Here is a 137,728-nt window from a genome sequence, read left to right on the forward strand (position 1 = left end):
GGCAGCGTTACCTTTCCTTTATACGTACCCGGCATGGTCATTTCTAAACAGAACACTATCAATTGCCTGCTCGACTTCATCAACATTTCCGTAGTCAAATAAATCATCAATAGTGTTCAAAAGTGGCGCTGTCCTGGTGCTAGACTGTGATACAGGTGCTTCACTCAAGAGTGCTTTGATAACATCTGGTGAGCAGTTCGTACCTCTCAGTAGTTTTTCCAGGTTATAAAACGGCATTAAGTTAACAGTCACCAGAAACTTTGACACGGTAGGGTGGTGGTCACAACCGGATGACTGCCTTATAATGCCGAAAACGTTTTACAGTTTGTCCTGACTCAAACGCGACGTGAAGAAGTGGTTGTATCCTACAGTGGAGCTAAGGTAAGATAGCAAGTCTAAGGTACTTCTTATCGTAACCCTTTGTCCACAAGCCGTGTTTTCAGTAAGAAATCCGCCCCCAGCTGGTTCTTCATGCCGCTGCCATGCGTCTAGGTAATGTAACAAATTTTCTAGGAATTTTTCACCTGCCGTATCGCTTCGCTAGCTGGTTCTGCATGCCGCTGCCATGCGTCTAGGCAATGTAAAACAATTTCTATGAATTTTTCTTCTTTAGTATCGCTTCACTATCGCACACCGGTCCTGTAGCAATGTCTGTCTGCTCGGAATCGGAAGGCTTCTGGAGTTCCTCCGATGCGCCTCCACGAGAGACGCAATGAGAGCCAATTAACCCACGTATCATCGCCGTCGACTGCAGAACACAACTCGGGATCCACCAGCTCGACCTTTCGCTTCCGTTTTTTAGGTGCCGGTCCTTGGTCGCAAATGTTTCGCACCTTTCTTTTCACCGTCTTTTTAGGCACAAGATGAGCTGGGTAATTTTCAAATACTGTAGGGACAGCATCGGGCTTCAGGCGTGGTTTCTCTCGGGCGGGTTCGTTCATGACGCTGCTCACCGTAATCTTAAAAAATCTTTCGATGCATTCGTTCTCAAAATGTTTTTCGCACACGACAGCCTTCGGTGTCAGCCTTCTGTCTGCCCTCTTGATCTTATTTTCCCATTCAGCAAGCCGTGCTGGGTCCGCCGGTGCAGTGAACAGACACCTTTTCTTCGTTAGACCGACAACCGCTTCGACAGAACGGAACAAAACACGTCCTCTCTTTGCATTACCTCTTAGCCTTTAACATCTCAGGACGTTTTTGCTCACGTTTAGCGTCTTTCAGCTTCACAATCTAAGAAATGATGCCTGTCAAACATTGATTTCACACGTCCTAAGCAATCGCGCGAGGCTGCGGCATCGGCGCGACAGCCGACGACAGGCGCACCCACTCGACCGGCAGCGCCCCTTGCGGCCCCTGCGCGCAGTCATCGCGGCAGGGGCCTCGCCCTCCCGTTAGAAACGCGCGCGCTGCGCACACTAGCCAGTATATTTCTAGGCACTATACCGTAACGGTACGGAATACGGCCCCTGGAGCCGCGCGCCGGCACTCCGTCTTCAAGTTCTTCATCTGCTGTTGTAAAGTGACGTCAGCCGCAATCAGACTGCCTTGCAAGCGCTGACGGCACGTGCGTTTATCGTTTGATATCCTTCCCTTGTTCTCCCTTTCCCCCCTCTCTGTTTCGTATATATACGCTCCGAGCCGGAAGCAATAAAGATTCATGTTGCAACCTTCGAACGGCGTACTGTCGTATACAGTAAGACACGCCACGTGTGTCGTAACGATGTAACAGTGGCAACGAGGCCAGAAAGAACCCTTGAGGTGAAAAATGATGTAAGCCAGGCAGTTAAGCAGGAAACAGCGGCCGGGGAAATACCGACCATGGCTCATCATCAACTACCGGAATACGATGACCAGTCCGACAACTGGAAGGCCTACATCACGAAGGTAGAAGCTTATTTTGAGGCAACTGGCGTCAGCGACTCGGGAAAGAAGAGGGCGTTGCTGGTAGCAGCATTGAGTACGCGCACAGTGCAAGTGCTCTCAGGACAGGTTGCACCGAGGAAGCCAAACTCGCTGACGTACGAGGAAGCAGTCAAAGTTTTGGATGCCTACTTCGACCCCAAGCGTCATGAAATAACGGAGAGCTATCGGGTCTTCAATCGCTGCCAGTTGGAAGGTGAGCCCATTCAACAGTTCATCGTTGAAGTTCGCCGGATTGCGGATGGCTGTAATTTCGGTGACATGCTAGACCGGATGCTTCGCGACAGAATCGTCTGTGGCGTGAGGTCAAGCGCTATTCAGAAGCAGCTATTAGCGAAAACAGATTTGACGTTGAAGGAGGCTGAAACAATCGCCATATCAGCAGAAGCAGCGGAGAACGATACAAAGATGTCTTCTGACATTGAACCCGTACTCAAGGTCAATGCACGACAAGCTGATGAACTGGTGTCAGTATGTGGGCGTTGCGGAAGTAAGAAACACAACAGAAACGCCTGCGGCTGGGCGAAAGCGAGGTGTTACCGCTGTGGTGTCTACGGCCATCTGGCGAAGATGTGCCAAAGCGACGTGCGGAAAGGACGCCCAAAGGCACGTTCACAATGCTGGCAAAGAGAAGCGTTTGCAGTAACGGCGGATGTTACGTCAGCCGCAATCAGACTGCCTTGCAAGGCAGTCTGATTGCGGCTGACGTCACTTTACAACATCTGCCATAGGGGCAAAATCAGGCGCGTTCATCATAGTTCACTACAATACGCTTTTTAAAGCGAAAGCTTTACTACGCCAGCCAGCGAGCCATTTCGGCTCGTCGCGCACTTCGCCGTATGCCGTGTGCCGTGGCCGACGAACGACCTTGAGCCGCCGTTGCCTAGCAACGCAGCACCCGCGCCCCAACAGATGGCGCCGCCGTCTACGCCTCTGCCGTTGCCTCTCGCTCCACCAGATGTGCTCCGCCGGAGTAGAGGGATAGGAGGTGTCGCCTCGCGGGAGTATGTATATACGCGCTTCGCCTCAGTGTATTGTAGTCGTTATGGAGAGCGCGAAAGAGACGCAACAACGACAGAACCAAGCGAGTAAGAGACAACGCGCTCAAGAGACGCCAGAAGAACGCGCCGCATGACTCGAGAAGCGTCGATAACGAAGATACGGCTAGAAGTGCCACGAGCCGGAGTTAAGGGCGCGTTCACACTTGTCCAAAAATCCGGCCAGCGAAGCGGATTCGGCCGCTTTTAACGCCGACAAAGACGGAAAGCGACGCGGCGAGGGCGATCGGGCTGGACCCAAATTTTTCGCGTTCGCCGCCGCCGCCGCGACAAACATGGCGGCGCCCCTCGACGCAGGACCCCTCGCCTCGAAATGAACTCGTCGTTGTCGCGGCCTTTTTCAGCGCGTTCATTGGCCATAAATCGAATACCGGTACATCGCTTCGTCTCGCCTCACCTATAAGCAACGTATAAGTGATAAATTTGCTTTATTTGATTCCGGAGCCCTCCACTACGGCACCTCTTTCTTCCTTTCTTCTTTCACTCTCTCCTTTATCCCTTCCCTTACGGCACGGTTCAGGTGTCCAACGATATATGAGACAGATACTGCGCCATTTCCTTTCCCCAAAAACCAATTATTATTATTATTATTATTATTAATATTATTATTATTTATTTTTCATTTAGAGTGACGATTCTCCCGCTACTAGGCTTAAGAATAGCTCCGGTTTTGTTGACAGTACCAGTTCCCGTCCTGGCAAGCAGACGGCGCCACTAGGCTGGGCGTTTCGTTGCGGGTCTGTTAGCATATGCTGAACTAAAAATGGGAATCTGCCTGCGTTTACGTACGTAAGCGTGCATACGGTTATGATACACGGACAGCATCGATTTATGCTCTTTTCTAATCCTATCTGTGTACGCCGCGTGCTGTGACGTGGTTGCCGGGAACTGTGTGGAAAAGCGAGTAACAGCAGCGCCGCGGTGGCTCCGCCTCGCCCGGGCGTCAACAAATGTGAAAAAGTCCCAGTTTTCCCGGCGAGTGAATCCGCTTCGCTCGCTGGGTTTTTGGACAAGTGTGAACGTGCCCTACTCTTCAACTGCGGAAGAGACCGGTTTGAGTTCTCAACAGCGTCGGAATGAGACGCTGCGTAGACGACATGCCGAGGAAACGAAGCTTTCGCAATTCAACTAGGGCTAACCAGAGCTAAACAACAGCTAAATTTTCTGATTGTTGATCTTCTGGATATCTTTTGATTCTTTGGGAACGGCATGAAATTCACAAATGAGGTGTCCGAAGATAATTGACTTAAAAATTTGTAATATAATTTCTAGCGAACTTACACACACACACATATACACACTACACATAATAAACCAGGAGATTCCCTAGACTTCAAATAATGTTTTTTCTTGCACTAACATGATACCCACCTAAGGAACCTCGTCAAGCTACTAGAATAGTAGCTTTTTGTTCCTGTCCCAGTATCTCTTTTCCGGGCTGATTGTGAAAAAAAAATGCTGAAGAAAAGGATTTGGATTTGAATTATCTTTTAGCCCTGTGGCATCGCTAAGATCATACTTAAAAATTCATCTGTTGGTGTTATGGCATCAACGCTAAAATCATTTATGATACCAAATACATTTGCAGTTTCATGGTGTCTCTTATTTTTCAGCAGACGCTTCCTTCGTATTTCTGCCACATGACTGGTGGATTGGGATGGTCATTCCTGGCTTCAAAAAAGGTAACCGGTCTTTACCCCTTCAATACCATCATCATAATCATCCTCCTCAGCCTGACTACGTCCACTGCAGAGCAAAGGCCTCACCTATGCCTCTCAAATTAACCCTGTCCTTTGCCAGCTGCGGCCACCGTATGACCGCGAACTCCTTAATCTCATCCGCATCTCTTGGAATTCACTCCGTGACTCTTAAGGACCAGTGGCTATCTTGCCTTCGCATTACATGCCCTGCCCAAGCCCATTTCTTCCTTTCGATTTCGACTAGGACGTCATTAACTCGCGTTTGTTCCCTCACCCACTCTGCCGTTTCCGGTCTTTCAATGTTATGCCTATCATTTTTTCATAGCTCGCTGCGTATCCTTAATTTAAGCCAAACCCTCTTCGTTAGCCTCCCCATTCCTGCCCCATATGTGAGTACCGGTGATATGCAGCTGTTGCATACTTTTCTATTGAGGGGTATTTGTAAACTATAGGCCAATCTCATTAACCACTGTTTCCTGTAAAATCATAGAACATGCAATACATTTGTATACTGCGCGGTTTCTGTCATCGCATAACATTTTTTCATCCTAACCAGCATGGCTTCCGCAAAGGTCGCTGCTGTGGTACGCAACTTGATCTCTTCCTTCATGATATATAAATGCATACCTCGATCGCAATATTCCTGTCGATGCCATGTTCGTAGATTTTGACAAAGAATTGGATAAAACCCTCAAGAGCGCCTAATCGTTAAACTCTACAGCCTAAATCTGCATCCCTTACTTCTGGACAGAATTCGAGCTTTCTTGGCTGATCGCTGTCAATTCGTTCATGCTCACACTCGTCATCCCTCTCCTGTTTTGTCTGGCGTTCACCTGGGTACCAGCTTAGACACTATTCTACTTTTTATGTGCATAAATGATTTACCCTCTAACATCAGATCTACTGCCAGAGCATTTGCTGATGACTGTGTTATCTACCACCAAATAGGTAATCCATCTGACGTCAACATTCAAAGATCTTGCACATGTCGAAGAGTGGTGTAGCACTTGACTTATATCGCTAAATAGTATTAAAACGTTCGTCCTGTCTTCGCACCGCCGACGCGACGACCAGGAGACAGTACCTATGCAATTACCAATACTGATATTATGTCAGTTGGCTCCTACAAGTGCATTCGGATCACATTCACCACGTCACTATCAGCTAATCAACTTCTCGGGTATTTACGTCGTAACTTTATCCACCCCCCCCCCCCTTATTTCCACGTTTTAATCTGCCCAGAACCGTGGTGCCAGATTTGTTTGCTCCAGCTATTTTATCATTCTAGTATGAGAGCACTAAAATCTCAATTCCGTCTCCCTACACTGGTCTCTCGTCGCAAAATCTCCCGTCTTTCCTTGTGTCGTAAATTTTGCCACACTTTCAACGACGAGGCTCCCCATATCCCAAGCGCTCGTCGCATTTCTCGTAATAGTCGCCCTAATGCCGTATGCCCTAAAAAGCACGCACAGAAACATATACTAAGTAGAGTTCTGGTTTCGACTTGTTGGTCTTGTTGCATGGCTATAGGAGCAGCAGCGCAAAAAGACGAAGACGAGCATAGTGTAACCCAATTTAAATCCCAACTTGAACTTCATACTCTATATCCCGCCGCAAACTAGCTCGCCTTTCTCTTTATCATAAGCTTTTTCACAGCTTGCCACCCGGCAACGCGTTCATCCGTCCAGCCCATCTTTTATCCCGTCATAGCCCTTTCAAAGCCGTCTACCCCCAGCGCACCCATACCACAACATTCCAAAAATCATTTTTCTCCGTACTGCCATAAACTGGAACGACCTGACCGGCGACGTCGCTTCTTTAACAGATCTTCAACAATCCAAGACTGCCATCGAAAACCATTTTTTGTCATAACTGCCGTACTCCCCGCCCACCCCTCAAATAATACCTCTTAAGCGCGGCCTTTGAGGACCTAATAAATAAATAATTTAATTAATTAATTAATAAGAAACCTAACAGGACAGGCACCAAACTACCAACAATTTATTGAGAGCAACGAGCAGCTTTTTATATTCCAGCCAAGACCGACGGGACACCAGAAAATAGTAACAGCATGCGAAGCAGAAATCCTTCATGGCCAAACGCCATCCATCAATAGCCTTATCAAACACTTGGCACCTGTACATCAAGCATTCAACACGAAGAAGGGCCGGTGAGCCGAAATCGGGACCAGTAAAAACTAGAAACATGTGGAAACAGGCAAAATTATTTACACGTGCCAAAAGCTTGATAAGGCTATTGATGGATGCTGTTTTGATATGAAGAATTATTGCTTCGTGTGCTGTTACTGTTTTCTGGTGGCACGTGGGTCCTGGCTAGCATTGAAGAATTTCTCGTTGCTCTCAATAAATTGTTGGTAGTTTGGCGCCCCGTCCTGTCAGCTTCTGTGCTTGTCCTCCTCTTTCGCGCTGCTTCCTCTACCCGTACAGGAATGTTACCGACGTAGCCTTCGACAAAGACGATGACGAAGCATAGTGCTTGTGTGTGGCGGACGAGGAGGACGAAGTCTATTCGGGCGTTGGCCCTTATTCTATGGCTCCTCTGCTCTCTCTATCTGTTTATATTAATCCTCTTCTGTAAGTATATATTTCTACCCGTTACATTATCATGTCTTTTTTTTTCTGTCAGAACAGCCAGTGACTGAAATGGCCTTCCTTCCGAAATGAAGACTATCATCAATCCAGTTCACTTCTATTCTGCCATCGAAGACCATCCCGCATGTAATGTCCCCTGCGGACCTTTGTAAATACATTTCATTCTGCACTCGCAAATGCCTCGTTATTGACCACAGGGACCGTATTTTATAAGCTGCCCATTTGCTGTTGTCCATTTGGCCCTCTGTCAATGGTCACTCAGATATACCTGCGGCTTTCAAGCGCCTGTTACAATTAAGCGACCCTGCCATTGGGTGGTTGGCGACCGGACCTCACATCGTGGCCAATGGCAGCCAGTGGCCAGTTCTGGTCGCCTGCAGCTAAAAGAGAGCGGCGATGCACCTGAGCATAGGCTGCATTTTGCGTCGCATTTCAGCCAATGGCAAGGTCCGGTCACCAACCACCCAATGACCAGGTCGCTTGCCTAAGACGCTTCAAAGCCGCGGGTATATATATCTAAGTGACCGCTGAGAGAGGACCGAATGGACGCGAACTGGACAGCGGAAAATGGACAGCATACGGCTCCAGGTCTCATAACTGCCGCTCCCCTCATGCGTTGCACACGGTTTCGCCGATAATCGGTCTCTTTTATTGCCAACATTATGGTCGGAGTGCTAACACACATGTCACCCGGCTCGTGAATTTCTAGTGCTTCGATAACCTCTCGTTCCTTTTGTTGCCCTCCCGCGTGCACAGACGTCATGTACAGCGAAATAGTATTTGCAGTCCTTGCAATACTTCACCAATAAGCTATTGTCGCCCAGTGATGAAACCACTGTTCGGTGCTCCCTTAGCTTGCCGTTTATGCATCTTCCGGTCTGGCCGATGTATATCTTGCCACGGACAAGTGGAATGGTAATAAGGGAGCACATTACTCATTGGCGTCCACCCAAGCACAGCCATTCGGCTACAAGGAAAGCTATACAGCTTCCACAGAAACTTCGCAGTTAAAGAAAAATTCGTCCTGCATGGTCCGCGGTTCCGAACCGAGACCACGGCTTCACTGGAGTAGTAGTTGTACCAACTGAGCTACCCGGGACGGCTAGCATATGGTAGGGCGAGAGCGAATTGATCGGTATAACTTGTATGCTAGCCGTTCCGGTTAGTTCAGTTCGTAGAACGGCTGCTCCAGGGAAGTGTGGTGCCAGGTTCGAACCCCGGAGCAGGAAACTGCGTGCAGCTTCCCTTTGTAGCCCTATGGCTGCGCTTGGGTGGATGCAAGTGAGTAATTTGCTTCCTTATTATTAATATACCGCATCTTGGCTGATTACCCTGATGTACGCTACGAACTTATCTAGAAGTTTCTTGCTGTTGCGCGTCTTCTTCGCTTGCATGAGCATAACTGAGGTGGAAAGTTGGGCGAGTTGAATCAAAGGAAGGAGTAAAACACGACAAAAACTCTCGTGTCGTGTCTTGCTTCTTCCCTTGGTCCTTGTCCTTTTCGCGCTACCTTTCACCATGAATGCTGAGCATTATAACCGCACCAGCTTGTTCGAAGCTTTGAAGAAGACACCAAGACGACATTTTTGGGCCACATTTTTGCGGCGGTGGATGGACGTACGGGACAACTACGACCTGTCCTTTCTGCTTCCCTTCGTCCCCCTTCACTCTCGCACCACCGATGCCGGCGTTAAGTGCCTCAGCCACCGAAGCCAATTTCCCGAGGGTAGTCAGCCTTGGACAAACCTGCTCAGATAGGCTGGCTTCAACATATGTGGGCAGGACTTTTTCACCGCCGCACGCAGGCTGTTCATCACCATGCTGCGCTTCACTAGCTTCGAATGAGCCGAAGCATAATTCGGAGCCTCTTTTTTAAACCCGGCTTATAGACCCAAGAGTGGAATTAGCCGGGCTATTTGGTTCATGACACATATAAATAACAGCGCTGCAGACAGTACAGTAAGGAAGCGCTCGTGTTTGTGTCCCTTACTGTCCCGTCTATGGCGCTGCTATTTATACGTGTTATGGACCCAACATACGCGCTTGTCCGTGGCGCACATGGACAGATCTAAGAACTAGACCGTACATACAGAACCGTTAGTTCATCAGTAAAACGAAGCCCTTCTGAACACCTATAAAATACCCCTGAGAGTTAATAGATATAGCTATAGTTAACCTCGGCCTGGAATCTGCACTTGAGAAATCGTCTGCACACCAAATGAGCACCGGCTGTGGTTACCAAGTGGCAAGAATTTTTACACCGAGCTGCCCTTTGTATGTCGTGAAATTTTGCAGCGGGAGCTACACTAGGCTACCAGTCGAGCATTTCGCGGTACATGCGAGAGGCAAGTTGTACGCATGCGCCGTTACCATGGGAACCGGAGAGGAGCAGTGATTGCGCCGCGCGCTTCGTCGCCGCCGTCCCAGCGGCCGCGCGCCCCCGCTCCACCATCGAAGATTAATGTGACGTCACGCGTGTGAGCAGTTCTGCGCATGCGCCGATACTATCGTAACCAGAGAGACCCCACAGCTGCGCCGCGTTCGTCACCACCGCCTTGCCGCACGCCGCTCTATCACCCGAACCGCGTGTCGTCGCATGCGCAGCATTGCGTACAAAAGGCGGACATGTAATCGGCGGCTGTATCGCAACGCTTGATATGGATGCACAGAAGGGGAGTCCAGCCGCTGCTAAACAGCGGTATGGACAAGAGAACAATAACTCTTCCGATCCTGAGGTTGTCACCTGGCAGTTGGCTACTCAACAGAGAATGAGCGTCAGAAAGCGAAGAGAGCAGCGGAGGCGCCCGAACAGAGAGAGGAACGCCTTGCCAAACGGTGACGCCAGACTGCCGAGCGTAATAGATGCCGCATAGCCGCCGAGTTGGAGCCTATGGAAGGCGTCAGTCAACGGGAACCAACCGAAGAGGATGTGGAGGCCTGTCGTGTGACTGATCACACCATTCGAGTTTCCGAAAGTGTATTTGCGACCCGGACGTTTGAAGCAGACTTTGTGAACAATCGTTTGGACACATTTCTAATATGTGCGACAGACTGTGGCACCAAAAGGACTTGACACCAGTGAATAGTCCAACGTATGACACTTTGCGTCTGGCCTTACCACAACAACAAGCTCAGCCAGGGAAACGTACCTCCCGCCTGGCATAGCGGACCTAAGCTACTGCCAATTTTTTTAACCGAAACGCTCGTGACAATGTGGAGCTTTGGACTACAAAAGTGAAGACAAGGTAAAATGAAGGCACATTACAGCCGGAAGTTCCCCTGCACATCGCACAACAAAGGAGAGTTTCCAACAGGCATGGGATGCCGCTGGCTCTTTTTTTTTTTTTGCTACGGTAAAGCTTGCCAAAACACTCGTATACCTCTGGCAAGGACCATAGAAGAAATGGATGCGATAAAACCTTGCCAGTTCCTTCTTTAAATGTGAATTGTATGGGACTAAGTCATATCACTGTCGTGCGGCAGAACTTAAGTCGTCCAAATATAGGCCGATTTTTCAACGGCTGATTTGTCAACGAAATTTAAAGAATAACGAAGAAACATGCACTTTTTCGCACATTCCAAGTTTTTCAAGAAGTGCGCGCCACATTTTGACAGTGCGAAAATTCTAAAAAGACAGACGAACCGGCATTTGAGCTACTGGGAGCTTATCACATAAGAAAAAGGGCCACTAACTGTGAAGCAAGGCTTCACTTGCGCTGTGCACATCGGAGTACTACCTTTTCTGCCAGCTACTAGCCGTCGGAGCCAACGTAGTCGGAGCCTAGCCGTCATGCCGATTGGTTGGATTGCCGTTGCCGTAACCCTTTTGCCCCGCCATGAAGACGCACTGCTAAAGGAGTAACATTGCGAGGCAAAGACCTACCCCATATTTTTCCAACTAACCCAGTTCTGTGCCTGCTGAGGCGATCTTATCCCCGCAGACATCTCATCCGTAACTTTCTGCCGCCCTTTGCTACGCTTTCCTTCGCTTCGAATTCAGTCCTTTGTCAATGCGATCAAGGCGGAAATCTGGGCTAGTTGGTGTGTCATCAATAATTAAAGACTAGCGCATGTAACTAGGACATAGGCCTAGAGGAGAACAGGACGAGCGCCAGACGTCAACTGAGGTTTTTACTGCGAGAGCAAGGTACATAAATAAACTTTCGTAGTGCATGCGCACACTGGGTTGTAACAATACATGCACAGACAAATAAAAATGTGACAAACTGTTCCTTAGGTACTTTTTTTTTCTTTTTTGGACAAGGCAAGTGAAGTCGTGCTGGCACAGTTATCAGCTTCCCTGTTAATGTGATAGGCCTCACAAATCTCACGGCCTGACCTTGTGCCTCCCCTACCAAGCACATACGTGGCATACACGGAGATTCATTGGCGGGGGGCGGCCATTTGGCCAAGGATTGTAAGCAGTGCGGGTGCGTGCCGGCGTTTGAGGGGAGGCACACGGTTAGGCCGTGTTTTTTGTTAGGCTTATCACATTAAGAGTGAAGGTGATAACTGTGTCAGTACTTCACTTTCCTTGTCCAAAAAAGAAAAAAATGTACCTAAGGAACAGTTCACAACATTTTGAATGGAATTGTACATATACTGTTACAACCCAGTGTGCGCATGCACCACCAAAGTGTATTTATGTACATTTCTCTCGCAGTAAAAACCTCAGTTGATGTTTGGCGCTCGTCCTGTCTTCTTCTATGTGTCATAGTTATATGCGCTAGTCTTTTAATTAACCAGTCCTTAGTATACGGCAAATTTAAGTCGCGTATGTCTCCTTTTTTGTAGTGATGCGTCAGACATTAATCTGCATGGATCACCACTTGGTATTCACCTACGACAGCTTAATAGCTTATCATTGAATTTTTCCTCACCTGCGTCGTTTTCAACAATCGAGCGATGAATATGACGTCAAAGGTGAGGCATTTCTCTAGTTTCGATTCCGGCTCTTGAAGTAGACAGGCTAGAGCGTTGTAATGAATAAAAAGGGAAAAATACCGATTGCATGGCAGTTTTTTTTTTCATGCCTCAAGTCACCTGTGCATACGTCGACATCATATATCCATCGTTCAGCCTTTGAAACCGAAACAAGCAAGAGCGAAAAATGCCTTTATAGATCCAGCGATAGTAGGCTGATACGATGTAGTGATCCATGGATATTTTAGGATAATTACAAGAAGGTACGCAACCGATATTTGGTGTCTATATTCCTTTGAACGTAGTCTCTAAGCAAGCCGCCCCGCCACTCACTTTCCCACAGTCATCAGCCCAGCCTCTCGCTCACATTTGGCGCAGTCGCTTACATTAGACAACTACGTCCCTGCTAGACATTGGTTCTACTTCACTCCAAGGTTGATTTGCCAGTTAAGTCGTTTTCCAATCTAAGACCAATGGTCGGTCAATCATCGGTAGTGGGCAATTTCGCTTTGGCTATTCGCATTAGCGGTACTCATTTCCTCGATATATTTGTCCTATCCTGGTGTGCAGCGCAGATGACCCGCGACCAGTGGTTCTGGGGAGAGCTATAACGTTACGTCATCGACATATGCCACTTGAAGCGTACCGTAAACGGCGAATTGCCTCAAGCACAGCACAGCCTGAAAACGGTTGATGCCATACAACCGCTGTTCGAGCGAGACCAAGAGCCTCATAAAAAAGTCGTACAGAAAAGTCCAGAAAAAAAAAAGGCACGCTGTCAGTGCGTTGTGATAACACCGCCTCCGATACTTCCCAGAACACACATCATCCACCTAGCGCAGACTGTTAGTACAAATCCGATGCTCTCAGAGCCGCAACCCCAATGCACAAGCATTATCAAGAACGCGTAAATTGTTTGCCTAAGAACGCACGGTTTCGAAAAGAAATGTTGATGTACTCACCCTTTTTCGATTGAGGGCTCTGTTGCATCACAGCGTGCTCAGTGAATGGTTGCCATGGATACATAACATTCATGCAAAACAGACGCCTGGTTTCGCTCCGATAGACCAGTTTCGGTTTCGGACTTCCTTGATTCGATTCCAAGCCAGTAATATCCAGGAGGCTACAAGAGGTATTGTGTACTACATTAAACTGGAGGTTTCTTGGGTATTAGTCAACGTTTGTAGTTAAGGACAGTTGGAAAACTTGCCCGGGGATGCGGCCTTACTTCCTTCGCCGCTTTAATCGCAAAGAGACGCGAGCGCCATCTCTAGGGTTGTGTCAGTCCCACGTTCATTGTACCACGGCCGGTCTCGAGGAGGCGCGCGCGCGCGCGCGCGCTCTCTCCACGAGGCGGTGAAATTAAAAATGCAGTCATGGGCAGAAAGTAATAAAATACTCGGAGAACTTGAGAACGGATTCAGAATAGTAGACTCTTAGATGACAGCCTGCTCGTTTTACCCAGTGCATAGAAATAGCTAAGGCGGAAAACAGGCCTCTGTATTTAGCCTTCCTGGACATAAGCGGTGCGTACGACAACGTGAACAGGCAGCTCCTGTGGAACATATTAAAAGATGAAGCTATCGGTCATGAGGTAATTGATTTTCTACAGGAAATATATCGAGAAAATAAAGTTGAAATAACATGCGAAGGAATTAAGAGTACGACAACTGCCGAGGTACACAAAGGATTAAGGCAAGGTTGTCCTCTGTAACCGCTGCTGTTCATGCTTTATATGATAAGTATGGAAAGAAGGCTACAAGGAAGCAATCTAGGTTATAATCTGTCGTACAGATTAGGCGTAAGGGTTGTTGAGCAACGACAACCGGGTTTAATGTATGCAGACGATATTGTACAGTTAGCAAATAGCCAGGAATAGTTTCAAACTCTGGTTAATTGCTGCGGAGACGAAGGAGACAGTCTAGGTTTCAGTTTTAGCGCAACTAATTCAGGTGTGATGATTTTCAACGATACAGCTGATCAGGAGCTTACAATACAAGACCATGGAATACCCCGAGTGGCCGAATACAAATATCTCGTGGTATGGGTAAACGAAGGGCAAATGTACACGGAAAAGCACGAACAGTCTCTCATAGCAAAAGGGCGAAGAGATGCCGGTATAATGAAACATAGGGAACTGTGGGGGTACAGCAGGTATGAAGTACTGAGAGGTATTTGGAAAGGAATGATGGCGCCCGTGCTTACTTTCGTGCACGCGGTTCTGTGCTTAAGGGCAGAAGTTCAGTCGAGATTAGAAGTAAATCAGAGAGCTGTTCGAATATTAGCACGAGGTACCCACGGGAAAACCACAAACAAGGTAGCACAGAGGGATATGGGCTGGAAATCGTTCGAAGCACGGGAAGCTCAGAGCAAAATACTATACGAAGAACGTCTGAGGAAATTAGACGATAAGCCGCCGCGGTAGCTGAGTGGTTATGGCGCTCGGCTGCTGGCCGGAAAGACGCGGGCTCGATCCCGGCCGCGGCGGTCGAATTTCGATGGAGGCGATATTCTAGAAGCTCGTGTATTGTGCGATGTCAGCGCACGTTAAAGAACCCCAGGTGGTCGAAATTCCCGGAGCCCTTCACTACGGCGTTTCTCATAGCCTCAGTCGCTTTGGGACGTTAAACCCCCATAAACCAAACCAAACCAAACTAGACGATAACAGGCTGGCAGCCAAGTTATTTAAATACCTTTACAGAAAGAAGGTTGACTCACACTGGCGGAAAAGAATTAGGAAGCTATTAAGTATGCCAGACACGAGGACGGAGAAAGAAAGAGCGTTAAACGACAGGCCAAGAACGCGGAAGGTGGAAATTGGATAGATTCAATGGAAAAGAAGCATTGCGTAGAACTATGTCGATACTGGAAAAGGCAGGTCAGGAAGGAAGCGTTTTATGATAACTCAAGAGTCAGTGCCCTACTCTTTGAAGCTAGGTCAGGGTGTCTTAGAACGCGCAGCTACAAAAAGAAATTTAACGAAGAAGAAGACACATGTGCTGCGTGTGCAAAATCTGTAGAAACAATAGAACGCCTCATACTAAAATGTGATGGCATCCATCCCGATGTCGATGCTGGGACAGTCACTCTTCCTGAGGCCCTATGGTTTAGAGATAACAGTAGTAATGTAAAAAAATCTGCGGTGGAAATTTGCAAAAAGCGATTGGAAGATTGGTGGGTCAAAAGCAGAGAGGTGACATAAGGTTAAAAGTGTAGGAAGACGTATTTAAAGAAAATGGCCAATCTTAATAACTTACAACACAGTGTAACAAAAATAAAGGGAAAAAAAGCTGACCATGGTAGCAACTGCCATCGCCTTATTTCAAGGGGGACGCTCCTACCTTTCATCCATTCATCCGAGACCGGCCGTGATTGCACCACGCCCGATGGCTGTGCTTGGTCACGTGGCCAGTTTGCTCCATAACTGCTCTACGGATCGTCTGCGGCGGGTGCGGCTGCTTCCAGCCGCGCATCGCTATTGATGTTCACTGCTTGCATTTCGTCTACGTATTGCAAAGTTCGCGTACGCTCTACACCTGGAGTACGAGAAGGCAGGATGCTCGAGGTTGAGCTTTTGGGTGTAGATCTAAGCCGAAACTGAAAGCCCTCCTTTCCGTGGTTCCACATGGTGGAATCGAGAAAAAAAAAAGCATGACGTGCCGCTTGCCCCCTCGTAGTTTGGCTTGGTCAAATTCTTCACGCGGGTAATATGCGGCTGTGCAAAGTAGTCTGCAGGTCCACTTCGTCGTGGCTGAAGTCGCAGTAACAGCACTAAACCGACTGCAATAGAAAAGCACCTTATTACGAGATATTCCGATGGCTTCTTTCACCAGCTGTGTGATTGACATTCTCAGCTGTAATTTAAACGCCTACTGAATTTCTCAGCGTCGACGTAGGTGCAAACTCCCATTTACTTCGTAAAGCCACCTCGTTAAATACGAACTATACGATCGTCATATATGACGTACAGAAGCCGCCAAAAGCTGCTTTTAAGAGGCTAAACGAAACTAACTTGCCCCGGCATGCGTGGAGATGCAGTTAAAGAAGCCCAAACAACGAGCTTTTAAGCTTAAATGAAGGAACACAGCGTTCCCTCACTGTACTGGCTCCCCGAAAGTTTGCTCAGCTAGGAAGTCACAACGAGACGAGCAGCCGTTTGCCAGCGCGTCTTTACCGTGCCTGGCTAAAGTTGCTGAAAAGGGAACAGCGCAAACACAGGACGAAGAGAGGAACGTACGACACAGGCGCTGACTTACAACTGATATATGTACACACACATATGTAGTCTCGCGGCAAGCTGTCAGCTGAATCAACGTCAGGGGTGGTGTAAAGGGCCGGATAAAAGCGATAAAATCTTAAAGTTCTAAAAGTTTTAACAAGAAACGATGCCTGTAGGAAGGGTGACATGAGAGAAAGCAAACAACAAGATGCAGGTGAAGGATGGATGATGGGCATGCGGTCAGGTAAAAAACGGGAACGTGGCTAACACTTTGTGTAAAATAGTTAAGAATTTAAAAAACGATATAAAATCACTTGTCTAGATCGGCAGTCTCCTTAGACATCAGGTTGATGGATGCACTGCTGACACACGTGTCGCCCCGGTTTTGAATTAGGTAAGCTTCATGTGTCTCCACGTGTGCGCTTTTCGTGATATCTTTTCAAGATCTTTGTCTTGTCCAGGGCTGGCACGCAAGAGCATTTCTTGCAGTGAACGGGCAAGTTGCTGCCTTTGCCGGTCTTGAGTGAAGTCGAAGTGTTCTTGAGTGAAGTGAAGTGAAGTGTTCCATCAGACGCTCATTGATACATCTTCCTGTTTGTCCAATGTAAGACGCACCACACGAAAGCGGTACCTCGTACACAACGGAGGTTACATATGGTTTTAAAAATGGCGTCCTGTGCTTAATCTTGCACGCGCTTTTCGGCAGGTCTTCCTGGTTGACTCGTCTGCATAGACCTCCTAGTTTGTTGGGCGCCGAAAAAGCCGAGCGTATTCCGTGCTTCCCGGCTATTTTCTTGAGTCTGTGGCTTGCTTCGTGTACATAGGGAATTACCGCTGTTCTTGACCGATCCGGGCTGCTGTTGGCGAGATGAGAATGACGAAGCTCTCGAAGTAGTTTTTCTGCCAAGCTAGAAAGGAACGAGAGTGGGAACCCCGCGTCTGCCGACCGTCCGACTTGCGCCTGGAAACTGGTCGGGATGCAGTGAAAGCAAGATCTTTGCAGCGCGTTCCTTAATGTTATACCAACTAGCCCGCAACAACACCCTCGTAAACTTGGCTAAAGTTATAGTTTTATATGCTACAAATTTGTGTTGTTTTAATAATGCAAAAGTGATCAAGCTGGACAGGGCACACGCGGTGGCCCTCAGACAACTGCAGACGCTCACGTACCCCAACTCGGCACAATACCACAGACTCTACCCCGGAACATACCCGACGAATATATGCAAGGTCTGCCACACTGCTATAGCAACTTTACCCCACATGCTCTGGGACTGTAGCAAAAACCCTGACGGTGCTAACTCCAGAACCCTCCCGCCGCGGTGGGCCGCTGCCTTGCGCAGCCCCAGTCTCGGTGACCAACTCTGGGCCGTCCAGCAGGCCCGCGAGGCGACGGCGAGGCAACATCTCGACGTCCCCACTTGGGAGACCTAAGGCCCCGTCGGCGAAAGCTCTGCAGGACTTTTGAATAAAGTTGTTACCAACCAAAATCAAGGCGAAAGATACGTTCGTATTCCTTAAAGGGACTATGCAACGAATAAACAGCCGCTTGTAAATGTTTTCAATGCTTAGAAATGATGCTAAGTAGCATTCACACAAAGTATGAGTCTTCAGAACTGAGCCGGCAATTTATTATGAACTTTTAAAAACCGTGTTTTTTAAAATTCGCGGGCCGATTGGTGTGCTCGTAGTGACCGATTTCGAAACTAAAATCGTGAAAAAATACGTCACTGTACCCATGACGTCAGCAGGACACCACACGCTCTCATTCGATGTAGCCACGGCAGCCACGACGTCACGGGCACACTTCCGGCAGCCGTGAAAATCGTCTGCTCGTGCCGCCGCGCGACCCTCTCGGGCAAGCACGAGCGAGGGCATTGGCTTCGCGCATATGGTTTCAATTTTCCTCTGCCGCCACCTTCTGTCAGGAGTTCCGGAGCCACTCGCACGGCTCTTCGTGCGCACGCATAGGGCTCCCATCGCGGCCGTAAGGGCGAGCAGTCGCACCTTGAAGTCCGGGTTTATTACTGCTAATTACCACAGATTTGGTTTGGTTTTAGAGAGGTTTAACGTCCCAAAGCGACTCAGGTTATGAGGGACTCCGTAGTGAAGGGCTCCGGAAATTTCGACCACCTGGGGTTCTTTAACGTGCGCTGACATCGCACAGTACACGGGCCTCTAGAATTTCGCCTCCATCGAAATTCGACCGCCGTGGCCGGGATCGAACCCGCGTCTTTAATTACCACAGATGACAAGCAAACAAACCCGACGCGCGCCGCAATCCAGGAAGTCGAAGAGACCGGAGAGATGCCGCCACGCCGCCGACGTTGCTGCTTGGGTGCTAGGAGCGACAACCGGAAGTTGCAAAAGGAACGTCATCGGATGCCGTATTCATGGGCGGGGCCCAGTCCCAGAGCTGTTTTCTTTATTTTTTCTGGTGCTGCACGTGCACGAGTTGAGGGGGAGAGGAGGAGCGTAATTTTTAAACGTCATAACTTCGCTGTTATTGATGCTAGTTCAAAAACTCTTCCACTGGGGTGACGAGTGATCGAATGCCTATCTCTCGTCTGCATTACGTAATCTCAATTAATTTATTGCATAGTCCCTTTAAATACGTTTTTGTACGCACGCAAGCCACCTTCCGCTGCGCTTCTCAGAGTAGCAGACGATGGGCCATCCTAAAGTGACCGCAGCGCCACCACCTCTCTGGTGTTCTCTGGTGCATGCTGGCCCTAAAGTCCGTTTATCCCATAGAGTTTCTTACTATTAACTAGAAAAAAAGCTGGCGCCCCGTCTATGAAAGTTTGTACGGAGCTTCCTCTAGACCACCTCAACCACCGCGGGCGCTCTAAGCATCATGGGGCGGAGAGCTATCGACTGCAGAACTACAACTTTTGGCCAAAAAATAACGAAAAAACAAACGTTGTTCGATAATTAAGAATGTCCTACCATTCAATATCCTGTCTATAAATCGTAACAAACGAGCAGAAAAGCATGTAAATGCAAATTTTGCTCAAATTAAGCAGGTTGAGGTTGAGGTTGAGGTGTTGAATGCTACAGGTGGGGTTATCCTTGCTTTGTCTGCCGGCAATTGCTCCACCGCAGCGTCCCTTCGATATTAACAATGCCGCATCTACCCCGCTAAGCGCACAGTCTCTTATAATAGCACAAATTCTATCCCGCAGTCACCATCTATGCACACAATCAATCCACACAGTTCACATCACAGTCCACTCCAGAAGTCACCATCTATGCACATATTCAGTCACAGTAGAACATAGGTCATTGTAGTGCCACACTCCATACACACATTCACTCACAGTATAAAGTAGTCCACTCCGGAAGACACCATCTACGCACACATTCCATCACAGTAGGCCGTAGTCCGTTCCTGCTGTCACCATTTAGAAACAAGATCCGTGTCCCGCAGAAATATGAAAAGAAGGCGCGCAGCCTCCCTTCTGCATGTCCGGTTTCCACTCGGGTAGACAATGTCCTGAACTGTGCTGTGACGGGTTCCTGTCTTCATGAAGGAAGCGAACATCACATGCCTTTCCGCGTTGTACTCTGGGCAGTACATAATATAATGTTCGATATCCCCGCACACACCACATAAAGAGCAGAGCGGAGACGATGCTATGCCGGTCTTATGCATCCATGCAGGAGTGCGAGCAGAGGCCGTGCGAATTCGATGTAGAAGGGTCGCCTGTGATCTTCTCAGTCCCTTGGTCACACATGGCTTGTGGGACGCACTCCACAGGGTACTGAAGTGATCGAGCACTTTTTTACTGCAGAGAATTTTCCCATCTTGGGGTACTTTTTTTGATGGAATCCTTGAGAGAGCTTTATGGGCGAGATTGTCTGCCACCTCATTACCGTTGACTCCTGTGTGAGAGGGCACCCACTGGAAATGTAGAGTAGAGCTTAGAGCTTAGAGACAAGGCGTCAGTAGGGAATCCGCGCTCTAACCTCTGAAGGGCAGATTTTGAATCAGTTAGGATGACAACAGGTTGAGCCGGACAAGACCCTAACTTCCGTAAAGCCGCCTCAATAGCAACACTTTCAGCCGTTGTATAGGATACGGCAGCAGTACAGCGTACGGACCACTTACAGTCCAAAGAAGGAATGTAAAAAGCCGCTGCGCTAGCTTGTTTGACCTTGTTTACAGAACCATCCGTGAAAATTTGAAGATGGCAAGCATACTTTGTTTCCAAGTATTCCAGTACAAGCGAACGCGTTGCTGCCAAAGGAGAGCTGCGCTTTGCGCTCACATGGGGAATTGTGATCTTACAGTCGAGGGTCGGAAAAGACCAGGGGGTTTTCAACCGTTTCCTTTGCCTTCGGACATTAATGCCTAAAGAACTAAGAGTATTGAGTGCTAAGTAAGCCTTCGACTCATATTTCTTGCAGAGCCGCTGAAGAAGGGATCGCCCAGCTACCGTCTCTCCTAAGCGGTCAAGATGCATTAATAGTCTCTGAGAAGCGATAAGGCTAAGAGGTTTCGATAGGGACTCATGAAAAACTGCCTTATTCGCAGCCGCCTGGGGAACTCCAATGGCTCTTCTTAGGCCCTTTCTGTGGACAACTTCGAGACACTCAAGTTGTGATGCCGAGGAGGAAATTAAAGGTAATTGATACATTATCCGGCTGACCACCAGCGCTTCATGAAGTTTGACCATTGAAGAAGGATGGTTTCCCCATTGCTCACGTGCAATTCTACGGATCACATTGAGACGCGAAGAGATGAAACAATCGCGTCTACAGCTTTTCGCCACTGTAGACGGGAGTCAATAATGACGCCCAGGAAACGCGCGTGGTTGAATTGACGGATGCAAGAGTGACCGAGGTCTATCTTCAACCGCGCTTGACGTCTTCCTACACCTGGAAACAGAATAAAGCCGGATTTGTCCACTGACAGACAACCCCACACCTTGAAGGTAAGCTTGTGCCGAAAGCATAGCCTGTCGAGCTATCAGGGCTAATCGCTTGTGTTGGTAGCCAGTAATCCAAATACAGATGTCGTCAGCATAAAGTGACATACGCACTTGCCTGCAACTTTTTTTCAACGAATCGGGTAGGCCAGCCATTACGGCGTTAAAGAGCGTGGGGGAAATAACACTTCCTTGAGGCACACCTCGTGATAGAACCCTTTCGGTGCTTAACGTACTCCCTAACCGTACACGAACCGCGCGATCACATATAAACTTGTAAATGAATCTTAACATATGGCCTTATATGCCCATGCCTAGCAAACTGTTTAGAATTGAGCTCTGAAGCACGCTGTCGTAAGCTTTCGCAACATCAAGAAAAATGGCTAAGGTGGAAAGGCCGAAAGCTCTCTGGTGTTCAATGTGACTGATCAAGTCTAAGACGCTATCTTGGGCACAAAGAGCTCGGCGGAATCCTGTTATACATGATGGCAGTGCCTTGCTGTCCTCGAGCCACCATGATAAGCGTTCATTTACCAGCTTCTCCATCAACTCAGCTACACAGGAGGTCAATGACACTGGGCGATACGAGGCAAGGTCTGTCGTGTCTTTTCCAGGCTTCAGTACCGGAACTACATGTGCCACCTTTCATGACGGAGGAACATCGCCAGTCTCCCAAACTCGATTGATGAAGTTGAGGAGCTCCTTTCTGAGTTGCAAGGGCAGATTATTCAGCATTTGATTGGTGATGCCGTCGGGACCTGGTGAACACCGGCGCCGCCGGCCACTGAGCGCAGTCTGAAGCTCACGAAGCGGAAACGGGACGTCCATGATAGACCTGGAGGAAGCAGGTGGTGAATATATATCTATTCCAGAATCAGCGCGTACGAGTGCGTCTGCAAATTCCTCTGCCAAGCACGCAATAGGTTTTTCCTTGCGTATTGCAAGAGCTTCAAAAGGCTTCGAAGGGCGAGATTCTCCAGCAAGGCTGCCAATAACTCGCCATATTCTCGTTATCGGTGAGAACACAGTCAAACTAGCACAGAATGAGGCCCATTGCGACCTGAACAGCTTGTTCGTGTGCCGTCTAATAGCAGAATTCAGCCTATTGAAGGTCGTCTTCAGTTGCCTGTCGTCCTTCTTCCGCGCGAGTTGGCGCTCCGCCCTTCTTTCGCTGCGAAAAGGTTCCTGAGTTTTAAATCCGGGGCCGGAAAATGATCAGGTAACTTAACCGCCGTAGTTGCTGCTAGCTTACTAGAAATCATTTTGACAACAACATCACCAGAAACACGTTCTAGGTGCTTTCTGTACTTGTCCCATTTGACCACGTTGCTAATTTTAGGACCATGCATACGAAAGTCGGCAGCAAACACAAAAATCGGATAGTGATCACTTCCCATGCGGTCAGGCGCTGTTGAACAACTCACGCGGACGTCAGGTGAATGCAGTGTCAGGTCTATAGCTGTCGCAGAGGCTGGAGGCCGGAAAAAAGTGGGGCTTCCGTCATTGGCAACACACAGGTCCAAACTGTCAATAACCTCTACAAGTTTGCGTCCACGGGAATCCGTGTTCCTGTCACCCCAAACGGCATGATGGGCATTGAAATCACCGCAGATGATTCTAGGTGCTGGGCAGCGGTCGCAGAGCTGCTGTAGAAACAAATCTAATGCTACCTTCTTCCGCGGAGACACGTACACGGATGCAATAGAAAGGGTTCGAGAGCCGAGCTGTATTCTCACAGCCGCTACCTCAATGTCATCCGTGCAAAGATCGGCAACGCTTAGAGAAACATGTGGAATTTCTCTTCTTATGTAAAGCGCAGCACTTCCTGCAGGAAATGACTTTATGCTGCAGTTTTTATGGCCGACATATCCACTCAAACATCTCCCGCTTGGCAGGCCAGCTTCTCACAGGGCCAATACTGGAACACAAGTCTTTTTCAAGAATAGTTTGAGTTCAGCTAACCGACTTAAAATCCCAGCGCAGTTCCATTGCAATATAAACGGCACTTTTCGGTGCATATGAGATCCACGAGGTTTAGCCCCATCCATTTTATTTCGCAAGGAAGTTTGCTGCGAAGGTGGAAATTAGGGACTCAAAAGAAAGCACCAGCTGTAGGAAGTTCTTCAGGTTACCAGGCGCCATCGCTGGAACATGTGAACGCAGGGCCCCAAACAAAACATGAAGAAGGTCAGACATACCTTGATTTTTGAGCTCCTTATTTTGCGCAACGCACTCACTTACAACATCGATAAAAGATGCCGACGGGGACACACTCTTGGCCGCAGTAGCTGGTTTTTTTGTCACTTGTGCATATGAGGGTCCCCTTTGCCATGGAGTCTGGTTGTGATCCGGCCGCTCAGGAACATGGACACTTTTTGCTGGAGGTCGAACAGTCAACTCGCGCGCACTGGGCCTTGGCGTCTTGCTGGACTCAGGTCTCTTAGGGACATTGTTGGGCAACGCAACAATATCAGACTCCAATACTGGGAACTCGTCTAATCCTGGGACAGGCGTCTCAGTCGGTGGGGTTTTTGGACCAGCAATAAAGGATATCCGACGGTGCAGAGCGCTCACACGGAAGGGGCAGCCTCTGAAACTCGCTGGGTGATCGCCACCGCAATTGGCGCAAGCAAAACCTGTTTTAAAGTCGTGGTCGCCTCCGCACCGCTTACAGCGTCGATCCTTTGTGCAAACTTTGGCCACGAGCCCAAACCGTTGGCATCTAAAACACCGTGGAGGAGCTTCAGTGAAATCTGCAACTGCGTGTTTTGTGAATCCCAGATCAATTTTTTCGGGGCGCTCTGAGTTGGGAGCGAATGTCAGCACGATAGAGTTGGTAGGTTTCGCAGCCCATTCTTTTCCTGGAGACTCCACACGACGCACAAGTCGTTTCACGTGCAGTACACCTTGTGGTTTCAGATAATCAAGTAGGTCGCGTTCTGAATACCACTTTGGTACACCCTTAATAACACAGGTGTTCTTCATGTAGGAATGGGGCAACCGCACGTTAACTTTGATGCCAAAAATCTGAGAGCTCTGCAGGAGCTTGTCAACCTGCTCTTCCGTCGAGACATCCAGCTGAAGAGCCCCGTGCATGGTGAACCGACTGCGAATCGGAGCAGATCCCAGCAGTGATTGAATGGCCGCGAAAAGTAAGATGGGATTCTTCTCTCTTAAACCAACCCCCTTTTCTGTGGGCTCAACCACTACCGGGATCCCGACCGTTCGTTGCTTGCGATGACTCACCAACTTGAAGCCCTCGTTGTCCACGTCAGCCATATCGGCCACTGACTCGTCACCGTCCACGATCGTTGACTCAGCCCCACTAAGCGATGAGGTCTCGCTGGACGGGTGGTCGAGTCCATGTTCTGGTCGCTCCACAGCCTGGGAAGCCATGGCCGCCTCTTCCGAGCCAGCCTCCTTTGAGTGGCGTGGTCCCTTTAGGCTTGCCGGCGCCGGAGCAGCTGTACTCTTCCCGTAGGGACAGTACCGCTTTGAAGATGCTGCCGTCCTCGAATATTCAAATAAAACTAGGTAAATTAGGAAAAATTAGCTAAATAAACAGAGCTCAGGTGACAGGCGATCGAACAACGTCTTCGTCTTCTCAAATTAAGCAATGGCTTGCTCTCCTATTGGCAAAGCATTGCAGACCACAAAAGCCAATATTTCTTGCTTAAAAGGCGGACTTTTAAAAAGAAATATGTTTTTGAAAAAAATGTTGTCGCTTCAATATTTTAAAAGGTTTTTCCACAGCATTTCGGAAAACAAGAACCTTTTATTGGCGTCGTGTGCTGTTGCATTTTGGCTACTATGGCTTTTGCACACTACTTTTACGCCGGAGTCGTCTGCGCGCCGAGCGCGCCGTGAATAAGAATGGGACATCTCAGTAACGCCTCTCTGTGTTCCTGAAAAAAACCTACTGTCTCGCACCAAGTAGCTCATCGCCCCATGATGCTTTGCGCGCCCATGGAGGGGCAGGGGCAGCGCCCCCAGCTTTCCCTCTAGTTAATAGTAAGAAACTATGACCTACACGTCCAGCCGGACAGCTGCCATCTTTAAACGCGTTCCATTTCTCACAAAGCAGTCCAAGATGACTGCTTCGCCGAAGTCAGCATCGATGCAGGCTAACTTCCTGTCTAAAGACAGCGGAGCTGACGTACGCGGAGAGATTCGTGCTCTTCGCGGGCATCGGACTGCATCCCGAGTATGGATAGGTACCGTCCTTCAAGTGTGAGTCATTCCTTTAAGTTAATTGGTACGCAAACTAGTGGCTAATTAAGCAGTCTTCGTGAACGTGCGATTCCTGGCAGTGATTCACGCTGGAGAGAATCGTACGGTTGAGAGATTTGCTACAGCAGCGGACGCTGTAGGTCTGTTTACATGGTCTGTTTATAATCGGACGATGCCGGCTCTTAACGTCTTGGTTTTATGAATAAAACTCGTCGCTGTCGTTGGGTTCTTCGCTGGCGTTAAAGGGACTATGCGACGAATAAAAAGTCACTTGTAAATGTTTTCAATGCTTAGAAATGATGCTAAGAAGCATTCACACCAAGTATGGGTCTTCAGAACTGAGCCGGCAATTTCTTATGAATAATAATAATTAACAATAATTAACTTTTAAAAACCGTGTTTTTCAAAATTCGCGGGCCGCTGGGTGTACTCGTAGTGACCGATTTTGGAACTAAAATCGTGGAACAAAGACGTCACTGTACCATGACGTCGCCAGGCCACCACACGCTTTCATTCGCTGGAGCCACGGCAGCCACGACATCACGGGCACACTTCCGGTAACCGTGAAAATCGTCTGCTCGTGCCGCCGCGCGAGCCTCTCGGGCATGCGCGAGCCAGGGCATTGCCTTCGCGCATATGGTTTCAATTTTCCTCTGCCGTCTCCTTCTGTCGGGAGTTCCGGAGCCACTCGCACGGCACTTCGTGCGAACGCATAGGGCTCGATGCCCATCGCGTACGTAAAAGCGAGCAGTCGCACCTCGAAGTCCGGGTTTATTACTGCTAATTACCACAGATGACAAGCAAAGAAACCCGGCGCGCGCCGTAATCCAGGAAGGAGAAGAGGCCGGAGAGATGCCGCCACGCCGGCGACGCTGCTGCTGGGGGGCTAGGAGCGACAACCGAAAGTTGCAAAATAAACGTCAGTGGATGACGTATTCATGGGCGGGGCCCAGTTCTAGAGCTGTTCTCTTTATTTTTTTCTGGTGCTCCTTGTGTACGAGTTAAGGGGGGAGAGGAGGAGCGCAATTTTTAATCGTCTATACCTTCGCTGTTATTGACGCTGGCTCAAAAATTTTTGCACTGGGGTGACGAGTGATGAAATGCCTATCTCTCGTCTGCTTTACGTAATCTCAACTAATTTATTGCATAGTCCCTTTAAGACAGCTGGCGCGAGCCACCATCCGCTGTGCTCCTCAGAGTAGCAGGCGACGCGCCTATTTTAAAGCGACCGCAGTGCCACCGCTTCAGCAGCAATCGTGTGGGTCCGTGCCTATCCCTGGCGCGCCGCGGCTGTTTTCCAACTGACGTTACCTAAAAACGTTGGCCGTAGTTATAGTTAACTACAATTCTAGTTCACTATAGTCTTAGTCTAGCCACTATAGTCCAGTCGCTTGACGACGACGGTGACGCCACTGTTACTCACATAGTTTACCTAGAGGGTAAGCTGGCGCCACCGTCTACGCGACCGTCTGAAGAGCTATGAAAGAACGCTTCATCCACCGTGGGAACAGTATATTCTAGGTATAGAGGAAAAAAAGTTTTTTTTTCCTCCATGATTCTAGGCACTTTAGTGGGATTGTCGGAAAGACAGCAAGGCGCACTTGGCTAGGCCATAAAACATGGCTACGACTAATAATAATTGGTTTTGGGGGGGAAAGGAAATGGCGCAGTATCTGTCTCATATATCGTTGGACACCTGAACCGCGCCGTAAGTGAAGGGTAAAGGAGGGAGTGAAAGAAGAAAGGAAGAGAGAGGTGCCGTAGTGGAGGGCTCCGGAATAATTTCGACCACCTGGGGATCTTTAACGTGCACTGACATCGCACAGCACACGGGCGCCTTAGCGTTTTTCCTCCATAAAAACGCAGCCGCCGCGGTCGGGTTCGAACCCGGGAACTCCGGATCAGTAGTCGAGCGCCCTAACCACTGAGCCACCACGGCGGGGCAATGGCTACGACAGCAAAAATACAAATTTTCGCAAATTATATGTTGCAAGGAAGCCTCGTGTTGCAGTCAGTATGTCCTGTAATGAAATATGGTAACTGTATGCCGCAATAAATGAGCAGAAAAGCAGAGAAGCACCGAATTTGCCCATGGCGAGAGAGGGCTTTCTTTTCAAGCCGCCAAACATAGCTAACAGTGGAAAATAATTTTTGTGTTCACTGACACCGTGTGCTGTGCGATGTCAGTGCACGTTAAAGATCCCCAGGTGGTCGAAATTATTCCGGAGCCCTCCACTACGGCACCTCTTCCTTTCTTCTTTCACTCCCTCCTTTATCCCTTCCCTTACGGCGCGGTTCAGGTGTCCAACGATGTATGAGACAGATACTGCGCCATTTCCTTTCCCCCAAAACCAATTATTATTATTATTATTATTATTATTATTATTATTATTATTATTATTATTATTATTATTATTATTGTTGTTGTTGTTGTTGTTTACCAGGCATGCTATTTAGGAGAAATATTCTTGCAAAAAAATTTTTAATCCTTAAATTACCACACTTTACAAGCTTCTTTTTTTTGCATTGTAAAAACGGAAACGTTTCATTGCTGTATTCTTCTATTGATGGACGCGCCCAATATGCCCGTACATGGGATATGTTCGTGCCGCGAGAAAATTACCCGATCCCCCGCTTTGGTGTGACAAACTATAGTTTGTGCGCACTAAGTTTCGGCTCTTGGCATGTCCTGTCGCTGCGTTTACTAATTTTGCCAAGGAAGACATGAATTAGGAAGCGAAACGTCTCCTATGACAAGTAAGTGACGGCCGTGTTCATGCTGACAAGTGCAACATGCGGGTATTTGCGTGAATTAATTTATGAAGTGGCACCTGCATGCAATGCGTGGCCACCGCCAGTCTTCGAAATGAATCAAACGCAGTCCTCGGCGATCACAATTAACATAAAAGAGCATAAAGTTGGGCAAGTTGGTTCATATTCATGGCGAATCAAGCGCAAACGGAAAACACGGAAAGCACCTGTCCATGTCTTCTTTTTTTTCTGTCCGTGTTTTCCTTTCACCCTTGACCAGCCATGGTTTGCCCGAAATAAGAGATGGCTTGCTCTCCTATTGGTCAAGTATTGCACACCACAAAAACTATATATTTCATGCTTAACAGGCGCACATTTAAAAAGAAATATGTTTTTGAATAAAATGTTGTTACTTACACACTTTAAGAGGTTTTTTTAATGGCATTTTGGAAAACAGAAACCTTTTATTGGCGTCGTGTGCCGTTGCGTGTTTGCTACTATGGCTTTTGCGCACTATACTTTCGCGCCAAATTCGTCTGCGCGCGGGGCGCGCCGTGGACGGAATGGCACCTCTCAGTAACGCCACTCTGTGTCCCCTAAAAAATCCAACTGTCCCGCACCAAGTAGCTCACCAGCCCATGATGCTCACCGGTCCATGGCGGCTGATGTGCAGCACCGTTAGCTTTCCCTCTACTTAATAGTAAGAGGCTCTATAGATATGCCCGGAGCAAGTTTTTCAACTGTCCTTATCTAAAAACTTTGCCAGACACTGTGCTCAGCTCACTTCGAGTCAAGCGCCTTCGGTTGCTTCGAGATCTCAAATGAACTGCGTAGCTGCAGTACACAGTGGTGAAAACGAAACTGAACGGCCGCCGCTATTGCAACCGCGAAATAGCGATAAACAAAAAAAAATCCAATGCGTAACGCAGGCAATAAGCCACTAGATGGATGTCAATCCGGTTTTCTGCCTTCCCAGCATGCCTCGGGAGCCCAGCTGGGTGGATGAAGTGAAAAGCCGCCAGTTCTCCCTCTAAACTGTATAGTATATGAGAAACTCTACGGTTACGCAGGTGCCTCGCCTTTCTCATGAGCTGGTTATGGGCTCCGTACGTGGTTATGACGAAAAGACAGGCTATGTGGACACCTCTCAACTGCGTATCGGGAGGGGAAACGAAAACGAGGGGCGAAAGAAGAGGAAAAGAGGTGCCATATATTATTGCAGAAATCCGTGTTAATTTCGTCCACCTGGGGTTCCAAGGCATCGCACAGCGCAGGCTTGCTGTCGCGTAACCACAGGATTTGCTGTCGCGTAACCACAGAGGCATCACGGTGGAAAGTTTCCTTAATAAAAAGTTGGCATTGGCTAACCCTGGAATTCAGCGAAAAGCAAGGCCGCTTGCTGAGCGTCTGAGGCTCGTCCATGGCAGCTACGCTACACGCTCGCGACATGCCGTTCTAATATACCCACACGACCACGTGGCTATGACGTGGTGTCACATGGTCTTACGACAGCCCCATCGGATGTCATCACGTGGCCTCACATCACCCCATCGGATGAAAAGGTTAAAGGTCAACCCAGAGGTCACCCAATGTCAAAGATAAGAGGTCAACTCAAGGTCAGATGTCAACTGATGGTCATGGGTCAAGGTCAGGGGACAATTGTCAGACACTATAACTGTACTACATATGGTCATGCACGGCTAACGTGGTTGGGCTGACGGTCGTTCAAGGTCATTCTACGGCCTACGCGACGACTGCTTTACCTGGCGTAGTGAAGCTATTCGCTTCAATATAAGGTACGTTATGAGAAGGAATTTAACAAACCATTGGTGTCACATCAGTCGTCCGGAATCACTGCAGAATATTATTCAGTTCACCAATCACAAGAAATGAAATCGGCTGTCTCATCGATATATATATATCGGGATACAGCAAGACAAAGGCATCAGAGTTCTGGGGCCAATTATATTTCGTGTGATGGTTAGCGCGCGGAGACCCTGCGACGTTCGGAGGGTTGGACAAGCGGCGCTGTACACGTACCTTTCGAATTCTTCCTGCATAAAGAATTTTGTTTCCTCAATTCAAAGTAAATTTTTTTTCTTCGTGCTGAAAGTTTAAGATCAAAGGGGGTGTTTGCTGCTACCATTTTTCTGGGGCTCTGAATTTTTGTACATGTGAAGTTTTCATGATAACTGTATCGGCGTCCTAATCTTTCCGTTTGTTGCTGTGTGGCTGAGCATGCGCACTGTTTTCCATTAGTGTGGATTTCAAATAAACCTGCAGTTGTCTCTGCTGTGTCCTGTCTTCATGCGCTGTCTTTTTCAAAAGTGATGCATCAACAAGCCCAAAGTTCTACCTTATTAATGTACCAGACTACGTTTGAAACACCCGGCCTTGTCTGCATTCCCCCCCCCCCCCCCCCCCCCACTTCACCCCACCTCCGATAGAAAGCAGTAGTAGTTTTTGGGCATAAAAGATGCGGAAATGCGTAAAAGAAAAGCGTTAGTGTATGAGGAAGAACCTACACTGACAAAATAAAAAATTGAAAAGCCCTCTCTAAGGAGAAGCCTCTAAGCCTCTACTACCTGTAGCGCCTCTAGTTATTCGTCCATCTGTTCCTGGCGGTGGATGGCGTCCAATGGCGGCGGTCGCGTACGCAACGATGAAACCAATAGAGCAGTGCGGCGTGACAGCATCATGTTGACATTTTGACGCGTCTGCGTTTGGTGGCTTCTGTTTTCATTCAGGTGAGTTTTAGTCTGTTGTTCTCGGTGGTGCTCATGCATGTACCGTGCCAGTCGGCCACTGCACGTGGGACGTCCAGGGCCTGGCCAACCTTTCCGCCGGTGGTGGCGGTGCACTGCGCGTGCTGCTCCCCGCCAGCGCTGCTGTTCTCGTGGGAGGAAGAGATCAGCTTGTGCGGTGCACTGTTCCCTGTGATGACCGTTTTCCCCAAAAATCTGCATGCGATTGGATATTCTAGACGTGTGCACTGACGTGATGTTCGCGCCAGCCGGTCTAAAAACGCGCGGGCAGCGTTGTTAGCATCGGTCGTGTCGGATCACCGCCCGTTGCCACAAGTGGCCAACGGCGACACGGTGCTGTGCCCTAAGCGACCACACAAAGTGGTGTCCACTCAGCGACCCACGCCTCCATCGAAGCCTCCGTGCCGATTCGCTCGGGGGTCGAGCGTGCACAGAGCAGCGCCTTGTTCGCTTTCATCCTCACGATACTCGACTGGACTTGACCTGCAACGGTATTGAATACATCTGGGAGAATGCGTCCATATGCGAGAGACAGCTCGTCTGTGAAGCACAGGAAAAGGAAGAAGAAATTGACGCGAGGCGAGAACAGTCAGCACAAAGCGCTGGTGCACTCATCTTTGAAATCTTTCCTCGCGCGCGTTAGAGAGGTGTATCCGATCGCCAACCGGACCGGCCATCATCATGTGCTGCAACGCTCACGGCAGCCCCTGCCGCGGCCACGCTATCAAAACAGCGTCTATCTTCGCCTCACTTTCTCACGTTTTCGCTAGTTTTCAAGCCACTCTGGTGCCACAAAAGAGGATTGCGCCCATTTTCTCGTCTTGATTTCAGACTGCGAGTTTCTCCCCCGCAGCTGTTCGCTGGCAACATACAACCATTGTGACTCTTCTCTTGAGCAGTGTAACAAACTCTTCATGACCCGAGGGTGCCTGCCAAACACAATCCACTGCTCTTTCAATCACCTGGTAACTTCTTTTCCGTGCTCAGATCTGTTGTGTACGGCATTTCAAGAAGAAACCATCACTGCAGGACAGGGCGGAGAAAAGGAGGAAACTGGAATCATGCAGACTTACTCCTAATTTTCACTGAAAGGAACGTTTCTTCCTTGCCAGCACCAGTAAGCATGTGCGCTTCTTCATGATGACACAGAGCACATATCGATCGCCCAGCTGTTGAAACTAATACATGTCAGAGAAGAAATTTGATTATGAACTATTCAGCAATCATAGGCAAATACATACCACATGGTGATCCATGTACAGTAATGTCCCGGGATCGTTAAAAGAAAGCATGCAACCAAAAAATTAGTGTCTGTACTCCTTTAAACGTCATCCCTCATCAAGCTGCCCCAGCCTCACCGCTCACTTTGCCGCAGTTATCAGCCCATTGCCTCCCTCACATTAAGTATGTGCGCTTTAGTGAACTATGTCCCTGCTAAACATTGGCTCTCTTAATGCTTCACCACCTGGACCATAAACATACTTTGCTGTGTATGGACAGCTTGACCTAGTGGTACGCAGGCGTAAGAAGTTGAGAGTGGTGAGATGGCATCTTTGCTGCCAGTGCAAGTAATTTAGGCTTGCAGTACTTTAATATTGTCTTCATTGCTCAACATAACACAGCCCACAGCCACAACTTGAATGAGATAGATGAACTCCCTTTCCACTTCCAATATGTCACCCCCCCCCCCCCCCCCCCCCCCCCCCCCCCCCGCTGTGGTGGCAAAAACAAAAGTAACATCAGTCAGGGAAAGGAATTCCTATCCCTATCTGAGAAATGTTACTTTTGTTTATTTGAATTCAGCAGTCCAGCCTAGTATTGTACTTTATTAGTTCTGCATTCGTCTGGTGCCTTTCCTTTTTTAACAAGGCTTGTGGTGTTCTGGACCTTACTAGACAAAAGTATTAGCAAGGCAGTTGAACTCTCATAATCAAACAGTTTATACAACAGCGCAAAAAGCTATGGCAAACAGAACGTCAAAGAGTTCTATGGGACCATAAGCCAAATTGGTGCTAATGTGGTAGAAGAATTGAAAGAAATTGTGAAACCTAGTTCTTATGTACTGTTCTTAGTGCGTTGTGTCACATTGTGTTGGACACCTTGTAATGTTGTTGTGGTGGAGTGATGAAGCTGGCAGTTCTGCAGTATGCAAGCTCCATCTTGCTGCCAAAGCTCTGCGCTGGCGGCCTGAAGCCTTTCAGGTACCATGAGATAGACACGTTGTGCGTTGCGTGCGGAGAGGAGGAGGAAACGGCTGAACACTTGATACTTTCCTGTAAGGGGCTTCACCCTGCAGTGGAAAGCAGCGGGGCTGATTTATCCAAGGCATTGGGGCTTAAGGACAGTGAAGCGAAAGTAGATTTCAAGGGGGTAGAAGTAACCAAGCGAAAGTTACCTGATTGGCGGCTAAAATTAATACAAGAGTAAAATTCCATAAGTCATGGCTAGGTGGCTTGAGCCACCGCCTGATTTAAAGGGTGCAGCCTTATCCATCCATCCACCCATCCATGTAGTGATCACCAGGAAACCTGACTACGCCCACTGAAGTATGAAAGCCTCTCGAATCTCTCCAATTAACCCTTTCCTCTGCCAGCTGTGGCCACCATATTGTCACGATAAACAAAGCGATAAAGGGGTGTGGCGGCAGATTTGAAAAAAAACAAACACTGCAAATATTCGCGGCAATATTCTTGCAAACTTCTTAATCTCAAACGCCCACCTAACTTTCTGCCGCCCCCTGCTGCGCTTGCCTTCTCTTGGAATTCACTCCGTTACCCTTAAGGACCAGCGCTTATTTTCCCTTCGCATTAAATGCCCTGCCCAAGCCCATTTCTTCCTCTTGATTTCGACTAGGATGTCATTAAGCCACGTTTGTTCCCTCACCCACTGTGCCCGCTTCCAGTCAAGAGTCAATGTTACACGTATCATTTTTTCATAGCTTACTGGGTTGTCCTTAACTTGAGCTGAACCCTTTTCGTTAGGATCCACTTTTCTGCCCCATAGGTGAGTACTGGTAAGATACAGCTGTTGCATACTTTTTTCTTGAGGGATACTGGTAAACTGCCATATGCGCTCCACCCGATTCCTATTCGTTATTTCCCTCTCATGATCCAGATCAGCGGTCACTACCTGCCCTAAGTAGAGATATTCCTTTACCAGTTGCAGCACTTCACTACCAATTGTGAACTGCTGTTCCCTTGCTAGACTGTTGCTAAACTTGCTAGACATCTATCCTTCAACAGATAGGCACTCATTTGGTGCTCGCCTGCTGTTTGTCCTTTCTGCATTTCTTCTGTTGCTTCCTGTGTAGCTACAACTGGAATTTTCATTTATTTGGCATTTTTATTTGGGTAGTTAGTGCCGCGATTGTCCTAGCCTGTGTAGAAATCTGCGTAGCCATTCTTGGGTGCCCGAACTGTCGTCTGGAGATTGCTTATGACATTGCTTTCTTTGTTTGTTATTATGTACAAATGGAATGACCCTTGCTGTGAGTACGGGGCTGTGTGGCTTGTGTTCCTACTCATACAAATGCCTGATGGCACTGTAGGGAACTTGGATTTATGCACAGTGCATTTCCAATAAGGCTTTACGGCTCCAATAGGGTTTGCTAAGGCTGGCCGTTGTCCTGCAGGGGTGCTTTCTGGATGCACGTGAAGGGGTCTCGTATTGTGTGAGTGCAATGTGGTTGCCATGAGTCCAGGTCACGAGTGCTGCCGCCTAGCGCTGGTCATGTTTCACCAAGCGCAGCTGCTTTTTTTGCCACTTGTTGCTGTCTCCAGCTTCGGTTGAAGTTTTTCTTGAGATGAAGCTATCAAGAATGGATACTAGCACTGCATTGGATGGTCGGATCTATGACATCGTTGAGGTGCGCAGGTGTAGGTCCAGTGCTCAAGGATTGTGCACTGTCGTATTTTGATTCCTAACCCTTTAAGCCTCTATGTATTGTCAGTGACAAAAGTCCCTGGGACGCAAAAGCATCCTAGGCACATAGGCAGCGCATCTGCCAAGAAATATGTAGTTTCGCTGCTCTACATTGGTGTGCATGAGTTAGACTACCACTTCCGCACGTTTCGCTTGCATCAACTGCCTAATAAGGGAGCTCTCGGTTTTGGTTCCTGGTTATTTGTCCTGGAGACTGGTTCCCTGATAGTGCGCAATTCAGCACAAGCCAGACTCTCAGTTTTTTCTGGTCTTATGTTATACCTAGCGGCGAATTCTTCATTTTGTTGAATTTAATACCAGTCATGTCGCAAATGGGGTTGTTTCATACTCTTACATTGTTTGTAGGCAAATGAGCTGGATTATTTTTTTGTCATTTCATTATAAACGAATGGGTGTGTGACTTACCTTTGAGTGGAGGGGAATTTATGACCTTCCAAGGTACGCACACAAGACAGCATTCTTGAAACTGCCAGGAGTGACCAACTGGTGCCCTGGGTTGGACGTCTGAATCCACCGAAGTTTCAACACAAATGCAAGAGACTGCATTTTTTTACGGCCGGGAGGGTGTGAAGGGAAACTGGGAGTTGCAAGCCAGTGTGAGCTTGAGTCTCTGTGTGTGCTCTTTCGTTTCTAAGTGTGAGGGTGGCCTCTTTGTTAAGAATGCAGAAATCTGTTGATGCAGGGCCAACTTGAATTTGTCCTGCCTGTACTATGCTTGAGAGCCATGTTTTGGCAAGTTGCTTGACAACTGTTGGGCAATGCCTGTGCCCAAGCAGGGCAAAGTAAATGGGGTCCCCAGACTGTCTACAGTTGGTGAACGGATGCCTCACGTGGATGTCTTCATGCAGGTGCAGCCATGTCAAACAGCAGTGGCGGCGGTGGCAGCATGGCCGTCAACGTATGCGTCGAGGCCTGCCAGGAGTACCAGGTGCAGGAGATCACCTATGATGGACAGGAGGTCTATGTCCAGTGAGTGCTGCCCCTAAGGGAAATGTCGGCTTGATGCCACAGGTCTAACACTGACACAGTGTGGGTGATATATGTGGTAGCCCTGCAGGGGTGTCCTAGACTGGCACTGATAGTAGTTCTTTGTGTCCACGTGGGGGCTTTCCTCTTTGTGAGAACCATAAGGCCTCCTGAATGGGTCAGAGAGTGGGTGCCTCTGTACCACTCGCTATGGCAGGGGCCCCGTGCGTGCAGCAGCCTGCCCTAGGTTGGCAGCAGAGCTGCCTCTTTTGCCTCGTGGCATTTAATTCATTTCGAGGTACAAATTACATTGGAAACAGGAAAGGCTTACACTAATGCTAAATACATAGTAAACAGCAGTAAAAAAACTCACAAAAGTGAAGCCATATAGTGGTGAGAATTTCGAATCCCAAGTTGAGATCTGTTGACAATGCTAGTGATGAATTGGCTGCTGCAGTGGCTCAGGGGTTATGGTGCTCGGGTGCTGACCCGAAAGACATGGGCTTGATCCTGATCACAGCGGTCGCATTTCGATCGAGGCGAAATGCTAGATGCCCGTGTACTGTGTGATGTCATTGCACGTTAAAGAACCACAGTGGTCAAAATTAATTTGAGCCCTTCACAATGGCATCCCTCATACCCTGAATCGCTTTGGGACGTTAAACCTCATAAACTAAACCAAACCAGCAGAACACAAAATACATAGTTGTTGCCAGGTGGGAGTACACGTGATTCCGTGAGCCGCTAGCATTGAGGAAGAACTTTGCTGCAGTGAAGCAAGCATTGGGAGCTGAGGTGAGTACAAAGCACTTTCAGAGCTGAGGCTGGAAAAATTGCATGGTGCTTTACATCTGTGCTGAGTGTGAAGTGCATATAATAGCAGTGCTTCGCTTATCAGGTGCACAACTTGAGTCATTGCAGGTGAGCAGAGTGGCTGATCAGCCAGTTGGCACTCTGCTCTGCCTCTGAGAACAGGCATAGACAAGAAATACTTTGTTGGGTGCAGTATTGCTTTGCAACTGTCCCCACACTCCCCAAACTTGTGCACCAAAGCTTGTTTCCAGGGCGGCTCACAGCTGAGCCGAAAGCATGGCTGAAGGAGCCCCTTTGTGTGGCGCACTCCCAGAAGCATTGATGCAATAAACACTGAACAGTACCTCATGCCCGGTACAGTTCCCAGTACAGTGCTCGGTACCTCATGAATCTTGGAGGGGGGTGTCAGCACTGATGCTTGGGGTGGTTTGCGTACAGGAATAATCACTGCTTGGTTGGAGCTAATGACTGCGTGGATGATACTACTTGGTTCAGGGGCAGTTCATTGTGAGAATGTGCTGCAGTCTGCCTTGTGCTGTGTGGTTTCCCCTCTCTTCGACATTCCTGGACCTGCGGGTCATGTGGTGCCATCCTGCACAGTGCACATTCTGGTCACATTGCCAAAAGGATGCCTCAGTTTAGTGACAAGCTGGCTACGCTTGAGGTCCCTAGCTTCCCACAATTCTGCAAAAAATCATGGATTTTAAACATTTTTCACAGAATTATGTGTTAGCAACCCTGCACTTCATTTTTTTGATGATGTATTTACAATACAGTACAGACAATGCAATGCAGTTTTGCTCTGCAAGACTTACCGGCATTATTCGAGTCTGCAGAAGCGGGCTCATATAGTACTGGTAAGGGGAAATACGCAGTACAAAACCATAGACATATATGAATGTGCTATAAGCAGAGACAAGAAAACGGAATTTGGAGGCTGTATACAGCACGAGTGGAAGCGTGATAGAACACAGATACGAGAAGCACAGACACAAAAGCAGCTGAAAGTGTAGGAAGTATGGTCGTGCACACATGTCCAGAGCACTCTATTGAAGTACCATGGAGTACACTTGCGTCATTTACGAGTGGCTTAGGGTTCTAAACAAGACGTTACCGTGCACGCAGATTCCCATGGATCGTGTTTACCTCTGTGTATTTAAAAGCTGTACCAGGCCTGTCTTGCAGCGGCAATTGTCATAAATGCACAATAGAACGTGCCGTTCGAGCACTCTAGACAAGTGTGTGGACGGCTGTACAAGGGCAAAGTCCAACACCACAAGTGACAAGTTAACGGTCAGGGGAGTGGCTAACATAATTGCAAGGGTGGATGCAAAAGGTAACGGCCAAGTATGGTGCGAAATTGGGAACACATAAAAGCTGAATCAAGTATGTTACCTTTTTGTTTACTTCAAGAAAGAATTGGGGACACTTCATAAGTGCTAAGTAACGCAAGTATTTTGTCTGTAGGAATGACAGAGTGTGATTCATTGCATTGCCTTATATATCTTGAAACAAAGAATCTGGTAATGAGTGAACTCCTGCTCGTGCACTCCCCCTCTTCTAAAACAAGCTAGCATGTCATACGCTGCAGTTTTGGCAGTAACCTGCTCACACGCTTTAGTGGAATGAGTCATGTTATTGGTGCCTACCAAGAGCACTATTACTGTATTTGCACAAATATAATGAGAGTTTTTATTTCCTTGAATCATTTGCTGCAGAAAACACCATATTTTATACTTGGAACCATGCTACGAATATAGCATGATTGACAGTATAACATGGTAACAGGAGAAGCTTGGGCAGATGGGTGTGGCATTGTCATGCGCAGCGCGAACAGGAATGGGACACAAGAAGAGGCACCCCGACCTCTCGGGCTTGGATTCAGGGGCCGACCTGGACACGTGTCTCGCCAGTCCCACAGGCTCAGGTGGTGAACTGCCTATTCATACATCTACTGAACAACTTGGAAAGAAACAAATAGCAAGACATTTCCTGTGGAACACAGTGGAGAATGCCATCATCCACCCCGTCGGCAGTATTTCACTCCTAGCAAAAGTGGCTGGTGTCCTCTGTCGAGGGCCAAAGTGTACCACATAATCAAACGAGTGGCCAGCTGAACCTGTGGAACGGGCGAGGTGAGTGTCCAGGTCAACACACAAAGTTAGAGAGAGAGAGAGAAAGATGGACTAGAGTAGCTGCCCGTCAGGTGGGCAGTAGAAACAAGCACCCCACTGTGTCACTCAATCTAAACTCCATCTCACAAGTTGTTTGCAGCACCGTGAAAGGTAAAGCTCTCTCATCCATTCACGGCCCAGGAAGGCAGCAGATGTTCCCTCAAATATAAGACTTTTTTTCAAACAATTATTGCAGCTATTAAAAAATGTGAGGTTGTATGATTGTTCTCCCAGCTTAACTACTGCTGACATAGTTCAAAACTGCCGGACCCCACCCCGCCAACAAAATATTGCTACGCTACTAACTACTCTAGTGGCGCCATAGAGCGGCTAAACTGCATTTCCTGGCAGTTGGCAAGCCTTGAGCCATCTCGGGGCTAGACGCTTCGTCTTCTTCATATCTCGTGCTGCCTGCTGCCTTGCGCGTTCCGTCTTGCGCGTCTAATTAAAGCAAGTAAACCAGCCCTGCTTACGTCAACAGTTTCTCAGTGACATATTTGGTGGAGGTACGGGGTAACGGCCCATGTACGCTGACCTCGAGGACACCTTTGACGTCGGCTCTCAACGCGTGGCTACAACACCAGTCCACAAGGCGAGCCGCCGCCTGCGAGGCCTACAACCCGAGTTCGGCCAACTGACAGCGCCGGTAAGAGCCATGACATCCACCGCGGCTAGCCAGACAAGTCAGCACTCCGGGAATGCCCTGCCATTTGTCCTTCACGCACCTCGATCGCCGGCACCGTTCCACGGGGACAGGTTCGAGGACGTCGAAGACTGGTTGGCCAGCTTTGACCGAGTGGCGGGTTTCAATGAGTGGGACGGCGAGCGCAAGCTGCGCAACGTCTACTTTGTGCTGCAGGACTCGGCCAAAACGTGGCTTGAGAACCACGAAGCTTCCTTTACCACCTGGGAGGCTTTTCGTCGAGAGCTGCTAGCGACATTTACCAGCAGCAAAAGAAAAGAGAAAGCTGAAATCACCCTGCGCTCGAGATCACAGCAGCTGAACGAGGGCGTCGCAATATTCATCGAGGACATGACCCGACTGTTCAATCGGGCCGACCCTGCTATGCCCGAAGCCCAGAAGGTACGCCACTTAATGCGTGGCATAAAAGAGCAGCTGTTTGCCGGACTGGTCTGTGACCCGCCACAGACAGTGTCCGACTTCACCAAGTAGGCAATGGGTATCGAGCGCTCTTTACAGGAACGGGGCGCCCACTACGGACGTCAGGCTACTGTAGCAGCCGCTTCCCAGTCCCAGTACACGCCTACGTCGCTGCCCGCCGAGGACCTTCGGGAGCTTGTAAGAAGCCTTGTTTGTGAGGAACTGGCGAAACTTCGCTTTGAAGCTCTACAGGTCAGCGTCGCTGCCGTTATGGACGTGGTCCGCGAAGAAATCCGACGAGTTGTGTAGCCACCCCCAGCTCCACATCCGGCGCCCTCCGTTATGATGTACAGTGAGGCGCTATGAAGTCCCGGGCCAGCGATGCAAGTCTTTTCCCCCATCGCTCCTGTGCAATACCTGCAGGAGCCAATCACAACAGCACCCTCCGTGCCTTAGGAGTTCAGGCCCCCCGTGAGCAAAGCGCACGTTTGGCGTACGCCAAACAATCGGCCGCTCTGTTACCACTGCGGAGAGCCCGGCCACATCCTCCGCCACTGCCCCTACCGCAGGATGGGTTTAAGGGGGTTTTCACCTGACGCACCTCGACCACGCTACGGTGAAAGACCACGGGATATCGAACAGTACTTGGCTGATAACGTGCAATCTTCGACCTCTCAGCGACGCCAGCCCCGATCGCCATCCCCAAGGCGGTTCTCTTCGCCCGGCCGCTCGTCATCCTCTGGCCAGTTCAGAGGTACGTCCCCACGTCGGGAAAACTGAAGACGGCGTCCTCCGGGGGTAGGGCTGCCGCTACTGGACCGAGTCAAGAGCCTCCACCCGACGATTCGCCGCGATGCTCCGACCGACGACGACCTCGACAACGCGCTGCGACCGGCTGGCCTCCGCCGAAATTCCGGTATCCGCCGACAACCACGACGTTACCGCACTCGTGGATACCGGCGCCGATTTTTCGGTAATGAGCAGACGGTTAGCCACGGTCTTGAGGAAGGTTCTGACCCCTTGGTCTGGCCCGCAGATCCGGACAGCTGGTGGCCACGTGGTAACTCCACTCGGTGTCTGCACTTCGCGAATCCAGATCCGCGGTGTTACTTTCCCTGGTTGCTTTGCTGTGTTACCCGAGTGCTCCAAAGGCCTCATACTCGGTTTGGATTTCCTTCAAGAGTACGGTGCCGTTATCAACCTCCAGGAGCTAATCATGTCGTTTTCCACCCAAGGTCCTGTCAACGACGATACCGAGCCACGCAGGGCGAAGTTATGCGTCTGTGACGACCACGTTTTGATCTCATCAAGATCCAGCATGTTTGTTACTGTAGAGTGCGATAACAGCACCAAAATTCGTGGCATCGCTGAAACCAACATGTCGCTGCTCCTTGGTCGGCAAGTCTGTGTTGCTCGAGGAATAGTTGAACTGAACAAGGGCCGAACCGAACTCTTGGTGACCAATTTTGGTTGTGAACCTCAGTGTTTGCCTGGCAGAACAGCTATTGCGTATTTCGAGGAACTCAGCGAATTCGCGGGACAGCACGCTTTGTCCGGAGCCCTGGCATCAGTGGAGGAACCGACCACTCCCATAAACACTGACGTGAACCCAAACCTCACAACTAACCAGAAACGCTGCTTGGAAAGCGTTATCCAGTCTTTCTGCGATTGCTTTGCCTCGACCTCCACGGTTAGGCAGACACCGCTTACAAAGCACCGAATTATAGTTGACGCCAACCAACGGCCGTTATGTCAGCCGCCCTACCGCATCTCTTTGAAGAAGCGCGATGCCATTCGCCGCCAAGTTCAAGAAATGCTCAAGGACGACGTGATACAGCCGTTGATGAGCCCGTGGGCATCGCCTGTTGTTCTAGTGGCAAAGAAAGATGGAACCCTACGGTTCTGCGTTGATTACAGACGTTTAAACAAAGTCACTAAAAAGGATGTGTATCCTCTCCCGCGTATTGATGACTCCCTGGACCGGCTGCGCCACGCCAAGTACTTCTCATCGCTAGATTTACGAAGCGGCTATTGGCAAATCGAGGTGGACGAACGCGACCGGGAAAAGACCTCCTTTATTACACCGGACGGTCTGTATGAATTCCGGGTGCTCCCTTTCGGCCTGTGCTCGGCTCCTGCAACCTTCCAGAGGATGATGGACACCGTTCTTGCCGATCTCAAATGGCAGTCCTGTCTCGTGTACTTGGATGACGTTGTCATCTTTTCTGACACGTTCGAAGAGCACCTGAGACGCCTGCGCGCTGTGTTCGAAGCAATTCGGTTGGCCGGTCTTTCCCTGAAGCCCGAAAAGTGTCATTTCGCTTTCGAAGAGTTGAAGTTTCTGGGCCACATCGTGAGCGCTAAAGGGGTTAGCCCAGACCCCAATAAGACTGCTGCCGTGGCTGCTTTTCCTGTGCCCACCGATAAGCGCAGTGTGCGCCGCTTTCTGGGTCTCTGCGCCTATTATCGGCATTTTGTGCAGAACTTCTCCCAGATCGCTGAGCCCCTCACGCGACTCACGAAAGATTCCGAACCATTCTTCTGAGGCCTGGAGCAACTGCAAGCCTTTGAAGACCTCCGCATTCGTCTCCAAAGTACGCCCATCCTTGGACACTTCGACGAGTCAGCCGACACTGAACTACACACAGACGCCAGCAACATCGGCCTCGGTGCGGTCCTTGTGCAGAGGCAGGATGGTCTCGAACGCATAATCGTATACGCGAGCCGCACCTTGTCACGATCTGAGGCGAACTATTCAACCACCGAGAAAGAATGTCTGGCCATTGTGTGGGCAGTAACAAAATTTCGCCCGTACCTATATGGCCGCCCTTTCAGGGTCGTCAGCGACCACCACTCGCTGTGTTGGCTGGCGAACCACAAAGATCTCTCGACACGGCTTGCACGCTGGAGCCTTCGGCTTCAGGAATTCGATGTCACCATCGTCTATAAGTCTGGTCGAAAGCACAGTGATGCCGACTGTTTGTCTCGTGCTCCTATCAAGGACCCCCGAACCGATCCCGACGACGATTCAGTTTTTCTTGGCGCCATCTCCACGCCCGTTCTGATTCAACACCAAAGAGACGACAGTGAGCTACGACCCGTCATTGAGTATCCGTAAGGAAGCGCTCAGTCTCCCCCACGAATCTTCTCACGCAGACTGTCGTCGTTCTGTTTACGCGACGGCATCCTGTATAAGAAAAATTACAGCCTGACGGAAGCTGTTTATCTGCTCGTCGTGCCTACGGCTCTTCGCGACGAAGTCCTGCAGGCGTGCCATGATGACCCATCTTCTGGTCACCTGGGTTTTCGTCGAACTTTGTCACGAATACGGGAAATGTACTACTGGCCCAGGGTTGCTGCAGTTGTGAAGCATTACGTAAGAACTTGCCGCGAGTACCAGCGTCGCAAGACGCCGTCGACTAAGCCAGCCTGCCTACTGCAGCCTATTGATCCGCCTCAGGTTCCCTTCCACCAAGTTGGCATGGACATACGCGACCCATTTCCGGAGTCCTCTTTGGCTAACCGCTACATTGTGGTCGCCACTGACTACCTCAGCCGATACTGTGAGACTAAAGCTCTTCCCCGTGGTACTGCTGACGAAATTGCGAACTACCGCAGCGGTGGCCAAGTGGTTGAGCATCCGCCTCGCATGCGGGAGGTGCGGGGTTCGATCCCCAGTGCCGCCGGGTACCCACCGGTGATACAATGGGTACAAGCTTTCTTCTGGTCTGGTGCTCGGCTTATTTAGGGTGAAATGCTTGGGAAATGGGTCTTCGACCCCACCTTGAGAATTTGAAAAATACCTTGTGCCATGGCGTTCTTTGGCCATAGATGCCCTTGCGCCATAAAAATCCATCATCCATCCGAAATTGCGAACTTTTTCATTCAAAACATTGTGCTTCGTCACGGTGCACCCACCATTGTTTTAACTGACAGGGGAACAGCGTTCACCTCGGCCGTTACGCAGGAGGTTATGCGCCTAAGCGGCAGCAGTCACTGCAAAACATCCGCTTACCACCCTCAAACGAACGGCCTCACCGAACGGCTCAACAAGACGATCGCCGACATGATTTCTATGTATGTCGATGCGGACCACCGGAACTGGGACGCCATACTCTCTTACGTCACCTTTGCCTATAATACTGCGGTCCAGGAAACGACACGCTTCACTCCATTTCGTTTAGTACATGGTCGCGAAGCCACAACCATGCTGGATGCAGTGCTGCTTCCAGCTAGCGCTACCCCCTCTGTTATGGGTGCTGCCCAATTTGTTCGTTATGCTGAGGCCGCCCGCCAACTCGCTCGACAGCGCATCCGCACCAGCAAGTTCACGACGCTCAGCTATACAACCTCCACCACCGAAATGTGCGTTACCTGCCCGGCGAACAAGTCTGGGTGTAGAGCCCAATCCGCATGAGGGGAGGCTCTGAGAAGCTTCTATGCAGATACTTTGGCCCCTACGAGGTGCTCCGCCAGCTCAGTCAAGTTACCTACGAAGTTCTCCCCCAAGGAACAGTTCGCTCTTCTAGACGGCCAACCTCCGAAGTTGTCCACGTCGCTCGGATGAAGCCGTACCACACCCGCTAGCCCCTCGCGCATGTCTACACCACACGCCAGACACGTGCGACTACCCTTGTGGTCCTGCCTGCAATTGCTACCACACCGAGTCGGTGTCTTCAAGAGAGGGGGAGCAATGCTACGCTACTAACTACTCTAGTGGCGCCATAGAGCGGCTAAACTGCATTTCCTGGCAGTTGGCAAGCCTTGAGCCATCTCGGGGCTAGACGCTTCGTCTTCTTCATCTCTCGTGCTGCCTGCTGCCTTGCGCGTTCCAACGTCTTGCGCGTCTAATCAAAGCAAGTAAACCAGCCCTGCTTACGTCAACCGTTTCTCAGTGACAATATGCTAAGCAATTGAGGTAGTCCGACTCACTAGCGAGGTTACGAGCGAATGTTTGCCCATGCTAGGGCAGGGGAGAAGCAGCTCCGAGGCTGGACAGGATGAGCTCGTGGGAAAATGTTCTCATGAGGCCTCGCCTCACTGGCAGAGAATGAAGCACCACGCCTAAACGTCTACATGTGACGAATTCCCTAGCTGAAGCAACAATGCTGTCTCCCCCAGCACGCCACGCATAGCAATTGCTGTCCATGGCACTCGTGTGACTATGACGCAGGTAACTGGGGAGGACGCATTGCAGGAAAGCAAAGCAAAGAAGGCGGAGCAGGTGAATCCTTACAAAAGGTAGTTCAGGACGGTGTTTGGATAGTGCAGCGAACATTTCATTCGCTGGTGAAATTTGGAAAGTCCGCAGGAACGCTGTTCTACGGTGGCCTGCTCCAAAGTGGTGTGCCATCATTCGTAAACATGGTGTCCACCGAGTCAGCCAAATATCCTGTGCTTAGCAGCTGTACACTGATGCTTGTTCCTTCCCAAACGTAGAGCCACCAGTCATGGGGTAAGGGGCACAGAGTAGCGCATTTTGCTGCAAACGCTGTTCTAATTGGCTCAGATCGCCACAACCTTCACAGTTCTGCAAATAACTTGTGAGATGGAGTATAGTGTTGAAGCATGATGAAAGCACTTCAAGGGCCTGCTGTGTCAACACGATTCTCCTCTGTGGGGGAAAGTGAGCCCAGTGGCTACCCCAAGGGTCACTCTGTGCAAGCCGGCATGGGAGCAGAGAAGGTGTCCATCACCCACTGCGGAATAAACCCTGTGCTGTTTGTGGAGCGGCAAACTGGTGTGCTGAGTAGTGTTGCTGTCATTGCAGGCCATGCTCCATGTCGGAGAACCTGACCAAGCTGGCGCAGAAGATAGACTTTGGCCAGGAGGATGAGCAGCCAAGCACCGCAGAGAAGGCCGCCTTCCAGCCCTCTCTCTGGCCCTGGGACTCGGTGCGCACCAAGCTCAGGTGAGGGGAACAACCTCAACACACCCATAGGAGAACCCCCATTTAGGACAGGCTTAGGTGGCGTGACCACCACAATACATGTGGGGTCACCATGACCCAGACGTGGGACTTGGTTGCTGCATACATGCAGGCTCAACAACCATACACGCGAGTTTGGGCAGGGCTGCAGCCTCAGTTTGATGCGCTTTGAAGGTGATTAGTTTGTACTTGACCTACTGGGGTTAAAGTATGCTCTAACACAGCTTATTTTGCCCGAAGACTGAACTAATTGCCTGAGCTTTCCTATTCTGGACTGTCATTTTTATTCCAGAGCTAGCCGCGCTCTCATCAGCAAAAATTTGTTGGTCCCATTTGGCCGAAATAACTGCAATAACATTCAAATTGCATTTAGGAGTGTTGAAACGTCAAGGGTTTTGACACTTCATGCATTACATATGAAACAATGCTGGAGCTAACTAGCGATTCAGACCAAGGGAGGAGGAAATTTATTCTACCAAAAGGACAGCTCAACCCATGTCTCGTGTGTCGCATGGCTCGTGAGACCTCATCATCTTTCGTGGCCATGGCCATGCCACTAAAGCAACGGTGGTGGGCACAGGCTGCTCCCAGTGAGGAGGAGGCGGAGTGATGGACGAATGTAGTTGCGCATTTCACTCGGCGATCCAGAGCATCACTCTGGACCTGAGAAGAAGCACGAAATCCATAATTGGAACAAAAAGCTCTCCCAGCTGCAATGCAGTAAGGTGGTTGCCCCTTGTGCACAATTTGAGTGCAACGTACGTTTTGGTGTGTAGAGCAGGAAAGAGCGTTCTGAATAACCAGTTCCATGAAGCAGTGGCACTAGTGGATGTGGTGTGTGCTACTTTGGCAAGCGGTGAAGCAAAATGTCATGGTTGAGGAATCGCCCGAGAGCAAGCATTTCCATGAGGGTAGCTGCTGATGTCCAGTCTAGAGGGATGCCGCCCGAGAATGCACAGAATGAACCCAGGCAAGACGGTTAAAGTGGGCTCTGGCATGGCCTATATTGTGCATATTGTATGGTTGACGTTGTGTAGGTCATGCATTGTGTGCTATGTGACATTTACGGGCGACGATGGGTTGGCCTAAGTGCTGCTGAAAGGTGCTGTGCAGTGGCTTTTAGGGATGGAAAGGAAGGAAGAAGCCTTCGGAGATAAGAGCACGAAATTGAGTGCCATAAGTGAGCGCAGCAAATGACCAAGGAGGGCCTCGCTTGAAACGGCAGCGAACACTCATGGGGGTGGGTAGCAGGCTTCCAGTTTGTTCTGGCCGAATTAGGCAAATTTCACACAAAGCAATGCCACCATATGCCTCTCAATGTGTGGAGAAGCCAGTCGATAAGGAGCTGAGAGCAGCATTCACGGGTATCCTCCACACAATGTAACATTTGTTATTTCAGTATTAGTCTTTGCAGGAACAACGACACATTCGAGTTGCCTGTTAATTCTGTCTGCACTGTGCCCTTCTTTTGAAACGCACTGTAATGCTGTGCACGGTACAATAATCCATTGCTTCCTGCTATAGCAGGGCAGCTGGGTTTTTTTTCAAGGAAATCTTTACTATGGTCAGTCATCAAAGCTCATCTCTCTTAGGAATTACGGTGAAAATGTTCTTCCACGGTGGAGCTGCATGTTCAAAGCATGACTGCACAGCTGCCTGGTTGTGAATGCTGCCACCCCGCTGAGCGGTCAGCGGGCACCTAGGATGGAGGAACGCTGTAATGCTTGTGCGACGTTACGCTTACATATATATGGTCCCACCTCCTCGGCAATGTTGATTTTATTGTGGAAAAGTTTGGCGTCTGCAACCAATTTATTACAATGCAGCCTAAAAATGCACCTGATTTCGAAGCTTTCGTTGTCTTATGCGTTATGAGAGAAAGCCTTTGCTTACAGCTGCATTGATGTCAGCATAGCATGCTTCGAAAGCACCGGTTCCCTTGTCTTATAGCAAGTGGTCTGGTTTGCTGGAAGAGAGCTGGCCATTCCTGTGCGTGCACAAGCAGTGCCATCGCCAGACAGAATCGTTTGTTTACCACACTTGTTGTTTTTGTTCAGATTTTGAGGCTGTTTCTGAAGGGTTATTGGCTATATTCTATGAGAGGTAAGGTTCTCATGCTGAGAACAACCTTCGACGGCATCAGAGAGGGAGTGCAGTACAGCTGTTTTTCTCTCTCGACTGGCACTACATGTGCGTGTTTAGCAGTGAAAACTTGGTGTCAGTCGCCACAGCCAGATGTCTTTTGTGGCGCTAGCACTCAGGTCCACATTCATGGAAAAAGCCGTTTGTCCTTCTGGTCCACCAGTGGGCAGGTGGCAATCTGCCCACCATGTTGTGGGCAACCTGCCCAAGGGTTTGTGTGGGGGGGTGGAGGGGGCACGTGTAATTTGCATTCAGTTACACTCGAGTATATGATTACTATGCACTAGAAAAGCTGCGTAGATTTAGTGTTTCAGAGAAAAGCTATGATTAGGTGTGTTCGACTACTTGACTGATCACAAGACAGTATTTGTAACCTTGACTGATATACATGCGTACAACAACTGTAAGAAACGTTGCATCATGTAGCTACTGTGCTTCATCCATGCTATTCAGACACACAGAATATACTTGGTATACCAGCTTAATCGCACAGAAATATTATGAATATTAAAGTCTAACCATGGTAAACAATGCAAAACAATGGCCACATTGTGCAGGCATACCAAATTCGCATTTGACCTAACTGAGCAACTTGACCGTTGTTTTTTTTCATGTCTCCTTCTGCATTACTATTGCTAATATAACTGCAGGGTGTCTACCAACCGGGAAAACAGTGAAAACTGGGAATTCTCAGGGAATTTGGACAATCTGGAAAAACTCAGCGGATTTGTGCTTATATCAGGGAAAATTAGCTGCAGTTCTACATAAAAGGAACAAAAATCGTGATAATGCTGCCTCGTGTAAACAGTGTGGATTGGCGTTGCAGGAATTGCCCAGTGCGGCGTTACGCGTCCTCTCCTCAGCGACCTCTGGCCTCCAACGTTGTGCTGTCAAGTGGAGCATCCAAGCAAGGCGGCAAAAAAGATGTCGCCATCATCTGGAAGACGTTGAAGTAACGATCGTTAGCTGTTTGTTTACTAGAATTGATATGAATGAGATTAAAGTGAGGTAATGCCAATTTGACATCTTGGGTTTATAAGTGACATCACCAATCAATCAAAATTCGATATACTAATGACGTCACCAGTTAATGACTAATTGGGTTGCTATATCGATTTACTTTGGGGGCCACAATCTTGAATTCCTCGGACTTAGAAAATTTCACGCCGAAGGGAGGGTGGTAGCAGACCCAAAGAAATCGAGAAACATGATGAGTAAGAGCTAATGCTCTTACAAGCTTTGCGGCGCCAGCGGCGCTTCCAATTTTGAAGCGTACTACGTCGAAAGCGGACACTTTCCCGCTCTTCCCTGGCGCTGTGGCTGACGGCAGAGCACGCGCCTCTTGCGGTTCGCACGTGCACTGTTCGACGGCCAGCGGCCACCCTTTGTTTTCCTGTGTTTCCAAGTGGACAGCTCCAACAAGGCGGCAGAAAACGTTGCGAGAACCAAGACCTAGTGAGAACTTGCGATGGCCCCAAATGAACTCGTCCTCCCTGCGCACCTCCTTGATGGAAGCGTCCATTTCGTCCATAGTTTCGCGCCTTTTCGTGATCTTACGACACTAGCAAAGCAACGAATTCTGTCCGTACTTAGCTGCGCCGTTTTTAATCGACTTAGTTTTATTGACTGCTGTGGTGCCGCAGGCAAGCTGTGCACGACGTGTCAAGCATGACGGCCTTCAAGTGCACTTTCGTCCAGGACTGGACGAATGCGAAACATTCCGGGTTTGCAGCCTGGATTAGACCCGTCGAGAGGAACCCTGAACGCAGCTTACTGTGCGCTGTGAAGAAAGCAGTTTTCGCTGAGCAGCATGGGAAGAAGAGCGGTGACAAGTCACGCTGAAAGTAAGAAGCACCGACTGGCCATTACCAGAGCTAGGATACCCTCTGTAGCCTCATTTTTAACACCGCTGGCCACTGTTGTGACCAATGCCGGGACACCCTCTGTAGCCTTATTTTTGACACCACATACCATCGTTGTGACCAATGCCAGGCCAGTGCCGTCAGTTTCTGCGCATCCTTCAAGTGCTCCAACTACTGCGACGGACGTCCAACCCCATCTTATAGCAGTGGATATCTTTCAGCGTGACTTAGCGGTCATAAATGCTGGAGTGATGTGGTGCCTCAACGCTGTTATGATGCACACATCACTCCGTGCTGCCGTGGCATCGGCTTCTCTGTTCCCTTTGATGTTCCCATCATCAGCTACAGCCAAGAAAATCCAGCTTGGCAAAGACAAGGTAGGATATACTATTGTCTATGGCCTCGCACCTTTCTTCAAGGAGATCCCTCATGTCAGAAGTAACCCAAGCCTCCCATGAATCGTTTGACGAATCGTTAAACAAAGTTGTACAAAAAGAGCAAATTGACGTGTTGGTTCGCTTTTTGTCGGATGCAGAGCAGAGCATGAAAATGCGCTACTTGACATCATGCTTTCTGGGGCGCACGAGGGCGGAAGAATTGGTGTCCGCTTTTAAAACTTCCACAGATGGACTCCCGTGATCAAAAATTCTTTAGATCTCAGTGGATGGGCCAAATGTAAATATAAAATTTCTCCGTGACATCGAACAAGAACTTTGTGAATCCAGCGGCGGCCATCGTATTCTCAAAGTTGGTAGCTGTGGCCTTCATGTTATGAACGGTGCTTTCAAAACCGGACACGCAGCAACAGTTTGGCAACTCGAGGAATTTCTTCTTTCTTTGTACAAGTTATTCAAATGTGTACCCGCCCGTCGCGCTGAATACGCATGCATAACCGAGAGCAACATTTACCCAGTGAAGTGTCTCACTTCTTAGCTCTTTCACTTCTACAAACTAAGGTTTCTATAATTTGCAGTTCGTCTGAATAGACTTGCTGAGAGAGAATCGCACTTGTGATGCTAAAGTTTAGGTCCCACACTATCGCATTTACTATCAGTAGATAGAAATATCTCACATTTGAAAATATTTGCTTCCGCATACATCTTCCTTTTAGTTCGAATTTGAAAATATGCAATTCGATTCGCAGTTTGTTTTAGCATTCTTTCGAAGATATTTGATTTGTTATGTATTTTTCTAATCTCCCCTTTTTTTAATGAAATAAACATTGCTCCTTACTATTCAAATAGGATTAAATCATTGTTTCTATTTTTCAACATGTGGCTTTGTGTCAGCTTGTTTTTGCATAAAACAAAGTACTGTGTCACTCAGGGAATTTTACAAATGCACTCAGGGAAAACCTGGAAAACTCAGGTAATTTGGAAACGTCAACTTGGTAGGCACCCTGAACTGTGACCTGTTGCTGTCTTGGCTCCCACTGATTTTTGCATTTCAACTAGGGGTGCGCGAATATTGAAATTTTTGAATACAAATATAAAGAAAAAATGGTTTCGAATATCGTATATTAGTTCAGTGCAAAAAAAGTTTCAGAAAATGATAAACAAACAAATGTTGTTGCCCTTATTTTTTTTTTTTTTTCAAAATAGTGTATGCTCTTTGCAACTAAATTAAACAGAACTAGACTGCCTCAATACCGTATAAAAAATTATGATGTGCACAGAAATGTATACTACCTGATTAGACAGCATATCCAACCTGTAATGAGGTCATGCAAAACAATATCCATAACATGACAAGACTGGCAACAAGATGACTAGTAAAACCTCATTCATTCGGAGTTCAAGAGACCAGAAGAAATGCCCGGTTCATCCAAAGGCCTTGATTTATAAAATTCTCCCCCCCCCCCCCGAATAAAAAAACCCTGCTGGAAATGCGAATATGCAGTAATGCCTTATGAGGTGGCTCCATAGCGCTAACACCTGTAAGCCCGTGACGAGCCACCCGTTTTGGAGTGCTGGAAGAACAACACAAATGCAAGCAAGCAGCCGGGGAACACATACTGGCATCGCAACTGGGAGACTGTTCGCGCCAGTCGGCCTCTAAAAGCCGCGCGCAGCTGGGGTTGGACTACCGGCGAATGCGCGGGCCGACAGTTGCAGTTGCCCGTGGCAGCGGCGAAGCTCAGAAACGGGAACTACGCGGCCACGCTTTTTTTTTTTTGACCTAGCGACAAGGGCCTTCCGATCGTTGTCACGGCTGCCGTTACGCCCACTAAAGAGGTGCGCGAGTTACAATGCACCACACAATAGGCGGGATTTTTACAGGATCGCTTGCCCTATTGTGACAACTCAACGCGCCCCTTCAGGAGGCTCCCGCGAAATTCCGCAAGTAGGCTTTCCCGCATAGCGAAGTCTACAAAACGGGATTGCGGAGGTCACGCTCGTAGAGTTATGAAGGCGACAGGCCGCATTCTTTGGATGTGGGCATTAAATATGTAACCTATTACGGAAGGATTAAAAAAGCGCAATTTCGCGTCGCGATTGTCCGAAGCGGGCCGTCGGCCATCTTGTTCGCAGCGCGTGTGATATGTGGAAAACCAACTTGCGGAATTTCGGACGAAGTCAAGCCTAGCGGCGTCGGATTGCGATCGGTCCGCGTGATAAACGACGAAGAAGAAAGGGAATGGGACCTATGTATTGTCTTCCTGGAATTTTTAACTCTATCATCGGCTAATTTGCCCAGGTATTGTGGTCTTACCACGGTCGAATTTATGAAAGTCTGCACAGTATACGGTCGCTAGCGAGTATTCGGGAATTTTCGAATATTCGGAATTCTCGAATATCAATTTCTCGAATAAGAATATGAATCAACTACGAATATGAACCGAATATTAAACATTCGATTCGTATCGAAATTTCGAATATTCGCACACACCCCTAATTTCAACATTTCAGTCATTGTAGTCCATGTATCAATCAGCCGCTTTTTGGGACTCACTGTCTCGGGGAAGTAGGAGGAGCCTTGAAACCAGCTTAGTTTATTGCATGCACCTAACAAGCGCTTTCAGTCTCCAGACATTAGTAAAACCAGTGCACCAGATGAGGCAAGCAGGAAGGAGGCTGACTGTGGTGAAGCAGTTCAGTACTGTTCAATGGTTTGTATTAGCTCTGCAATGTAAACTTCTTGGGTATCCAGATATTTGAATTCTGTACTCGATTATACTCCTTTTCACTTTCTTACCATTTTTTGCAAAAGCTTATTATCTGTTGTGCGGGTTTATGTATTCGCTGAGCCCATTTCTTGTTTGCTAAATAGTGTTATTTCTATGATGTACACCTTATTTATGTGTCTTAAAATTGTGTTCTAATCATTTTAAATCTCCTAATCACTTTTTAACTATGCATGTTCAATTGTTTAATCAGTTGCTTCTGCTTTGTACTTTGTAGTTTGATTTATTTTTTGTCATTTATAGATGGTCCTGTTGCATTCACTGACTCTGTGACCTCCTCCAGTATGTAATCGATGCAACAGCACTATAACATGATGCAATAAATGCGATTTCATTTGATTTGAGTGGGCGTGTTCTTGGGCTGTGTAGGCAGGCCCTGACGGAGGTGAGCGTGCTGTGCGACGTGCTGAGCATAGCGCGGCAGAAGCACTATCTGGTGCTGGACCCAGTTTCCCAGGAGCCCCCTGAGCACAGGCCCATAGCTGTGCTGGTTGCCAAGAAGAAGGTGGGTGATGCAGCTGTCCCGTCCGCAGACTGGAGGGGCGCATACCTTTGTGGTGGTAGCAGTGGCACTGATAGGTGACACGTCCCAGTTCTGCATAAAGCATTTTTGAAGTATTCAAGGCTGCTTTGCATATCCCTCCATAGTGTTCTGTGCAACTAGAACATTGTCTTGCATTGTCTCTTCATGCCATAACCCTCTGACAGACTAATTTATTTTTGGAAATTGTACCAAAAATGGGAATTGTACCAAATTGTACCAGTTTGGTACAATTCCCATTTTGGTATCACTTTCGGTACCAATTTCGCACCACTTGTACCATGGAAAAGAAATTGTTTATGAAATCTCAATTATGCAATCTTCAGGGAACATGTATTGTGTGCTGATTCCGAATATATGTTATTTAATTTCATGTAAAACAAGTCTTTGTGCACTTATGCAATATGTTATGCAAGTCTTTTGGAAAGAGCATTTAAGAAATTTTGCTGCAGAGAACTTGCTGAAATGCATGTCATTGGCTTGTCTTGGCATCAATGAATGCTATAAGGATAAAATCGTCATCCTGCCTGTCATAGAAGTTGAGTTGTGGGGTTATGAACTTGGCACTTTAGAAACGAGAAGAAAAGTTTGTATGGCTGTTTCTGGAGTGGCAACATTAAAGCCCTATAGATCGAATTTTATGATAGGCAGGATGATAGTTTACCCTTGTTGCATTCCTTGATGTCAGGAAAAAAATTAATGTGGATTAAGATCAGCTAATCCAGGATATACAAAGGGAAAGCTGTCAGTGTTCATTGTGTTCATTGGAGTTGGTGTTGACAATGTTCTAGATGAACCCATTTTGAGGGAAGGGAAGGTGCAAAACTGGTTCCCTGGGTCAATGGAGGCCTCAATCACACTATGTGGGGGTGGTGAGAGAGAGATGTGGCCTGCATGCAATTCCGCTCCGCTGGCAATGTTGTTGCAGACAGGAGGCACTACACCATTAACACCAAGGCCACATACATGAAAGGGAGATTGAGGTGTCCATTGACCCACGGATCCAGTTGTGTGCCTTGGAATGGATAAAGGAGGGTTGAGGAAGGAAGTAAGAGGAAACTGAAAATTGGATTTTGAGGAAAGGCATTGTGCAGGGTGGGGGGGGCAGAGTGGCAGAACACCTGTGGCTCCCTGCAACTAGTGGCACATGCACAGTAGTGACTAGGGATGCCTACCTGAAATGCGCTGCTGACTGGCCTAGTGTAGCTTTTGCTACAAGATAATGCTGGGCACTTAAACAAGTTCCCTGCAGCAAAGTTTCTCAAAAGCTTTCTCCAAAAAATTATCGAACATATTGGATAAGTAAGCCGCTACATGCACAGTAGTGACTAGGGATGCCTACTTGAAATGCGCAGCTCACTGGCCTAGTGTAGCTTTTGCTACAAGATAATGCTGGGCACTTAAACAAGTTCCCTGCAGCAAAGTTTCTTTTAAATTTTTAAAGAACAAGGTCCTCCCTAACAAGCACTGACATCACCTAGCGCACAGTTATTTTTGCGTTTTGCCTGCATAAAAATGTAGCTGCCACACCCCAGATTATACCCCGAAACATAGTGATCAGCAGTTGGACTTCTAAGGCGCTGAGCCACTGTGATGGGTAGGTGGTGCACTTAGGAAGAAGTGTGAGCAAACGAGTGGTGGGTGTGCAGGCACTGGCAGCTGCTGCGGGTGTCCTCCTGACGGGGGCCGAGTGCCTGCGGGGGGCAGCTGACCCATGTGGGGCCAGCCCCCGCGGGGCGGGGGGAGGGCTGGCCCCACCACAGCGGCTGTCGCCCGATTTCCACGCCGAGCTGCTGCACATGCGCCAGAACTGGCGCCTGCGCAAGGTGGGCACCACCATCCTCGGGGACCTCTCCTACCGAAGCGGTGAGTGCCGGCCACAGACCTGCTGGTGCCCTGGTGCCGCATTTTAATTATTTATTTATTTATTATTTAATTATTTCAATGCCCTCAGGCCCCAAAGGGTGTTAGAGAGGGGAGTGAGCTCAAAGGAAAAAGAAAAACGTGTACAAAAGTACAAACTGCGTATTTGTTAGCAACTAATACAGCTGCTAATACAAAAGGTGGCCAATGCGAGATTATATGTATGAAGGTCGAAAAGAAGCAGAAAAGAAACAGGGACAGGTGAGAAATTTTCTTACAGAGAGGTAAATCTGGCAGTCTAAGACTTGATTTCATTAACGAGATGCTAGCTGTACGATAATAGTTGGAGGTAATAAAATGAGGGGATCATTTTTGTACAAATTCAATATAGTCAATTAACATATGTTGAGCTGGATTCCATATTGCTGATGCGTATTCCAGTTTGGGACTTACTAGAGTTTGATACAGTATTAATTTGGGATGTAAAGGTACTCAGGTGAAGTTACGACACAATTGACATTGGCAGTATTAAAGTCCATATGCGTGTTCTATGAGAAGTTATTGGTTATATTGTCACGACCTGAGGAGCCGTGCAGGTAGGCGATGGGGAGAACCTAAGATTGAGAGCTTTTAATTAGAGAGCCAGGGTCCAGGTCACAGAGCCAGAGCGCCTCGAGAGCCAACCACCGCTTCGTCGTCGTTTCGACTAAGCGTGGAGGCCACGCGGCGCGTTAGGCATGTGGCATTATTCTCCCCCGCGAAAGCAAACATCGTCTCGATGTGGAATGGGTTATGTACAGAGAGAGAAGAAGGAAAAAAAAAACGAAAAATAGGGGTAAGGTGAACTATACATCTGGCGCTAGTTGAGAGGTGAGGAGAGTCAAGTTCGCACGTGGGGTAAGGAGATAAAGGTACGAAACACGGTGTGCACACAGCGCTCACGCACGCGAAAAGTACGGTTCTAGGCGCACTACATAGACGACTTCTTGCCGTTGATGCTGACGGCCGGCAGCCACAGTTCCATCGGTTACAACTTTGTAGTTTACGCTGTTCAGGCGGCGCGGGACTTTGTATGGGCCAGAATACCTATTGATAAGCTTTTCGCACAGCCCCTTGTGCCGCACAGGTGTCCACACCCATACCTGGTCGCCCGGCTTGTAGTGCACGTCCCTGTGCCGAAGGTCATAATGTCGAGCATCGACGGATTGCTGGTCCTTGATGTTCCAGCGGGCCAGCTGACGGGCTTGCTCTGCTTGTTCCATGAAATGGCCTGCTTCACGGGGTATTTCTGCATCGCCGTACGGAAGCATCGCATCCAACATCATGCGGACCTCCCTGCCATAGACGAGACGGAACGGGGTAAACTGGGTGGTTTCCTGCGTCGCTGTATTATATGCGAAGGTGACGTACTGCAGGATCTCATCCCACATTTCATGTTCAACGTCAACATACATTGAGATCATGTCCGCTAATGTTTTGTTGAGCCGTTCCGTTAGACCATTGGTTTGGGGATGATACGCTGTTGTTGGTCGATGAGCTGTATGGCTAAGCATTAAGACGTCACGTAAGAGCCGGGCTGTAAACGCCTTGCCTCGGTCAGTAATGATGGTCGATGGGGCGCCGTCTCTGTAAGTACGATGTCGTGCATGAAGACGTGGGCAACTTCGGCGGCAGTACCTCGCGCAAGGGTCTTCGTTTCAACGTAACGGGTCAAGTAGTCTGTGGCGACTACAATCCACGTGTGGCCGGTCGACGAGAGAGGGAATGGCCCCAGAAGGTCCATGCCGACTTTGTCGAATGGTATTTGTGGTGGTTCGATGCACTGAAGCAGTCCAGGAGGCTTGAGCGGCAGTTTTTCCCGCCACTGGCATTGCCGGCATGTCCGGACATAATGCTTGACGCTTGTAGTGAGTTGGGGCTAGTAGTAGTTCTGCCGGATTCGAGACAAGGTGGGTGGGACACCAAGGTGGCCAGAAGTCGGTTCATCATGGCAGGCAAGGAGAACTTCATCCCGTAAATCAGATGGTATGACGAGCAGGTAAGTTGTCGGACTGGAAGTAGAGTTCTTTTTATAAAGCACCCCGCTCCGTAGGCAGAACGATGATAACCCACGAGCCAGGTACCGTGGTATCTCAGGGTGCCCACCTTCGAGATGTTCTATGAGCAGACGCAGCTCGGCGTTGGCACGCTGTCTGGAAACGAGCTCAGACGTGCTGACCGCTCCAAGGAAGCTATCGTCGTCACTGGTGTCTTGTGGAGGAGGTTCGACGGAAGCGCGTGACAGGCTATCAGCGTCGGTGTGTTTCCGGCCGGACTTAAAGGTGACGGTGAAATCGAATTCTTGCAGGCGTAATGCCCAACGTGTGAAGCGGCCGCAAGGGTCCTTTAAATTTTTCAGCCAGCGCAGCGAATGGCGGTCGGTGACAACGCAAAACGGTCTGCCATACAGTTATGGGCGGAACATAGCTGCCGCCCAGACTACTGCTAAACATTTTTTTTCGGTGGTAGAGTAGTTCAACTCAGTGCGCGGCTGGCGTAGGCAATTACTTTGTCGACACTATCTTGCTGTTGGACGAGAGCGGCGCCAAGACCGACATTGCTTGCATCCGTATGTGCCTCCGTGTCAGCATCTTCGTCGAAATGTGCTAGGATTGGCAGCGATTGGAGTCGGCATCGTAATTCTTCGAAGGCAGTTTGCTGTTCATTGCCCCAAGAAAATGATGCATCGTCCCGGGTTAGGAGCGTTAGAGGGCTGGCAAGCTGGGCGAAGTTTCTAATGAAGCGACGATTGGCAGCAACGGCAGCAAGCTTCTCTGGGTCAGCTCTGATTCCATCAGCACTAATGACGTGCCCGAGAAACTTCAATTCGGTGAACCCAAAGTGACATTTTTGTGGTTTGAGGGAGACTTTGGCGGAACGAACGGCTTCGAGGACAGTTCTGAGGCGGTGGAGATGTTTCGTGAACGTTGCAGAAAAAATAATGACATCGTCAAGATAAACAAGACGTGTCTGTCACTCAGACCTGTGAGGACGGTGTCTATCATTCTTTGGAAAGTGGCCGGAGCGCAGCAGAGCCCGAATGGGAGGACACAAAATTTGTAGAGCCCGTTCGGTGTGATGAAGGTGGTTTTCTCACGGTCCCTCTCATCGACTTCTATCTGCCAATAACCGTTCCTGAGGTCTACCGAAAAGAAGTACTTGGATTGACGAAGACGGTCGAGGGAGTCATCAATACGCGGCAGCGAATACACGTCTTTCTTTGTCACACTGTTAAGTTTCCTATAGTCGACGCAGAATTGCAGTGTTCCGTCTTACTTCTTCACGAGGACGACAGGAGACGACCACGGGCTGCTGGACGGTTAGATGACGCCGTCCACGAGCATCTCTTTGACCTGTATTTGTATAGCATCTCGCTCCCGAGGGGACACACGATAGGTCTGCTGATTTATGAGTTAAGCTCCTTCATGCGTGATGATGCCGTGTTTAACTATCGACGTTTGTCGCACCTTAGACGACGGCGTAAAACACGCACGAAACTTCAGCAAGAGTTCCTGGAGTTCGCCCTTTTCAGCGGATGAAAGGCCCAAATTTCTGTTGACGTCGTTGAGCGCTTCTGCGTCACCTCCAGGTGTGCCCTCCTCGCAAGCAAAGCATTCGGCCACTTCCTGAACATGGTCGATGTAAGCAATGCCTGTGCCATGGAATAGATGTCGATGCTCATTGCAAAAGTTGGTAATAAGGACCTCTGTCCAACCGTCATGAAGGCAGCCAAGGCCTCGTGCCACCACAGTCCCCTTAGTGAGTACGAGAGAGACATTAGGCTCGACAACCTGGAGTCCCCGATGTGGCTCGTCACTGGTAACAATAGCGAGAACGCTGGCACGTGGGGGCACCGTAACGTTATCGTTGGCGACTCGCAGGGCGGACCGAGAACCCTGGTGCGCCGGCTTTGCTGTGGCCATTTTGGTAGAAAACATCACCAAGCGATTCAGGAGGTCTGTTATAGCACCATGCTCACGAAGAAAGTCGATGCCAAGGATGACATCGCGAGAACATTCGCGCAGAACAAGAAAAGTGGCAACGAAGGTGCAGCCTCAAACCGTAACCCGGGCCGCACATATACCGAGCGGTGCGACAACATGTCTGCCGGCCGTATGTGTATCGGGGCCTTCCCACAGTGTCGTCACTTTTTTCAGGGCAGTCGCAAGCCGTCCGCTAAGGATGGAGTAATCTGCGCCCGTATCGACCAACGCGCCGACCTCCTTAGTGTCGACGAGAACAGGGATGTCCAAGGAGATCCTGCCTTCAGCGCAGCCTGTCGATGGCTGTTGGGAGTGACTCAATCTGTGCGGCGGCGGAAGCTGGTCGGCGACTGGGGTTGTGGCGCCGGGGCGATTCGGGTGACATGTCGGGGAAAACTGTGCGGCGATGCGGCGTTAGACGTCGGGGCGAGTCGGTCGGTGCGGCGGTGGAAGCTTTGCGGCGGATCGGCGTTCGGCGGCCTCGCCTCCAAAGGTCGCTGGAGCTAGTTTTCCCGATCAGTGCTCAAGGAACCACGTTGTGCTGAGGCATAACGGGACTCAGAAGGCGAAAACTGGCGTGGAGAAGGCGAGCGCGACTCGCGGTGGGGAGGAGGCAGGAAATGACGCTGGCAGGAGACATACTCGGCGATGTCCTGAGGGTGCTCTCCAGGTTATGGACGGGAACTGTCCAGAGAAAATCCGTGCAGACCCATATCGTGATATGGGCACCGCCGGTAGCCCATATTGGCCATATCTGTGGTAGGAGAGTCAACCACGAAGCGGTCGTTGGCTCTGTGACCTGGACACTATGAACAATATGAACACCAAGGTATTTGTACAAAAGCACTTGCTCCAGTTTATCATTGTTAATTGTGTAGCTGGAACAATCAGGGGATTAGAATGCCTCGCAATTCTCATGGTCTTACATTTGTTAATATTCAGAAACATTAACCATTTACTGCACCAATTGGAAATGCTGATGAGGTCACATAGAAGTAGACAACAATCGCTTGGGTTTGTTATTTCTCGATGCAGAACACAATCATCAGCAAATAATTTAATAGGGGAGTTAATGCTGCCAGGAAGATCATTTATATAAGTAAAAAACAATAAAGGACCTAAAACAGGACCTTGCGGTACGCCGGTTGCCACAATACTAAGAGGTGAGGTGCAATCGTTAGCTAAGACAAAATGACAGTGGTTAGTTAGGAAGTATTCAGTATAGCTAGAAAATGTTAGGATCTATGTTTAATGTGCTAATTTTAAGGAGCAGCAGTTGATGGGGAACTCTATCGAACTTTAGCAGGCAACCCTGCATACATATCGAGTGAGCAGTGGACAGTTACCTCATTTTCTCGCAAATTTTTGGAGACATTGATGGTGCTGCCTCCAGGTAGGGATGACACCTTAAAATTCTGGTGACACATTATCTTCCCTGTCCTTGAACACGGGTGCCTTTCCTGCTGCTTTTTTGCTCATCATCGTCTGTGAGGCTTTCATTGCTTCTGCTTCACTTGGTAGACTGTGTTGTGAGTGGCAACTTTAGGCTGGTCACTTTTATGTCAAAGGAGAAAGGAATGTCGACCTAAGGTTGTTTTTAAAAATGTTAGACGTTGAAGTTTCCGCACGGGAGCCTTGTTCACATTATTTAACAGCCTTGTTCACTAACATTTTGAACGACAACCTTTGGTCGGCGTTCCTTTTCTTTTCAGCATGAACCTACTATATTTGCACTATTGTAAGTTGACCTATTTTTCAAAATTTGAAAATCCGAAATGGGGGGTTCACTTACAATCTAAACCAAAGCATGGCGCCCTAAATTAAGTCGAGACTAACGAGATATCAGGCATGCTACAGCGTGGTTGCATTTTTGCTGCGTGGCTCCATTGCATGGCTCGTTGTGCTGGCCTTCAGGAGCCGCTATGTCAACGTGCAAAACAGGGATCCCCTCCCCACGCACGGTGGCTGATGGCAGCTGTTGATAAGCAGCAAACTGGCACCCCCCTACTCCCCACATGTGGCTGCTGATAAGCGGTGGCAGCCGGATAATGCATTCACGTTCTACTCTTAATAGGTGTCCTCCAACTTTTTTTTTTTACTGTCAACTGCGCACTCGGCGCTCAAGGAAGCGTCGATAGTTGATGGAAGGACCCCTGTTCCAATCATGACGGCACCACCACTCGGAACGGCAGTGACGTGGGGAGCGTCGGCAGTTAACGGAAGAGCCGACACCGCTCACGCATAGTTTCTCTCTGGTTCTGACGCATTTGACTACTGCCGGCCGCGCTTCTCAAGTTTTTAATGTAGTGCTTTGTCAATCGTCATTTGTGCTCCGGGTCCGGTAGGCAACCGGCGTTCATTCACGGCTACGTACGAGATGGCTGTCATTCTTTACACCGAAGAAATGAACAACTGCGTGCCAGACCACAAGTTCGATGTTTGCAACAGGTGATACAGGTGTGGCAGCTGCAGCGAGGCAAAATTTTCAGCTGTTCCACGTGACATCATGATGTGGCTGTTTGTGAAGTGCGGGATTTCGCTGTAGGACGACGTTAGAATGACATGCTGTGGGACCATAGCAGCGCTAGTGAGGACGATGGCACAAGTGTGGACAAGTAGTGCAGTGACTAATACATTTTAGTTTTAGAATGTGCCCACGGGCACGCCCATGCGTGGCAGCCAATAGTGGCTGACGATATGCGGCGGCCGCTGGATAGTGCTATCGCGTTCTATTATTAAAAGCCAAACTTAAATGACCTCCAAGTTTTTTTTTCTGAAATGTGATACGGGGCGGCGGGGGGGGGGGGGGGGGGGGGTCGACTTACATTTGGGTCAACTTACAATCATGTAAATACAGTACTACCCGACCTGATGCGACGTCATAAAACCTTACATTTTTACACTCTTTTATGTGTCAGCCTTTTTTGATCACGATTGCTGGTTCACTCACCGCCATTTCGACGCTCTGTATGGTAACTTATGTCAGTATAAGGGCTGGTCGCATTACTTTGCTATCCTTGGACCCGTCATGAAAGGGAGAAGCAGCTTACCCATAAAGCGCATGTGTATGTCTGTTGTGTCAGTTTCTGTTGCAGTTAGACTGAGTGACACTGGTGAATGCTTGAAATTGAGCAGGGCAGAAATAAAGTAGTGCTTTTTTTGTGTTGGCGAGAGAAGAAAATGCTACCAATCTCTGGTTGCTTGGGGCACAAGCGGCTGAAGCATTTGTTCATATTAGTGTGTGCACGTGTGGACGATGTTAGCGGTCTGTCTTTCTGCTCCCAACTCTCACCCGCGGCTGCATGTGCTGGGATGAGCCCTTCTTTGTGCGTGCTGTGCAGCGGGCTCCCGTTTCTGGCAGAGCGGCACCTTTGAGGTGTCCAAGAGCAGTGAGCCCCGGGCGGGCAGCTCCCTGCAGGTGACCCTCCCTTCCGAGCTGGAGGGCATCTCCTACATCCAGGTCACCATCCAGAAGGGTAAGACACCACTCCTGCCAGCTTGTTGCTGCAGCCGTCACGGAGATTGCTTCACAAACTGGCCAGCTGAAAAAAAAAAAAAAAACTTATGCGATCCTTGGTGGATCATTTGTATGCATTACTATATCTGAAGTGGCATACTAACAAAAGTACACACGAAAGTTCGTTATATCTAGATGGCATTGTTATGTTCGTTATATCCCAGGTAACACATGAAAGTTTCTTATTTCTGAAGTGGCATACAGTTAAACCTCGATTTAACGAAGTCAGTAAAATCGGCAGTTCAGTTCATAATATTGAAATTTCGCAACATCGAAATTCGCCCCCTAGAATAGCATGCTAAGAGTCTGCCAAAAACGCACTGCAGATAACTCGCAGGAAAAGCCTTTATTTGTGATTCAAATGCTGCTTCTGCCCTTTCTTCGGTAGCAGCAACGGTGTTACGTGCATCTTGTGGCGAGCCGCCCCAGCATGTCCATCGCTCCGACCACCTCGTGGGTGACGAGAACGATGCACTCGTCTTGAGTTTTGGTTTTTCTGTCATCATCATCCTTAAGTGACCCAAGCACACCGCAGATATGACGTTGCGTTCTGCTGCTGTCACCGCTACGACCTCGAGGCTGTCGACGACGACTTCGCTACAGGCCGTGCTGTCAACCCCCTCCCTGCCTCGCATTTCCCTTACTCTTCTGTCTTTCTTCATGTCGGCGAGAACGAGGAGAATGTCTTCCAGTCGCCAACCAATGAAATGAAATCAGGTCAACCGTGCTTCTCTTTTTCTGCCATAAGAGCGAGTGTGTGTCTTTTTGCACATATACGCATCGTCTGAGTTGGAAGCGAGGTTGTCAGGCGTGAAGCACGCGTGAAGCACAGCTGATGGGCGTGCCAACGGCACTGACCTTCCAGTCCTTTTACCAAGCTTTGAGCATTCGTAAATGGAATCTGAACCTGGCAACGCTCAAAGCTAGAACCTTATCTAGTGAGGCTAGCCTAGCAGTGCTCTTCAAGGAACTAGCGGGCATTAAATGGGATGCCATAGGCAGTGGTGGAACGGCTGCGCCAATTGCGCCAAACTGCGCCAAATCAGAAATCCTGCTACATGCTGCTACAAAATCGATTTTTTGCCTACTTTTGCGCCACGTCTGCGCCAAAACGCTGCTGAATAACTCTGCCGAGAACAAAACCGAAATTCACTTTCGCGGAACCCGACATCTGTTGGCAACACTGTTCAAAACCTGTGCTGATTGGAAGAAAATGGCGCGAAGAATGTGTCCATCTTCATTCATGCTGGTCATCGCTGCGGGAGGTCATTGCAGCTCACGAGGTCTCCACCCTGATGGATGAGTTTAGTCTTTGTGTCTCAGAATATATTAGCCAGACAATACTAAACGACTTGATGACTTCTGGCAAAAAATTTTTGAGCTCAAGCAAGAGGATGGGGCTCGAAAATATCCCTTGTTGGCGGCACTCGTAAAAGCACTTCTGTGCCTCTCGCACAGCAATGCTCATTTGGAGAGGGGCTTCAGTGAAGATTGGCGAGTGCTGATAGGGCGATCGTCCTTTTCAATACAAATTGTAAATGAGCCTAGGTCTGTAATGACATATTCCCAGCGTTTCGGCCGAAATCCAGCTGCCTTTCCTATGACACAACGATTAATCAGAGCGCTGAAAGTATCACAGAAGTGAAAGCTGCAGTGGTTGGAGGCAGATGTAGCAGAAGAGACACGTGCAAAACAAGCAAAAGAAGGCTGATGTACCTGACAAGGACAACCAGAAAAGAGGTCAGAATGAGGAGAAGGTACTGGAAAAGATCAGGCTGGCCAGGAATATGATCACCAATGCTGAGCTGCTTTTCGCAAAAGGCGTGAAGTCTAAAAATTTTGCAGATGTTTCAAGCCCTTCTGAAGAATGGACAGGAAAGGCTCGCAGCGGCACTGTCTGAGCTGGAGTCATCAAGGAAAGAAAAGAAATAGTACGTTAAATTTGCAGTTTTAAGAATGGTATAATTTTTATAGCTTTGTTGCATATCTCGTTATGTCGTCCATCTGAATAAAAACGGCTTTATTTTTAGCAAAATCTCCTGTTTGCATATTTTTGCAACTTTTTAAGGAAAGAACAGACTTTAGACTAAATTTGGGCTTGAAGCGTGTTTTTGCATGGCTATGGTCGTCATAGACACCTGAGCAATTGACTGTTCCAGAAATAAAACAAGCCTTCTTTATTTAAGTGCTTCGAGACATGAAATTTTGCTAAGAAAGTTTTTTCCTCCTACAAAATCTAAAATATCTGCTACAAAATGCCATTTTTCCTGCTACAAAACTTGAAATTGCTGCTACAAACTGCGATTTCGTCTGGTACAAAAGCTGCTACAAGAAACCAGTTGTCAGTTCCACCACTGCATAGGGCTTAGCGAAGTTAGGAGGGCAGGTGTGGCGTATACGGTATTAAAGGACGGACACATACTGTGCTATCGCGGATTAGGGGATAGACGAGAACTAGGTGTGGGATTCCTTATTAATCAGTATATAGCTAGCAACGTAGGGGAGCTCTATAGTATTAACGAGAGGGTAGCAGCTATAGTAAATAGGCTGAATAGGAAGTACAAGCTGAAAGTGGTGCTGGCCTACGCGCCCACATCCTGCCATGATGACCAGACCGTTGAAAGTTTCTATGAGGACGTAGAATCGGCAATGAATAAAGTAAAATCACAGTACACTGTACTGATGGGAGACTTCAATGCGAAGGTGGGCAAGAAGCAGGCTGACGACTACGCGGTGACTATGGGATAGGGTCTAGAAATAGCAGGGAGAGTTATTAGAAGAATTCGCAGATAGATATAATTTACGGATCATGAATACCTTCTTCCGTAAACGAGAGAACAGGAAGTGGACCTCGAAGAGCCCCAATGGTGAGACTAAAAACGAAATCGACTTCATAAAATGCGCTCAACCTGGCATCGTGCAGGATGTGAAGGGCATCACAAAGGTGCGCTGTAGTGACCGCAGAATGGTAAGGTCTCGATTTAGCTTAGACTTGAAGAGGGAACGGAAGAAGCTAGTGAAGAGGAAGTCCATTAACGAGTTAGCGGTAAGAGGGAAAATTGAGGACTTCACGATATCGTTACAGAACAGATATTCAGCTTTAACTGAGGAAGACGATCTTAATGTAGATACACTGAACGATAATCTGACAGCTATCATAACAGAGTGCACAGTAGAAGTAGGCGGTAGGACAGCTCGACGGGATATCGGCAAGCTATCTCAGGAAACGAAAGATCTGGTTAAGAAACGCCAAAGCATGAGGGCGGCTAACCCTATAGACAGGATAGAACAAGCAGAGCCATCGAAGTTTATAAATAAGTGCAAGGTAGCCTACCTAAGGAAGTCCAGTGTGGAGAGAATCGGGGAGAATCGAAGAACGGAGGTAGCCTGAAAGCGTTGAAGAGGAAACTAGGCATAGGTAAAAACCAGCTGTATGTGGTAAGAGACAAGGAGGGCAATGTCATTACCAATATGGATGAGGCCCATTTCATACGCTGCGACTAGAACGAAAACAGTCGTCCTAGCCGGCGAAGCCGCAGTGTGATTTTCGGCCTGTGCTTTCACATGCAACGTGTACCCAGCGAATTGGGTCGGAGAGACAGTCAAGGTTTCTTGATGTTTGCATAGGCAATTCATGATTAAACGCTACACCAAATGTGTTGATGATGTTATGACCAGCGTATTTTTAGATGCAAGGATTATTTGGTATGTTTTGATTAGAGTAAACAGTTTTGCTTCCAACGTGGCAACAGCTCCCACGTGACTGTACGTCGCACGCCGTCTCAGCGCTCCCCATTGATCAGTCGCAGAGTGAACACACGAACGCTACGACTGAATACCAACCGGACAGAACTCGATTGCAAGCCGTCTGCGACTAGACCGACGACGGCCCTCCCCAGTCGCAGACCGACTGAATTCGCAGTGTAGCAGGCGAAAATCGCATGCATGTGGAACTGGCCTAAGATAGTTAAAGTAGCCGAAGAGTTCTACACAAACCTATACAGTAGCGAATGTAATCAGAGCGTTAATGAGAGAGACAGTAGCGCACAGCAATGCGTCATCCAGACAGTAACGAAAGAGGAAGTAAAGAAAGCCTTAGGAGCAATGCAAAAGGGAAAAGCAGCTGGTGAGGATTAGGTAACAGCAGAACTGTTGAAGGGCGGAGAGGAGATGGTGCTTGAAAAACTAGCCACTCTGTATGCGCTATGCCTTATGACCTTGGCTGCACCAGAAGCTTGGAAGAACGCAAACATTATCTTAATTCATAAGAAAGGAGACGCCAAGGACTTGAAAAATTACAGACCAATCAGCTTACTGCCCGTTGCCTACAAGTTATTTACTAAGGTAATCGCTAATAGAGTCAGGGCAACCTTAGACTTTAATCAACCAAATGATCAGGCAGGCTTTCGTAAAGGATATTCCACAATAGATCATATTCACGCTATCAATCAGGTGACAGAGAAATGTGCAGAATATAACTAACCCCTATATATAGCCTTCATCGATTACGAGAAAGCATTCGACTCTGTGGAAACCTCAGCAGTCATACAGGCATTGCGGAATCAGGAGTGTAGATGAGCCTTATTTGAAAATATTGCAAGATATCTATAGCAGTTGCACAGCTACCATAGTCCTCTATGAAGTGAGCAATAAAATTCCAGTAAGGAAGGGCGTCAGGCAAGGAGATACGATGTTGCCAGTGTTATTCACCGCCTGTTTACATGAGGTATTCCGAGGCCGGAATTGGAAACAGTCCGGGATAAGAGTTAATGGAGACCTGAATAATTTGCAATTCGCTGATGGCATTGACTTGCTGAATAACTCGGGAAATGAGCTGCAAAGCATGATCAATGATTTAGACCGGCAGAGCAGAACGGTGGGTCTAAGAATTAACATGCCGAAAACCAAAGTAATGTTCAACAGCCTAGCAAGGGAGCAGCAGTTCACAATTGGAAGCGAGGTGCTGGAAGTGGAAAAGTACTTAGGGCAGGTAGTGACAGCATTTCCGGATCATGAGAGGAAAATAACCAGAAGGATAAGAATGGGGTGGAGCGCATATGGCAAATTCTCGCAGATCATAAGTGGCAGTTTACCAATATTCCGCTAGCGAAAAGTGTACAACAGCTGTATCTTGCCGGTACTCACCTACGGAGCAGAAACGTGGAGGCTAACAAAAATGGTTCAGCTTAAGTTAACGACAACGCAGCAAGCCATAGGAAGAAATATGATAGGTGTAACGTTAAGAGACCGGAAGCGGGCAGAGTGGGTGAGGGAACAAATGGGTGTTAATGACATCTTGGTCGAAATCAAGAGGAAGAAATGGGCTTGGTCAGGGCTTGAGATGCGAAGGCAAGATAATTGCTGGTCTTTAAGGGTAACGGAGTGGATTCCAAGAGAAGGCAAGCGTAGCAGGGGGCGGCAGAAGGTTAGGTGGGCGGATGAGATTAAGAAGTTTGCAGGATAGGGTGGCGCAGCTGGCAAAGGACAGGGTTAATTGGAGAGACATGGGAGAGGCCTTTGCCTTGCAGTGGGTGCCGTCAGGCTGATGATGATGATGAAACGTGATAAACACAGCGCGCTGACTTGGAGCACAAGCCGCGCGTCACATTCGGTGCAGATTTGCTGATTTTGGATGAGATAGCGAGAGCTGCGGGCTGGCTTGGAAGGCTGCCAAGGCTGCGCAGACGCTGGTACCAGCGTCGCCCGGACTGCCCTAGATGGCGCGGCCGGCGGCACGCTTACCACTATGTTTGTCGCCGTATTTACGTCTGCCATGCACTCTGTATGTGAGAGCAGTGCGGCGGCCATATTATGGACGCGCTTCGGCACATGCTCCACTCAACCACTCACGCCCGCGGTACAATTTTTCTGCAGGTTCGTTTCCAGCCAGCAATGAAATTTCGTTGCATTGAAAGTGCGCGAGAATCTACTTCATTACATTGAGACTAAAAATACATGGTCTTCTATGGACCTGAAGTTATGAAAATTTGAATATTGCATTATATCAAGGATTTTGTTATATTAAAGCTCGTTACGTCAAGGTTTAAGGAGGGATGCGGGGATCAAATCGCGAAAATCGCGGAAAAAAATCTATTTTTGGAAACCATGCGTTTAGGTATCTGCAACGCCTAATCTATGTTGTATTAAAATGGTTTCTCTGAAAACGCACTAAATAAGCCCGAACAAATTTAATTTGTCAGTGTGCAGTGCGAGAAAACAGTTGTAAATCGCTCAAAATCACCGCAGTTCGCGGTGCCATATCTCGTCTTTCGCGTCACCAAGTGCCGCCATCTTGGTATTGTTTGAAAGGTCAAAGTTCCGCCGTTTTGTTTCTGAATCCTTCAGTCGTCGCCATCTTCAGTGATGGGAATGCTGCGCCAATTGCGCCAGTCTGCGCCATTTCGATAAAGCTGCTACATGCTGCTCCAAACAGGGGCTTTCTTGCGAAACTGCGCCAAAACGAGCCGTCGCCAACGTTAGGTACTACCCTGCGCAGAAACTATGCTCGCGACTGTTGTCCGCCATTGAAGGCTGAGATAGTAGCCGGTAAAATCCAGTACAATCCAGTTCTCAGTCTTCATCTCTGATGGGAGAGCATGGAGGAAGGTGGGAGAGTGACTGAGCGAGGGTGTCACTGGTGTAGCCGATGAACGCTTCTCGCTTTCCACCGCGTCCGAGCGGTTCCGGCGGGTTTGTGCAGCGTGGCCAGTTGTGTGGCCTTGGCTTGTAGTGCTGTGGTACGCGCTCTTGCACGCTTCGGCCGCTCGGTCGCCTCGACGGCGTGGTTTCAGCGGCGTTGTGGCGGTGTCACGATGGCACTCTCGAAACTGAAAGGTAAGCTTTTTCTCTTTCCTTGTGCCTTTCAGTTTATTCAAATGAATTTCTCTGCACATTGCACGGAGTCAATGTGTCGGGGTCCAAATTTAGAAACTGAACGTGACTTAACAGTCACAAATTGAGCGAATGGCAACGGCTGCTCGTCGCAGTACTAACGATTACGTAGTTTGAGCCTGCAGGAGTGTGTGCTGCTGATTCCTGGTTTGATCACTGTTTATGAAAGAGGGCGCGTAGTTTTGTGCGTTCGTCTTAAGCTAATATAACTGATTACTTCGAAAGCCCTGCAGCATGTGGCGTGCAGGGCAGCCATGTAACGTCGCTCACTAATTTCATATTGCCATGCGCAGTTCTGAGAACTCCAGGGTTGAAATAAAACTTGGCTTGTAGTGCTGTGGTACGCGCTCTTGCACGCTTCGGCCGCTCGGTCGCCTCGACGGCGTGGTTTCAGCGGCGTTGTGGCGGTGTCACGATGGCACTCTCGAAACTGAAAGGTAAGCTTTTTCTCTTTCCTTGTGCCTTTCAGTTTATTCAAATGAATTTCTGTGCACATTGCACGGAGTCAATGTGTCGGGGTCCAAATTTAGAAACTGAACGTGACTTAACAGTCACAAATTGAGCGAATGGCAACGGCTGCTCGTCGCAGTACTAACGATTACGTAGTTTGAGCCTGCAGGAGTGTGTGCTGCTGATTCCTGGTTTGATCACTGTTTACGAAAGAGGGCGCGTAGTTTTGTGCGTTCGTCTTAAGCTAATATAACTGATTACTTCGAAAGCCCTGCAGCATGTGGCGTGCAGGGCAGCCATGTAACGTCGCTCACTAATTTCATATTGCCATGCGCAGTTCTGAGAACTCCAGGGTTGAAATAAAACTGCAGTGACGTCTGGGCTGCCCATGACAACAGGCTTGCGGCACGAAATGGATAACTCGCACGCAATCGGGCCATTTATACATGCCTTATTCACTCGACATGCAAGGTCGCTTGGTAGTTTCGGATTGTCTGGCTATGGAGCCTACGGAATGCGTTTTCCTGACATCACTTGGGCGGTAGGAAGATATGTTCTCAAAGCAGTGCCTTTGCAGCATGAATGTTTCATGGATATGAACAGTGAACTCATGCTAAGTAGTTTAATGTAGCGGCTTCTGAAATAAGTATATATACCGCGTGCGCATGACGCCATAATTTTTCGCTTTTTTATAAGTTCCGAAAATGTTTGCGAATACAGTTAAATGCCGTTATAAGTGGCACGGCAGCAACATGTCCTGATACAGCAATCGGGAGGCGGACATTTCTCACTAAATTGGTTGGCGCCGTCATTCCCAACAAATGGACCCCTTGCGTAGCAGACATAGGGTGTAGAAGGCATTCGTAATAAAAGACACGTTACATTTGCATTTTGACCAAATATATCGCTGATAATAGACAGTTTAACTTCATATGTTGGCATTCTTCCCTACACCGCAGATGCGGCACCATCGCTCGCACCTCGCGCACGCATCCATGTTAGAGGTAGACCGACGTCAACACTGGCGTGGTATTTGTTACTATTACAACTTATACACAGCGGGTCGGCTAGCTGTAAAACAGCAACGAGGGGCTCCTTAAACGTGAGTGCTTTGTAAAGGGCTTGCAACCTACAGGCGGGGGTGCAGGCGCTACTGCCTACGAGAATGGCGGAAACGCGCGACAGACGTGTACTCGTGCCCGTGTCGTCGCTCCCGTAATCAAGAAACTTTCGAGTCGAAACTCAAAGAAAGGGCCACGGAATGCGGCATTTTGCGGCCCGCTAGCTATACGATGAAACAACAAGCAAGCCTCTTCTAGCACGCCCGCGACGTTCGTATGATTTTGGCGCTGCGTTAACGGCCGTCATATGTCACCTCTGTTCCTGTTCTCGAAGCATGGCAGGCTTAGCGAATTGACGGCGGAAGCTTTCAGAAACACGGAAGGGAAACAATGAGGTTGTTATTTAAGGCAACAATTAACGGGCGGGTAGGGGATACGCGGGAGAAAGCCTCCGCCCTTTTGCGGCGGCCGAGGCCTGATTAGCGCGATCGCGCATTCAAAGCTGGTGCGCTCTTTGTCGGTGATGTTTAGTGAGCTGGTTTATCGCAAAGTGGTACTGCTTTTATTATAATTACGCGTTCAGTTTGTGTAATGGACCTTGCTCTGCCAAACATCTAGACAAGCCTTCAGTATTTAGAATTTGCAATTTTTACGCTACAAATTTTGGCACTTTGCTTATTCTGGAACTCCATTTATCTCAATATGTTCTTTTGTTTTTACGTGTTCAAGTTAAAGTATAGCCATACTTTTCTTCAGCAAAGTAGTGCAAGAAAGAGTGCCAGTATGTGCAGCTTAGGTGCTGTGAAAGCCCTGAACTGTGCTAAGCAACATAGCAGATGAAAGTAAAAAGCTACTTTTGCAGCTATTAAATTTGTGCAACAAGCTATAATCTCCTCTTGTTAAACTCCTAATTACTGGATAACATAAAATGAAGGACAGATCAGCAATTGATGTAAACATGAAACCTGGCATATCTGGGACGTCTTGTTAAGAAACAAACTCTGCTCTTTAATATGTGTCGGTTATAATTTTTAATATTCAATTCTGTATCGACGAACGTGTTCTTATAACCTGTACTGCCACTTGTGGACGAAGCGAAGAATTGTTATAACATGACTATTGCGGGAAAAGAACCATTGTGTTTCCTGGGCCTTTATTTTTTTTAGAATATGTTTAAGCTCTCTAGAATTATTATTCTCTAATTTACAGGATCGTATTGCTTGTCTAACAGCTTTCTGTTTCATCAAACTAACATTATTATTTGTCGTTTGCAGGACGCAACAGCAAGTTTAACACTGACCTATTGAAAGATGTCGACGGCAACGGGGATTGCTTCGAGGTGTGGTGCAGACCAGGAAAAAGGGATGAAAATGCTTACTGCATTATTTGTAACCAGACAATCAACTGCTCACAGCATGGTGTCACAGCAGTGAAATGGCATTCACAGAGTAAAAAGCACTTGGAGCTGACCAGTAAGCTTCGGGACCCCGATGGGAGGCTGAAGAGGCCAGCTGCTGTTCAAGCAGCGTTGGACTTTTCATCAGCGACAGGCGTGATGACTCATGCAGACCGTGTCACAGCCAGCGAAGCACTTTTTGTTTTGGCACTGACGATAAAAGGTCTCCCGTACTCATGGGCTGATACGGCTACACCCCTTCATCGCTTGATGTTTCCCGACTCGAAGGTGGCTAAAGATTTCTGTAAAGATTTCTCCATTCCGCATGGGAATGCTGACATTGAGCGAGGCTTCAGCCAGAATAGAAGAGTTTCGAATGATAGGTCGAACTTTGTCTGGCAAGCGTGAATGGTATTCGCCACATGATGTCATTTGCCAAAAGGTACAACAGTGACCCATGCCAGCTTTCATTTGGTCCAGACGTCATTAGGGCCGTTAGAGGCGCATCTAAACGGTATGCAGAGCGCATTGCCTGTGAGCAAGAGGAATCGAAAAGGCTACGTGCAGGTGTGGATCCAGTGCTAACAACTGCCAGCCTGTCTAAAGCACAAGCAAAACAGAAGGTGGATGAAGCACAGCGCATGTTCAGAAATGCTGAATTGTTGATTCAGCGGGGCATAAAGCTGAAGAACTTCAGTGACATTGCGAGTGGCCAGGCAATATTGAGCCAAGCTAAAGAACAAATAAGTGATAGTGTCTGTCATCTCGCTGCCTTTAGTAAGGGCCCAGAGAAAGGAACATAGGGCTGTCCAATTTGAAATCAGTATTTGTAAAGCACATGCCTGATTTCCTGTCATTTCCTTTGATTCTTGTGTGAAGGGTTGTCATACATGCTTACTGCAAGCCACATGGTCAGTTCCTTTTTTTTTTTCAAATGCAGTTTTAGTTTAGTGGCTGCTTTTGTTTACACTTATCATTTATTATTTTAATGTTTTGAGTGCTTCGGTCTCAGTTTGTGTTGCTGGGGAAGTCATATATTTATTTGTCTTCCGGTAAAATTACCATGCTAATGATAATCAGTGGTAGTCAGTATATACTTTGTGTGTTTCTGTATTGTATTGCATCTATTTATGCTCTGCAGTTCAGCGGGTATATATTTTTCGGTATGATCTTTTATTATGTTATCTAGTTTACCTGAAATTTCTGCTGCACAATGTTTTGTAATAGTTGTTTTGCTGGCAAGCGGTTTTATTTTCAAGGTGAATTTTTATTTGAGCTGGTTAGCATTTGTTTATTATGTGTTGCATTTGTGCTGTTTCTGTTGCAGATGGCAGAGCAGTTTTAACAGTTGTGCTGCTAAAGCCATGTTTTGCTGTTCAGTAGTTCCTTTTCTGGCTTCTTTTACTTATGTAGTATGTCATGTGGGAGTCGCTGCAATATTCCTGATACCACAAAAAATCATACCTGTTTTCTCGAAGTGTAATGGGAACTTAGTCATATTCAAATAATTTTGATCTGCTGTTCTGTGGTTAGGTGAATTGTTATTTGTGATATTTACAAGAGATGGTGTTACAAATAAAAAGCTATAAATTTGTCTTCTGAGCTTTTTTTTGAGATGCAGTCTCTTGCTACAAAATGGGTGACGCTTGCTACAAAACGAAAATTTTCCTGCTACAAGGCCTGCTACAAAATGTTCTTGGCCATTCCCATCACTGCATCTTGTAACAGTTGCACAAACACAAAAAAAGTGTGGATATGCCTGGGGTGGTCACACGGGCCCTCCGATGAAAGCAGGCCTTCAATTGGCTGCCGGTTTGAAAGGCGCCTCACCATTGGTTGCTGCTACGGCAGTGGGCAAGCTGGCAACCACAGCGGACCGCTGTTTTCTGCTTTGCAAACCACGCCGGAGTCTTCATTTGACGTGCAGAATTCGGGTTTCTGAAAGCGCCCAATTAGTAATGGATCGTTGCTCATTTGAAAAGAAATTTTTGACGAAGCACGCCTTTGGAAAGCGGAAGCGCAAGCCTTCTACGGCAAGAAAAAGACAGCGGCCAACTGGGAGAAGCGGAGCACCCGACTGAACATACGGAAACGTGCTGCACTATCTTGCACCGCGTGACTCCAGCATGAGGATTCATAGCGCACAGAATACACAGGACACAACACAAGCGCTTGTGTTGTGTCCTGTGTATTCTGTGCGCTATGAATCCTCATGCTGATTACCCACTAGCCCGAACCCTGACCCTTCTAAGCGACTCCAGCAACGAAGCCGACATTCGCCCTGTGCCATCGACGCCGATAAACCAGTCAACGGAAGACGCGCCAACAGAGTCTCTTGCCCCTTTGCGTACGGCCACGCGAATCGGTAGCCGAGATCGCAGTGTTGGAGGGGACGCCGGCAGAGATGGTGGCGCATCTTGCGACACGGACATGCAGCCTGCGAGTGAGCCCCAACCATTGACGAGCTACAGTGTGATAGCTGAAGATTCACCGAACAAATCGTCACCTGAACGTAGCCCCATTCAGGCACGCCTCGAGCCGCATTTTGTGTCGTCGGCAGTGACGGCAGAAGTGCAGACATGCAGCGTTCGCGACTCCCTTCGCGCAGCATCCACAACTGAACGGAAGTTTGGTCAGCACTGTCAAAGGACGAGCATGCCTTGCTTTTTGCAATAGAGGCGGCAGTAAATGAGGCAGTCGTGAAGTACAATTCATGGTGCCAAGGAGCCTACTCGGCAATGTGTGCCACCTTGGGTGTGCATCATGGTGCCCTTGCCGTCCAGAGGGCTCAAGAAAAAAAACCAAGAACACCGGAAGAAGGCGTCCAAAGCTCACCAAACAAAGAGGCAAAAGTGCAAGAAGATGCCTGACAGCAATGATGCAAAAAATTACAGCTCTGGTGCTTTCTAATAAATGTGCAGTGCTTGCAAAACTTTAGAGCCAGTTTCCTCAGAAGTGAGTTTTGAGCCGACTGACCTGCTTGCAGAAAGCATAGAACAAATATGCCTTGTGGGATTTGCATGTTGTTTGTTGCCTTTTATTTCTTAGTAAATTCTCTATGCAGTGACGTTCCTATATTTTTAATAACTATCTCAATTTTTTACTGTTTAGCTAAATTGGCATGTTGATAACTACCGCATTTTTCAAACGGATATAATGTCCTGTGTAAAAAAAAATAACGGTGATAAAAATATTTGGAGAATGTCACTGCATGAACTATGCAATTGTGGTGAAATATAAAAGCAACTATGTGCTTCTATCACGTTTTTTTGTCACGCCAGGCTTTCTGCAAGTTGGGTTCAAATAAAAATTTGTAATGTCAAAACTACTCAAGATATATCAATGAAATTTTGTATTTAGTCATTCAGCACACTTCCCCATAACCGTGCCAAATTTCATTGCTCTACTACAAAAAAATAAGGAATTTCACTCTGATCCCCACCTCCCCTCTTAACTGTACTTAGATTCGTTATGTCAGAGGTTAACACGCGAAAGTTTGTTATATTTGAGGTGGCATACCGAGGCTTTTTATATATGAGGCAGTGCAGTAATGTTCATTATATCCAAAATGGCCACACGTGATGGCGGTCAGCATTTCCGCTTGCACAGGCCCTTCTAAAGCGCACACGTTGAAAGAAAAATTTCCACCTCACTGCCATTTGGGCTGATGCCATGTGGAGTTTCAGAAATCACACTGATCGGTGGGGCTTCTGCTGGCAACTATTGCAACGCACCCCATGGAGGAGCCACTCATGACAAGATTATTTTGCTCTATCAATGCATTTATTATGCCTGTCCTTACTAATGGTCTAGTCTGGCAGTTGGAGTGCTCGCCAGCTATGGGCTAAGTTGGCTCAGAAAAAAACTCATAGAAGCTACTTCCAGCTTTCTAAGTTTCATGTTATGCCCACGGTTTACTTTCACTAGCGGTGTGCTCACAGATACTCAGAATTTTGAGTATTTTGCTCATAGTTATTGCTGTTTAAGTTGAGCCTTACAGCAGTTGTACAGCTTGCAGTATTCGAGGCATTCAGAAGTTGCGAAATTTTATCTTTGTGTCAACTCACGGCCAGACGCCACAGTGTTTCCGTACAGCATTCACTTATCACATCAGTTTAATTTGCTTTTTAATTTGTGGCAAAAGCATATGTGCAACCTAATTCTAGGCCTTGCATATATGCGTTGGCGCTGCTGAGGGCCGCTGCGCACTCGCAAATTGCAAAACAACATATGCAACTCAACGTGACATGTCACTGCGTCGTGTCACTACTCTGCAGTTGTATATGAATGGGCTAGCGAAGAAAGCAAACGGGTGCCACTGTTTGCATCATTTTTAATCACAACGATAAGAGATGCTGTGCATACGGAAATGGCTTGTGGAGAAGAGCAGCAACTGCTTTCGTTCTGCACAATTTTCGACTGTTAGAACCTGGAAACTGAGTATTTTAAAGGGACACTACAGGAAAATGTCAAGCAAGACGGGTAGATGATTCCTAAGGAAAACAGCCAGCGTTTTTTCTGCCCTAATAAATGGCTGCATTGCGAAAACACTACAAATGAAAGTTCCAATACCCTTCCACATTCAAAGCACCTGTAAAAAATTAACTGCCATGACATCATTTTTATGATGCCTTTGCAATGTAGCTCTATGACCAATCAGAGGTGCCGCTTCCAATGACCAGAAACGCAGCCAGCAACAAACACTAGTCTGCTCATCCCATGACTGGTCAGTCATCAGTCGTCACGGCAGCAAGGTGCATCTGCAGGCCGGGTCAGCCGCCCCACTATACCTCACCTCCCCCAACGAAAGACAGGTGCTCTCCGCTGCACGCTGTGCATCTGCGTCGCATTGCAACATGTGCGTATGGTGTAAAAGGGCTTCATGGATGCGAAAGAACCTACATCAAGTACTCATGCACGTGTACTGTCAACGACCGATTGGTTCGGCTTGCCAGGTCCCAGAAAACAGTCTGAGTAATTAAATAGTCAGAAAAATGTGTGAACCTAAAAATAATCTTTGTGCAAAAAACCAGCTTCAAATATTGTGAACTTTTAAGCTTCCCACATTCTACCTCCAAGCGGTAATATTGGACTTTCTCTTGCTTTCATGCTTGCGTCATGCTTTCGGCATGTCCGCACCACCTCATGTCACAATGCCAGACAGTGCGACGCAGCCGTAGGTCATGCCACAAATGAATGTATGTGCTGTGCGAAGCAGGAAGTCAGTTTCCACTAAGACCGAGAAAGGTAACCCACGGGATGATGCAAGAGAAGCGAGTACTATATTTACCCCCCCCCCCCCCCCAAATCACATTTTCGAAAAAAAAAAAAAAACTTCGAGGTTGTTTATGCTTGGCCTTCAATAGCTGAATGCGATAGCATTATCCAGCAGCCGTCATTTTCCACACGTTCCAAAACGAACATGTGTTAGTCACTGGACTACTCGTCCACACTTGCGCCATCATCTTCACTAGCACTGCCGTCGTGATCGCTGCTGACGAAGCGCTACCTTCAAAACTTGTGAAACGCGGCTGGCAGTAGTCAAATGCGTCATAGCTGAAGAGAAACTACGCATGAATGGCGTCGGCTCTTCCATCGGCTACCGACATTCCCCAGCACCGCTGCCATTCTGAGTGGGGGTGCCGCCTCGATTGGAACAGCGGCCCTTCCATCAACTATCAACGCTCCCTTGAGCGCCGAGCGCGCATTTGAAAGTAAAAAGAACGCTTGTTGGACGCTTGAGCTTCCCGTAGAACGTGATTGCTTTATCGGGCCCCCGCCGCTTATCAGCAACCACAGTTAGCAGCCACGTGTGGGAAGTGTGGGGTGCCAGTTTGCTGCTTGTCGATAGCCGCCATCGGTCGCCGCCGGCACGCGCGAGGAGGGGATGCCAGTTTTGTGCGTTGACATAGCAGCTGCTCAAGGCCAGCACCGAGAGCGATGCGACGGAGCTGTGCGGCAAAAATGCAACCACGCTGTAGCATGCCCAATATCTCGTTTGTCTCGCATTTGCTTAAAGTGCCATTTTTTTGTTTCTATTGTAAGTCAACCCTCCGCACTTCGGATCTTCAAATTTTGAAAAATAGGTCGACTTACAATTGTGTAAAAACGGTACGCCCACCCCCCCTCTATCCTGCGCCACGGGTGGCGTTGTCCCTGCCACAGCAGATGCTGCAGCTGTCCATTTCAATGTGATCGCATGCTCTTTGTAGGCCAACTTGATGGCAACAAAGAACATGCCGTTATCTCAAGTGGCAGCAGTGCAGTACAAATAGCCAAGCCTATTCAAGCCAGTCCCTCCGATTTACTAAGTTTAAATACAAGGTAGCGCCTTTCACGGCGGTGGAGAACCGGTTAGTCCTGACGGCAATGTCCGCAGCAATGCTAGCGTTCAAAAAAACAAACATTTGGACTCCAAAGAGTGAAATATCAGTCGTGAAAATGTACACATTCTGTGAGGTGGTTGACATTTCCTAAGCGAAATTGGAAATACCGCACAAGTCTGAATTATTGGAGTCTGAAAAACCGGTCGGCTACTGTACATCGGTGATGATGATGCAAGAGAGTAACCTGTGATGTGTTGTGCACTGTCATGAAGTGTACGCATAAGCTTTGAGGGATTCTCAAAAGCACATGAGCAGCAGTCATACTCTAAATATATTTTTTTTCTTTTCATTTCACATTTCGAATTTGATTTAATGTTTCTGTATAGGTAAAAAAGAGATTTGTTGCCTGCTGCCAGTTTTCGCCCAACAAGCCACTGATGGCTTTGGAATGCCCGGAAGTGTTGTACTGTACTGGCTGACAAAAAATAAGCTGTTATTATTATTATTTTTGGTGCTGCATGTGGCCGCTGTTACCACACCAGTGGTCTTTGGTGGTTGTCATTTAATGGGTACATAGCTTTGAGCAAAAAGTTTATTTCACTAAGTAATTACATGAAATTTTTTCAGCACATTAGAAATAATTCTATGACCAGTCTCACAGATTTCATGGTTACCTCTCTAAAAAACTTTTCCAAAAAAAAAAAGTTTTCCTCTTTACTTAGGGAAAAGGCTACACAATAAAGAAAAACTAGCAGAAGGCTGGTTTGACATTCATTGCATTGCTCGTGGCATGCTACGTGTTAAGACATTTTGGAATTTTTTTTCATAGAGCACTAATTTTGGTTGAATTCACACAATAAATTTAAAATTCACAAATATGAAAAACAAAGAATGTCTTGAACTGCACCAGGGTCCTAGGATTGCAACAAAACAAATGGTGAAAAAATGGATGAAACAGTCGTGAAGAACTCTTCTCCGCTAGACCAATATCCAGGAAGAAAACCGTAATGAAGAAAAACGGTCATTTGTTTGGGCGTTTCCCCGCAGTGCACAGTCTCCGTGGCTCACGAAACAATTTTCTTCGAATATTTTCTGGCTGATTTCAGCAATGAAACTTTGGGACAGCACAAAAAAATTAGGTCTACAAGCGGATTTATTTATTTATTTATTTATTTATTTATTTATTTATTTATTTATTTATTCAGGTACCTATAGCACTCGTTGAGGGCATTTTTGTTGGGGGGATACAGTTGCAAAACATCGTCATGCAGATGACACTGTAAATAACAAACAAACAATAAAAGTACAACGCATTTCAATACTGTGCAAACTGATAACAAAAGAATCATGAAAGCAAAAAAGACGTAAATGGCATATTGTAATATGAACGAGCATATACAAAAATTCGAAAATGCACAGCAACACAGCACACACAAAAAATCCATTCAACAAAAGTTAATTCAACAAAAGGCGTGACAAAGCATTTTCAAAAGAAGATTGTGAGGCTAAGACAACTTCTTCTGGCAATTTATTCCAGTCATGCACTGTTTTGGGAAAAAATGAGTTAAAGACATTTATACATCACTGGTATGCTTGAACCTTTAAAGAATGATCTAAACGGGGGGGTATATAGCTGGGGGCTTTCATATATGAATCTTTAGGCAAACCTGCTGCGCCTATAAAAATATTGTAAAATAGTATTTGCGTCTGTCTTGCTATAGAGGCCAGCCCAAATTTTGCACTGCTGAGAGGAAATTTTGGTGAAATCATAATTTGCGGACACAAACCTTGCTGCTTGCCTTTGAATTCGTTCAAGTTCGCTGATAAGTGTTTTGTTTCAGGGTCCCAAGTCGCACAACCATATTCTAAGATGGGACGCATGTTTGTCAAGTAGAGTGTCTCCTTCAAATCAGCAGGTGCCTGCTTGAAATTGTGCTTTAAAAAGTTTAACACACGGCTAGCTTTGGTAGCAATATGGTTCGTGTGGTCGTTCCAAGAAAGGTTGTTTGCGAAGATGACACCCAAGTACCTGTAATTATAAACAAATGATAAGTTTATCTCGCCTAAATAGTACTGGGTATGTAATGGTTGCTTTTTATTTGTAAATTGCAGAACTTTACATTTTGAAAAATTTAATGTCACGTTCCATGTTTTGTACCATGCCAGGACAGAGTCGAGATCACTTTGCAAATCATAGGAGTCGCTTACACATGTGACGTCACGGTAAATGCAACAATCGTCAGTATACAATCTGACCCGACTAGAAACCTGGTCAACTATATCATTGATAAATATTAAAAAAAGAGGAGGGCCCAGAACTGATCCCTGGGGAACACCCAATAAGACTGCAATACCTGATGAGCTTGCGCCTTCAAGAATAACGTGTTGCTTTCTACCGACAAGGTGCACTTCGAGCCATTTCAGCAAGGTGGGTGGAACTTTGAGGGCATGCAGTTTCAGTAATAATAAATTCTGTGCGACAGAATCAAAAGCTCTGAAAATCCAAAAATATCAGTCAACCTGGTTACCACTGTTAATTGAAAAAGCAATATCGTGAGCAAACTCTATCAGTTGCATATCGCAAGAAAATCTCTTTCTGAAGCCATGTTGCATTGGACAAAAAAAGTTGTTATCTTGGAGGTGCTTAAATAAATTAGTGTAAATGATGTGTTCTAGCGATTTGCATATGTCACTTGTAAGGGAGATAGGCCTATAGTTTACAGTTTTTGTTTTGTCGCCACTTTTATGTATAGGAACTACGTTGGCGCATTTCCAGCCATCGGGCAAGGCGCCGACATCCATTGATTTTTGAAACAGCGTTACTAATAAGGGAGCGACAGAAACTGCACAGTTCTTCAAGATGCAGTTCGGAATACGGTCAGGACCAGGTGTCGTGTTTACCTTGAGCTTCTCCAAAAGTAACACTATTCCATGTACTGAGAAATCTATGCCACTCATCTCCGTAAACTCATTCACAACATGTAAACCGCCAGTAGGACATGCCGATAGAGAAAAAAACTGACTGAAAATAATGATTAAACTGTTCAGCCTTGCCTTCTAGATTTGAGCTATAGTTGAAGTCACCTATAATATCGGGAATCAAGGTTCGAATGGCGGTGTTCATCCAAAGCTTATCTGTTCGACACTTCGATGAAACTATGCATGATGGAACATACGTCTGCACTAAGGCCAGGAGTTTTTTCTTCAGTAGGTGCCACATGGAATGTATATCAAGTCTGGAACTGTGATGTCTAAATTCTGGGAGAAAGGCATCGAGTTCACGCGATATCGAGACATAGTCTCCGCTGTTGTAATGAAATGCCGTACGTGGTGGTGGCTCCCTGCGGTGCTCGGCAAAGCAGGATAATCTTGCGATTATCAGTTCATGGTCGCTTAAACCGGGAATTGTGGTGGTTGAAGAAACGAGGGTGCGATCGTTGCAGAAAATCAAATCAAGTACATTTGCACTACTACAGCGTATTCTAGTTGGGCATTCCACAAACTGAAACAGGGAATGAGTGTTAAACATTTCATGAAAAGCAGTATGAAGAAGCAATGTAGTCTTCATATTCGGCTTAAGGGAGACCCATTCTACATTAGGTAAATTAAAATCACCACCTAAAATAACGTAAGATGCATCCAGGGTTAGTAGGATGTTGCTCAATTGAAATAGGGGTTGCGGTGTTTTAGGCGCTGGAGATTTGTAAAATGAACCAATAGCCATTGAGGAATCGTTAGCCAGTATGACCTTACACCAGACTGTTTCGCATGTCTTGCTTTCTGTGTTAAGAGGTATGCTGTTAAGTCCATTATCAACAGTGACAAAGACAACACCGCCATGCTTGTTGCGGTCCTTCCGGTATACATTGTAATTAGGTGAAACATCTAATTATCTAATTAATTAGGTGGAAATATTTAAATATCTAATAATTAGGCAGAAATACCACAATTGTCAAAAAAATATATTTCTTGGCCATTTTTTGGCAAAGAGTGGGCATGGTGAGGTGCCCATTTTTGGATGGTAGAAGAGGCTTTGGTGGTCTCCCTGCAGGTGTGCCATGGCTGTGCTGTGTTCACTAACGTTTGAGTTTGGGCGTGTTGGTATGACATGACATGAAAGTTCAAGCACTGTTTCTAGTTTAACCTACTGAAAAAAGTGCGTGCAAAAATAAAACCTAATAAAAATGTCATGATGTTGATCTTTCTGTTTTTTTTTTTTTAGAAACACATTTCGCTGTAGCTGTATGAGATGGCCCACATACTTGACAGGGAGGGTCAAAATGTGTCACGTGTCCTTCTTCACCAACCTTGTCTGGTTGTGTGTTTAAACTTTCATGGCTGTGTCATGTGTTGCAGACACGGAGACTATAGCGAGCGGGCAGCTGAGCATCAACCTGCCGCAGAACGCCTTCTCGAGCCCCGAGACCCACTGGCAGCAGCGTCTGGAGGCTGCGCAGAACGTGCTCTTCTGCAGGGAGCTCTTCGCTCAGGTACCACCTCTTCTTAGTGGGCATGTGTTGGGAGGAACGCAGTTGTTCAACCTTTTGTGAGGCAAGTGGGACGCGTGTGTCCCGCTTGCCTCAAGTGCAGGCAAACAGAAAACGATGTGCTTGTATACCGTACTTTTGTGTGCGGAATACCATCAAACTGTCGAACAAGCCATTCATTGGGTTTTTAGTTTTGCTAATAGGCCTGCTTGTTGTTCTGTGTCTTCTTACAAGCGCGGGTGGGCAGTTCTACAAGAGCCATCTTGGTGAGAAAAAAAAATTGAAAAATTGTTGGGTGTTTCATTTCCATCAGTCAACTGCCGCATAATTCTTCTGTAGCAATTTTCAATTCTAATGCAAGCTTTCTCATACGTCCAAAAGACTGGTGTAATAATGCATACCACATTTGAGGTTTTTTACAAAGACATTGGTACAACTGTGTGCCCGTTTTTTTTGCTGCAAAACCAGTAGTCGAAATGACTTGGAAAGTGATGTTATTCAATTCCTAGAGTCATTCCAAGTGCAATTTTCTCATTTGTGCACATGTGAGTTGTGCACACTGGTTGCACCTTATAAAAAGGTAAAATGGACATGCAGACAAGAAGGCCGGGCAAAAGCTGCCTTCATCGCCAAATCTATTGTATTTACGCACATAATTTGCGCACTTTTTATTCGGAAATTAGGGCTCGAAGAAAGGGGTGCGCAAGTTACGCGAGGATTTCGCGAGCGCGACTTAAAAATCTTCACAAAGGTCACAACGCGCAATATAGGTATAGTGTATGCAGCTGTGTATACGTCAGCACCCGGACCCGCACCCCATGCTGGCCGCCCCCTGAAAAAAAGTTCACTCTAAATGAAAATCTGCGCCCCCCCCTCCCCCCCCCCCTTGCGGGATTGCATGAAGGGTCATGCATGAAGCTGAATAAGACGCTAAAACTGCGTCATCGCTTGCGGCCCAGCAAATTGTTCGGTAGTTCCGGATTCCGTAAGTTTGCTTTCACAACTTCGTCTGGGATAGCAAGCACGAATCAATTAATCAATTATCACACCACACAGTTCTTTAACAGTACCGTGCGAGCGTCGACCAAACTGCTTGTCGGCACCTTATCACGGTGCGGAGCTGCGAAGCCAGCGAGAATAGCCACATGCGCACAAGCTTGCCGACACAACGATTGTCGTCTATGGGCAAACTTGTGCGCACACGGTTATTCTCGCTGGCTTCGCCGCTTTGCGCCGTGATAAGGCGCTGGCAAGCAGTTTGAAATTTGCTGTATAGTTCTGATATCCCATCTCAAGACACGACCGAACAACCAAACACAAGCCGTCAGAGCCACCAAGAAAAGCGTAGCGAGCAGTCGAGTCACATGCATCAGCCAAACAAACAGCGGTGTTGGCTCTTCCATCAGCTGCCAATCCTCCCCAGAAGCGCTGCTGGGCGTTCCGAGTGGGGATGCCGCTGGTGCCGCCACGATTGTAACAGCGGCCTCTGACACCACCATGAACGCCCAGTGCACAAAAGATTCAAAAAGCCTTCCGAACAAACGCGGGGTAGCTGAGTGCTACTGGGTAGAGTCATAGGGTAGAACCCGCGTGCATGATGGTGGTCTAGCGCAGCGCGGTGCGTAAAATATGCGAGTAAAAAATGTTTTTTTGTAAACCCGGTTGATAAGTTAAGGGTGCGCAAATTGTGCGAGGGCGCAAATTATGTGCATAAATACGGTACATTCTTGCTCCTCTTTGTGTCTGTGCTTCCAGCAGCCACGTAACACGCCACCACGAATGAAAGTTAGAAAATACCACCCCCACTATGCCTGCACGGATAGTGCCAGTAGCCCCTGATGTGGCTTCCCCTGGTGTGGTTTCCCCTTCTTCCATGGTTTTCCTAGCCACAACCCACCTTACCCCTCACCAGCCAGTTTTGCAGCGTCTTCATGTGGCTAGTGCTTCCAGCAGGGGCTGCACTGCGAGGCCGCACTTTTAGTGCGAAAAGTCACCATGGGAATGCCATCAGGAGAGGCAGCACTTGCAGGGGTGCAATGTGCCCTTTGATCTATCCAGTGTAGCGCACTGAAGGGGAGTTCAGTGTGCACTATAGGGCTCTAGTTTTGCATCATCATCGTCATCATCATCATCCTTACTACACCCACTGCAGGGCAAAGGCCTCTCCCATGTCTCTCCAATTAACCCTATTGTGTTTTAAAAAGGGATTTTTTTGTTGTTCTACATACAGCTCAGACCATTTATAACATGACCGCTTATTGTGCGGGACCGCATTATATGTGGCTTTTTGTTACAACCACTTCGCTTTCCATAGAGTTCAGTGTATTGGTGTGCCGCTTAATACGTGGCAGCTCATAACCGGAGACCGCATATAGTGCAGTTTCTGGAAAGTCTGGCGGCCCATGTACCGGCGCGGGCCAGTGGGTACCTGCCAGTGCTAGGAGCGTGCTTTCCAGATTGCGCAAGAAGGGGGCAACAGGAGAGTCGAGGGAGCGTTGTCAGCGTAGTTCAAGGCAAGGCTGAAAGGAGGAAAATATAGAAAAAAAATTGAAGTCGCAAAGCAAGTGTTTTTCCTCTCACTCTCTGATAAGCCTCCGTTGGGCACACTGATTGGACATAACTTGAAAGCACGTGATGGCACTGCCAAACGAGCATGCTGGAGCGGCGGTCATGACGGCGAGCGGAGCGCACGGCATGATGCTGCAAGCACTGCTTGTACCGCGCACACATGCGGCAGCATCTTGTCATGCCTGAGCCCATGAGCACGATATGTGTCGTGTGTAGTGAAAAGTTTAGAACGTTGGCAAGCCAGCTGACAACTTGAGCATGTCTACCAGAATAGGCTGTCTTCAGTTCCGATGGCATCTGCTTCTCCAAAAGCCAGGAAACGGCAAGCTCTTGAAACCAATAGGAGCATTATGACGGACGCCAAGAGTGTTGTGAAGAAGGCTATGGTGGCAAAAAGTATGGTGTGGTCGATGCTACTGCATCCGCTATTTGAAAGATCAGTGACAAGTTGCGACAACAGCTGCAGGAAGACTCCGCGTCGCTTGAAAAGAAGCGGATTCATGCGTCAAACTACTAACATGTCGCCGATTTCAACGGTTTCGTGAAGTCCAGATCCAGAGCATTCTTGTGAGTGGCTCGATATTGCAAACCAAGGCCAGGTGCTTGCAAACATTTTGGGGCATGATGGTTTCTACCCATTGAACAGTTGGATTCATCGTTGCAAGGACCGGCACAGGATAAACTCGCTGTCGTCGTCGGCAACGCCGACGGCATTGTGTGTGAAGTAGCCGCCACAGATGTAGACATCGTGGCAGCGGTGCACAGTCGCGATGAGCCCGACAAAGTAAATGAAAGTGCAGGAGAAGTTTCGTGCAAAGACACGCTCAATTGTTGCAACAAACTGCACTCAGAGAAACCTCAGCGAGCAAGCACTCAAGTGCTTCACTGTTTTTGAAGATAAAGCCATTAGCAACGCGTTCAATCGCAGCGCCAGGCTAAAAATAATGTCATTCTTTCATTCTTTATGATGCTTCGACAAAAAGATCAAATAAAATTCTTTGTTTCCTGTGGTTGCAATGTTGCGCATCTGATGCGTTGTCAGGTGCACCTTGAAAGGTAGGCTGGCCATTCTGAAAACGCAAATGCATGGAAAAGCTGCGTTTTGGTTACAGTGCAGTACCGCTATAATGAGGATTTTCCCGACTCCCACGGTATGCGTTATAAGTGGTCTGTGCTTAGATGATAACTTTGCACATCAATGTGGATGAACTGTGTCATTATGATCGCTCTCCTTTCTTCCGACTCTCATCTGTCCTCACCGACCTAGACACAAGGCAAACACTGTTTGTTGGAAAGCACCTGTCAGCTGAGAAACTGCCACATGCACCTGTTTTTTTGCATCATTTTCCCCGAGTGCTCGGGACTGCATTGTTCCTTAACGGGGGACATTTAAAGAACACTCATGTTCCTGCTGAGAGGCTATACGGTCGAGTCCCGCTACAGTGAAATTCACGGGACTTGTGAATTTCAGTGAGAACGAGAATCGGGCAAGAACATTGACACATTTGACTGGATAATTAATGAACGTTTATTTCCCAAAAATCTGTCAGCTTTGGTCTGTCGTCTTTTCAAAATCGATGCTGTGGTGCGGTTTCCTTGGTACTTCGGAAGTCTCAGAAAGGGACATATTCGCATAGTAGACACATCCTCTACATTTGGTATTAAAACTAAAATTTTTTCCGCACTCGTCATAAAAGTGGCCCTAATTTCGCCCTGCGAGAATTTGTATTGACACCGCTCTGCCTGGAGGCATTTCGGCACGAACAACGCGCTCATAGGCTTGCTTGCATCACTGCGCTTTAATTAGGGGCCTCATGCACTCAATAAAACATTATCACAATGCTTGCCTGCAGTGCAAAAGCAAGAGTAGAGTACACCCTAGCCTGCGTCAGGCTTTTTGCAGTGACATGGCATCCACCGGCATGCCAGCCAACAGCGGATCTTTGTGCTCCGCTTGCTCGATGTCACTAGGCCTTACGTGCTCCGCATTGAAGCTTGAGAAAGTAATACAGTCGAGCCCACATATAACGGCCCCACTTAAGACGAACTTTTGCTTACAACGAACTAGACTTGCGCGACCGTCAACATGCACATTGTTTCAATGGCACAAAATCACACGTATAACGAACGCCATTAAGCCCTGCTGATTGGTTACAGCGAACAGACAGCATAAACCCGGCGCCGCGATGCGAGATAACCTGTCTCTGACCCTTTTGTGCGCCCGGCGTGCGGCATGTTTTCCCGAGACTCATCGCAGGCCAACTGCCCGCCCCGTTTCGTGCCGCTTTCGAGCGAGCTAGCCTTTCCCCACCGATGCTTCTTCCAACATCGCCCTCCTGCCCCTCCTCGCAACTCCACTCCCCTCTCCTCACTCTCTTGCAAATCCGCGCGTGGCCTCCACGATCAACTGCGCTGCCGCCCGTGCCGATCGCGGAGGCCACGCTCCGTGAAGAAGGCCTTTCGTGGGAGCCAAGAGGTGGCTGCACTGACGCTCACGGATGCCCCTCATTGGTCTCTCCGCTGGCGCTGTGCGTCTGTATCTTTAGATTGATTGGCTTGATTGCCATCCGTGCACGTTGCATGTCTACCCCATCGCGTGCTTTTGTCACTCTTGCTGCGGTGTGGACGTTTCACCCTAGTTTCGTTCGCTTCGTTCAAATCTCGGGCCCTGGTTGTAATTCGGGATGGCGGATGGGAACACCGTGCCCACTTCCATTGTATTCAGCGGTAGAGATGATGAAAGCGGCCTGGGCGGAGGTGACGGCCACTGGCGAGCGGAACTGTTTCCGCAAGGCCGGCTTCGTCGACACAGTGTCTGATGCCGAGCCTGATGCTTCGGAAGATGACCAGCCTGGCGGCGATTTGTGACAGCACGTCGTCGACTACGACATGACATTGGTTGGAGTGATTTTATTTCTGTCGATGACGACGCCGACACCGCGGAACCGTGCACGGACGAGGGCACAGTTTGTGAAGCGCGGGTTGAGAGTGACGCGGAGGAATCAGATGAGGATGAAACTTCTGAGCCAGCACCCATAAGCGTGCCTCAGACAACTTGTCTATGCCAAGGGCCTCGGCGATAGCACGCTTCTGCTTTAAATAAACTGGAAACCTCTCTCATCGGATCTGCGCAGGTAGGCTGTACAGCTAATGCCCCTGAAACTTCGTCAAGTAGCGACATCTCCCCTCCCCTCTTCCGCTTCCTCCTCTCGTTTTCATGCAAAAACATGGGTTCATGCATAAAAAATGGGGTCCAACACATGCCTTGGAAGGCGCAGGATGGCCGCACTCAGCATGGGGGAGAATAAAAGACAGAAGGGTGACTGGTGGACGGCATTCTTCAAAATTTGGCATTACTTTACGAAGTTTCAGGGACATTATGTACAGCTGCCAAAAGGACACTGAAGGCAGCTCAAGCAGCAGATTCTGTTTGCAACCAAACTAAACTGCTGGGCCTTTCTGTGACTCTATGGACATTTGTGTGTAAATGAGAAGGCACATTTGTCGCAGAGAAATGTGGAGAGTTTTGGTTTCACGTTCCGCGGGTAAATCTGCCATTAGAACGCTGTTATCAGTCGATGCAGGCCAAGTTCAGTTTGTTTTCGATGTTCATTTGAGAAGCACAAGTCTCAAACCCCACATTTGATGGAGGACGCAACTTCTGTCACCAACTTACCCGTATTTTTTTATGGATTTTGATTTTTTTTTCCATGTTAGCAGTGCTTTCAAACTGAAGTGCACAAAATTTTAGCATTGACATTTTTTCTCTGTAAACAAGTTGTCACATCCAAAAACTACAATCCATCAAAATGAAAAACCAAGATTGTCATCGTATATAGTGGAGTTCTGTGAGTGCAACATAACAAACTGGTTAAAAGTAGACAAAACAGTCGTGAAGAAATTGCTCCGTAAGGTGAGCATGTAGTCTGAAAACAGTAACAGAAAAAGAACGTTGATTTTTTTTTAGCATTTCCTTGATATGCTGTGCTACTGCAGTTCACAAAAAAATTTTTTTTAGTGTACTTCCGGGTGGATTGCAGCAATCAAACTTAGGGACAGCATATAAGACGAGGCATACAAGCAAACGCAGTGACTTTCCAATTTTTTGACCATTTTTCACAATTTGAAAACCGCATTACTCCCTTAAAGGGGTTGCAAAACACTGCTTGAACAAGTGCCGGCTATACTTCAGATGGATTCCTTATGTCACACAGATGCTGACTCAAAAAGAATTACAGGAATCGATGTATAGGAACGGGAGTTATTCAGTGAAGAAATTTAAAAATACAAGTTTGCAGGGATACAGTGGCCACAGCTGGCACAGGGCAGGGATAATTGGAGAGGCATGGGAGAGGCCTTTGCCGTGCAGTGGGCATAATCAGGGTGATGGTCAAAACAGGAACACAGTTAGAATGCTAAGGAAAGACAGGAGCACAAAAAATATGAATACAGAAGTAGTGAGAGAATGGGACAGTGCTGGTCTTGTTCCCTCAAGCACTGTCCTGCTTCCTCACTTCATCCGTCTTTCTTGAATATGCGTCAACATGCTTAGCTAAAGTACTTCACAGTTAGAATGCACTCATCAAAAGGGGGTTTTAGACATCTCTCTACTGCTGTTGACTGTTTACGAAATGCATTCACAGAACTGGGTTGGAACGAGCATGCTTTTGATTTGCTTGAGGATGCTGTTCTGGCAGGAACTGCAGCCTTTGGGATTAGAGGAGTGATGTGGTCGGTGGTGTGTGTGTAGCTGGCGCGTGAGGCCGTCCAGCTGCAGCCGTCCATCCCCAACCTGGTGGTGGGCAACCAGATCACCACAACCCTGTTCCCCGGCGTGCAGCTCTGCATCGGCCTCTGCCACCGCACCCTGCAGGTGAGCCACCTTCCAGGCACATCCCACAACCCCCAGGAATGGGTGCCACTGGCACTGACTGCTTCACACAGTGTTGCACTGCGAGTGCGGTAAACTCCGAATGGCCTCCACGATATTGTTGGCCAGAGCAGACCGGCGCCCCTTCAGTCATCAAGATGTGATTATCTTCCAGTGAATATATCTGCCAGTGCTTGGTTCATTTATATAATTAATTAATTAATTTCAAATACCTGCAGTGCTCAAAGCACTATTGCAGGGGAGAAAGCATATATATGTTTCCATGAGGCCCACTGTCAAGTTATCCAGCAGGGGAAGCAGCAGCCTTCTAAATCCAGTTCTGGGGAGAGAAGGATTGCGGTGTTCTGAAAAAAATTTAGTGGCTCCGGTGCCACCAGCGTTTTTGCCTTCTTCCTTCCTCACTGCAGGAGGAGGAAGGTGGCACCTGGGGTACCTATCACAGCAGCGGTGGCCAAGGAGAATAAAATTTGGGGGACACTTAAGGGGGGAGCCTGGTATTGAGAAAAAAAACTTTAATAATGAAGTCACAGTTAAGAAACCTTCAGGGAACATGTATTTTTGTGTGCCGATTCTAAATATGTCATTTAATTTCATGTCAAACAATTCCTTGAGCACTTATGTAATTTTTATGCATGTATCTTGTGAAGAGTTCTGAAACGAATTTGCTGCAGAAAACTTGCTGATGTGTATGCCATTGGGTTCTCTTAATACTAAGGAATGCAATAAGGGTAAAATTGTTTTCCTGCCTATCATAGAACTTAAGTTATGGGGTTTTAAAGTTGTCGCTTCAGAAATGCGAAGAAAAGTGTGTATTCTCATTTCTGAAGTGGCAGCTTCAATACCCTATAACTCAAGTTCTATGATAGCCAGGATGATAATGTTACCCTTATTGCATTCCTTAGTATCAAGACAACGCAATGGCATACATTTCAGCGATTTTCCTAGGGCAAATTTTCTTCCAAGCTCTCTGCAATATAATTGCATAAAAATTACATAAGTGCTCAAAAAATTGTTTTACATGAAATTAAATTACATATTTAGAATCAGCATGCAAAAATACATGTTCCCTGAAGGTTTCATAATTATTGCTACATTAATAAAATTTGTCTTCAATACCAGGCTCCCCTGCTTTAAAGGTATGATGTGATAGTGCGATGACACAACAGTGGCCTGGGGTTGTCTTTGCATATCACTTCGCAGAAATGAGCACTGTTCTTATTGTTTTTTTTTACTTTCCACAAGATACACAAGGCCTCCTTTTAGCCTTGTGAAATGAACGTTCCTCAGAGGAGTAAGGCACCTTGCTCATGACCTAAGGGGTAGTGGTTCTTACTTACTTTTTAATTCTCGATGGACACTTCAACTGCCAACTGCACGGTAAGGAAACAGAAGAAGGTGGGAGTGAAAGAAGAAAGAGGTGCTGTAGTGGAGGGCTTTGGAATAACTTCAACTACCTGTGGATCTTTAACTTTAACGAGCACTGACATCGCACAGCATACGGGCGCCTCTAGTGTTTCGCCTCCATCAAAATGTGGCCACCGCGTTGGGTTCTAGCCTGGATACTCCGGCTGAGTAGCTGGGTGCAAGGTGCTGTGGTGGGTTGCTGTGACTGGAGTGCGAATGACCAGAGTTGCAAAAAAATTTAGAGCGGAAAATCCTCTCCACTTTTGAAGGAGAGAGGAAGGGAAAAGAGAGAGGGAAGCCTAAAGAAGGTGGGAGGCAATGGGTGTTGGGTGGCCTAGTGGAGAGGGAAATGCCCTTCCCTCTTTCAGGGAAGAGGGAAGACGAAGAGAGGGGATGGAGATGGGTGGCGAGTGGGAGAGGTGTTTAGTGAATGTATCTGTCTCACTCATTGTCTACACAAAGAGAACACATAAGCATGTAAAAGTGAACCCAAAGAGAATAGGCCTTATGCTAACGCATTTCTGCTGCATCAATCATATTGATCATCTATACTTTTTTTTTTGTTGCCTGTAGCTTGAAGGAGTCAGTTTCTAGATTCAAGTAGACCAGAATTGTGGAGGATTAAATTGGCCACTGAGAAAGCAGCGCATACCTCTATGCATGCCCAGTGGCTGTGTTTCAATGGAAAGGAAACACAAAAGGCACCCTTGTGCTATCAGATGTCAGTGTGCATTAAAGGATCCCCAGGTGGTTCAAATTATTCCTGAGCCCTCCACTACAGCACCTGCTTCTTCCTTTCTTCTTTCAATCCCTCCTTTATCCCAATCCTTATTGTGCAGCTCGGGTGTCCACCGAGATATGTCAGACAGTTACTGCTACTGTGTCATTTTCTTTACTCAAAACCAATTTTTTCGATTTCGTCTGCAACCACCCCCTTCTTCCCCAGGCACTGATTGTTTTGGGCATTGTGTGCAAGCAAACTACCCTGAGATCAAAAAGGCCATCCAAATGAGGGAAGCCTGTTGCACTTACTGGAAATAAAAATAAAGTGGCAGACATCAATGTGCAGCCTTTTCGTGCACTGTATTTGGCTACCAGGTTTCCTGGCTGGTACGTTTTTTAATGTGATAACATTTAGGTTATCGTTGCGCAAAAATGTCCAGCTTCTCTGTTGCGAAATTCCCTGAGTGGTCTAGAGGGCTGCACCGCGTGACTTCCAGTGGACCCATCATGGAGCACTGCGAAATTTGAAAACCTGAGGACACCCAAAATTTGGAAGTTGGCCTACACCCCAAAATTCAAAGAACTCCAGAATATTGGAGATAGGCACACCCCAGAAATTGGCTTAAGGTAGATTAGTGGGTTTATTAGGGGCGACCCACGTGGAGCAAACTTTCAAGGCAAACTTCACACGGCAAGCCCCAGTGCTACGGGATTCCGACACACTGTCACAGTATCACTGTGCTGCAGCACCACATATGGCGAAAAACAGGCGGCTGCCGCCAGAATGTTGCTGTTATGATTTCCATGTATTTAGTAGAATAATGAAAAGAATAGCTTTGCATTTACAATTAAGCCATTATTGATTCATTAGTGACAAAGAAGACCAATTATTCTTTGTGACCCTTTTCTGAACCAAAATTGTTAGCCTGTGTGAACCTCCCATGCTTTCTGAAGTCAAACAACGCGTAGTGGCCAGGCATAGCAGCTCTGAAAATCCAAAAGCAGTCTGAAAATGTGGCACGCTTCATCACTAGAAATTTGTGGTGTGGGCATCTTCATACAAAGTGAAAGCTTTGTGTACCTCTCGTTTGCCATGAACGTGAGGCACAGTACAGTGGCAATGATGAATTGGTGGTGAAGCGACAGGCCCTGTTTGGACGGGCGCCGTCACGTTGCCCGGCGGCCGGAAGTCAGACGCGGTCACGCCCTAATTGGTCAGCGCTGACAATCTGCATTAGCCGCTTCCGCTACTCGTGTTTGTTTAGCCACCAACTCTTCTCTTTCTGGGCCCATCGCTCTCTGACGGAGCAAGTTATCAACTGGCTCAGACGTGTATGCCTTGTTTACTCCAGCATGAAGGAAGCACCAGCAAAAGAAAAGTGCGCTGGCAGAGAGCAGCTTTCATGCACTACCTCTCGTTTCGCTTTTCAAGGAGTCTACATTTGCAAAGGTTTTTTTGCTCGATTGAGCTCAGACTGCTCAGCCAGTTTGTGTTATGTACCTGACAGGAAAGAGGGCACTAAGCATTTTAAAGGAACTCTGAAATGATTTTGATGTTTATATTCTGATGCAGCATGTCTCTACAGGTGGTGTTTGTTAGTATTCATCAAATTTAGGAGCTCTGCATGGACCTTATAATTCACAAACAATTTCTAAAGATTGCTGCTCAGAGCTGATTAGGGTGACACCTCGCTGTGCATTCTTGGCTGCCCCTACCCCAATGACGAGCGGACAGAGCCAGGACGGGGTGCGGCAGAGTCCCAACTTGTTTTCTTTATTTCTGGCATGTTGGCTTGTGTGAGTTGAGAGGGGAGAGGAGGAGCCTCATTTTTAGTTGCCGATGTTGTCGATGAAGCTGGATTAAACATTTTTGCTGTGTGGCGATGGAATACAGATGGCTCGTGCGCTTTTCTTAGGCTCAGTAAATGCCATTTCATGGTCCCTTCAAGGTGCCATCGTGAGTGACAGGTGGGAGTAGTTTTTGAAGCGTTTATGATTAGAGCAAGAGGAGGGGCAGAGCCTCCATATTTGTGCCGCCTTCCCTGTGCAGGACCGTCAGCCGGCACTTCCCCCGTCGCGGCTTGACCACAAGCACGTGCTGGAGCACTCGCTGCACCAGCTGCTGCGTGAGCACCACTACAGCTTCCTGCACCAGGGGGCACCCCGGCCAGCCTCGGCCCCCATTGGGGTGCCCCGCAAGCGCCACCTGGCGGGGCCACATGCCCACGACCGAAATCGGCTGCGACAGTCCCTCCACAGGTGAAAGGAGAGGAAGCCGTGCCAGGTCCAGGCGCTGCTGCCCTTGCATAAGCAACAAACACTCCTGGAAGTGAAAGTTTGTGCCAAAGGCTTCAGTGAACTTGCATAAAAATGACACTCCATTCCTACAATCTGCGCTTGCAGGGCACAACTGATTGACTCGGAATGTGTGTTGTACCATCTTCACGTAACACTGGTATCCGCTTATACCTTTTTATTGTCATCTTTTTTTAACTTCCGTAAGTGTTCGTTGCTTATGCTCATTTTCATCTGCAGCCTATAAAAACTGCCTTGCATGCGTGGACATCTCCATTTGGTGCTCTGGCTGAAATCAAGAGATACGCTTGGGCCGAACACATACTGCTTGAAATGAATGTACTACGGCGAAGGTAATCGTGTGGAAAGATGGGATTGAAGCATAGGCTAGGAGGATAGGTTGGCTATGATAGACTCATGACAGCATTAAATGGGGAGTTATTGGCAGAGGCCTGCAATGCACACAAGTGGGCTGATGATGTTTACCTGCCTGCACAGTGACCATGCTTTCCCAGACTGCTGAGACTGGCAAATGACGTTTCTGCACATGCATGAGTGGTCTGCTTACCAGCTTGTTGGTGGCAAGAGCGCTATTTGTAGCTTAGTAAAATGTTGATTTGAGCGAGTTGGTGTGACTTCGTGATGCTAAAACAGCGGGAACAGACAATGGACAGGAAGAAAAGTGGACACAGGAAGAGCGCTGACTCATAGGCTTTCCTCTTGTCCGTCATCTGTTTGAGCTGTTTTAGCATCATGTGGGGCTCATGGAGCAAAAATGGAAAAAGTACCCTTGTCTTCTGGAAGCACAGCAGTGTCCACCTCACTTTGCCCAGCAAGGTCTTGCACTTGTCGGTAGGCAAGGCACGAACGAACATGCTGAAAGGAAACACTGTGCTGATGAGTTGGCCGACAAAGGTGTGTGTGCACCTGGCTGCACTGTTCTCAGTCGGGGTTGCTGAGAGGACAGAGTGGAATGTGCAGTGGTGCTCCAGCTGCTCCATTTGCACCATTCTGAGACATTTACATTTTGCTGCTCCAGTCTTCTCCAAAAGCGGAAAATTGATCAATATTGCGCCTTAGCTGCGCCAAACATAAGACGCGGTCATGGGAAAACGACTATTTTTGGAACCATCCAGGCTTTCAGTTCGCAACCTACTAAAACGTTTCCGCAGTTGGCAATGCAGGGTGGGCTGGCTTGTGGTAGAATTTAGCAACCAGTTCACATGGATGAAGGAAAGAACTCAGGAGAGGCGGTTCAGTCACATTTTTTGAAGCCGGCTCCCCCCTTCTCCCCCCGTATTTGCCCACCGGCTCAGCGCGCTTGATCATGCTTGCCATGCGCAGCAGACTAGGCCGCTGTGCCTAGCGTTACTATTGAGTGCGTCTTCGGCCAAAGAGTCCCAGTTGTCCTTGTGAAAGCGCGTGACTTCCGGCACACTTTTTGGCGTGCAGCTCGGGTAGTCAGGTACTCTCCCGAGTTTTCCTTCCTCCATGTTCGCACATCATGTCGGTTGCATGAAAAGGATGCATCATGTCGGTCAACCCTGAAGCGGGCTGTGAAGAAGTCATATCTTCTGGTTTGAAGAACAAAAGGTTAGAGCAGGTCCAATGAGATCAAGCTTTGTTGGAATAAGGGAATTTCAGCCTTGCTGATTCTATTTCCGGGCTTGATGAATTTGTAAAAAATTCCAAGAAGCATTGAGATAGTGCCAACGTGAAAAAAGAATATAATTCATTTGATCAGGTCCATAGGACATTTAGTCAATCATGCTTGACTGAACTTGCATGCAGGCCAGTGCCAGCATTAATAAAATGTCTTGGCACTGTTTTTTTTGTGAGCCCACCTTTCTTCTGTTCTTTTTCTTCCTAGCTACACATGGCTGAACCTGATCTCGTTAGTAACGAACTCTTCGTTGTGGCTCCTTTATTCCTTTCGTGCTGCTACCGGGTTGCTCCAGAATTATCGTTCTGATACAAAGGTGCTCCAGAATGAATATTTTTCTGCTCCAAAAATTGCTCCAGAACTTGAAATGGCTGGACCACCACTGAATGTGTGTCGGCGAGCTGCCGTCTTAGTGTGGTACAGTTGAACTCGGATATATTGAACCCGCATACCGTATATACTCCCATTATGAACCCGCCCCCCACTTTTGTCGGCCATAATGTACTTCTTTTTTCCAGCCTTTAGCTTTACAGCTTTTCATAGCGGGTTCCTCAGTTTTCGCCCTGTCCGCAGCCCAGACCTTGGAAGCGCCTCAAGATGCTGCCCACCCCCGATAACCTCACCATTTGTTTATCTTTTGAGGAGAGCTCCTGCCAGAGGGGTGGGGAGGGGGGGGGGGGGGGGGGGGGGGGGCACAAGTGCAGCACAGACCTTGGCAGCATCGAGGGGTAGGGGGCGCGGCGCGCTCTCCTCTGCCAAGATGCTGCGTTCTGTAAGCAAAGGCTTAAACATTCGCTATACACACTCATCACCGTTGTGTGTGTTTTTTTAGCCTTACGTACGAGCGCCTGACCTTCAGGGCCGGTGTTCAGCGTGTTCACGTTGTCTCGCCGCGATTAGCCTGCGTCGCCAGCTACCACAGAATTGCCGGATTGCGTCAAAGTGAATGATGCTAAACACTAGCGGCACGAACGCGTCTGACCGCATGTGTTTGTTGATGACGGAAGGACGGGCGGAGATATGATATGAAATCTCGACGCTTCAAGAAAAATTGGTTGAAACTTTTTTTCCATGTAATGAACCCTCCTCCCAAACTGATGTCAACTTTTCCGGAAAAACAGTGGGTTCATTACATAAGTATATACGGTATTTCGAATTATCGGCTATATAAAATACAAAGATTATCTCCTTGATAATACTGTGTAAAAGTATAGAACAGTTGCATAGTATAACGAAGTTCAGTTTCGCCGGCCATTCGTTATTTCAAACGGCGTGTCGGGTCCCTAGAAGGTGCGCTTTTCCCAAGGTCATTCACATCTTCGGTCACGCAACACACAGCATGGAGGAGAGCAGCGACGTTTGCAAGCCATGCCTGCTCGGGAAAGGAAGAGAGAGGAAACTGGTGAAACCGGTCATAAGTGAGGGCAGCGCCTCCTCTCTGGTGAGGGAGATGAGAGAGCTGGAAAGAGCGAAGCGGCGGTCACAACTAGCACCAACGGCGCATTTTCTGTGAGTTTTCTTCCTCTCTCTCCTTCATTTCCCTTTATGCCTTTGTCATTCCTTTGCTGACTCGTCGACCGCTGCCAGTCGACTCCATTGGCCAGTGCGGTGCCTGTCGCATTTTTTTTTTTGCGTGTCTTTGTTTCAAAGCGCCGATTGTAGCGTGCGTGACTGGCGTCATCTAGTGAGCTATGGCATCTATGGACGTAAAAAAGAGAAAGAATCTGGACTTCGCAAGAAAGCTTGAGGTGATCTGGCATGTCGAGAATGGTGAAAGAAGTCCTCCATGGTACACGCATTCGGCATTCCGTCGAGCACTGTTAAAAAACAAGCAATCATAACGCTCAAAGCAGGTGAGGTAAGTCGCTCGGGAGCATGTCGTGTGCACCCTGCTGCTTTCAACAAAGTTGAGAAGCCGCTGTATGCAGAGTCTCTCGAAGTCTGAGTGAAAAACATCCCTGTGGATGGTTCCTTGTGAATGGAGAAGACCAAATGATGTGCCACGGCTCTTGGCGAAGAGAACTTTTGCGATGGCACTGGGTGGCTGCAACGGTTTAAAAACCGCCACGGCAGTGTCAGAAAAGTCATTTCAGGCGAAAGTGGGGCTGTCAGCAGCCAGGTGATGCAGCAGTGGCTTTCAGAGTGGCCGAAGGTTGCTGCAAAGTTTTCGCCTGCCGAAGTCTTCATTGCAGACGAGACTGGCCTTTTTTGGCAAATGCTGCCAAATAAGACACTCAATCTCCGTGGGAGCTTATATCACGGCAGGAAAATGAGCAAAGTGCGTGTAACGGTTCTCTCGTGCAAGCTGCATCCGTTTGTTATTGGAAAAAGCACGTCACCACCCTGCTTTAAGAATTGCAAGCAGCTTCCCGTCTGCTATCACTTTAATAGAAATGCCTGGATGACACGCCAACTTTTTGTTAAATGGCTGCAGGCTTGGGACGCCGAGTTGGGCAGGTTGCCCAACTTGCCGCCGAATCTCCCTTCTGTTAGACAACTGCTCGTCCCATCAAATGACTTGTAAGCTGCAGGACATTGAACTCAAGTTTCTCCCACTGAACACCACAGCGAGACTGCAGCGAGGATACAGCAGGCAACTTGTTCAGCGGCTCCTCCTAAACCTCCGCATGGGAACTGATCTCAAGATTGACCTGCTCAGCGTCATCCAGATGATTATCGGCGCTTGGAATGACGTAAAACAGGCCGCGGTAGCCAATTGTTTTGGCAAGGCAGGCCTTGAAGTGGCTGCAGATGAATGTCCGGAAGCTTTGGATAATGATGGTGAATGCTTGGAAGACGCGTTTCGCGACTTGTTCCATTTTCCCGGCGTGATGGTGAATGCTTGGAAGACGCGTTTCGCGACTTGTCCCATTTTCCCGGCATCATACCATTGGAACTTACCATTGAGGACTTCATCAACGCTGATAACGAAGTTTACGCTGTAGCTGACCTTGCTGATGAGGACATTGCGGCCGGAATAGCTTGCGCCCAAGAAGGCGATTCCAGCGATGACGGGGACAACTGTGTTCCATAAGAGATGCGCCTGTGCACAGCCGCTGAACTGGCATCAGCGTTCAGCCTCATCCGGCATTGTTTCAGCGAAATGGAAGGTACCAGGCTGTCACACCTGGACAGTCTCAAGAAGACCAAGACTAGTGTTTTCAACTTTATTACTCACAGCAAAAAGCAGTCGAAAATTGATGTTTTTTTTTCCATGAAATAAAGAGCTTTCACATTGCATGCCTGGACTTTGAGGGCTAATGACTCTAGCGATTGGTAAGCCACAGCTTGTCATGATCGCGAGCTCGGTTTAAGCATCTATCTTCATATCAAATTTTATCTATATCGAACTATTTTCCGATCCCTATAGAATTCGGTATATCTGGTTTCGACTGTAGCGGTACTAGGCGTATTTTGCAATGTCAGGCATACATATGTAAGTACTTGTCTGAAGCCTACTTTCTGGCAGGCAGCTGCCCACCGGGTTGTGGGCAGCCTGCCAAACGTTCACAGGCCTTCACCTGGGTGGCGGGAACACCTCAGTGAAGTCCTTTGGGGTAAACGCTGTCAGGGTAGAGGCCTTTAGGCCTTTCTTTCCTTTTATTCAGTGTAAGCTGGTGAGTGCCTACCCTCTGATTGTCCACTGGAAGAGGAGCCCATGTTTTGTGCATGGTGTTAAGCAGTTCTGTGACTGATGCCCTGACTTCCTTGCGTTGCAGCCAGACCATCCTGGAGAAGATCATCGCTCAGACGCAGCACGTGGCCCTGAGACTGCGGTGCGTGCCCTGCTGTGTCTCCCTTGCATTTCTAAGAGTGGCTCTCTTACAGCTGCTACAGTGCCCAGTGAATTTGTTGCTTCTGGGCGCATGGCAACTGATTGATGTAATTTTTTGTCCTTTTCGCTCACGGACATGTGCAAAAAAAAGTCTGCAGTAAATACTCGTTAATTTGGAACTCGAGGGACCGAGAAACTGCGCAAATTATTGGCTACATTCAACTATCGAATGGCCCCAAAAACGCTGCCAAAAACCATTTCCATCACAGAATATAATCAACCCCTAAATATAGTATTTGACTCAGTGCAAACTTCAGCAGTCATGCAGGCATTGCGGAATCAGGATGTAGATGAGTCTAGTGTGAAAATAGTGGAAGATATCTATAATGACTGCACAGCTACCATAGTCCTCCACAAAGCCAGCAATTCCAATAAGAAAGCGTGTCAGGCAGGGAGAGACAATCTATTCACCGCCTGTTTACAGGAGGTGTTCAGAGTCCTGGATTGGGAACAGGTGGGGATAAGAGTTAATGGGGAATACTTAATCTGCGATTCGCTGATGACATTGCCTTGCTGAGTCACTCAGAAGATGAATTGCAAAGCATGATCAATGATTTAGACAGGCAGAGCAGAATGCTGTCTTAAATTAACATGCAGAAAACCGAAGTGATGTTCAGGAGTCTTGCAAGGGAACAGCAGGAAATGGTATGGGAATATGTCTGCTTAGGAATGATCTGCTGATGGTCAGCCTCATCATCTCATATTCAAAGAAAGGTGATTGATTTGATCAATGCCTTGGCATAGTAACTAGCATGCAAGCAACCGGGTCAGCCACACCGGCGGCAGCTGCTATGCGGCTGTGAACAGAAACTTGCTTTTATCGCAGTTATTACTCCTACCAGCACCTCGGTACAGGTCAGTGATCTTCAAGTGGGATACATTTTTGACATTCCTTTATCCAAAGGCTTATTGTTTAAAAGAAAAAGCCCTATTTAGCACGCTTTTCTAACGGTTGCACCAAGGATCCGCTGTAGAGGGCGTGTTGGCTTGGCGTGGGTGGCTGGTGGGAGGCGTAGCGGTATATTCTGGTGGAGGCAGTGTTACTACCTGTATAGTGGTTGCCACCTATTAGCGCACTAGCGGTGCACTCTGGGGGCACCAGCTTAAGAAGGCTCAGCTTTGAATCGAATACAGATGTTAGATGTGTAGTATTCAGTTTGTGTTCGAGATTTTTCAAATACAGTAATCCCTCTATAACAAAATTGCTTTATTCGAAATTTTTAGCGGCATTACTCGAAGTGCACGAACAGCTTGACCCGCTTAGAGCGGAGAGTGGCGAGCGGAGGCATCGCCGCCGCAGCGGCAACCCTTTTGAGCATGCAGTGACAAATTAATACCGCCGACAGAACAGGCCACAAAAGTACCAAACCTACGACCGATGACCTGCCTAGTAACGAGTACCAAGCGAGTGCCGAGTGCCCCCAGCTGTTTACAGCGGATGCGAACGGAAGCGCGCCCGAATCGGTCGCAGTCGCATCGCTGGTGTCCCCCGTGATAGAATCCAAACGAAAATGAAATTTTCGTGACGCTTTGCGATGCCAGAAAACCGCGGTCTCTTGGATGCCAAAAAGTGGCCAAAAGACCGCGGGCAGACTTGTGCCGTAGCATTCCAAAGGGTGCACTCGGTTAGCAAAATTTTACCACGGTAAAGAACATTTCTGGTGCTTAATTGTGTCAAAAAGCACAAAAAAGTGTCCCTGCGATTATGAGCTCATTCACGCTTGCGAGTCGCGAGCGATGTGAGCTTTCGGTAACGAACTGAGCTGCTCCCTGGCTGCCGTAGTCGTCGCTAAGCCTAACCAATTCACATCAGCCAAAGCAGACGAAACTCTCGAAAGCACGCGAACAACGTCATTCCCGAGAGTTTTCGCTTCAAAGGAGAAGGCGACCCGCAGGTTCCACTTGCAAGCGTGAACAACAGTGTTGTCGAGCTGTTTCCTCGTCGCACGCCCTTTGCCGACGTGAGGAGCTAAAATAACAAATCGGGAAGACGACTTTGGGGAAGCCGATCTAGAAATTTGCTTGTCGCTCGTCAAATCGGCCTTCATCGCAATAAAACACTGCCCCTAGCTTCATTGCACTTTTGACGCTGCAAATCGACCGATAACTTGCCGAAAACACGAAAAATCTGAGCATCGCCAGCGGCGAGACAGGCTGTCTACATGGCGGGTCAACGCAACCACGGCGTCCCTGGCAATTTTCTCAAGCTGGTCATGCTTGATTCACGCCATCCGACTTGACAAACGGTCTAAATGCGTGGCAGGGTTATTGATTTTTGTTCCTAGACATCTGTCAATGGCGCGGGCGCGATGCTGCGTGAGCACTGACACTCGAACGGTAGAATTAGCACAGTGTCGTCGACAGTGGTGTGCCAAAAAACTCTCACTGAAGAACTCAATTGCAAACTTCACAGCTGTACACCTCGGGAAAAAACACTGCCCGTAATCATACGAAGCCCCTACTGCAAAACCGTTCAGTTTTCACGATCGTGCTGCATAGACACGAGCCACGGCATTTCCGTGACCCCCCCGCCCCCCTGCATGAAAGCGGCCACTGCCTTCGCGATTCGAAACACCCCAAAGGTTAAATGCATGGGCGGCGACCGCGGCCTCGTACAATGCTTGGTTAGATTAGAGCAGGGGTTGCACGCGCCCGGTAAGTACTTGAAACAGCCAAGTCTCACTGCCTTTTTTGCAACTGAATAAAGTTTTGCTTCACTGAATACATTGTATTTTGACTTCCTCGCTGTTGCGGCGCAATTAAAGCTTGACTGCTTTAGATTTTCCCGGGCAGTCGCTTATATCGAATTACCACTTATAACGAATTTTTTAGCCATCCCGCTGACTTCGTTATAATGAGGGATTACTGTATTGCACATCCCTAACAAAGACTTAACAGTACAGTAATGGGACGAGTCTTATTTACAATACAGGACTCCCATTGGTGCGCTCAAAGTATCGCTGTGTCAAGATGGAAATGTCGAGATGTAGGGACAGTAGGTCCTAAACGTGGGTTTTAAGAAGACTGCCCGTGATGTCTCTGTGCAGGACCATGTATGTGATTGACCAGTATGCGATGGAAGTGAAGGACCCCCTGGTGGTGGCGCGCTGGGCCTGCCTGTCCAGCCCCACCCACAACTCGGTCAAGATCAACATCCTCTCCCAAGGATACGAGACCATCTGCAGGTGTGCACTTGTGCTTTGAGGGAAGAAAAGCTGGGCCAGTACCGATCTGATATCTGCATTGCTGTTGGGGGCGTGCATTGCAGTAGAGGCTCTCTGCATTTATCTTGCCACTTTGATGTAACAGATACTTGGGCACTGCCTTTTGGTGCCACATCTAGTAAGACAAACAAGTTTCCATGGTTGCTTCATGCAAGTGCAGCTGATTTTTTCTTACAATGCTGTAAGCCCTTTGCGGGTTATTAGAGGGTGGGGAAAAAAAACACAAGAAAGGCACATGACAGCAAGAATCAGAATTCGTCTTTTTTCTCAAAATTCTCAGCTAAATTGGTGTCATAAAGAAAATTCTCATCCAGGTTATTAAATTTAGCGATGGTTTTCGGGCCACGGGTTGGTGCCACTGGTAGGGGCCAGCACACAACGTTCCAGTCAAGGTGCATGACATGGTGTGCACACGGTTCCTCATAACCGTTTGCTCTTGATAAATTTTCATTGTTTACAGCCGTTAGTCTGACCAGTTGAGAGCTAGGAAATAGAGCATGAGCCATTTGCAGGTCTCTGCTGTTGGTTGGGGGAGGGAGCTTGCAGGCAGTGTTGTGTGTCATAATCATTTTTCGCTGCACAGAACCCCCCTGGTGGTGCACGTGGAGGAGCAGCGGCTGCGGGCAATCTGCCGCGACGGCCGCGTCATCCAGCTCTCGTACGAGCCCCAGGAGCTGCGCTACCTGCTCATGGCACAGGTCAGTCACCCAGGGGCCCACAAAAAGAAAAAAACAGTAAAGGTACCTGATGCCTGGCAAGGTGCTCTTCCTTAGCAGGAGACACGGCTTTGAAATCCCAAAAAATGGTTCTAAAAAAATGTAATTGTTGTAAACGTATGCATCATTTTTTATGCTGTCCTGAAGTTTCATAGCTGAAATCAACCGGGAACAACTTCAAAAAATTTGTTTCTTGAACCTTGGTAGCTGTGCATTGTGAGAAGACGCTCGAACAATGGGATTTTTTTTTTTTTCATTACGGTTTTCTGCCTAAATGCTCACCTTCCGGAGCAGATTTCTTTCAGACTGTTTTATCTGTTTTGATCCGGTTTGTTTTGTTGCACTCATGGGACCATACTGTAGGTCAAGATATTCTTGGTTTTTCAAATTTTGGAATTTTAAGTTTCTTGACTGAATTTTCTTCACATTCAAAATATGCCAATGGACACTGCATCTCAAAAATTCTAATCCACACTTTGTGCCTTGCAAAATAAATATTTCTAAGAATGTTGTGACATCTAGCAGGCCAGTAGGATGCAGTGAATGTGAAACCAGCCTTCTGCTACATTTTCTTAACTCTGCATTCTTTTCACAGGATTCAAAGAAAAAACATATATTAGAAAACATTTTCTGGAGGTATAATAATGAAATTTTGTGAGAGTAGTCATAAAATTACTTCTAATATGCTGAAAAACTTTTATGTAAATAAGGTCAAGAAATAAAACATTTAATGCTAAAAGCTGCATCCCCCTTTTAAGACTGATGCAGCCATCTCCCAGTGGTCTCCCCAGCGTGCAGTTACCCTGCCACACCTCATTTCCCCATCTTCGTATTCTTGGACATCATTTGGTAGCTTCGAATGCAAGCTGCTGCACTGGTCTTTCACTGCTGTCACACATTCAAAGCAGTCTGAAAGTGCACTAACATCCTCAAGCAAACGGGGACCATTGCAACACAGAGAAAGGGTGCCCTCTATTTCCTCATTGTAGCCGTAGCTGGCCTTGGCCACAACCGTCACGTGCCAGCGACCTTGCCTGCCACCATGTAGACCAGGGACAACCTAGCGAGCAATTAGTCCGCCACCAATGTGCGCTGGTGCCGTAGTGTGCTTGTGAATCCAAGATGGATCCTCCATCTAAAGCCATTCAAAATGGTCGCTCGCAGTGGAGTTGCTGCCACACGCCCATGTTTACCATGGCCTGTGTTGGTCTCAGTGCCCCGAAGATGTCGTCTTTGGCGTTATCCCTCCAAGGGAGCCTTGGACGTGGACACGCACCCAGAGCGCCTCTGACGCAACTGAACATGGGTGTACCAAAGTAATATGTCAGTCTAATCAATGCACACTCATTTCTTCCGCAGTATATATGGGCTTCAGCATTCAGAACAGGGTTCTTGAAGGAATATTGCAGAGACAATAAGGTGAGGCCTACCCAGAGCATATTTATCCTCGTTATTTTGGCAGTGATGGCGATACAGGCCATGGTAAAATACCATCGTGAGTATCTGTTTTTGTTGTCATAAGCTGAGCCTTGTTGGCTCATTATATTATATTATATTATATTATATTATATTATATTATATTATATTATATTATACTATATTATATATTATATTATATTATATTATTGTTGGCTCATTATATTATATTGCATTATAGCAGCAATTTGCAGACAGAATTGTGCAATATAGTTTATTGCTATGCTCCTATCAGAAAGCAGGTTTACACTTTAGGTACTCGTGCTTGCAAAAATTCAGGGCACCAGCGAAGGACAGACTACAATATGGCAATTGGGAGGCTGGTAGCAAATCGCAACAATAGTAGAGCCCAAATTTTAAGGGGCAGCCAACAGAATTTCATTAAAGAGGAGGGTTAGGGAAGAGAGAGAAAGCGCGGAAGGCAATGGGTGGCCTAGTATGTATGTTGGGAAATTATGGCTAGAGCAGAGGAATGCACTACTGGAAGGTGGGTACTGTAGAGGGTTATGACCAGGGTGGTGAAATGAGGGAGAGGGACCCGAGGGTGGTTCCATGGCAGAATTCAAGGCTGTATGGCTAAAGCGAACCTGTAACCGCTTTTTCTTATTCATGCGCCCAGCTGGTGAGCCTAGCTCTACAAATTGTTTTTACCGGCTTCTTTGGCTTCTGGACAACTCGGGAAAATAGTTGGAATGAGCACTGTGCAAACATAAAATTTGGTAAAACATTTTCAAACTTCTATAGTTGTGTACATCTTTCCATGTTTTATATTTGAGGAAAAATAAAACAAGTTCATTCTAAGTTATTGTGTATTAAAGCCTAATGTCTTTTATTCACATTTAAGAAATTTCATAGTCGTGTGTAAAATATTTTATATTTTACAGCTTTTTTTGTTAGTTTAGGTTTGCTGCCATTTTCAAACTTAAGATGACGGCCATGGCAGAGAAAAATATTTTCGCCAAAAGCAAGCAGGCATAATGTTTGTCATACTAATGCCATAAACATTGATTTTTTTTTTAAGGAAGGAAGGTCGTTGAACATGATGTCTTGGTCAGTTGATGTGGAATAAAACTATAGAGTGGTTGCTGTGGAAAGAGGAAGGTACGGCAAGTGTGAGGGTGGTTCCTTAGGCAGCCACCCTCCACTTGGTAACCATGGAAGCGGGATTGTGCAGGGAGAGTTTAAGAATGCACAACTCTAGAGGGGTTGCCATGGGAACCACGTGTAGGATTGTTACTGGGAGACTGTCTGGAGGGTGGTAACCATGGAAGAAGGAGAGTATGGCGTCGGAATGCACAACTGGAGGGTGGTTGCCACAAGAAGAACTCGGAGAGTGGCTACCAAGGAAGGAGGAAGCAGAGTAATACTTCAACAGCTGTCGCTGAATCTCGAGTTACGTTGTTGTGCCACTTTTTTTTTTTTCACTCATCTTTCTCCCTTGGCCGCTTGGATCGGTGCCAAATTCTACAGACCTCACCTGCGCAAAGACCTGGAGTGGGTTCCATATAATGGGAGAGAGAGATAAGCTCTTTAATTGAAAGACAGAGAATTTAGCTGTATAATGGCACATGCTGTGATAAACACATAGTACCCGCCTGTGAGTTTGAGAAGCATGGCGCAAAAATTTATAACGTAATTTTTAGGTGCAGGAATTTCGCTCTCTGTTGGTGGCTGGCATCTGCAAACCCGAACATTAGAGATGCAGCGACGTGTGCCCACCGCCTAGGCAGTAAGGAGTATAGCCTTTACTGAGATCCATTGGCTTTCTTCAAGCTATAGTTAAAAGGGCAGCTTCAATGGTTTTCAAGATTCATGTATTGTTATGAAGCTTTTACTGTAGCTTTCCACCCATCCTGATCATTTCCACTAAGTTTGGCAGCCATGTGCTAATTCGTTCCGACACAAATGAATTTTAAAGTTTGCAGTTTTCTTGGCCTCAGTCGTAGTGATTTCTGCGGGCAACACTGCGTTTGTGATGTCACAAACATTAATCGCATGTTATTGATGAAGAAAAAAATTTGAGCCTTGAATTAGATCAGCTTAGGCATTTTATGAATTTAGTCATCATTTGCAGTCATTATTTCAACCGTTCAACGCTCTCACAAGCGTTTTTCCAATAATGTCTGTGACGTCATCACTGCATCAATCGGCACATCCTCCCTGGCCACAAACGGAGTTTCAGTTTTGTGTTTTTGCTGTTTTGAAATAGTTCTACTTGGAATTTCGTAAAACTGTTTCTTGTGCCGGAGACAGCGGATTCCAAAGAATATGATGCGATAATTAACTCTTAACTGTTGGGAAAACCCCATAGTTTCCCCTTCAAGCAGTAAGGTGATCTTTTCTGCCAGGATGGCTTATCCGCAGTGCAAAAGTGCAATGGCGCGAAGCATACGTTACCAATGACGGTGACAGCAGTGCAGTACCAGATAATTTCACCCTTGCTGTCACTGGACGGGATGAATTACAAAGTTTCTTTTGCACTGAGGATAGCAAGAATACAATGGAATTCTATAAGCATCGCAAGAGCTGTTCGTATCCTGTGCCAACAAAGTGCTAACTGGCTTTTATAGCAAGTGACAGTGTCAATAAATGCCTTTGCAATTAATCCTGGGGTCACATTTTCCAAAATCTGAGTGGTTTTGGATTATATGTTTCCCTGAATAATTTGTTTCTTTTTAATGTGTCAATGAGGTTTTGTACAATAATTTGCTCCATGAATAATTAGACCTGCAGTGGGTGCAATCTGCTTGATGATGATGCCACCTACACAAAATTTGAATGCGATAGGTCAGAAACTCTCTCGCTTCTCTGTCACGAAATTCCCTGGTTGGTTGAGAAGGTCGCGCTGTCGTCAACACCATATGACCATGAGTGGAACTATCATAGGGCACCGTCATATTTGATAATCTGAGGACCCCCAGAAATTTGGAAGATGGCCCACCCAGAAATTGGGTTAAGATGGATTGGTGGGTGGACTAAGCTGGATCAGTGGGGTGCGATTAGTAAAATCCCATATTTATTTATTTCTAAAGCTCTCAACACCCAGAGGTATTGCAGAGAGAAGGATCGTATAAAATCGGCGCAATTTAAAAAAAATTTGTTGAAGTTACTGATGGTAGCGACAAAGGCACAGAGGTAATTCCAGTCATCTGCGGTGCTTAGAATAAATGAATTTATATGATAATCTATTGGAAGAGAGCTGCCGTGGTGGCTCAGTAGTTATGGCACTTGGGTGCTGACCCGAAAGACACGGGTTCGATTCCGGCAATGCTAGAGGCCTATGTACTGTGTGATGTCGATGTACCTAAAAGAACCCCAGGTGGTCGAAATTTCCGGAGCCCTTCACTACAGGTGTCCCTCATAGCCTGAGTTGGTTTGGGATGGTAAACCCCCATTAGCCACCACAATCTAATGGAAGATGCTCGAGCATTCCAGTAAATGATGACTTGTTGCATGCCATGATAAGGGTGTGGTAGGAAAATCACAAGAGCATTAGCAGGCAACCCAAATGATTCTTCTCCTTTAAGAATGTGGTTAAGAAGGCATCCAAGCTCTTGAAGCTGGTGTTGACGCATTTCAAGTGTGTCCCTACTCAGCGCTTATCCCAGTATAGTTGACAGTTTGCCCTGCATACATAATCAAGGAGTGGCCTGAATGTGATGTCTGCTCTTTATGGGTTCACTCAATGACTGTTGGGTCATTCTGGGCCTGGCAGTGCAAAATGCTCTTCTCACATACCTAGTATGCTGTCACAGCACTGATGCCTGACCCCCACACACACCAGTGCACAGCCACAGAACTGCCAACAGCAGTGTGGCATTCCAGCTCCACAAGAAGTAGCAGTGGCAGATTTGAGCCCTGGTGCAGTCCTCCACATTCTGACAGTCGTCCTGAGTGTTTGGGTTCTTTATTTAATGCGTTCGCATTACAAGGGTCTGTGCAAGCAAAATGGTGACCACCGTCTGTCAGTGGCCAGTGGAAAGGCTACAAATGAACTCACTTCAGATATAGCGAACTTTCGAGTGTTAACCTTGGATCGAACGTTTGGCTGCCAATGCACCGAGGATTACCTCAAGACTTTCTTATGGTAGAAAATTTGTTGCGCACCTTTCAGGTCAGCAGTAAGGTGGAAAGCTGGGCTTGTTGGATTGGACTGGATTTGTGCGTAGTGCAGAGGAAAATTGCTTGTGCCATGTCGTGTCCTCCTTGTGTCCCCTGTCCTTTGTGCTGCTTCCGTCATGGTTTCCAGGTCAGGGGCTGAGGAGTGAGGCTTCTCTTGGCATGCACGTGTGAACAGCCACGCCCTGTGGTTGTGCATGCAGGTGGCCCAGCACCAGGTGAGCGCTGTGCAGACGCTGGCCAAGTTTGTGGGCTGGAAGGTGCTCTCCACGTGCGCCAATGTGGGCGTGGGTCCCCTGGAGCCCCTGGGCAACGCCTGCTCCATCCTCATGGCGTCCCCGACCGGAGACAAGTGCGTATGCCATGGTGAATGAAACCAGCCCAGATCAAAATGGAGACTGGGAAGAATTCCGTCAGGGGTGCCTATTCCAGCTAGAGTTATATTCTCTGCGCAAAAGTGGAAGAGAATCCAGCTGGAAGCAAGAATTGTTCCAGCTGGACATGATTTCCAGTTCAGTAATCCAGCTGGAAACAGATGTCATTCTAGCTGGAATGGTAGGTTTCCAGCTGAAAATGTGAGCTTTTTTTCACCCGGGAGTGAATGTGCCTACCACTTTGTGGTGCACAGGGCTATTTCTGCCAGTTTAGACTGCAGTGAGGCAAACCAGAGTGTGGCTCCTTTGCTCTTGGCCACTCGGCATGCAATTCCAGGGTCATGCTACAAGAGGCCATTTGTGATAGGCGTTCATCCCAAACATTACATGCAGCTGTCACAAGAACTAATGGTGCCGTTGTTGAGACTCTTTCCCTGTCCAGTGTGTCCTCTTCTGGGCACTTATGCCCTGCTTGCAGCTACCACACAGACCCAATCCTAGTGTGTCGTTGCTTTTATTGTTTTATTTTTCACTCTTGTTGCTGTGTGGACGTTTTGATGGCTTCGTTCAAATCTCGGGCCCTGGTTGTAGAGGGCATTGTACATGAGAGGAGTGGTAAAGTACAAAAAATTGATGCGGGGTTATGGCATTTGTACCGTATTACAGCAAAGCAGGGTTAACCACCCAGAAACTAAAAGAAAGACAACAGACAAAGCATAGATTCCAAGCATGAACAGCAGGGGATTCAGATGTACAGAGCGCATGGCCAGGCGGATTAACAGTTCAGAAACTAAAAAAAAAAAATTATGAACATTGAAAATATAGCCTCTAGGCGTTCGCAGTCAATATTTTTAGCTTATAAAATGTACACAAAACTGAAGCAAACACATCATGAAGCCACATACAACTCGAAACTCCAGGGATTTGAAGAAAAGTCTGCTATACGTTGTAATGGGTACATGCCATATTTACATGATTGTAAGTTGACCCATTTTTCTAAATTTGAAAATCCGAAGTGGGAGGTCGACTCAAAATCAAAACCAAAGCATCGCGCCATAAATAAAGGCAAGACAAACGAGATATGAGGCATGCTACAGTGTGGTTGAATTTTTGCTGCGCGGCTCCGTCGCATTGCTCTCCGTGCTGGCCTTGAGCAGCTGCTAAGTCAAAGCGCAGAACTGGCATCCCCACCCCGCTCGAGGCGGCCGATGGTTGCTATCAATAAGCAGCAAACCGTACCAGCCCACTCCCTACACATGGCTGCAGATTGCATCTGCTCTTAATGGGTGTCGACCAAGTTTTTTTTTTTTGCTTTCAACCGCGCCCTCAGCGCTTAAGGTTCATGGAAGGGCCGTGGTTCCAATCGCGGCGGCACCCCCACTCACAACCGCAGCGGCACCAGGGAGTGTCGGTAGCCGACGGAAGAGCCAACACCGCTCACGCGTAGTTTCTCTTTGGCTCTGACGCATTTGACTACTGCCGGCCGCGTTTCACAAGTTTTTAATGTAGTGCTTCGTCATTCGTCATTTGTCCTCCGGGTCCGGTCAGCGACTGGCGCTCGTTCACGCCTACATTCAAGGTGGCTGCCATTTTTTACGCCCAAGATACGAACAACTGCGCGCCAGGACGCAAGTTCGGCGCTCGCAACGGGTGATACAGGTGTGGCAGCTGCAGCGAGACAAAATTTTCAGTTCCACGAGATGTCGTGATGTGGCTGTTTGCGAAGTGCAAGAGTAGACGGATCGTTGTATTAACACGCGCCTAACTGAGCATGCTAGTACATTGGAGGCTAATATACCTACTAATCTAGTCGATCATGTTAGACTGCAAATCTTGCATTCCTACTTTTCATCACAGTGATGTATTGTACAGTCACCCAACGCAGTTAACTAGGGAGATTATGGAGGCTTTCTTACATAAAGAAAAAAACGATTGTGCGTTGGCAGCCCATCGGTTTGCCTGCGTGACAGTGAAGTTCGTTTCCTCGATTCCACGTAGCTACACGTTTGTTTGCTTTGTTATCTTATTTGTTTGCGCTCTTTATATTCCTTGCTTCCTGTGAATAAACCTTCAATTGTGAGTTAGCGCTGGTACTGTTGTTTTCTTTCCTTGTCCTCGTCTTTTGCGCTATTTTCGCTTAAGTATGTATCACCAACGCGCCCGTCTTGCCATCGTGATGTTACAACGACAAGCTGTGGGACTGCAGCAGCGATCACGACTGCAGCGCTAGCGAGGACGATGGCGCAAGTGTGGACGAGTAGTCCAGTGAATAATACATTTTCATTTTGGAATGTTCCCACGGGCGCTTCCACGCGTGGCCGCCAATAGTGGCTGGCGATAAGCGGAGGCCGCAGGATAGTGCTATCGCGTCCTATTATTAAAGGCCAAGCGTAAATGACCTCTAAGTTCTTTTTTTTCAGAAATGTGAAGTGGGGTGTCGACTTACATTCGATTCTACTTACAATTGTTTAAATACAGTAGGTGTTGTTAAAAGTGCTGATATTACTAGAGTGCACTGGTTGAGTCAATGAAATGGTTGAGAAAAACTTGTAGAGCATGAATAATAGCAGAAAAGTTAGCCATAGAATAGCTGTAGATCATCTTTTTGGTGCTGCTAAGTTCAGTGCAATCTGCGTCAACAGATGGTCACTTATTCTAGGCATATAGGTAATACAGTCGAGCCCACTTATGGCAAACATGAGCGTCACGCAGCATCCGTTCATTATATCCCGAAATTTGTAGTAAGTGGACCACAGCTTTAAAGATAGTTGCTTGTCAAAACACAAAATTTTTTTTTGCGAAAAAGTTCGCAATGGACGTCTGTTTTTGCAGCGCAGATCCGATGAGGGGGGTTTCCAGTTTATTTAAAGCAGAAGCGTGCTATCGCCGAGGCCCTTGGCATAGACAAGTTGTCTGAGGTGTAGCTCATTGCTACAGGTGCGCTTATGGGTGCTGGCTCCGAAGTTTCATCCTCATCTGATTCCTCCGCTTCACACTCAACCCGCGCTTCACAAACTGTGCCATCATCCGTGCACGGTTCCACGGTGTCGGCATCGTCATGGACAGAAATAAAATCATTTCAACCAAAGTCATGACCCCCATGTCGGAGTCGACGACGCGCTGCCACAAATCGCCGCTGGGCTGGTCATCTTCCGAAGCATCAGGCTCTGCATCAGACACTGTGTCGACGAAGCCGGCCTTGCGGAAGCAGTTCCGCTCGCCAGTGGTCGTCACCTCCGCCCAGGCCGCTTTCCTCATCTCTACCGCTGAATACAATGGCAAATGGGCACGGTGTTTCCGTCCGCCATCCCGAATTACAACCAGGGCCCGAGATTTGAACGAAGCCATCAAAACGTCCACACCGCAACAAGAGTGAAAAAAACACACGATGGGGTAGACGTGCAATGTGCACAAGCAGCCATCAAGCCAATCAAGCTAAAGACACAGATTCACAGCACCAGCGGAGAGACCAATGAGGGGCGTCTGTGAGCGTCCGTGCAGCCACCTCTTGGCTCCCACAGAAGGCCTACTTCACGGAGCGTGGCCTCCACGATTGGCACTGGCGACGATGTGGTTGATCGCGGAGGCCACGCACGGATTTGCAAGACTGAGGAGAGGGGAGCGGATTTGCGAGGAGGGGTGGGAGGGCGATCTTTGAAGGCGCGTCGGCGGGGAAAGGGAAGTTCGCTCGAGAGCGGCACGAAATGGGGCAGTTCACCTGCGGTGAGGAACGGGAAAGCATATACCGCACGCCGAGCGCATAAAGGGGTTGGAGGTAGGTTATCTCGCATCGCGGCACCGGGTCTATGCCGTCCGTTCGCTGTAACCGATCAGCAGGGCTTAATGACGTTCATTATACGTGTGATTTTGTGCCATTAAAACAATAGATATTTTGACGGTCGCGCAGGTCCCGTGCGTTAGAAGCGAAAGTTCGTCTTAAGCGGGGCTGTTTTATGTGGGCTCGACTGTACTAGAAGCAAAATTGGGAATAGTGTATATTTTTTACGATGAAAAAGCTTGTCATGCACAGAACCCTGCTGCCAAATTTCCATTATCCATAATGCAAGTATGTAAGGTGATGTAGTGCTTGGATACACAGGAAAAAGAATCGTGGTTACATATGACTCTGCGTACGTATAGTAAAAAATGTCACGCCTCTGCGCACCATCTTGGGTGCCATGGGACTTGCATCAAAATGACATCTGAAGTGGTGCTAGGGCAGACGTCAGTTTCAGCAGGTGTAGGCTCATGCAACATGGCAGAATCCACTGCTGAAGCACCAGTAAGGCATCGAGGCAGCGTGTGCACTGAGCAGACATGGTAGTAATTAAATTACTGTAATGAAATTACTCTTCTTGGTAATTTGTAATGTAATTCATTACTTTTCTGGGCTGGTAATTTAGTAATGTAATGAATTACTTTGTATCAGTAATTTCATGGCAAAAGTAATTAATTAATAGCAAAATCACTTTTGATGAGTAACTAGTCCGTGCTTCTCCTTCTATCTGCCATGCTTTGGTCTCGCTTTTGTGGGATTGAGCGTCTACAAAGCAATAGTAAATTACGGAGGGCACTTAAAATCACTTACTTGCTTTGAAGGCGAAAATAATTTCTCAATTTATGTTTTTCCTTTCTCTCTAATGACACACCTGCTCATTGGCTTAGAAACGCATAGACTAAATCCACCTTTATTTGCAAAGCAGCAACGTGGTTTTGTGGCCCATGGGTTGTGTGCTCACCTTGCAGTCTGCAGGTCCTTGGTTCAATTTTCTGCACCTTTGGTAGAAACTTTTGTTTTTTTTTTTTTGCTGATGACGTCATTGAGGGTATTGTGGACCACATTTTCCTGCATGCCGTTTCGTTGATCAAGTGGGCCATATTAGGCTTTTGCCTTTAAAACGCACAACCACCAATAGCCGGCATCAGCACCGCCTTGGTGAAGAGTCTGCGTAGCTATCCTATGACTGCTATGCATCTTCTAGTGCTGCGTATTGTCTCGCACATAAACGCACCGTAGGGCCACCAGGAGAACTCCCTGACCATGGCATGCTGTACTGCACCTACGCGCAGAGCAAGTGCTTGAGCGAGTGTTTACCTCTCGACTGCTTCATATGTATTGCTACGTCACCACACTGACTACAAGTATCAACTGACGTCTGGCCCGATTTAAAGCCCTATTTTTAACTCAAGGGACACATAGGCGACAGTGTCACAGCAACATGCAATTTATTTCCGCCAGCGTGCCTCTGGAACGAGTAAATTGAACAGCAGAATTGGCAGCTGGTCTGCTCCCCTCTGCACTTACGGGACGATGGGCATAAACAAGCAGCCGATAAAGCCCCGCTGTTTACGCGGACGACAAATTTATCAAAATCAGGAGGGTGGGACCGTAATACACATTGAAAGAGGCACTTCTGATTGAAGAGTGACGTGAGCAATTAGTATACAGATTTTGCGAGTAAGTTGACCTATGTTAGCAAAGCGGCTGTTCAGTGCACTAGGGCTACCTTTTTTCAGAGAGGGTCAAAATTTTCGACGTCCACTTTCAAGCTCAGAGGCAATGTAAGCAGAGAATACTTAAAACTTTGTAGGAACTATTTCCAATGCGCGTTTTTTTTGCGTCGAAAGTAAAAAGTAACTTAAAAGTAATTCTCATTACTTTTGGAAAGTAGTTGTAATGTAATGTCGTTACTTTTTGAGAGCAGTAATTTGTAACATAATTTAATTACTTTCGCAAGATTTCTAGGAAAGCAATTACTAATGTAATTTAACTACTTTTCAAAAGTAATTTTGCCATGCATGGCGCTGAGAAGTGTTGATAGCTGTGACAGGCAGACGTGAGTTGGATTTGTTGACTGCATCGCAGCATTGTCCCATGCCCATTCTTTCTGTTGTGGGGGTGCATCACAAACAATGCAGAAATGAACAATAAACACTATACTCCATTTCATACATGGCAGGCAACGCAGTGGAGCCTGCGGAAGTAGTGCTCCCACAAAACCACATTACTTCGGCAAGTATCATATATTCCTCTTGAAGCATTGGTGATTGCTTGGACGAATAAAACGATGAGCTAGTATTGGAAATCACAGTCTAATCTGTAAGGAGCTCAGTGTATGGGCTCCCTGCCTATAATATTCACTGAGTGCGCACTACTTTTTAGGCGCTGATGGAGTCGGAGCGATTCGCCCTGTCAGCAGTGTATCATAGAGCCACATGTCATTCTTACTTCTCGAAGCCTTGATGAGTCCCAGGACGATGGCAGGAGGGGAAACGCAGTACAGGAGGTTGCAAGTCACGGTACTTGATATTTGTCAAAAAGAAATATGCCAGTGTTCGCTTGAGTTGTATGGCGAACTACTTTTAGGGTGCGAACTTAGTTTGCGCGAAAGGTGCGCTAGCTTTGGCAGTGTTGACTGCTGTGTATGAAACAGAGTACAGTTCTCCCCTCTCATTTAGCCTCTTCGCTTTACCTTCTCGTAGTACAACATCAAATTGTAATTTTAAGCTTCCCTAATGTAGCAACGTATATGGTGAACACCTGATGGAGTTCAATGGAGCCAAAATATGGAACGAATCAGATTGAGGTAAATGTAGCCAGAAATTTTAAATTGACTGGTAAATTGCATTACAAGTCTAATCAAATTCTGCCAGAAACTTGTGCATTGTGAGTTCCACTTTGATTCCTGGTTTTTAATTTCTGTCAAAATTTTTCGTTGTGTAATTTTTTTCGATACTGTTATTCTATGTGCTTACGTAATTTTTTTTTTGAAGTCTCCTGTATATTTTGCATTTTGTTGTGTGTATTTTGTAAACATGTACTATAACAGCAGTACTGTTTTGTACATTATCATTAATTCTTCAGCCCTCCACCCTCTGCAACTGACCCTGTTAGTATTGGACTGGCCACTAACCTTTGGAGCTATCGGTCCAAACAGTGTTTGTACATATTTCTTGTTATATCACAATGAAGTTTCTTCTTCTAAAGAAAGTGCACGCATGAGTGCTTGCTTATGGGTCCTCTTCACTGTGCAGGATGATCTCGGTGCGGTGCGGTCCGCAGTCGGGTGCCGAGGTGAGCGTCTCGTGCTCGCCGCAGCAGCAGGACTTCTACCCGTCGACGCTGGTGCGCGACCGCAAGTGGCACAATCTGAGCGGGGCCTTCCGAGAGGTCTGCCTCGAGCGCATGCAGGGCCGCTCCTTCCTCTCGAAGATGGAGCACCTCATGGCGGCGCTCACCACCTGAATAAAAGAAAGTTGGATGTTTCGTGCCTCTCAAGTATTAGTGGCTGAATGAACTAATTACTTCTCTAACTTGGGAATAATTAAGGTTTTTTTAATGCAATAATAGTATTTAGGTTGTCGTCTCACCAAATGTTTCTGGCTTCTGTGTCACGAAATTCCAAATAGTCAAGAGGGTCGTAACATCATTAAGACCATGTGATCACCAGTCGGCCAACCATAAGGCATTGCCAGATTTAAAAATCTGAGGACCCACAAAAATTCGGAAGTTGACCCACCCCCAAAAATTCTAAAGGACCCCCAAAATTTTGGAAGTCCCACCCAAGAAAATGGGTTAAGGTGGATTAGTGAGTCTGATTACAATCCCATATGATAATCAGATGGAATGTACTGGAATGTCCTGGAAAGTGATGATTCATGCATAGCAATGGGACCTATTGCAGCCGAAGTTTGGACGGGAAAATGGTATGGTTTGGTTTATGGGAGTTTTACGTCCCAAAGCGACTCGGGCTATGAGGGAGGCTATGAGGTTATGTGGCTTTGACGTGGTTTCCCTTTTCACGAAAATTCCCGTGAAGCTTGCGCTGACCGCTACCCGAGAAGCCCTACAACGCGATGACACACTCAGCGCATGGACATTGCTGAGTGTAAATGATATGCGTGCCGCCTCCTGGTGCTGTGCCTATTAAACACGTACTTCTCGTCAAACGGGGATTTTTATAGGCAAGTGAAAGGAACACCAATGGGAGCGTCCATTTCTGTCGTCATGGCCAATTTAACCATGGAACACGTCGAACAATGAGTCCTCGACTCATTGCACCCGAAACCAAAGATTTTCCTCAGGTATGCCGACGACTGCTTTGCACTCTTCAAAAGATCTGAGATTCAAAATTTCCTTTCTCATCTAAACTCCATAGAACCTGATATTCAGTTCGCGCTAGAGGTGCAACAAGAAAACTCCCTGCCGTTTTTGGACGTCCTCATATCCCAAAGCCACAACACTCTTCAATTCTCCGTATACCGCAAACCAACACTCAGACCGGTATCTCCACTTCGCTTTGAACCACGTGACAGTCCATGAAGCATCAGCGGTGAAGACGTTGTTCAGAAGAGCTTAGACACACTGCAGCACAGAACTTGACAGAAAAAAAGAAAACGCACAATATTCAAAGAACTCATCATGAACAGCTACCCAAAAAACTATTCAAAAAGCCATTCGACTTCAAAAACACAACATGCGCCAAAAAATCAATGCACAAAGACCAACGCCACCACCAAAATACGTCACTCTACCTTATATGTCGGAGGTTTCAGCGAAACCATCACCCGAATCCTGAAAAAAGGGGGTCTCCAGGCTGCTCACAAGCCCACAAACACTGTTGCGCTTTCCCTACCTGTTCCCAAAGGCCGGCCGCGAAGAGGAGCCCGCGCCTTCAAATCCGAACACTGTGTGAGCCTAGACCTGGGCCTGGGAAAAAAGCCCGCGCCTTCAAATCCGAACACTGTGTGAGCCTTGACAGGGACAACTGGTGTCTCACATGCTGTGTGTTGTCTTTTTCAGCGCTACAACCTTTTTCTGGAAACATGCACCAACTAGCCCCCCAACAAGTATTACTCAACAAAGCTTGAGTTGAAAGTCAGCGCTCATCTTTGTGTTCTTCCTACGTCCCTGACTTTTATACGCTGTCTCATCATCATCATCATCAGCCTTACTACACCCACTGCAGGGCAAAGGCCTCTCCCATGTCTCTCCAATTAACCCTATCCTTTGCCAGCTGCATCCACCCTTTGCCTGCAAACTTCTTAATCTCATCGGCCCACCTAACCTTCTGCCGCCCCCTGCTACACTTACTTTCTCTTGGAATCCACTCCGTTACCCTTAAGGACCAGCGGTTATCTTGCCTTCGCATTACATGCCCTGCCCAAGCCCATTTCTTTCTCTTGATTTCGACTAGGATGTCATTAACCCGTGTTTGTTCCCTCACCCACTCTGCCCGCTTCCGATCTCAACGTTACACCTATCATTTTTCTTTCCATGGCTCGCTGCGTTGTCCTTAAATTAAGCTGAACTCTTTTCGTTAGCCTCCACGTTTCTGCCCCGTAGGTGAGTACCGGTAAGATTAAGCTGTTGTACACTTTCCTCTTGAGGGAAATTGGTAAACTGCCACTCATGATCTGCGAGAATTTGCCATATGCGCTCCACCCCATTCTTATCTTTCTAGTTATCTCCCTCTCATGATCCGGATCAGCTGTCAATACAGCTGTCAGCTGTCAATGATCCGGATCAGCTGGTGTGTACTTGGCCACAACCTTCTATACGCTGTGTACACTCCTGCAAATTATATACTTAAAGTTACATGACATACATGGTTCTCATGACAGCGCAAATTCTGAAAAAGGCCGCCCGAGTAGAACGGCGTGTGACACCGGCACGAGGAGCGAGCTCAATTCGATCGCACTTCGGCGTCATCATCTTCGACAGCTGGTGCAGCTCTTGCTGTGTAAGGCCACTGCTGCTGCTACAACTTAACCTAACCTAACCTAACCTACAGGTCACCAGAAATGCTGCCAGTTTTCTGCAGAGCCTGCAGGCAAAACAACCTCTCCAGTGCATGTAACTTGATGCTTGATTTTTCGGGATTTAAGAGATCTGAACTACAGGGGGGAGGGGGTAATGCTGTTAACCTGCATGTTTGTGTGTATTTCCTGGAAATCTTTTGCAAGTGAGCACCACCACCTTTTTATACTAATTTACTAATACAAATTTACTAATTAAATTAAGTGTTGCAAAAACTACACCAGCAAACAGCAGCAGGTTTTTTCTTTGTACACAAATTTTGCAAGATTCACAAAGAAGCGAACTTTCCTCGAGAGAGGTTTATGCGCAAGTGCAATCCTTTTCACTTTCAGATTGATGTTGCCAGCCCAGTTTGTCAGCAGTGTTCGCATCAGCTTGCTCAGGAATAGTTTGCGAGGTCCTTGGTGTGGCTGTGGTCTTCCCTCTCATGGATCAGGTCTGGATTAAGCTTGCTGCTTCGTCTGACCTCTGGGCACTAATGACCTTACTAACAAAGGTGCATGTGAGCTTCAGTTGGATTCACTACCTGGAGCAGGGTCTTACACTAATCACAAGGCAGACACCCCTCCCAAAAAAAAACAGTTGCAGTTCTTTTCTTGCTCAGAAGAGGGAGAATGACCCCAACCTACACTAATAAAACAAGAACATAAATTTCTGGGCATAACATAAAACTGACGTTCTTACCACACATAAACGCACTAAAAAAGAAAGCCTCCTAATCTCTAAACATACTAAACGTGCCCTCGGGAGGGAATGGGGACTGATATAACATGCCTTAATCTATTGCTCTTTGGCACGTTCCTCCTTAAATTTTGAGTGCATTATGTACAGTTCAGCAAGACCATCATACCTAAAAAAACTGGATCCAGTACACAGCTCAGGCTTGCACCTTTCGTCCGTTGCATACAGAACAGTTTCCATAGTCACCCATAGTCAGAAAAATGAACCCCAGCTTAAAATCAGAAGAACCGCTCTGATTTGTGCTTATATCCTTAAAGTGAGGTCGCTACCAAAACACACTGCAATACCCCGCAGTAACGAAGTGTCCTCCTAGAATAATATTGCACAACGAACCTTAAGCTACCAGGCCATTGCTCTTGAAGTTTGAAGAAATGTGCTAGAATCTCAGCCTATATACTAGAGACATTATCAGGCACTGCGCAGAGATGAGATCCATTACCTCCATGGAACATATTTTCAGTAATCTGTGATTTCACTCTTACACAGTTCCGCAAAAAAACAAACTCCATGACAACATATCATGCCAGAATTTCTTGTACTCCAAGAAAAATATGGTGGCTTCGTGGATTTTTATACTGATGGTTTGAAAACAGATGTTTAATTATGTTGGAAGCACAGTGGTACGTGGGAATTGGGAGGAAACAGTAAGATTTCCACAGTGCGCTTCCATCTTCAGTGAGGAATGTTACGCCGCCTGTGTAGCCATGGAAAAAACAGTAAACGAGAATCTCTACACAGTATTATTTACATAGACTCGCTAACTGCACTTACAGCTCTTCACTCTACAAATGCCATCATTGCGCTGCTTGGTAACATCATATACAACATTACAAAGCCACAGCTCAAGGACAAAACATAAAACCGTGCTGGGTTCCGAATCATGTTCGAATAAAAGGCAACGAGAGAGCAGACTTGTGTGCTGCTCAAGATTATGGCAAGCAGATAAAAAAAAGTAAATATGCCTTTTAAGGGCTTCATGACCTTAGTACACCGTAAATTAAGAAAAAATTGACAGTCCACTTGGAGCAATAAAGTAAATAACAATATACACTTGCTAAAGACAATTTTAGGTGAATTGACGTCTTGCACACACCAGGAACATTTCAAGGAAGTGATTTTCTGCTGACTTTGTTCTGGGCACACACACAATTACTCATAACTTCATACTGACTAAACAAGACGAACCCCTATGTGAATCATCCGGTGATGAGCTAACAGTAAACCATGTTACATTTTCATGCAGGAAACTGGGAACACTAGGGAAAATAAACACTTTGCAATGTTTTACAATGAACTCGTACCGTTCCATCCAGCATTACTCTTAGGTGAAGGCAGTCTTGTTTATTTATCCTGTATTTTTAGGTTCTTAAAGGAAGCAAATGTTTTAAACAAAATATTAGAAAAATTTTTGTTCATATATATAAATAAACAAACCTCTAGCCTCGTGTTTGGCACACAATAGCTACAGTCACTTATGTGTGGTAAAACCCAACGCAACACACATAAAGGGCTCTCAGCTAAACATGCATGCATGACTACTTGACAGCATGAAGCATGTCTTTATACTATATTTAGGTGAGATTTCAGGTTCCATTAGGGGTGTGGCAAGATGGTATGATGTGGGCACAGCTATGATCTCCCTCGATCAAGCTTTCTACGGCCTGTAGACTTGCGAGATCACAACTATAATCATGCAGAAAGAAAAAACAGCAAAGAATGCAAAGTCAAACACGAGTAGAAGTTCCTGCCTTGCAAACTGGAGCCATATATATCATATGCCCTTGAAATGTGGTGAACATAATGTTAGTCATGCATGCCATTGCGTGTGAAAATAAGAGAACATCCTAGATCACTGTCAGCTTTCAGGCCACCACTTATGTCAGTGTATTGTCAAAATGTAAATTTCAGCCAATTTTCTGTGTGAGAAGCATTTCATCCAGATAGTCATTAGTGCACATTTGAAATCGAAGCATCTATATAGCATGAAAATTCTGTCAGTTCTGTCAGTCAGCCCTTGATTAAATGGTATAGAAAACAGCTTCACTGCCTCGCATGTACTGCATGTGCAAGGGATTTTCTCATTTTTTAAAATCTTAACATCTGTAATTTTAATTTTATAAGTATGTTATGCATTTATTAGCTTCCTTGTATTTCTTGCTTTATTCTTATTGTCTTGCTCCTTTCTTGGCATGTGCAAAACTGTATTTTTCAATAACATAATTAAGTTGTGAAAAATCACTTATGTTATCACATTATTATCGTGTTTTTTCTGTTACATACTTCCAAAAGATGAACTGTAGTCTTGTGAATTCACTTTCTGCAAAACAAGGGCCCCATGCAGCACATAAAATACTTTGTGTCATTTCTAATTCATCAATGGATATTTGATTTCAGAGGAAGAGAAGTAAATAATAATTTAATGCCACAAGGCTGTTCTTGACATTTCCGCAAGCACATATGATACAGCAGGGCTAGGATTTGTATTTTGTTTTTAAACTAATCAATACAGGTCTACTACTTCTGCAATTTTCAATGCAAGGCTAATCTTGACTTCCCCTTAACACAACACCAGCACTACTGCCACATCTACATGTCGTTGACAAGAAGTGAAATGTTCATTTATGTTACTCTCTTAAAGAAAGTAATACAAATGTTTTTTTTTCTTCAAAAAAAGTACATTGCTTGAGTTATCAATTCATCATCATCATCATCAGCCTTACTACACCCACTGCAGGGCAAGGGCTCTCCCATGTCTCTCCAATTAACCCTATCCTTTGCCAGCTGCATCCACCCTTTGCCTGCAAACTTCTTAATCTCATCCGCCCACCTAACCTTCTGCCGCCCCCTGCTACACTTACTTTCTCTTGGAATCCACTCCGTTACCCTTAAGGACCAGCGGTTATCTTGCCTTTGCATTACATGCCCTGCCCAAGCCCATTTCTTTCTCTTGATTTCGACTAGGATGTCATTAACCAGTGTTTGTTCCCTCACCCACTCTGCCCGCTTCCGATCTCTTAACGTTACACCTATCATTTTTCTTTTCGTTAGCCTCCACGTTTCTACCCCGTAGGTGAGTACCAGTAAGATTATGCTGTTGTACACTTTCCTCTTGAGGGAAATTGGTAAACTGCCACCCATGATCTGCGAGAATTTGCCATATGCGCTCCACCCCATTCTTACCCTTCTAGTTATCTCCCTCTCATGATCCGGATCAGCTGTCACTACCTGCCCTAAGTAGACGTATTCCGTCACAACTTCCAGGCTCTCGCTGCCAATTGTGAACTGTTGTTCCCTTGCTAGGCTGTTGAACATTACCTTGGTTTTCCGCATGTTAATTTTTAGACCCATCAATCTGCTCTGCCTGTCTAACTCATTGATCATGATTTGCAGTTCACCTACTGAGTGACTCAGCAAAGCAATGTCATCAGCAAATCGCAGATTATTTAGGTATTCTCCATTTATTCTTATTCCCAACTGTTCCCAATTCAGGCCTCGAAATACCACCTGTAAACATGCGGTGAACAGCATTGGCGAGATCGTGTCTCCTTGCCTGACGCCCTTCCGTATTGGAATTTTATTGCTGACTTTATGGAGGACTATAGTAGCTGTGCAGTTGCTATATATATCTTCCAGTATTTTGACATAAGGCTCTTCTACCCCCTGATAACGCAATGCCTGTATGACTGTTGAGGTTTCCACTGAGTCGAATGCTTTCTCGTAATCAATGAAAGCTATATATAGAGGTTGGTTATATTCTGCGCATTTCTCTATCACCTGATTGATAGTGTGAATATGATCTATTGCGGAATATCCTTTACGAAAGCCTGCCTGATCATTTGGTTGATTAAAGTCTAACGTTGCCCAGACTCTATTAGCGATTACCTTAGTAAATACTGTGTAGACAACGGATAGTAAGCTGATTGGCCTGTAATTTTTCAAGTCCTTGGCATCTCCCTTCTTATGAATTAAGATAATGTTTGCATTCTTCCAAGCTTCTGGTACAGTCGAGGTCATAAGGCATTGCGAATACAGGGTGGCTAGTTTTTCTAGCACGATGTCCCCTCCATCCTTCAACAGATCTGCTGTTACCTGATCCTCCCCAGCTGCTTTTCCCCTTTTCATTGCTTCTAAGGCTTTCTTTACTTCATCTATCGTTACTGGCGGGATGACGCATTGCTGTGCACTGCTGTCTTTCTCATTAACGCTCTGATTACATTGGCTACTGTACAGGTCTGTGTAGAACTCTTCGGCTACGTTAACTATCGTATCCATATTGCTAATGACATTGCCCCGCTTGTCTCTTAATGCATACATCTGGTTTTTACCTATGCCTAGTTTCCTCTTCACTGTTTTTAGGCTACGTCCGTTCTTTATAGCATGCTCGATTCTCTCCATATTAAACTTCCTTATGTCGGCTACTTTGCGCTTATTTATTAACTTTGATAGCTCCGTTAGTTCTATTCTATCGGTAGGGTTAGATGCCCTCATGTTTTGGCACTTCTTAATCAGATCTTTCGTCACCTGAGATAGCTTCCCGGTATCCTTTCGAACTGTCCTACCGCCTACTTCTACTGCGCACTCCGTAATTATCGATGTCGGATTATCGTGCATTGAATGAACATCAAGATCATCTTCCTCAGTTAAAGCCGAATATCTGTTTTGCAGCGCTATCCTAAACTCCTGTGCTTTCCCTCCTACGGCTAACTCGTTAATGGTCTTCTTCTTCACTAGCTTCTTCCGTTCCCTCTTCAATTGCCAGGCAGTGTCCTAGAAATTTGAGCATGTGCCTTGCATGCGGACGGTACTGAGTTCAATACCCAGTGCTGCCGGGTAGGCACCAGCTTTCCACAGGACTTGTTTCCAGCTTTTTTGGCACCAAACGCTTTGGAAAAGAGTCTTTGACCAGAAAATATCTTGAACAGGCCGGTGATTCATTCCACTATGCAAAAACTTAAATGTGCTTTGTGCTATAAAGCCCAATTGTGGCCCCTATTTTCAATGTTTTCAGATAGGAAAACTGCTCTTTTGTTGCCTTGGGGAGCACTGTTCAAGCTGACCTACTCAAAATCAAATTTAGATGCTGCAGTAGAAAGCTGCACGTTACATAGCTAATGTTGGTTTACTTTACACATAGCAAAGCCATCAAATATAAAAAACAAAATTTGTCACTGTGAGCACATATATTTCAACTGTCGCCCCTCAAGCCAACCTTGGCACTATAAATTTTTAAAACAAATATATTGGTAACTTTGCTTCAACCATACAGAACTAAGCTTACAAATGATATATCATGCAGTTCCATAATTAATAAAGAAACTAACTTCAGTAGGTTTTCCAGTACAAAAATATAACTATAACTATAAGAATATTTTCTGTAAGCTTCTTTGCATTTCCCCAGTGTTAACATATGTGATGTGTGCATTCTGGTTTGCCCGTGTCCTTTGGTAGGGAAACATGCTCTGTGTTTTAATGAACATTCGTGAACGTTAAGCGTAGGTGTCTGCATCTGACACTTTTGTTGCTCTCTTCTGCTTTGTGCTCTGTATATAATTTTTTTTCTCCCTTACTACTTGCACTTGCTGTATGGCCTCCCCATGTCACTGCAATGCAACTAAATCTAACTTGGCTTAACTGTCCTACCATAATGCAACATGCCTGATACAGATGGCTCAGTAGTCCTGTAAACTAATACAGCACATGCTGCTGATACTGGCTTGCATCAGACCCATCCAGAGCTCTGGTATGATTCATATGAAATTATAAAGCATTCTGACATGCTGACCAAACAACGTAAAATATTCAGAATTGTTTATAAGCATAGCATTCACATTGTAGTACACTCAGAATTGTGCTTGATATATATATGTAGCCTTAAAGGGTGACTGCACGACTTTTTGAGAATTCGGCGCTATTCAAGGATTCAAATCTATTTTGGCTGTAGGTGATTGGCACGCCAAGAGTTTTGGCACTAGCATTTAAAATAGTGATGTAATCGCTGATTCAATTTTAGACTTATCCTCACAACACCAAAAGAGTGCAGAGAAGCTTGGTACGAGGCGACGGAAGGTAAGATTTCAAATTCCCGCTGTCGTCGACCACATCATGCTGTACCTCATTGGATGTCACCAAACAACAGTCAGCAGCCTTTGCCTTTGCTGGAATTGGATTTCTTTTCCTTGAAAGCAAGCGTTTATGCTTTGGAAATGTACTGGTATCTTCGATAACGTCATGATGTGCCCCCCTCTTGGTGCTGTGCGCTGCGGAGAAGCATGAAGGCCGTCAAGATTTTTGACAGCAATTACGTCAGCATTTCAAATGCTAGCCCGAAAGGTCTTTGCATGCGTTACCTTCAAGCTTCATACAATAGGCCTCTTTAAACTCGTCGAGTTCTAGAACCTATGCAGTTGCCCTTTAAATGCCAAATTTGGCTAGTTTATGAAACATGTTATATTTGTGCCAATAAAATGCTGATACACTTGCAATCATCTGCTATCTCAGTGTCAGTGTCGTTATTGCTAATAAAGCTAGCTCAAAGGAGCATGTCTTTTCCAGACATAGAACTCTCATCCTTGGAAGCATTTGAAGTCATATCATTAGCCAAACTCCATCCATTGCAAGATGAAGACCTCTCCAATATCCCTCCTGTTAACCATGTCCTCTTGCTCTTAATGTGGCCACCCTGCAATCTTCCTGATCTTATCCACCCACTTGACTCTCTGATATGCCTGTCTTGTATTGGAATACATTCCTTCAATATAATGGATCATCAGTTATCTGTTCTCCACATCACATGCTGTGCAGATTTCCTCATTTTGAGCTAGCATATCCTTAACTCCTATCTGTCCCCTAACCAATTAGGATCTCTTCATGCCCTTTACCATTACCTCGTCATTTTACTTTCCTCAATTCAAATTGCACCTACTTTTTCACCCTCAAAGCTTCTGCCTCATCAGCGGGTGAAAGCAAGATGTTATGCCTTCTTGAGGAATACTGGCTACCTGGTTTTCATAGCTTAATTGAGAATAACTGCCAAACACCCTACTCTTATTCTCTCTCTTAGCATTAAAGGCATGTTACCAAACGTCCCAATAAAATTGACACTCCCCTAGGTACCTTATTATTCTAGACATTTCAACAGACGTTTTGATGACTGTGTCATGTGCCTGTGGATGCTGAGGAAAATTAAACATTTTCTCTCAATTTCAGTGTCTTTCTTTTCCCACACTAAACAAGAGCAATAGCCTGGATGGTCTTCGTCGCAGTTCACACGTTAGAAGGTGGAAGTGATCTGGGATAAAGGGTGCTGCCGACGCCCAGAACTGCCAAAATTGCTTCTGTTGATAAAAACTAGGCCGCAGGGGCGGGGCTTACAGGTGTGGGGAAGCAACGTTTCCTCAAGAAAAAATTTTACATAGGAAAACCATGCTGAACCCTATTGTTTAGATAAAAAGGCCTCAAAAATACGCAGTCCAAATGAGATTCCCCCTAAAACCACCCCCTCCAAGAGTGACTGATTAGTCACCCCTGCTCGTCACATGCCCATATCTGTAACAACTTATGCCAATGAGGTGCATAGCTCTTTTCATGCCATATGTGATTTTTGTTTTAGGAAGAAGCATGGAACAAAATTTAGAAATCAAAATTTTATTTTTGTCACACGTAACATACGATTGTTTGCACAGCAATTAAAAATGGTATTCAGAACTAATACCCCTGTCACACGGGACTTCTTCTCGGCCTTTGCCGTAAAGTTGTCTTATTGCACTAAAGGAGGAAAACCGAAAAGGAGCAGCGACGCTGCTACACGGCAAATCCAAAGGAGCAAGAACGCGGCCTCCGTGAATGCCAAAAGTCACCGCTGTGTGTGAAGCGGCGCTAGCAACATTATGAAATTAAAGCAGACGGTAGCACTTCAGCTAAGAGTACATTCGTTTATGTTGGAAAAAGTAGCTATCACGATAATAAACGAGCGTTCTGACGGTGAGAAACGGATATTTTGAAACAAAGTTTCTTTTTTTTTTTCATCGTTCTCGGTCCGACCACGGTAGGCGCACTTTTCGGTTCGGCTCCTCGTGTTCGAGAAGCGTGCTTTGTTGCTTGTGTCTTTGTGCACACAAGCAAACTCAAAACACGCGCTCAACAAAGAGCAAACGAAGAAAAAACAGCAAAGCGAGATGCGCAAGCACGTGTGTGTCGATGCGGCTGCTGAAAAGTGTTCAAGTCCTTTCTTAGCAGTGTGGATGTCTTTAGTCATAGCCTCCTCTACGGTTAAGTGCACTGTAACGCAAAATTAACCATTGAATAAGATAAATTAGATATTTTTTACGGTTTCAAAACTAAAAATTGCGTCAATTTTTTATTCTTTGAGCTCGCTAGCTGGCGCTGCCGTCTGGGTTGCTCCTTTAAGCAACTTTAAGGCCGCTGACGGCCGCCTTTATTGCTACGGAACTTTATCGCAAAGGTCTCGACGCTTTGCCGTGTAGATGCGCGTCACGCGCCTTTGGGGCAAAGGATCTTAATTTCTAAGGCCTTACAAGTGCCCGTGTGACAGGGGTATAACACTTTCTTTTTATAGACATCAACACTTTTTCAGCATAAAAATCTTCTTCGCGTTCACAGACTAGTGGGATGCAGATGTTTCACTGAAGGTATTTAGTTTTCGGAGATTCGGGCTGAGCCTGACAAAAGATTGCTTGTGCAGCTAAATTGTTCCTGCTTTAAATTTGGTGCATCAATCATACATAAGTGACTAAAAGAATTGCAAAGTTAGTCGTATCAGCAACTGTATTTTAGGGCTCTGGGATACAGCAGAAGCGGGTTCTAAGAGGATTCTGGTGTGGGCTAGTTGGTTCATGCTTTCTACGACACAGATTGACACAGCGCAACGGAACGAGGAGAAGAAGAAACACGAAACACAGGACGGGCGCTGACTACCAACTTTTATTGCGTCATAAAAAACCAGCACAATTTATACCATTCACATGGACCACGTGATACACTGTCAGCCAGTGGAAACTGCGAAAAGGCGCTTCATACTCTGGCGACCATTACACAGTGAAAAGGCACTCATGACACGTGCAAACAGTAACGTGCAAAAGCATTACTAAAGTAATACTAAACGGACCACAGATAAAAGGGAATCGCGCTTGCGTCTCTGCCATTAACATCGGCGGTGCCAGGGGCAGTAACGAGTAAAAGAAACGCGACGATAACAGGTGAAATGGCGATGAAAAAATGGGGTGTACAATCAGGGTATGAATAAAAAAGAATGAAAACTTTATAGGCAACAGGCACAGTCAGGAGGCTAAAAGCGAGAACGAAAAAAAGGTAACCGACGCCAACAAAAACAAAGGCAAAAAGTTAAAATCTTACATAAAACGAATACCGGAGAAACATTTAAGACGTTCAAAACACCATTAAAGCCTTTAAAATACAAAGGTTAAACGATCCACTTAAGGCCAACAAACAACATGGCAAAGTAACTAAGAGCAAATAAAAACAATGTGGCGAGGTGCGATAAAAACCGTTTGCCATGATGTCTAGATGTGGTTAAAACGCAAGAACCGCGCCCGTTCTAAGGAGGACCTTTCTTTCTCCAATAGACAGACAGAAGGGCTGCTGATGCACGTGTCCCCAGCCTTTTTAATCAAAAATCCCTCAATAACCTCCCTCTCTATTTTACTGCTTGCTGTTGCCAGAAACTTAGTGGCGGATAACATAGGCCGACATTCGTGGCGGGGTTGATTACAATGAACTGCCATGTGGCTCCCAGACCTGTTTTTTTTTACGTTGAGGAGGTGTTCATTTGCTCTGTCATTGAAACAACGTCCGGTCTGGCTCATGTATACTTTACCGCACGTGAGGGGGACGTGATAAACTACACCGGAGCGACATTCGGTGTACTGATTCGAATGCTTTACTGTGCAGGTCGCGTTTTTTTTGGTTAACCATCGGGCATATCTTAGCCAACTTTAACGGGGCAGAAAAACAACGTTAACATCATACCTTGCTGCAACCTTTTTGACATTGTGCGACAGTTTGTGGATGTATGGAATGACAGCCAAACGTTTCTTTTCCTTGGACTTTTTCCCTGCTTTTCCTAGCTTTACTTCCTGGAGTAAGGCTTCATACAGGCCTGATTAAAGGGAAGGTGAGTAGCCAGCCAAAAGAAGGCGTTGAACCTGGTTGCCGAAGCTAGAATCAGCCAAGTGTTCACAACTCTTTGTTAGTGCTGCATTAAGTGCACCAGTTACGACTGCCCGCTTGACAAGTTTAGAATGCGCACTGTCAAAGGGGAGCAAACTTTTCTTCGACCTAACGTTATATGACCAACACACACGCTCGCCGCTAAAAACCAGCATCAGATTTAGAAATAGGATCCTGTTCTCTTTTGGCATTTCCCATGTAAAGTTCATTCCACCAGACGAGGCTTTGAACACCCAGACAATGTCCTTTACGGCTTCAGGCATGTCGACGACCGCTGCACTGTCTAACACAATTAGGAAATCATCCACATAACGGTAGATCTTGATGAAGTGCTTGTTCAGATGTTCTTGCAGATGTTCTTGAACAGTCCTATCCATGGCAGTCAAGTAAATATCTGAGAGCACTGGGGCGACGGACGGAACCAATGCATATTCCCGATTTTTGTATCAGGAGTTGGTCATTGTAGGACACTACTGTGGACTGCAGGTAAAACTCAAGTAGGCTGATGAACTTGTCTTGGGTTATTCCAGATGCATTCTGAAAGCTGACGACGCCGATCTCGTCTACTCTTTGCAGCACAGCTGTGAATAGTCCTTCAAGTGGAATAGAGTAAAAAAGGTCCTCGACGTCAATTGAAAAGGCCTTCGCAGCACCTTGCAAACCCTTGCGTAGGTCTTCAACTACTTGCAACGAGCCGCGCACTTGGAACGGGTCAGCTCCAGTGAAGCAGTTCAAGCTGTCGCGAAGATAATGTCGAAGGTGTTCCTGCCAGGTGCCTTTTTCTGAAACTATTGTTTGTAGCGGGAATTCAGGCTTATGAGTTTTGCCAGTGAAGTATCACGTGGTCCATGTGAATGGTATAAATTGTGTTGGTATTTTATGACGCAATAGAAGTTGGTAGTCAGCGCCCGTCCTGTGTTTCGTGTTTCTTCTCGTCCTCGTTCCGTTGTGTCAGTCTGTGTTGTAGAAAGCAGAAAGGGCTTACAGCTCAGATCTGTAAGGCATTTTCTTTGGTGTGCTCTATCCTTTCAATGGATAATAAGGAGGCATTTTATGTTCCCGTGCAATTTTATGCTCTACTTATGGCACCAGTCACCCCATCATACATAGCAATTAAACGTTTGTAAATGTTTCCCTACTTGCTTATGAGGAGAATGAAGGTAAACTTCTTCACACAAGACTAATTTCAGCTCCCTAGAAATTAGGAAAAAAATTTAACTGTAAATTGTGTGGTTTAATTCCCTTCAGCAACACATGAGCTATGAGGAATGCCGTAGTGGAGGACACCGGATTAATACTGACCACCTGCGGTTCTTTAGCGTGCACGTGCAACGCACAGCAAATGGGCATTTCTGAATTAATCCCCCTTTGAAGTCCTGTCGCCATGGTTGGGATCAGAACGACAAGGCCGCTGGCGCAACGCGGCGATTCAAATTAGTAATATGTACAAATGTTAGCGCAAAAATAAGAGACAATCACAAGAAAGGTGGACAAGCCCCGCAACAAGTGTTACTTGAGTACCTTTCAAATTAGTAAAGCGGATAGAACAGCAACAGAAAAATAAAATGTTGAGAAAAGGATTCAAGGAAGAGAAAAACATGCGAAGACACAGATAAGAAAACGTGGTACATAGCCTTTTTTCGTCAATATCCCAGAAAACCCGTTCGAGCATTCCGAAAAGCCGAACCGAAAGCTGCATTCGCCCAGTCCAAGCATTTCACATCAGTGCATACATCCTTCTATGTGCAACCAAGACGTTCATTTGGCCCAACAACTGTGGTTGCCACTGTGGTTGTCACTTTATCAGATAAGAAATAAAGATGTAATTGCTGCACAAGTAGATAAAAACAGTTCATAATCGAGAATGTGCAAAGGATTAGTCGGAGCCTGCCTTCATTTGAGAAATAAGTCGGCGATAGACAAGCCTGTGGCTTTTATTGCAGGCCGCACTGTCAGAGAACTTAGTTTCAAAAACGTGCGTAGATATGCACCTCACTTTATGTGACGATATAACCAATGAAAGCCGGATAAACGACCCGGATTCAGAACACTTCAGGTCTTTCGTATTTGTAGGTATCACATAATCTTCATAACCTCCAAGAAAAAGAATATGAGAGGCACGCGCAAGAAACTTTTCATTGTTTTGACAAGCTTGAAGTGTGCCACTGAAGCACTGTGTGTCGTAACAAATCACACTCCATAAAATTGCAAGGTGCATCCGAATTTTCCGAGATGCTGTGAAAAGAAATTTTTTTTTCCCCCGCGGTACAATGGAGAGCTGACCCAGCTGAGATAGTCCACTAGTTCCACTAGCCATGCACGGCAAAAAAAGGATCATGATGATGACTATGGCCTTGCCCTTTGAATGGGGTGGGTGTTGTCAGTACGTTGCCCAACCACAGTGCCCAAAACACATCCACACAACACACACGACCAATCACTCCCTACACAGAATGCATACACGCACATGAACACATAAACACTAATATGTACAACTGGAACAGAAATGACAGCAGTACATCACAAGCTCAGCGGCCACTCCAGTGGTTGCTGCCACATTACACCCCCAACCAGTGTTTTTAGGTGCTCCTAAAATCATTCGCGCACAGCACCCCACCGCTCAGCAAGGCGATTCTTAATGGCCTCCACTGCGGCACGGATATCATGCTTGCTGCTGTGACTGCGATCCAGTTCCCCTGGCTGGGTGGGCAATGAAGAAGACTCAAGCGAATCCAGAATGTGACATTCAATGTGAACTCTGAAGCGCTGGCAGACGACGGACGAAAGGAGGACGTGACACACAGTGCGCACTGTGTGTCACGTCCTCCTTTCGTCCGTCGTCTGCCAGCGCTTCAGAGTTCACAATGTCAAACCAACAAGCCCAGCAACTCACCCTGCTCAAGTGACATTCATGGTGGACTAGGGTTGCCTTTGCAGCAGAGCGCCAAGTATTCCGTGTTTTCGTCTTTTTCCCCCACACTTTCAGCATAGCGTACTCTGCCCACTGTCTGATGAAATCAGTGCCAGTACTGTAGGGTCTGCAGAGCTCCCCACTCTTGCCTCAAACAGGAGGCTGCTGCAACACTCATCATAGAGCACTGTAAGCTTGGATGCCTATTTCTGGAGGCTGATCTAGCTCGTGAAGGCTGAAAACTAAACATTTTGACAGATTTGCCTGTCTGGTTGGGTTTGAAGACTTTTAATAAACTGCGCATCTCCAACCAAAATTTTAACTTTAACCCCACGTTTCGAAGCCGACTCGGCTCCTTCATCACGGGTGACTGTGGGACTGAGACGCTAGCTACTGCCCTCAGTCACCCCTGATGGAGCCGAGTCGGCTTCGAAACGTGGGGTTAAAGTTAAAATTTTGGTTGGAGATGCGCAGTTTATTATAACTCGTGAAGGCTGCACACGGATTTTCAGCGTACACCTCCACTCCCAGCCACCATGAACTCGGACAACCACCGTCTTCTTGCAAACACTGCTAATCCTAGGAGGATTTCACAAATACTAGATCGTCCGCGAAGGCCAAACCCGGCAGTTAGCGGCTGTCATCCATACCAGCTGTCTAATGTAAGGCCTCAGCAGCCCTCGCTCGGAGCTAAGAGTGGCGGCGACGGGCACCCTTGGCGCAGACCTTTCTTCATGCTTTCTTCACAGCGATGGGGCCTCATGACCGATCGAGGACCCGAAGTGCACGACGACCTTGTTTTCCTAATACCCCTGTTACACGGGCGTTTTCAACGGCAGTTCAGTTGATTCTCAGTTGAACTGAACGGCAGTTAGCGGTGTTACACGGCAGTGCTAACTGCCGTTGAAATCTCAACGGCAGTTGAGTTCGACTGAGATCGGGGATCCCAGTTGAACGGCCAACTGACAAGATGGCGACCTAAGCTACAGACTAGGGTGGCTAGACTGGAAGGTGTGAAGATCGCGGCGTTTTCCGTCGGCAGCGCGTGACCCTGCTGCGCACCGATGCCGCCAGGGGGAATGCGGCGCTGCAGCTAGCGGCGCGGTAAGCTCAGCCGCTCAGCCGCGTCGGCCTTGCACACGTCGTTGCAGTTTTAGTCAGTTCAGTTCGTTTCGCCGCCTGTATTGGAGTCTCTATAGCAGCGTTTTTTTTTTTTTTTTATGCGAGGGCGAGATGCCTTCAACAGCAAAAGTGGCACGGAAAAAGTTGAAGTGGCTGTAGGCCATCACAGCTACGCTGAGCGACACAGCGATGCGCGGCTGATATATTACATTGCAGGCTATGTGGCTAAGAAGGGTGTTTTGACAACTCATTGTGAAGCCTGCAGAAACTCCAGGGACTCCGGAACAGGGGCTGCGTTCCAATAGTACCAAGTAGACGGCTACTTAGACGTCTAGCCGGACAGCCGCCATCTTGGGACGCGTTCCATTTCTCGGCGAAGCAGTCTCATATAAAGACTGCTTCGCCGAAGTCCACATCGATGCAGGCTAACTTGCTGTCTAAAGATGGCGGAGCTGATGTACGCGGATGAGCGAGTCGTACTCTTGCGGGCGTCGGAGTGTACACGGACTATAGGAAAGGAAAATGTGAGTCATTTCATTATGTTATTTGGCACGCAAACTAGTGGCTAATTAATCTTCGTGCACGTGCGATTCCTAGCAGTGAATCACGCAGGAGAAAATCGTGCAGTTGAGAGCTTTGCTAGAGCAGCGGACGCTCTAGGTCTGTTTACGTGATCCGGCATCTGACGATGCTGGATCTTAATTAGCACCTTGATTTTAGAGAATACTCGTCGCTGTCGTTGGTTTCCTCGACGGGCGTTAAGACGGCTGGCGTGACGGTTAACAAATGTGTTCTTCTGTTGCTGTATTAGTTGCATCAACTCTTTCGCGTGCGTTCTTTTTTATCTCTACACTCTCGGAACAAATACACCGGCATGTTGCGAATTGATTTTAGTCTTTGCAGGATTAAATATCGCTGCTGTATTTAGGTCTCTCGCTGTCTCCGAGTGCCACGTACGGCAGACAGCAGGTTTAATGTCACGTATGTGTTTTCCTGTTGCAGTGTATATTAGCTGTATCGCATTTCGCGCAAATTGATTACAGTCTTTCGTATTCTTTCTTATGTTTACAGGACCGTCTGGACGAGCACGTTCGAGGAGCATGTACAGTTTAGCATCAATAATAAAAGAATAATCTCATATCTCTTTAGCGTCGTCTTCGGGGAGCGGCCCCGTCTGCTACAAGTAGATTGACCGATAGGCACATCCACCAGTCCGGTTTACGCGCAAAGTCATTGCAGAAGAAATGTGTAAACTTGTTGAAAACACGTTTTTAATTATCGTTATTGCTCAGTTTGTGAAAAATAGTAGTACAACTGTTCATAAGCTTTAGTTACATTATTATGCCGCGAGGCGGCGTGAGCAGTAGACATGTAGACCAACGTTGATGTAGACTGCTTCCTAGACGTCACACTAGATGTCTTGTTAGACGTCTAGAGTATTGGAACGCAGCCAGGAGTGGGGGGAACGGTTGCCCCCCAGCATTTCTCCAGAGGGGGCAGCGCCCCCTCCCCCATGTCTCCAACTTCTTGCACTCAGATCAGATTTCTGACAAACACTTCATTTTCAGGACGTTATAAATGTAAAGCACAGTGAGGCTGAGCTCGTTCGCTTCATACCCAGCCTTAAAACGTATAATATCCGTAACCTAAACCAGTCATGTCCCAGCAGAAATGGTTAATTGAATGAGCTTTGTTCATGAGCATGATTACTAGCATTGAAAAAGTATGAACAAACTTTTTTAATGCAGTCGATCACTCCTCATCTGTACATTTTTGTATATATGTAAAGCTGCCCATTTCAATTCAGGTTTTATATGCGTAACAAATATACTTTTGAACAGCGAAATATAATATTAACAAAAA

At 47.1% G+C, this 137,728-nt stretch overlaps 1 protein-coding gene across 1 annotated transcript; it reads left to right on the forward strand.

Moving 5' to 3' along the window:
• The first annotated feature begins 30,958 nt into the window (after nucleotides 1-30,958).
• Nucleotides 30,959-118,344, forward strand: MED17 (mediator complex subunit 17). The gene is made up of 14 exons (XM_077664635.1): nucleotides 30,959-31,091; nucleotides 35,900-36,020; nucleotides 45,877-46,017; nucleotides 53,593-53,728; nucleotides 55,414-55,630; nucleotides 62,991-63,125; nucleotides 83,647-83,780; nucleotides 91,096-91,218; nucleotides 95,414-95,622; nucleotides 101,041-101,097; nucleotides 104,204-104,341; nucleotides 104,964-105,078; nucleotides 110,895-111,043; nucleotides 118,101-118,344. The coding sequence occupies exons 2-14, from the start codon at nucleotides 35,908-35,910 to the stop codon at nucleotides 118,309-118,311; spliced, it is 1,878 nt and encodes a 625-aa protein (XP_077520761.1). The 5' UTR covers nucleotides 30,959-31,091; nucleotides 35,900-35,907; the 3' UTR covers nucleotides 118,312-118,344.
• The last annotated feature ends 19,384 nt before the right edge of the window (nucleotides 118,345-137,728 follow it).

The sequence above is a fragment of the Amblyomma americanum genome, chromosome 5 (assembly GCF_052857255.1).
Source record: "Amblyomma americanum isolate KBUSLIRL-KWMA chromosome 5, ASM5285725v1, whole genome shotgun sequence".
Taxonomy (NCBI): domain Eukaryota; kingdom Metazoa; phylum Arthropoda; class Arachnida; order Ixodida; family Ixodidae; genus Amblyomma; species Amblyomma americanum.

Excerpts from the sequence above, each read along its gene's own strand:
- MED17 (XM_077664635.1), top strand. The coding sequence starts at position 35,908 with ATGTCAAACAGCAGTGGCGGCGGTGGCAGCATGGCCGTCAACGTATGC. Across the intron at positions 36,021-45,876 it reads GGACAGGAGGTCTATGTCCA|GCCATGCTCCATGTCGGAGA; the intron begins GTGAGTGCTGCC and ends CTGTCATTGCAG. Across the intron at positions 83,781-91,095 it reads GCAGGGAGCTCTTCGCTCAG|CTGGCGCGTGAGGCCGTCCA; the intron begins GTACCACCTCTT and ends GTGTGTGTGTAG.